The sequence below is a fragment of the Podarcis filfolensis genome (assembly GCF_964270895.1).
Source record: "Podarcis filfolensis genome assembly, chromosome: 11".
In the NCBI taxonomy this organism is placed as follows: Eukaryota; Metazoa; Chordata; class Lepidosauria; order Squamata; family Lacertidae; genus Podarcis; species Podarcis filfolensis.
In genome coordinates, this window is record NC_139613.1 from 36,469,465 (window position 1) to 36,596,409 (window position 126,945).

The 126,945-nt window shown below is 41.9% G+C and overlaps 2 protein-coding genes and 1 long non-coding RNA gene across 26 annotated transcripts; 1 reads left to right on the forward strand and 2 right to left on the reverse strand.

Moving 5' to 3' along the window:
• Window positions 1-22,785: 22,785 nt before the first annotated feature.
• Window positions 22,786-25,799, reverse strand: LOC310745153. Its single transcript, XR_014539993.1, has 3 exons — window positions 25,732-25,799; window positions 24,241-24,309; window positions 22,786-22,821 (listed from the first exon to the last, which is right to left on the reverse strand). It is a non-coding gene; the product is annotated as an uncharacterized lncRNA (long non-coding RNA).
• Window positions 25,800-39,275: 13,476 nt separating this feature from the next.
• CAST (calpastatin) lies at window positions 39,276-98,907 on the forward strand. 19 transcript variants are annotated; one of them, XR_014539775.1, is made up of 33 exons: window positions 39,276-39,631; window positions 51,982-52,041; window positions 56,650-56,721; window positions 65,716-65,775; window positions 70,904-70,969; window positions 72,077-72,127; window positions 73,242-73,298; window positions 73,388-73,501; window positions 74,405-74,506; window positions 74,585-74,647; window positions 74,968-75,066; window positions 76,455-76,535; window positions 76,623-76,676; window positions 78,027-78,125; window positions 78,227-78,322; window positions 80,015-80,116; window positions 81,239-81,322; window positions 82,786-82,833; window positions 84,101-84,205; window positions 84,643-84,744; window positions 85,990-86,091; window positions 87,191-87,292; window positions 87,713-87,796; window positions 88,481-88,528; window positions 88,746-88,841; window positions 89,474-89,584; window positions 90,394-90,495; window positions 91,363-91,455; window positions 92,034-92,078; window positions 92,684-94,217; window positions 94,603-94,894; window positions 96,160-96,220; window positions 97,594-98,907. XR_014539775.1 is itself a non-coding variant. In XM_083576722.1 (33 exons), the coding sequence occupies exons 1-32, from the start codon at window positions 39,581-39,583 to the stop codon at window positions 96,208-96,210; spliced, it is 2,562 nt and encodes an 853-aa protein (XP_083432848.1). In that variant the 5' UTR covers window positions 39,276-39,580; the 3' UTR covers window positions 96,211-96,220; window positions 97,594-98,907. The 19 variants fall into 19 exon arrangements, 15 of the variants coding, with proteins under 15 accessions (XP_083432848.1, XP_083432853.1, XP_083432840.1 ...); XM_083576722.1 differs by having other exon boundaries at window positions 92,684-92,773; window positions 94,823-94,894; XM_083576723.1 differs by having other exon boundaries at window positions 39,319-39,631; window positions 78,230-78,322; window positions 92,684-92,773; window positions 94,823-94,894.
• ERAP1 (endoplasmic reticulum aminopeptidase 1) lies at window positions 96,051-117,786 on the reverse strand. 6 transcript variants are annotated; one of them, XM_083576677.1, is made up of 20 exons: window positions 117,328-117,786; window positions 115,330-115,893; window positions 114,785-114,923; window positions 114,207-114,341; window positions 112,647-112,767; window positions 112,332-112,486; window positions 112,086-112,199; window positions 109,543-109,674; window positions 109,011-109,142; window positions 108,785-108,862; window positions 107,613-107,770; window positions 106,867-106,946; window positions 106,347-106,530; window positions 104,512-104,668; window positions 103,615-103,799; window positions 102,353-102,514; window positions 100,897-101,037; window positions 100,723-100,804; window positions 100,024-100,209; window positions 96,051-96,187 (listed from the first exon to the last, which is right to left on the reverse strand). In XM_083576677.1, the coding sequence occupies exons 2-19, from the start codon at window positions 115,812-115,814 to the stop codon at window positions 100,060-100,062; spliced, it is 2,790 nt and encodes a 929-aa protein (XP_083432803.1). In that variant the 5' UTR covers window positions 115,815-115,893; window positions 117,328-117,786; the 3' UTR covers window positions 96,051-96,187; window positions 100,024-100,059. The 6 variants fall into 6 exon arrangements, with proteins under 6 accessions (XP_083432803.1, XP_083432805.1, XP_083432801.1 ...); XM_083576679.1 differs by having other exon boundaries at window positions 117,618-117,770; XM_083576675.1 differs by having other exon boundaries at window positions 117,652-117,682.
• Window positions 117,787-126,945: the final 9,159 nt, after the last annotated feature.

The window sequence follows — 126,945 nt, forward strand, 5'->3', positions numbered from 1 at the left end:
TTGCCAGAAGTGGCTTAGTCATGCTGGCCACATGACCCGGAAGCTGTACACCGGTTCTCTCTGCCAATAAAGCGAGATGAGCGCCGCAACCCCAGAATTGGTCACGACTGGACCTAATGGTCACGGGTCCCTTTACCTTTACCTTAGGTTTACAACTGCTAGAGAACATTTGAATATTTAACTGAAAAGAGGGTTGAAATGCACAGAACATGTATTTTAAAAAATCAAATAATTGTTTAGGAACCCTTCCCCCCCCCATCCACATTAACCATCAACCTATATAAAATAAAACAAAAATGCAGCAGCTGTTTACTATTGGAAATTCAATTCCAGACCAGTGCCTAAAATCATACAAATGAATAATCCTCTTTAGCCTGGAAATACCTATGAGCTAGTTAATTGCCTCTCTCATCTTTGAAAAGAGCTATTATGTTCCGTGTGTTTTTCTAGGCCCTTTTCCACATGCTAATTCTTTTGTCTTTTGTTTGCTGTCTGTGGCATGTTTGAACAGAACTCCATTAACTGATCTGTTCCGTTCAATTAAAAGGATGAGCCCTGATTCAGGCTTCTGGGAAGAATCCTGTTTCAGTGTTTACTGTTCAAATAGTCTAAGATATATCTTCAAGATGAATTGAATTACAAAATTTATGATGCTTTATGGCTAGCTCGGGTTATTTGCTTTTTGACTAAGAAAAGTCCAGTTGGCTTCTGATGCTTTTTGTCATTTTAAGTTGTAAATTATCTTTTTATTGGAAAAAGAAATAATAAAGAAAGGGCATCTTGAGTTTCAGTGGATACATTTTCTCTTGCTTTCCTGATTCTGTCTTTGTGAAAGTGCTCTTTTCTTTTTATAAAGTGAACTCCAAAAAATTAGGCGGTCTCTATGTTCATAACATGGTTAATGTAAGATATCAAAAAATATGTTCATAATCCTCATAATTCAGAGGGGACGCTACTTCATATGTGGTGAATCTGTAACAAAATTAAGAGCTTCTGGGACGTGGTATATGAGGAGTTGAAAAAATTATTTCAACAAACTTTTGTTTAAAAAAACCCAGAAGCATTTCTATTGGGCATAATAGATTCAGACATCGCAAATGAAAATAAGAGAATATTCCTTTATGCAACATCCACAGCAAGAATACTAATTGCAAAAAAAACTGGAAAAGTGAAACACTACCAACAAAAAAAAAAGAGTGGCAAGAGAGATTATTTGATTACTTTGAGTTGGCAAAAATGATGGATGTAATTAGGGGACAGTCTAAACAAAAATTTCAAAAACAGTGGGGAAAGTACAGAGATTATTTTTTAAAAAACCAGTGCCCTCAAATTAAAACCTGGACTTGCTTCAAATAATTTTTGCAAAACAAAACACAGTTTACAAATACAGCATATGGAGAAGGGTAGAAAAGACGAAATGAGAAAGAAACAGTTTATCAAGTTTAAAATCAGACCCACATTGAGGAGGAAGTCTAATAGAATAGAATAAGAACTAAAGATTGGATAACGTAAGTCTGTGTGCAGATACTTGCGGATTTATGGATATATGTTTATCATTTATTTTGTGTTTTCTTTTGTAGTTTGTTTTCTAAGTGTTGTGTGTGTGTGCTGTAATAATAAGTTAATAAAAGCATTTACATAATCCTCATCCACTGAGAACCTATTCAGCTATTCAGAAAAAGCAGTCTTCATGGTACTGTATCACTTCAGCATGTAACTAGTCCATCACATATTTAAATGCCGTCAGACAATACAACTCCCTGCACACGGAAAGTGTGTGTGGCAAGGTGAGTGCATCCTGTCTGCCCTTTTCTCTGACAGATTGGCTTTTGATATGGGAAATATTGACATGTGCCGTTTTCTATGTGCATTTTCTAATAGGGCAGACCTCAAAAGATTATTCCACATGGAGGGATGCATAGATCAGTCAATTTAATGCCTGTGTCAGTTTTGCATGTGTACATTCATAAATCCTGTTTCATTTCTAGTTTAATTCAATATATATGAAAATCCCGATATATAGATGTCACATCTGTTTTATTTATTTTTCGCTACTGTTCATTTTGATAATCCTTCGTATATTTTAGAAAACCTCTTCTTTTAATCAATAATTTTACAGTGGTACGTCGGGTTACATACGCTTCAGGTTACATACGCTTCAGGTTACAGACTCTGCTAACCCAGAAATAATGCTTCAGGTTAAGAACTTTGCTTCAGGATGAGAACAGAAATTGTGCTCCGGTGGCGCGGCAGCAGCAGCAGGCCCCATTAGCTAAAGTGGTGCTTCAGGTTAAGAACAGTTTCAGGTTAAGAACCGACCTCCGGAACGAATTAAGTACTTAACCTGAGGTACCACTGTAATGGTTTAGGTCAGATTTTTGTAAACCACTTTTACAGTCAAGTGGTACGTAATTTTCTTTAAGTCAATGAATCTCTATATATTGTCAGTGGCGTAGCGTGGGGGGTGCAGGGGGGGCCGGCCGCACCGGGCGCAACATCTGGGGTTAGGGCAAATCCACGGGTTAGGGGGCGCAAATCCACGGGTTAGGGGGCACAAATTACTTGCCTTGCCCCGGGTGCTGACAACCCACGCTACGCCACTGTATATTGTCATTGCTGGCATCCATCTGTCTTGAGAGGCAATGGAGTGCATCTCTGGGAGTGAAGTCAAGTTGCTGAGTTAGCAGCACTGAAGTAACCCCCAGGGTGCAAGCCTGGGCAGTTTGTATGGAGGTCAACAACAGCAAGACCTCCCTCTCAGACAACAGGACCTCCTTCTCAGCCTTGCTGATGTGGTCCAAAGGAAAGTAGAGCAATACATTTGGAATCAGCTTGGCTGCAGGAGCTGCCAAAAGGAGGCTACAAGGACAAGGTGCCATCCAACTGTCTTAGGGACTCCACTCCAGATTTGTGTAGGGCTTACTCCTTAGCCTTTTCTTCTCCCAGATATATCCCACAAGGCAGAGCAGGTTTGGATCAGAGTTTTCCTTCTCCTAGATGGACTACCTTCCCAGGTTGATGAGCCCCATCTGGCCCTCACTTCCCTCTACAGAACACGCAGAAACCACCTTCTTGACCATTGGACCCACTATTGGTCTCATCCACTCATCTTCGCATGTAGAAGTCCCTAACACTGTGGGTTTGTGGCCCTTCGGCTGCCCTCACCTGGTTTAGCCAGCCAGTCAAGGCCATTTCTGGGTTATGACTGCTGCTGCATGCTGACAGCTTCTAGGAGCCACAGGTGAGAACTGAGTGCTGGGTGGAGACCAAAGGTGGACCAACTACCCCAGAAGCAGCACAGCATGTCCACCACCAGAGGTACTACCTTTTCTCTATGCCAAGGAGATGCTCTACCATTAAGCTATAGTCTTTGCCCAATGGAGAGAGCAAGGAAGGATTGAGAGGGAGAGGGAAAAGGTGGTTGATGATGATGTCATGGAACCTGCGTTCGGTTTACTGTCTAGCCTGATGAAGAGGTCTGGCAAACTCAGAAGTCTGCACACTATTTTGTGATGCTTTGGATGGCCTAGTAAAGGCTTTGGGTTTTTTTTTCTTATGGGATACCAGAGCTACCTTTACTTTAGTATATATGTATGAAACTAGTGCCTATGCATAGATAGGAACCAGGCACACGTGTGTGTGTGTGTGTGTGTGTGTGTGTGTGTGTTGCACAAATTTCTCACACAACTAGCTAAGGTGGATGATCCCTAACAAACACTTCTCGCTTCCAAATTTACTACGGCATACTTCTTATTCTGCAATGCTCCCCCCAAACCCCCCACCTATATGGAAATAATATCCTCGTTTCCTCAATAGAAACCTTAATCTCCCAAGAGTAGTAGCAGGTGATGGAGCAAAGATATCAAAGTACGGCTTTTCTATGGATTAAGCCGATGATTAATTCATAAAGCCTTATGGATGAAAGTTATTTCAGAAGCAGGCTGAGCATTCAATGGCTGCAAATTCCTATTTGCACTCACCCGCACAAAGCAGATTGCAATGACTACAATCACCCCCATGGGAACAAATGCTTGCCCTATCAGAGAATGTGCTTGGCACCTATTGAATCACAAGTAAAGAGGCAAAGTGTCATGTTCAAGATGGCAAAGAAAGTTGTAATTTTCATGGGAAAGCTTGATAGGGCACTTTTCTAGCAGTGATCCTGGGGAAAATAACACATCTGAAGCTAATGGGGTATTTCTTCACTCAGGGACGGACATTGGTAATATGCTGCCCTGTGTAGTGGCATTGCATGGGTTCAGACCCAGGTACAAAATTTGTTGTATGAACCTTGGCTATTTATTTCTTCAGATTATCTATAACCCACTCATCGCTGTTCACACAATTCCAAAATGAAGAACGTCATTATGCAATGGAGCGACGTCTTACTTAAATGCAGCTTCATATAAAATCAAACAATATACAATCAACATAACTACATCAGTCAAGTGAGTATACCTTAATCAAAGCTTGGGCTGAATAGCCACATTTTCAGCAGGCATCAAAACGTCATTAGTGTGGGTGCTGGTTGCACCTGAGAGGGGAGAACATTCCAGAGCTAGGATGCTACTATTGAGAATGCCCTCTCACAAATCACCACATGCTATGCATCAGAGAACTTTGACACTGTAAGAGGGGAATCACCCAATGACCTCAAAATCTGGACAGGTGTATATGCAAGAAGGTGGTTTTCCAGATATCTAAGTCCCAAGCCTTGTACTTTCTGTCCATTCAAACATTCCCCCAGAGACACCAACTTGTGAGGTAAACTAGGGGCACCAACATCGTGTGTGTGAAGTGCTGGTGTTCTGTCAGGACCTCAGACAAGCTAGGTAGCAGAGCCAAATATGGTGGCAGTGCAGTTTCAGTGGCCAGTGGCTGCTTCCCCCCTCCTTCCCCTCCATGGCAGGAGGAGAAGAAGGAGCTGGCCACTGAAGTCACACCATGCTTGGCTCCATGCTTGCCCCTGACTTTTTTGAGCATTGGGAGCCTGTTCCTCAAAATATTGGGGAGGAGAGGGTTGGGCCCCCAGGCCTTGGTGCCCCTGCATTCTTCCATGGTTTGTTGTGAAATGAGGGGGATGATCTCTTTGTGAGAAGGGCAGGGTTCAAATGGGAGTATACTTACTATTATGGAACAGAAGGCACAACTTGCAAGTTAAATAAATTAGAGTGACTTTCCCCGTCCCCTGTTAGAAGTATTTTCTTTTTAGGGTAGCAAGACGACAGCCTTAAAAACACAATGTACGTTCTTCATTCTGTGACCTTACCAGGTAGCTCCTTGTCCTTTTCAAGTTGTTGCCCTACCAAACAACCTTCAGAGCTCAGAGCTCTTTTTGACATTTCGAGTGAAGACTCCCTTCTGAACTTGCTAGCATCCTTTTGAAAACAACGCACAAGATGCATGTGACAGTTTGTATTCTGCTTTTCTAACTTAAAAAGAACCATCCATTCTTCATCTCTTATTTAAGATTTCACCTTGAATGCCCTTGACCTTTTGCTTTCTGAACTTGGCACTCAGTGAAAAACAGGGGATGTCAAACAGAGACTTGTTTGGATTGGAGGGGGTGGGAAGGCCACCTGCCCACTAAAGCAGGGGAATTTCCAGGCTTATCCATAAACCTTAGAATTTATGAGCGCCTCCAGGCTATCAGCATTTTGGAACTTTACGCTTGCGCTAGTGGATTTGTTGCACTATGGCGACAGAACACTTTAATCCAGTATCACCAGTATGCAACAAATCCACTTTTTAAAAACCCAGATTATTATTTTTTTGCAGTTTGAAAAATGATGGGAAACGCACTGAAAAGTGTAGGATAAGCTAGGTGAGGGTAGCCGATGGGACTCCAACCCTCAGTGAAGACAGGCTCAGGCAGATTGAGTGGATAACACCAATAGTGGGTCACGAAGGTAGTTTATGCACATGACGTAAAGGGAAGCGAGGGGCAAATGGGGCTCACCCACCTGGGAAGGTATCTTCCCACCACTAGCAGCTTTAACATCATGATCTGATGTCATGATGGTGTCAGATGACTGTTAGTTGGGCACACCTGTCCAAAGTTGACCTGTGGGATGGGGAGAGGGATCTGCTTCTCTGGCATGTTACCCACAGGGAACACACTGATGGAGCAGAACCCAGCAGGATTGAACCTTCTGCTCATCAGCTGATGAGTGCAAAATGCAATCATGCTGGCTGCAGTGGTCTGCTTCGCTGGTATGTTCCCTATACAGGAACATGCCAGTGAAACAGGATTGAACCCTGCCACCCAGCCCATCATCAGCTGATACCATTCACTGATGTCAGGTGATGGACAGGTGGGTGTGGTTTGGGGATATTGCCCTGTGGGCCAACTTGGACCCCCTGGTGAGCCAAAATTGGACCACAGGGACATAGGTTTTCCACCTGTGGACTGTTGGCAAGACTGTCAGTTTCCCAAGAGCAAATCAGGATGAATGCTCATTGTTGCATAAACAAATCAGAATGAATGTTCAATAAAGACCAGGTCTAATCTAACCACTCCCTAAGATTTGTGCATGAAAATCAGGATGAATACTGAGCAAACATCTGGAGGAGTAGAAATACTGAACTCAGAATTTGCCCCCTTCTTTCTCTGTGTAGTGACACCTATTATTCCCACATTCACAGGCATATGGAATTCCAATTGGTGTTTTTTAGGGGATGGAGAGCTGATTCAATGGCAGTAGCATAGCTAGGCAGGGGTAGCGGCAGCGGGGTGTAGAGCGGCAGTGGGGTCTGTAGGGTGTCATGGTGGTGTTACGGTGGTTGTTGGGCTCAACGACTTCGGTTCTCCCACTGGGGGTTGCTATGCTGCTGAGGAATCGCATCAGAAAGCTTGCTTCTATGAAGCCATTTTGCAGGGCTTGGTTCATAGTGTCATTTCATCCACTCTATGCTTCTTATTAGGTGGACTTGAAACCAGCTACCACCACCTCCGTCCTTTTATAAATGAGACTCAATACGCATCACAGTAATATTTAATAGCCATGATCTCCACAGCAATATTTTATTTACTCTGCAGTACCAAGGCCAGGCCAGCTGTCTCATTACATAATCTGATGAAATCTCTAAAGACAGAACAATTTGCATGAAATGTACATAGAAGCAACCAATTTACATATAGCTCTAATTGCCAAGCAAAAAGTATTGAAAAGGAATTGTCATTTTCACTGAACTTAGTATTCAGAACGTGTTGTCTGAATACATCAACTTCTTTGTATCTCCTGTTGTCTGACTTGGAGTTGTTCGCAAAAACCAGTGTGGAAAGATGTCTTTAGCATACTTCTGGAATACGAATGAGTAATCCCTGTCAAGAATTATGTTTTTTTAACAACAAGAATTAAATTCAGGAGGGAATTTATGGTTGAGGGTTGCATTCTTTTGGACGCCCATTTTTAAGTGATTACATGCAGGACTGAAATGTTTAGCTGATGAATAAGTTAGATGAATCAATTAAAATTTTTGAATTGACTTAAAAAGATGTTCCAGATTAATTGATCAGGAGCTATATTTATTTTTTAAATGCAGTACATATAAATACAGTTGTACGTTGGTTCTCGAATGGAGTCCCTTCTGGAAGTCCGTTTGACTTCCGAAAACATTTGAAAACCAAGGCGCTGCTTTGGATTGGCTGCAGGAGCTTCCTGCACTCAATCGAAAGCCGCAGAAGCCATGTTGGACATTTGGCTTCCAAAAAAATGTTTGCAAACCAGAACACTCACAGGCAACAAGAGAGGTGGAAGACAACTCCAGTACCAATCAAGAGGTGAGCCAATTTAGGGAATCTTTTCAGATTATTTTGGTGACAGCTGTGGGGTGGGTTTTAATGGGTATGAGATGACATATTAATTGCAATTTATTCCTCCAGGCACCCACATTTGTGAGGTGAACAGTTTCAAAATCCCGCCCATGGTAGCAAAATTAAAAGCATAGGAATTAGGCTATGAAAGCTTGTTTTATAATGAAATAAGCTGCCCCCCCATTCTTACCCCGCTTAACAAAGAATCAGGAAACAATTTGTAAAGTAACTTTAAAAATAATATTTACCTGCTTTATAATCATTCATTGTCTCACAGCAACAGTAGCAGTAAAAACTATTCAGGCAAAATACTTATATTTACAAGCCTCAGGCATTTGCCTGAGCTGGTGCAAGTGGAGACATTTCTCCTTCCTTCGCTTGTCAAAGGAAAAGAGGAACATTAAATACTCTATGCTCCTTCCTCTTCAGGAGAAGAGGGGAAATGACATTGCACAGAGCCCACTCTACCACTCTACCACTCTATGGTCTGAGTATTTGTCATGCTAGCTAGCAAGAATATGCAGTTAGATTTGGCTGCTAATCTCCCACTACAAGTAGCATATGCTATAGCTGAACAAAAGTAGCTCAGGCAAACTTTGACTAGATAGGTAAGAGTTTTGTGGACCCTGTGCAGAACCAAAGGGACACGTATGAAGAAGGTGGAGAAAACTGGTGTGAGGGAACCGTAAACAGCTAGATGAAAACCACTGGGAAGGCTCCTTTTTATGATGAAATATGGAAAGCCACAATAGTGACCATTATTAAATGACCCATTTAACACAATCCTCTTTCGAGTCTGAATTTTATTTCTAAAGAATTCAGTATTCAACGTCGAGTTTGTTTCTTAAGAAAACAGAAATGCATAGAAATTAGTTATTTTCAAAAGAGTTTTGGTGCTCCACTGAGGCATGAAGATAAAAGAAAATAAACCTTGGCTGTTGAGTGACTCAGTGGCAGAAAAAAAGGTCTGCTTTAATGAGAACTACCTGCTGAAGATTTATAAGCTATTCCAGCTATTATTCCTGGTCACCAATGTGCTGTAATCTCCTTCTAGAGCAATATAATTAGCACTGCGAAAGGAGTGACCTTTCTCGAGATCTTATTTTCCATTTTGCTAAAAATATCAGTGTGATCTTGGGTGCCTACAGCACTTTTAAGCATGACAGAAAACAGCAAACTGACGCTCAGGAGGAAAGGGAAGATCGATGGGCAAATAGTTATTGCTGCATCCCAATTGGAGGAGGGAGAAGAGAGCCAGCCTTCATATAATCATCGGGGTGAGGTGTGGGAGCCAAGTATTTATTTATCTGTTACTCACATCATTTCTGTCTCATATCCTTGGCCTTTAAGGACTTTTATCTATTTTATCCCCAGATGGTTTGCATCAAAATGCAGTTCATCAGCTTTATGTGACAGCCAACCAGGGCAGGGTTCAACCAGCATTTGGCAAGCTTCACATCTTACACTGAAGCAGGGCTGGCCTATCCATGAGGTGAGCAGTCACCTCAGATGGCAGAACCCCAAGAGACCATGTTTTCCCTCCACTCTGCCCAAGATTTTGAGTCAACCTCTGGGGCATTGTATGGGAAAAGGAAAAACATGGCAGCCACCTAGTGGTGTTTAGTACCCATTGAGGCTGGTAGGGTGGAAGGAAAGGGACCCAAACAATCGATGGAGGCAAAATTAATGGCAGGCCAAGCCAGCTCCTCCTTATTTTGTCTCCAATCTCCCCTCTGCTGAATTCTGACTAAGGAGAAGGAAGTTGACGACCATGAGCTGGTTGTAATGAAGAGGGCAGACAGGTGGGGACTGGCTGAGGGTAGGATGAGGTTAGTGGGGCAATGCACCATGGTTGCTGGGGTTTTTTTTGTAGTAGTAGTGGTCATTTCCCCAAACACACTATGCCTTTGAAGCATGTTAGATTCCTGCTCCCACATAGTATTCCAGATGTCAGCCCAACTTCTGACGCATTGTTGAAAACATAAATTACCTGGAACTGGGAAGGTTAAATTGAAGGGGATGAGATGGCAAGAGTGCATGATGTGCTTTGCCAACAACTGTCTAAGAATAGTGGCACCAGCCAAATATGTGCAGGAAGTAGATGATATTCTTTTGGGGGGACATTGCTCTCTACTGTTTTGCAGAGGGGGCAGAGTGTTAAACCATTGGTCTTCAGCACATGCATTGGAACCCAGTACTAGGTCACAATCTGACATCTGTTAACGGTGCTGAGAGTTGTTAGACAACCCCTATTCTACACAGAGCGCTACAGTGGTTTAACAATCCATCCATCTTCCCAATGATTTCTGGGAAATGTAGTTCTCAGGGAGAAATAGGGGTCTCCTAATGACTCTCAGCACCCTTAACAAACTATAGTTCCTAGAATTTTGCTGGAGAAGCCAAGACTATTCAGAGTGGCATGATTCTGCTTTAAATTTAGGTGGGGCCTAACTCTGAACAGTGCAGGTGGCGCTGTGGGTAAATCCTCAGCGCCTAGGGCTTGCTGATCGCATGGTCGGCGGTTCGAATCCCCGCGGCGGGGTGAGCTCCCGTCTGCAGTCCCAGCTCCTGCCCACCTAGCAGTTTGAAAGCACCCCTAAAAGTGCAAGTACATAAATAGGTACCGCTTACTAGCGGGAAGGTAAACGGCGTTTCCGTGTGCTGTGCTGGCTCGCCAGAGCAGCTTCGTCACGTTGGCCACGTTACCCGGAAGTGTCTCCGGACAGCGCTGGCCCCCGGCCTCTTAAGTGAGATGGGTGCACAACCCTAGAGTCGGACATGACTGGCCTGTACGGGCAGGGGTACCTTTACCTTTACTAACTCTGAACATATTAATTATTGAGCATTAATGGTTATTAGTGCATTTGGGTTTTTTTTGCACAGATAACCTTTCTTTGGCAAAATATGTGGAGGCCCAAAGTTAGGAGGTTTGTTAAAAACAACAACCACAGCCCTGCTTGACCCCCAGTCTCCCACACTAAGCAAAAGCAGCCTCTGCAATCTTCTTTCAATGACAGTCTGGCACTTCAGTTTGAAGTCTCCTCCCTTGTATGCAAAGGGAAATGGTACATACAGAGTTCTTTAAAAGGTTGGCATTGCGAAATGTCACTGTGGCTCAAAGTGTAACTGACATTGATCATCCTGGCCAAAAGGGATTATGAAAATTTGCCTTCATATTTTCAGTTAGAAAGAACAACTGCTCAAAGCAGTATTTGTAAATAAAAGGAAATTACATGTCTCTGAAAGAGGCAGATGATATGGGGGTCTCAGGTGAAATGCCATCTGCCCTGTCTCAAATAAGTTTGACAGCACTAGCTAAAAGGCAAAGTGCTTTTATAGAGGTGGTCTATGCTCACAGCTGTGTGATGCATGGTTGTTTAATGGCTGCAATATTTTTTGATATTTTCATCTCAACCTGCTCAGTTTTTAATCATTGCAAGGGTAAGTGGATTTTTAATATATATTAAATTCCCTGAACATGGCACCTTATATCACAAACAATATATACTTGCATAATAGTTGCTCTCTGGAGCTGTGCCAACAGCTGGAGCTAGACCAGTGGTGACAAATAATAGCTGTTGCTCCTTTAGACTCAATTAAGTTAATGTAGTATATCCGTTTGTGTGTTTACTTTTGTTGCCTTTGTACTGAGAGGCACCATCCTCTGTACCTACCCTCTGTATAATATTTTTATATCAGCTGATGAAACAGATCCAGGATGAAAAAAGGAGACTTGCCTCCAACTTGCCAAGGAACTGTAAACACATGGCAAAACACGCTGCTCTGTATTGTCAGCCTATCTTCAGGCATTCAGTTACAAGAGGAAAGAGATGCTCAACGCAGCAGTGCATTAAGGAGTAGGGGGAATATAACCAGGATGGAGTAGTGGTTAGAGTGTTGGAACTCAGAACTGGGAGACCAGAATTCAAATCCCTACTCAGCCACAAATCTCACTGGAAGACTTGGCACCAGTCACTGTCTAGACCAGTCTTGGCCTTCCAGCTGTTTTGGGACTACAGTTTCAATCATCCCTGACCACTGTTCCTGTTAGCTAGGGATGATGGGAGTTGTAGTCCCAAAAGAGCTGGAGGGCCAAGTTTGGCGATCACTGGTCTAGACTAACATACTTCACAGGGTTGTTGGGAGGATAAAAGGAAGAGAGAGGGAGAAACCTCCAAGGGAGTTCCTTGGAGGGAAGGTGGGATCGTCATCATCATTGTTATGTACTGAGTTGAATAGGATCCAAAAGGCAGCAGTCTGATTGGTCCTAGAACAATAGGATTCAGAATGCAGCAGTATGATTGGTCCACAGGAGCCACCCAATCCAGCTCCAGGTGGAAGTGAATCCGCAACCTGATTGGCCTACAGGTGAATCCCGGAATTAGCCAATCACGTGGGGCCCATTGTGTAAATAATGTATTTAAGCAGACATTCTGGGGGAACTTCTATTCTTATCACCACTATGAGCTGAATAAAGATCATGAAATCCACTCTCAACTCCGAGTATATTTCAATCATCATCATCATCCAAAGGGACATGAGAAAAGACCTACTAGATCAGGCCACTCACATACCCCCCAACAGTCCCACTTTGAGCGGGACATCCTGCAGTTACAGATGCCCCCTGGCTTCTGTTTGAAATTCCAGATGTCCCAGTTCCTCCTCCTCTTCCTCCTCCTTGGCAGCCTCCTCCACCATGGCCTCCACCATGTGGCCTTTGCCAGCCCTGCCATTGGGCAGAGCACGTCTGGAAGCACACTTCCGGAAGTGGGCACACTACTTCCGGTGGCCACAGCAAGATGGAGGAGGCCGCAAGGAGGCCAAGGGAGTGGCAGTGGAGAAGGAGGAGAGAGAGACGGCAAAGGTAAGGCAGTGGCAGGTGGGTGACATGGCAGCAGCAGGGGGCAGCAGTGGCAGGCAGGGGGAAGGGGTGGCATGGTGCACGGGGTGGGTGTGTCCTGGATTTGGGTGAGAAGATGTTGGAGGGTATACACTGAGTCCACAACTTTATTGAAATACATAAATATGAGTGGTTGCTTAGGTTAAGACTATCTGCCCGCCCCCCCACCTGGGGACAGAACTGACTTCCAGACACCAACGAAAGTCAGTAAGGGAAAATAATATTGGGGAGAAATGGAGCTGAGCCACAGGCCCTCACCTCTCCCCGCATGGTCCCCAGGGCTTGCCAGCCCTCGCCCCATTCCAGGGATTCGGACGAAAAATTGGCAAGCCCCTGGATTCCTTTAACAGAATTCCCTTTCCGCAGCAACCTTGGAGGGGCAGGCCCAGCCTATCCTAACCCCTCCTCCAACCAATTGATAACCAATGCCTAACCACAACCTTACAAGTTGTGATGATTTGCTACGCAGTAGGCAAAAAGCAAATGGCCCAGCCAATCGGCCAGATGGACAAAATTCCTACCAGGCCCCTGCCCCAACGGCAGACAATTCCATGACAGGCATAGCAAGGTCAATGCAAAACCCATAAAATTAGGGCGGGTGGGCGAGTGATCCATTGCACACAGCGAAAGAGAAAGCACCAGCAGCGTGCACAGGATTTAAACCCACTGATCCCTCCCACCAAATTGCAACATAGAATTTACCCCAGCAACCCAGCCATCCAATTGTTGCCACTGGCTTCCTTAGTAATCCTGCCTGGCAACAGAGGGGTGGCCTGGGGGACCCCACCACAACACGCGCTCTCCATGAGGGAGAACACGCTCTGTGGGATTCATACAGTCACAGAACTGTAGAGTTGGAAGGGACCAAAAGTGTCATCTAGCCCAATTCCTACTCACTGGAAGGACAGATCGTGAAGCTGAGGCTCCAATACTTTGGCCACCTCATGAGAAGAGAAGACTCCCTGGAAAAGACCCTGATGTTGGGAAAGATGGGGGGGCACAAGGAGAAGGGGATGACAGAGGACGAGATGGTTAGACAGTGTTCTCGAGGCTACAAACATGAGTTTGACCAAACTGCGGGAGGCAGTGGAAGACAGGAGTGCCTGGCGTGCTCTGGTCCATGGGGTCACGAAGAGTCGGACACAACTGAACGACTAAACAACAACAAAAGCCCAATTCCTTGCAATGCAGGAATCTTCAGTCCAAGGTGGGACTTGAACCCACAGCCCTAAGCTTTAAGAGTCTTATGCTCTACTAACTCAAAGGACCAGTTCCCCCCCCCCAAGGGTACTCAAGCGTACACAGCACCTGCACCATTCCCCCCAAATGTTAAAAGTGTGGCACTTACTATAACAACTTCATGGTGAGTACTGGCACCTATATGGATGGATGACAACTTTTTCAGAGACTTTGATCATGGCTTGTAGGAAGCACATAGATTTATTTTTTAAAAAACTAACTATGGTCCCTGGGAGATGAGCTTCTTGTTTAGCAACAAAGACAGGTCTAGGAATTCTGGCCGTTGCTCAGATCGTATTTCCTGTTTTCATCAGATACCAGTGTGTGGGTTTCATACTGATTTAATTTCAGCTCTTCTGATGTTCTGCAGACAGGGAGAAAGTATGCCAGTTTCAGCAATTGCCTCATTCCAGTGATAAAAAATAATATATGCACCCAACCAGGACACAGTTTTGCCTCTCTTTTTAAACATAATGTTTGTAAATGTCAACAATGGGAAATGTTGCCTTTTCTTTTTTAACTAAAAGCTGCAATTTGAAAAAAAAATTGTTTTAGTATTTCATGGTTTGTTGTTGTTGTTAAATTGTAAGAATGATTTCAAATGTAGCATCCCATATATAGCAACAGGTAGGTAGCCGTGTTGGTCTGACACAGTCAAAATAAATAAAAAAATAGTCCAGTAGCACCTTAGAGACCAACTATGTTTGTTCTGGCTATACTGTAAGCTTTTGTGTGCATGCAGAAGAAGTGTGCATGCACACGAAAGCTTATACCCAGAACAAATTTAGTTGGTCTCTAAGGTGCTACTGGACAATTTCTTTTGTTTTTATTTATTTATTTCATATATAGCAAGTTATTGGACCATTTGAATGAAAGTAAACTCACACTAGCCTTTCTGTGTCTAGTGCGTACACTAGGGTACAAAAAAAGATTGCTTAGTCTTGCAAACACACAGGTATCACCTAGGGAAAACATCAATTAAAGCATCTTTATGAACATGCTCTTCTAAGAAAGAAATAGATGGGGAAAGGCAAGGGGTTGTCTAGCAGTGCATCACCTAACCACAATATAACCAAAATCAAGACCTTCTTATACCAACCATTCACTATTTTTCAGTGGAGAGGTTATATATAGTAATATGTTTCAATGTTGAATGTGTAAGTATATGTCTAGAGACAATGGATAAAACAAACACCGCTAGATGTACTGCTGGATAATTGGTTGTTGGTTATTGTATTTGTTTGTTTAAAAAGCAATAAAAATTTGGTGTGGTTTTTTTTAAAATATATAGAGTGCAGGAAAAGGGATGATTCTATGAAGATGGCCAGTGTGTTTCAATGTTGCATGTGTCAGCTGCAGTGAGCCTTGGATTCCTCCTTCATTGCTACCCTGTGCTTGGAACGAACTAGTTCAGTTGAATATAGTTGACCAAACTAGTTCAAAAATCTCCAAACTACACATGAAAGTAGTTCCTATAATCACCGGTTGAACTGAAGGTGAATGATCACAGACCTGTTGTGGGAGTAGGAATAGAAAACTGGAGTGGGAGAATTGAATGGAATAGCTAGAATCCTGAACAGGAGCACTCTACACCACAACATTCTGTTGTAGTGTAACAAATAATGTACAGTAATGCAATTGGACTTAACTGTCAGGGGTCTGTTACCTTTTTTAATGTAACTAATACGTTCTGAACTCTTCCGATGAACGCACTATATTTGGCACTGAATATTATGGAAAATTGTTCCATTAGGTTTGACATGAACCAAATCATAGCTCTGTGGATTTTCCACTCATGGAGTCTTTGTAGGCCCGATATTGCTGGAACAGAGTGACCCAGATGTGGTTTTTTTAAGTCCGTTACTGTTATTATTAGTGACACATAGATGCAAATTACGAGCTAAGGGCTTTGGCAGTGGCAAAACACACTGTGATTTCATTATGTTGCGCACAGAGATTGACACATGGAGCTATTCCAGTTATGTCAGGGTGTTACCTGTCTTTTGTGACGGGTGCATTCATTTGGCATAAAAGATGTGAAGCTGGCTTCTTGAACCGAGGAGCTTGTAAGATAAAATATGCAGACATGATGCGAGCATGTACAAGGTGCCAGCAAGAGGTTTAATACATAGCAAAAAAATGATGAGCCTGCATGCGAAGTAGTCGTGCTACCACTGAGCTACAGCTCTTGCCTAACATAGGAAGTCCATTCCACCCAGTCAGACCATTTCTGCCTCTAGCGCAGTATTGTCTTGTTCCAACTGGCAGCGGCTCTCCAAGGTTTCAGGCAGAGGTCTCTTTCATCAGTGCAAATGCTCTTATCACTGAGCTATGGGGTTTCTGCTGAGCTACAGGGTTACCAAACAGCAGACAAGGTATTGCACACTCCCAGTCTCCGAGCAATAAGAAGCCTGTGCTTACCCAGGGTTTGGTTTCCTTGGAATGAAGGTCAATGGAAACTGTGGTGTCTTTAGGATATGTGGTTTTATTTACACATATATACCTCTTGAGCATAGGATTTGAGGGGTGGTGGCAGGGGCTCATAGCATTACCACCACAAAAGATCTTACTCATCCATTAGTGTTTCCAAGGAAGCCCCAGTTCATACCCTTGGGTTCATCACAGAGCAGATATGCCTCTGTTTCTCTTTCTTCTGCTTTCATCTCTCTCTCTCTCCTTGACCTATTCATAGCTGCCAACCGCCCCTTATTTGGCAGGAAACTCCCTTATCCCAGCGCCGTGTCCCTCTGCTGCCCCTTATTGATGATGTCCCTTAAATTTCCTGGGTTTCAAAGGAAGCAGCTCCTCTCCCTCCCTCCCTGCCAGCCAGGGAGGAGGGAGGCTCCAACTGTGTTGCTTGGCTGCGTTGCTCACCCAATAAGGAGTCTAAGAACGACTGGGGGGGGTGGAGCTTGCATGCCTTGTGCCGATCAAATCGGCCGCGTTGCCTGGGGACTCTCCTTTGCTCAGCGCTTCCCAGCAGAGAGGTGACGTGGTTTTCCTTGCTGCATCCCCTTTGTCAGGTTGCTGCGCTGTGGGAACCACCGCTTGAGGCTTTGTTTGGCTGCTGGCTGGGCTTCCTGCCTTTGGCTTGGAGGGGCTCAGAAGTTGAAGATACCTGTGCCCTGAAAATCCCTTATGTCGGCTGCTGATCCCTTATTTTTGAGGCTGCTGGTCCCTTATTTTCAAATCTGTAAGTTGACAGCTATGCCTATTGTTCCCTATTTAGGATGATGTGGCATCCAGCCAGGTGAGGGGTTGTGACTGGGGGAAATGCTGTCTCCCTTCTTGGAAAGTGCCATCACTTCGTTGTCATTATGGCTACATGGCTCCCTTTTTTGAGATGCTGATGAGAGCACTTAACTGTCCAAAAGCCATTACCTTAACAAAGAAAATTGTCTGACTGGTTCAGTAGCCTTTTCTACTGGATTCTAAACCTCACTGGATACAGAATCACAGCCTGGAAGCGATCCACAGGCATCATTCAAACTTACCCCAAACCCCATGACAATAAATATAAATTGATTGGCTTGAAATTATGTATTTTAGTGCTGGTTTTATTAATTCTATTCTATTTTCCTTTTGGACGTCTTAAATGTGTAATTACTAAAGCTTTTTTGCAAGCCATTTTAAGGTGCATTTACAAAAAGTCTGGTTGGGCAGACTGAATGTGTGAAGTTTGGGACAACCAGGCCTGACATTTGCAAAAGGTTGTAGCTCGATCAAGAGAAATACTAAAAGTAATATACAGAACAGCATGCATAATCTCTTGGGCTTCTTCCATTTTCCCTTCCCGTCCATTTCAGCATGTAATCTGAATGCACCATGGTGCGAATGAGTGAATGGAAGTTGCCTGACTTGTTCCTTTATGAGGTTGGGCATAAAATAATAAGCAAGCCACCCACTGTAAATTTAATGAGGCAATTTGCTTCATGGATCATACCCAATAAATGACACAGAAATTATTTCTTTTCTACTGATGTGTTGTAAGACGTGACTCAAAGGAAAGTGATAGGGTCTGGTTAAGGGAAGTCTCAGTCGTTAGCAAACGGTTACGATTGCAAAAATAGATATTTTATTAAAAGTTTAACACGTCACATGCAATGATTGCAGCAAGTACATGTAGAAAGGGGAGGGAGCCGAAGATCTCCATCTCCAAATTCTTTACTAGGGATCTAACTAGAAGTTCTTGCCTAGATAGCAGCCATGTCTTGGGTATTATCAGATGTGGTTGGTGATTTTCCTTGGGACTTCACATGTGGGGAATTTTAACCAATTCCTGGCAAAAATATCAATGAAAAATTGCTTCAACATGAGGGGCACCAAAGGGAGCTTGGTTTCTAATGCAGATTGCTATAATGGGGAAGGGGATTTTCATTGGGATCACAGATGAGGAGGGAAGGATAAACCTCCCATCCCTGCAAGCTGTGGTCCCACACCAAGTATGAAAGGGGAGAGAGGGAAACCAGCTCTTTCTTCTACCTTGAGGAAAAAGAATAAAGTGATGCAAAGGAACCAGAAGAGCAAACTCTGTGACTCTTATCATTTAAGTCTACGGCCGTTTACCTTCCCGCCGGAGCAGTACCTATTTATCTACTTGCACTTTGAGGTGCTTTCAAACTGCTAGGTTGGCAGGAGCTGGGACCGAGCAACGGGAGCTCACCCCGTCGCGGGGATTCGAACCGCTGACCTTCTGATCGGCAAGTCCTAGGCTCAAATATCTAAATAGCTGTCACATTGGAGATGGAGGAAGATTGTTTCTCCTGCTCCAGAGGGTAGGACCCAAACCAATGGAATCAAGTTACAAGAAAGGAGATTCTGACTAAACATGCGGAAATACTTTATGACAGTAAGAGCTGTTGTCAGTGGAATGGTGTCCCTCTGGAGGTTGTGGACTCTCCTTCCTTGGAGGTTTTTAAGCAGAGGTTGGACAGCCATCTGTCTTGGATACTTTAGCTGAGATTCCTGCACTGCAAGAGATTGTACTAGATGACCCCTAGTGTCCCTTCCAGCTCCATAATTCCATGATTCCATGTTCCAGAAAGGCAGAACCTACCACTGACCCCTGTGGGTTTTATTTCAAAGTTAAGATGCTTACAATAGTGCTATCGCTCTCATGTAGTATTACAGGTTTCAGAAAGTTCATTGAGCTGGTGTGTTGCAATCCATCGATGGACAACTAAAGGTGAATTCGCCTGTGCATGTTTATAACTTGCAGACTGCAACAGTCCTATTCATTCATTCATTCATTCATTCAGGGTGAACCCAGGTGGGCTTACAGTGGGGAGAGGGTGGAGGTACATGCAAAAGCTCTGCCTCCAGTATCTCAACAAGCTCTGGTCAAGCTCTGGTGCAAAAATCTGAAGAAGGATTCTAAGTGCATTAATATGAATGCATGCGTCGAAAATCCTGAAAGCATAGAGTTTCCATTGGTGGAAGCATTTAGCTCTGAACACAGTTAGATCATCCCTGCATACCTTCACTCTCAACACGATTCACACCTTAAGCCCGCAGACATTCACACAAACACATACATAGGACTGTGATGTTACCTACATGGGTCTAACAGCTGCCACATATCAAATATCACCAAATGGAGTTTTTAAGTTACCTTATGTCATGCCAAGAACAGTATTTTCCAAAGGGCACAATTCCCCCAATTCAATTGTGAGTCACTGTTTGAGAAGATATCATCAGTTCTAAGAAAGGGTGAATGTATATATAGCAGCAAACAGAAGATCAGAATCCTGAAGAAAGCCCACTGAAGTAAAATTATCTTCACCTCCTGCCTGAAAGCAGGAAATGAAAGATCCATGTAATCTCATTGTACCCTGAATTCCTTGGTTCATTTAGAGACTTGCCAGGTTTAGACAATCCTAGGTTCAACTGTATAGTACTTTGTTCTGCTGTGGTTCTGGCCACCTGCTCTGTATAAAAAAATAAAAAAATTACTTTTTTGGATGCAATTCTGCACACACTTAACTGGACCAAGTCTTGCTGAGCTTCTGAGGAGACATGCAAAAGGACTGCTGTGTAAGATACAGCCTTTTTTCAGCACACAGCTCTGTGGGGTTTACAGCATCTGTGATGTTTCAATAGAACTTTTAAGTGATCTGACACAGTATTTCTGATGTTCATGGAATGGATCTCTGAAAGGAAGGGGGCAGTTTTGGAAGAAACTAGAAAACTCTTGTGTGTGTTCCAGTTTCCCAGAACATAATGGTCAAGTCTTGAGGTGGTAGCAGTGCGATGAGCTGGCTTCTTGATGGACTGCCTGTAAAGATCTATGACACTGGAACTAAGTCATCACTTGCACCCTGTAACATCTTATTTCTGCATTTGGTTTAACTACAAAACATTGCCTTCAGATTTTTTTTTTATATTTTTAACAAACCAGCAGTCGAGGACGTGATCTAAGATTTATAGAAGTGATTATCTTCTCACTTGCTGACGTAAATTTGCCTTCTGGAAAACCCAAGTTGTGTCTCAATATGCTGCTAATGAACAATGAGTCAGAGCAACTGATGATCTCTCTCTTTCCACAAGAGTTTTATAGTAATCACAAATGCAAAATCATGGCAACTTCTATTCCAAGAGCTTTAGAAGAGAGGATCAGGACTCTTTTTGCTATTGCAGGCTCTTTGGCTTGACGGTTTTGAATGCTTTTCAGTAACGAGTTTATTTTTCCTCTTGATGTGATAATGTAAGATAGGGATGATCATTGCCACCACTGACATTTAGACTTGAGAATGGTTGTTGTTGTTTTTATTGTCTCGTGAACTGACAGTGCAGAATTCCTGGATGCTTAAGGGAAGCAACTTGTTGCATTTGATATATGCATTGCAGCAAAGCTCTTCTCAAGTGTTCAAATTGAATGCATAAAGAGCTTTAGCTGGGTAATGCACACAGGCTCTCCTTCCAATGACCCTGTCATCACAGGAGACCTTTGCGTGCTGAGCATGGAGGTCTGAGGCAGCTTCTATTGCATTCAGGTGAACCCTGTGCTGTCAGTTCCCAGGTGTTTGGAGACATTGAAACACTGGACACACTTGGAAGCCCCCTTCAGTTCATCTGTCTCAGTGCTCAGAGTGATGCGCCAGGGATGGGGACACTCAGATTGGGACACATACACCTAAACCCATAGATCAGAATTGCTGTGCATTTCTAATAAGTCTTATAGTAGCTCACTGCACCACCTGATGGCCATGAAAAATCCTAGAATTAATGCACTCTCGCTCTCGTCCTCCTTCCCCCATCCAATATTATTCTTAATGTATTTTTGTGAGTTTGGGGGATTCCATGGTTGAAATAGCTAGGTCAGCTTCTTGGTAATGGCCCTAAGGTATGGGTGATTAATATATGAAGAAGCTGCTCTGTTCCAGAGGCCAAATGGGTGGGTCCCCTTCCTCACCTGGCTGCTAGTGAGAAGGACAAGAGCCTGTGTGAGAGAGCTGGGCTAGAAGCAGGCAGCAGGCAAAAGTGAAAGAGCGAGAGAGATGCTTGATTTCTGCATGAAGCTGAGGCTGTGATTATGGGAGCATCAAGATCAGGCATAGGCAAACTCGGCCCTCCAGTTGTTTTGGGACTACAATTCCCATCATCCCTAGCTAACAGGAGCAAGCAGTGTTCAGGGATGATGGGAGTTGTAGTCCCAAAACATTTGGAGGGCCAAGTTTGCCTATGCCTGATCAAGACCTTCTGGGGTGTTAATGCTGCGAACCCCTCCATCGTAGACTCAGATTACATATGTGTGTCAATAAACTACATATCCTAAAGATACCACCATCTTTGCTGTGCCTCATTCCAAGGAAACAGAACCCTGGGTAAGCACCAGGAACCCCTGGAATCCTGCACTGCTTGGAGATTGGGGTGGCGTGCAACAGTACAATTAAAAAAGTTTCAGAGTTCAGGTACAGAATCTCAGCTGGGATCAGAAATCACTCTGCCTTGCTTCTACCTGAGTTTTCAAAAAACCTGAGTTTACAACATTATTCCTAAAGGTTGGCGGAACCACCACCCCAATCTGAGGTGCAGGCCTGGGGGAAGGCACAAATATCACCTATCAGACTATGGCAAATATGTGTGTGGTGACACGCAGCCGCTGTTGTGGCAAGGTCAAATGTGGGAGAAGCTTTCCGGCCTTCTTACACCGCAGCACAAAGACTTGCTGATTTTTTCACCCTTCCTCCTCGTCTCGCCCTCATTCCAGACACTTCTGAGTACTTGGGGTGTGCAGAATGTAGTAATTTCTAATGCGGCTATTGTGGTAAAGTGATTTTTCAGGGGTGCTGCCACACAGCTCCTTGCCAAGGATGCAAAGGACCCTAGGTATACCTCAGCTTGTGGCCATAGACTCATTGTGATTCACTGAGATGCCATTCATCAGTTGATCCTGTGGACCAGCTCGTTTGTAGCTTATCCTCTTACAACCACTATCCAAGTGCTGTTACTTGGACCTAAGTTCCACAGAAATCACTGATGCAATAAACTGCGCTTCCTTTTTCAATTAAATGTTCGCTGGAACATATTTTTCCCCAGTTCGCATTTTTGAGATAGTCCTGATTCCTTCTTTAATGCTAAAATACTATTCCTCCATAGAACTGAGCTGCCTGCCTTTGTGCTCTGATATTTTTCCATTTCCCATCTAGATTTATGTAAGCCTTCTTTATTATTAGAAGTACTTATGGGCATACTGGAATAGTACCCATCTGCAGCCCAGCGTAAGGGTGCTCTGAATCACTTCATGACGTCTGTGTCAACAGTTGCCCCATCATCAACAGGAAGCAGCTGCACAATCAGGTGTGGGCAGGTGGTTGAGTCCACTCTGGCAGTGGGGAGAAACGACATCTGAAAGTACATTAGGTCCCTGCAGCTCGGAGAGAAAGAGCACAGCATCGCTTAAGGAAAATGGAATAAGGGGGATAATGGGAGATTCATTGTGCATGTAAACTGAAAAGCTTCCGAAAGGGAAGGAAATCATTTGGCATCAGCAGAAAGTACCGTAAATGTCATCAGAGAAATTACACATAAGTGCATAGGACAGAAGGTGATCTCAGTAAACTAAAATTCAAGTATAGCAATATTTACACATCACTACAGCTATTTTGGACTACAGCGCTCGTCACCCCTGACCATTGGCCATGGGGCTGATGCGAGTTGGAGTTCAACAACTCTCGTGGGTACCATATTGGGTGCTTCATGTTGGCTACCCCTGCGTGGACTCTGGGAAGCTGCCTGATTCAAAAACTCCATGCACCTGGGGAAATAAACGTAAGAACAGCAAACATTGGAAAGAATGGCGATCATTTGGACAGTGGGGTGGCTAATGGCACAGGCTTGTGAACACAGCAGGCCATAGAATCTAGTGAAATACACTTTTCTGCACTGTATCTTTCTTGCACCAATATAGGGAAAACTCCATGTGAACTCATGTTCCCATGATTTGTATTTATGAAACTGAAGCTGCGGTTGAGTGGCGTATTGCCTGCTTACATTTGGCCTTGATGAGCACAGTAAAATTGTGGATGTAGTAATACTGCTCATTGCAACTGCTGGTCTGTAAAGTCCTCTGGGTCTGTCTGATTTATTTACAGACAGTTGGTTAGGCACATAATGAGAGAGAGACAAACACAGCTGCCTCTTTTCCAACAAACAAGCAATTTGCTCATCATCAGACTCAAATTCAAGGGTGGTGCATTAATTCTGAAATAATTGGCTTCTGTGATTTACATACACTTTTGGAGCTAATCCCATCACCTTCAGGTCAGATTGGGTAACGCAATTAGCATCCCTGCAAATTCTCCACAGTGAGGTACCCAGTTTGTGGCTTCTTCAGAAGACCTACCTCAAAAATGGATAGGATCAATAGTCTAAGGCCTTGGAAATTGTGAAGCACCACAGGGCATTTCAAAATCCAAGGGATGACAACATTGGTAGCTACATCTCTGTTTTACAGAAGTAGTAAAAGTGAGGGGATTTTTAAAAAACAAAACAACCACCATCATTCTCTGTAGAATTTGCATTCAAAAACTATTAAATGGATGTGGGGCACAGGAATTTTGTCCTACTTACCTTCCTTTTCGGGTAATTGAGGGGTGTTTGCGAGTGTCCTTTTTTGCATTGTACAAATAATCTCATCTGCAGTCTCCACCCTGCAGGCTCCCTGGGTGCCCATACTTCAGTTAAAGGCATCATGAGGTAACTCTTCCCCAGTCATGCGTGTGTGTGGTGGGACAGAGCCATGGAACTGCCCCTCCCCCCAGACACCAGTGTCTCTGCTGCTTACCAATAAGAGGATGGAGTGGGGCAATGGTGAGCTTAGGGCTGTCTGGTTCCACATACGTAGGACTCTCAGCTTCTACAATTAGACAAATTACATTGTTAAAATAAATCATGCTTAAATAAATGCACTTACTTTCCATATCATTAGTGGCCTCCACTCTTCAATCTACGGAATGGGCACTTTAACAAGTGCAAAATAACGTTCATTTCACATTTGTAAGAAATGGACCTTTTCCTGTGGCAGCTCCCACACTTTGGAACTCCCATAAAGCTGACATATATTATAATATGCAATTATAACTGATTTAATTGCTATTAACAATTGATTAATAATAATAATAATAATAATAATAATAATAATAATAATAATAATAATAATAATAATATTTATACCCCGCCTATCTGGTTGGGTTTTTCCCCAGACATTCTGGCCAGCTCCCAACAGAATATTAAAAACACCAAACATTAAAAACTTCCCTAAAAAGGGCTGCCTTCAGATGTTTTCTAAAAGTCAAATAGTTGTTAATTCCCTTGATATCTGATGGGAGGGAGTTCCACAAGGCGGGCGCCACTACCAAGAAGGCCCTCTGCCTAGTTCCCTGTAACTTGGCTTCTCGCAGTGAGGGAACCACCAGAAGGTCCTCGGAGCTGGACCTCAGTGTCCGGGCTGAACGATGGGGGTGGAGACACTCCTTCAGGGATATTGGGTCATTTTATCTCCATTCTGATTTTTAAAAAAACCTTTGTTGACAATTTCAATGTATGTTTTATATACTTTATAAATTGCTTAGAGGTTTTGTTTACAATTAAGCAGTATACAAAACATCTGGAGGGCATAAGATTGGGGGAAGTTTGCTGTGGCAAACATCAATTCATGTGTGATTGGCAAAAAGAAAGCTGTAACTGCTGTAAGTGATAAAATGCTTTGGAATTCTGGTGCTGCAACTTGGTTCAATGCAATGGTCTTTGGGGCAATGTGCCTGACCATATCATTCTTCTGCTAGAGAAGCTGAGGCTTTTTGACTCTCGGATAACACAAAATGGCTTATCTTTTGTCTGGAAGGCATAGCAGATCAGACATTTGCTGCTTAATATCTCTTCCCATGTCAAGCAGATTCCCTTCTCAATTCAGTCTTAGTCGGGGCACCATCTTGGTGGTGGGGCTGAGGGGTCAAGGGCACCCCAATTTTTTCAAGGAGGGCCACCTCAATATTCAGCTGTGACGTATGTGTGTGATGCAAGCATTTCACGTGGCATGTTCACATCACTTGCACATGCCGAGTGCCCTGATGCTCCTTAAGCAGAATATTTTTTAAAAAGTATATTGGGGGTGGTGGTGGTAAATAATAATATAAACTGCTGTCAGCATTGAAGTTTTCAGCAGTAACCATGTAAGATGAAACTATGTTTACCATAAAGCAGGCTAAGTAATGTGCTTGAAGAAAAAAATCAAAGTAGATTTTGCTGTAGGCTGCAGACTTGAAAGCTTGCAAACTCTTACCCGAAAAACATGGCTGCAGTGAAATAGATCACTTTTCTTGTTCATCCCAAAGAATGTAAGCTACAGAACATGACAACAGTGGCTTATTTTAAAATAATATAAATTGCAAAACTGATAGCTATTCCCCCAAAGCCTAATAACTTTCATGTAATAATTCAAATTTGATAAGTGTTGAGTTGGAAACTGTCAAATAGGCTGCATATTTTAACAAATGGATCATAGTTTCCTTTTCAATCAGATCCACAAAAGATACCGTTATGAATTAAACTAAAATAAGAGAATGTCAGAGAATGTCAGCCTAGCCATAGATCAGCGTTTCATTTTTCATAAATGACTCAGCTGGTAGCTATGGCAACTTCTCACTCGTATCATCACCACGTTAGCTGTGGCCTAGTTCTCATTGAGGCAGGAAATATTTGCCTGGGCAGTGTCACTTCAGACTGCAGGTGAGCTCTCACACAACTGCATGTTGCCCCACATGAAGACACCCCCCCATCACTGTTTACAGCCCCCAGCCAAATCATGTATACAGTGGTACCTCAGGTTACATACGCTTCAGGTTAGATACGCTTCAGGTTACACACTCCACTAACCCAGAAATAGTGCTTCAGGTTAAGAACTTTGCTTCAGGATAAGAACAGAAATCGGGCTCCGGCGGCACGGCAGCAGCAGGAGGCCCCATTAGCTAAAGTGGTGCTTCAGGTTAAGAACAGTTTCAGGTTAAGAACGGACCTCCGGAATGAATTAAGTACTTAACCCGAGGTACCACTGTATATATTACTGTAACTCAGGATGCCACAGTTGACATCTGAGATGAAGTAGACTCTCCAGTCCATGAAAGTTTATGCCATAATATATTAGTTATGCTTTAAGTTGACACAAGTTTCAGCAGCTACATACACACCATATGTTTAAAGCACATCATTACTCTCAAAGAATCATGGGAACTTTAGTTTGTTAATGGCTCTGGGAATCGTGACTCAGGGATAAACTACAGTTCCCAGGATTCTTGGGGAGGGGAGCCATTTGCCTTAAATATATGTTGCGTATGTACCATAGGCACTGGCTCCAAGGGGCCAAGGCTCTTTGGGGCCCCTCAACCTTTTTTTGAGGCGGTCGGGGTCCCCCCCATTGTTCAGGCTGGGCGCAGTGATGTCAGGACATCATACAATATCAGGACATTGTGTTGGGCCCCATCAATGTTCTTCCGAATGCGGCGCCTCTGGTATGTAGCCATTGTTGGTTTTCTGTGAAATCGACTAACATGGCTGCCCCTCTGAAAATTCTCACGTAAAAAGAATTCCTTGATGTGGAAAACTGCCAGCATGTCATATTCAGTCAAGTTCTGCTAACTCAGCCTTTTTCAGTCTTTTGGCTCCATATACTGTTGAACTACAGCTCCTAATCATCCATGCCCCTTGCCTAAGCTGGCTGGGGCTGATGTGTCAAACAACTGAGGACTCAAGGTCAAAGATGGCTGCTCTAACAAGTCATAACCTTTTCTGCAATAAACTGTACGTGACACAGTTTGAGAACTTGAGGAACTGTTGCATTCTGTACTATGGTTTGCATAGGCATGAGATGCTTTGGTGACCTCTCTCCGAATGAATGATTTATTGTTTGGCAAGCCACATTGCGTCTTTAACAGAATAGCTGCTTCCTCCTAAAGGAGGAATAACATTTTCCTGTCTTGCTAAAGATCTGAATTTGTGCAACTTGTCTGACTTCAATGTAGAAACCACAAGCAAACTTGGGTCAAATATCCAGGTCAAATATTTTGGATCAAGGTCGCTCAAGTTCAGCATCCAATCATTCTCTGCTGTTGGTCAGCCTCATTCCTGGCTAAAAAACTTCAATTTACTAGAAACCTTTTTCTTCAACGCCTGTTTTATTCTACAACATTGGACCCAGATGAAACTCCCTAGACCAGGGGTAGCCATTGTGGCACTGTGGACTCCAAATCCTACTAGCCTGGAACCTCAGCCATGTTGGCTGTGATAGAAGGTTGTTGGAGTCCAACACCACATTGGCTGCCTGCATCTTCCCTTGTTGACAGTAGAATAATAGAATCATAGAATTATGGAGCTGGAAGGGACACTAGGGGTCATCTAGTCCAACCTCTTGTGGTGCAGGAATCTCAGCTAAAGCATCCGTGATAGATGGCCATCTAGCCTCTGCTTAAAAACCCCCCAAGGAAGGAGAGCCCACAGCCTCCTAGAGGAGACCATTCCACTATTCAACAGGTCTTACTGTCAGAAAGTTTTTCCTTATGTTTAGTCAGAATCTCCTTTCTTGTAACTTGAAGCCAAGAAAGGCAAATTCCAATGAAATATCAGGAAACACTTTCTGACAGTAAGTAGTGAATGGTGAACAGGCTTCATATTCATATTTGTCAGTTTCCATTCAGAGTTAAAATATTTCAAGATGGAGAAGGATAAGAATGCTATCGTGAATTGTACCATCTTCTGCTGAATATTACAGCACCATGATTGATACAATAGGATTCCTGGAAATTACTGTGGTACCTCTGGTTCAGTACTTAATTTGTTCCGGAGGTCCGTTCTTAACCTGAAACTGTTCTTAACCTGAGGTACCACATTAGCTAATGGGGCCTCCTGCTGCTGTCACACTGCCGGAGCATGATTTCTGTTCTCATCCTGAAGCAAAGTTCTTAACCTGAGTTACTATTTCTAGGTTAGCAGAGTCTGTAACCTGAAGCGTATGTAACCCGAGGTACCACTGTATTGCTACTTTCTCTGTAGAACATATCAAGCTAATGCAACCTGCTGGCTTTGCCTTTCGCCCTGGTGACTGAACAGTTTCTCTGTTTCACAAGGGAAATTGGGGCTGTACTCTGGATTTAGGTAGAAAATACTTTTAAAATATGTTCATCCAAAACAGGGGTAGGCAACCTAAGGCCTGGGGGCCGGATGCGGCCCAATCACCTTCTCAATCCGACCCACGGATGGTCTGGGAATCAGCGTGTTTTTACATGAGTAGAATGTGTGCTTTTATTTAAAATGCATCTCTGGGTTATTTGTGGGGCATAGGAATTCATTCAATTTTTTCCCCAAAAATATAGTCCAGCCCACTACAAGGTCTGAGGGACGGTGGACCAGCCCATGGCTGAAAAAGGTTGCTGACTCCTGATCCAAAATGATCAGAGGCCTTAACCATATATTAAGTGACAACAGGGGGCAGCAAGGCAATTGCTTTTTGCTGAAAGAATTAACAGTATATCAGGGGAAGCTGGAATGAAACCATCTTACATGAATTAATTGGGCTTTTAAAATAAAAAAGTAAATAAAAAGTGGAAATAAACAGTTTGAATCCTAAGTGACAAGATAAATGGCGCTGTGCGACTGCAGCTGAATTCTAAAGTTTGGAGACCGTGGTTTAAAATGTCTGGGTGAATCTCATACCTGGAATTGGAGGATTTTGTTCATTAATTTATTAAAAAATATTTGTGTACTACCTTTCACATAAAAAAAATGGCAAGGTGGATTACAGCATAATAAAACAACATCAAACACAGCAAATAAAAAAGGCGTAACATAACAATGAACAGAAGAATAGTAGAGTGAAAATAATAAGCATATTAGATATTGTTGCTATTCTAAAGGCTGTTTTGTTGGTTTTGTGGTATCTTTTGACCGGGAAGCACATTTAACAAATAGAGCTAGCGTGTACAAAATAAATAAAGGGAATTTTATTTTGGAACTTCTCTAAGCAGCATGCAAACAGCCAGCAGATGGCACCAGAATCCATTATTTCGCTTTAATTAGCAACTTCCCAGTTTTGTCTGGCAGGGAAGATTTGTGTTCTGTTACTGAAGGTTATTTTTATTTCGCTTCCCTTTTGGCGCTTCTGATTAACAGTGGTGCCACACTATTAGCATAATCTTTAATGTCACGTGAATTTATGCATCCATGTCCATCCTACTACTGTTGAGTAGGAGGCTGATTTCTAACGGCACAGCCCTTAATAATATTCCAGCTTCTGCATTGGCTGGAGAACCCAATAGTCAGGGTCACTAACAAAAAGAGGCTGCCTTTATGGTAGGTAATATTTCCTAGTAGTACACAGAAGAAAACTGAAAAAAAATGGCTAGCGGCAGGGCTGAGGGTAAATAAATCACTCACAGATTCTGGGGACAAAGGGAATCACATTTCAGCACAGCTGCCTCTAATGCTGTCCTGTAATGCACAGATAAGGTTCCAGGACAGTTGCATAGTGATCAGCACATACTATTCTGAAATACCTTTTTTGCTGGTATAACATGTTGAGGATCTGCCACTGTTTGATTGCTTCTTTATCCTAGAAGTGACTGGATCCCTGGAGACTATGCTGAAGCTGACTTCTAGTTCCCAGTTCCTTAAAGTTCAAAACACTCCAGCATCAGAAAGCTGATTCCCTTGGTTCCACTACAGATGCTCAGGTGTTCCTCAGGAGAGACATTATTTTGGAAAGCCTTCTCTGCCCAAAGAAACTCAAAAGTACTGGCCTAGTTCAATAGGCCTCTTCTTCTTCTTCTTCTTCTTCTTCTTCTTCTTCTTCTTCTTCTTCTTCTTCAGGATCTTCCATATCAAACTACTTAAAAGTGTAATTTAAATGGAAAGGTTGTGTGAAGGTGGGGGAAAGCCTTCTCAACAGATAAGTCTGGTCTTATTAATATTATTGTATACTGTATGTTTGTGAGAAGGGACAATTAGAATACCCAACAAAGCAATAGACATGTTATAGGCAGCATCCATAAGTCACAATATTATCTGTCCATCTCAGTTTGCAGGAAAATGTCTTACTGATGAGCATGAAAGCAATTCATCTGTCAAGAGAAACCATCGCCTTGGAATACAATTATATGGAGAATGGCAGTGAATAAAACAGGAACATATATCAGCCAAAAGACATCACCATCAGGCCCTTGTTAAGTGAACTTGCACATACCATGTTGGGAAGTTTGCCAGGCCCAAAATAGCAAATAATTGCCCTTCCCTTTCTGCACGCTGGAAACTGGTGAAACATGAGACTTGACAGGATTAAGCCAAAAGGAATACAGTTCATGTGACATCTTTCTTTTTAAACCCAATCGAATCCTTTTGGGTTCTTCCCTCAGTAAGGTTCTTAGGCTGCAGTCTTATACGCAGAGAGACTGAGAGTAAAGGTTATGAACTGGATAGGACTTCCTTCTGTTTAGACACGAGTAGGATTGTGCTGTGAATCATACATCTGATATGAATGGATGAGTCTGGAAACCCCCAGCTGCAATTCATGAACCAATGAAGATGGGGCACTTTGATTTGTCCTCTAAAAAGAGCAAGTGTGGTGCAGTATTTAGAGTTGGGAGACAAGGGTTCAAATCCCCACTCAGCCACAAATCTCACTGGGTGACCTTGAACCAGTCACAGTCCCTCAGCCTGACCTACCTCACAGGGCTGTTTTGAGGCCAAAATGCGGGGGAGAGAGCCACATACACCACCCAGAGCTCCTTGGAGGGAAAAGTAGTATATAAATGTGCTAAATCAATAAACAAACCAAGATACAGCATTAATTGCACATAAGCAGCTACCGACTGGAAAGCTCAGGGACCAAGAAGACAAGAAATTCAAGAAAGAATGGGAAAAGTTTATAATTTATCTAGGAGACCACTGTAAGCAGGTGAAAACATTAGCAGAATTTTAACCTCACTTGTAAGGTAACGAACACTACGGACAATATGGATAGATATAAAATATAGATTATGAAATAATATACAGTTGAAAATGTTGACAATAGGATCCATGGAGGGGATGGGGGGAAGTCTCAAGGTTCAGAGTAATCTCTTTATATGGATGCACATTTGGTATGGTTTTAAATTTATATTTGAAAAATCAAATAAAAAAATTTATATGTATATATATAAAATTGCACCTAAGCAACTAACATGCCGTATCACCACCCTTTAAATACTTGCTGTGGATTGGGAAGGGGCCACAGAATTGGGTGTACAGCATGTGGAGAAGGCTTCCAACAAAAAGCATTCGTCTCATGAGTCCTACCTCTCCTTTGCAATATTTACCAATGTGCTACATTGCAGGGTTGCAGCTACTTTCTCAAACCGATGGACTTCCCACTGCCAGAGAATTCCTATGCGTGTTCCATCTGTCACCCACCTGTGCCAAGTAGATGAAATGTAGCAGCGCTTGAAATACTAGAAGGAAGCAAGCCGTCCTTCCCGGTTCTTCCTGCCTTGGCAACTGAAACAAGATACATAACAGCAGAAAACCAAAGAGAATAAAACACACACACACACACACTTTCAAGGCAATGTACAAATAAATAATAATAAAATAACAGAAGAAGCAGCATCAACATTCAGTTTCAAAGACAAACAAAAAATATCAATCAACCAATCAGTTTATTACGATCATAGACCAGAAGTACCCCCCCAAAATCTACACCCGTTAAAATTATGTCTCTTAGATCAGCATCATTACTCAGTTAAGAGTGGACTGAAGCATCCAAGCATTTAAAGCCTTAAAAGAAAAGTCTATAAGAATGAGCATCACTGAAAAGGCCCTGTCCCTTGTGCACACCAGTCTGATGAACCTTACGTACAGGTCCTTGAAAATTGTCTCCATCGGAGCTATTTTTCTAGCTGGAAAAAAAAGCCCTGGTCTCCATCATAGGCCCCAGGCAGATTCATACAGGTGCCATTTAGGGCCTTACATGTAATTAGCTGCATTTTAAATTGGTACCTGAAATACACCAGCAACAGAATTGGTGCTGTATGTTCGCAAGCAACTAAAGAGCCGCTTGCTACACCAGTTGAAGCTTTCAAGCAGTCTTGAAGGGCAGACCCACACAGAGTGTGGTACAAGGAGTCTCATCTGGATGTAGTTAGGGCTTGAGTGACTGTTGCAAGGTCTATTTTCTGTTGACATGAATGCTGATAAGCAAACCAGCTGATAAAAGGCACTCCTGGCAACTGTACCTTGATAGACAGTACTGTAACTTTTTATTTTATTTTTAAGAATTCCTGGCAACTGCAACTGTATAGAGAAAACAATGCATGGTTTACAAAGAGAAAGTTGGAAGAAATAAAGTAATTATTTGGTTACAATAACCCAACACTGTCAGTTTGATGAATCCATATTTTGATTCTTGAGGACAGAGCAAGTCAGTGTCATGAAAGAAAACCACAATCAGGCAAAAATTGAAAATTGAATTGCAGTTTTAAATGGGAATATGTTTTCTAAAGTCTGCTTTTATGACCTTTTTTCACAAGGGGGTGCTAAAGCCTACTAGATGTCTTATAAAAGCATTATCATTTTCTGATTATTGTTCATATTATTTTTTTTAAAAACCCCTTTTTTAATCAGCCTCTGGCTTTTCGAGAGGCAAGCCAAGCATATTTCACCAGACTGTTTGTTGATGATTCAGAGGAGAGCTATGGCATGACTCATCGCTTCTGAAATCACAGCCTAAGGGAGGGGGAGCAACTGGCTTTTAAAATCACCCCATGGAGAAGCAACAATTCCTGCTTTTGCTGACAGGAAAACCAAGCATTGAATTGAATAAAGTAAGTGAGCTAAGTCAGGATACTCGCAGCTGGAATCTCTGCCACCAGATGATTTTCAGTATTTTAGAAAACAAAACGAAACAGCCAATTGACTCTATGAGATTAAAGGCCTGGAAAAAGGGAGGAGTAGAAGAATACCGTTGAAGAATACTACAGAAGCTAGATTTGAGGCTCAGTTACTTGAAGGTTAAAAGAAAGAAGAAGAGCCAGCAAACCTTTATTCTACTAATTCTTCAAAGGGGGCTGGGATGTCACAAACATTGTCAATTTGCCACATGCTTGCTGATTCATCGTTTGCAGGAACCGAATGCTGTTTATGAAAAGCATTGTTCTGCAATGTAAAGGTATACCCTCCAACATTTAACTGGTGGAAATAGGGATATTCTAAATTATTATTATTATATTTATACCCCACCCATCTGACTGGGTTTCCCCAGCCACTCTGGGCAGCTTCCAACAAATATAAAAACATTAGAAAAGATTAAACATTTTTTAAAATACCCTATACAGGGCTGCCTTCAGATGTCTTCTAAAGATTGTATAGTTAATTATCTCCTTGGCTCAGGAGTCACATAACTCCATACCCTCCAAAATTTCCCCTTTAGGGATGATCTAAAGAAAAGTGCGATATTGCACGGGCAGGGCTTCTGTAAATCCGGGACTGTCCCTGGAAAATAGGGGTCTGTAAAGGCAGCAGTTTTGTTGCACATTCCATTTGTTTCTTCTTTCTATTTTTCACATTCGCAGTGGACACCTGGTATTTATCAGTGATTCTGCTTCAGTCCATAGTCTATTTTAAGGTTGTGGATCACGGAGGTTGCTTCCTTCAAGCTCATTAATTTATCTCAAAGCAATTAGCTTGATATGGAAGTGGCTGGGGAGCCCTTACAAAGTGGCCAGGCACTCCCTCCAGGTTGTAATGCCTGGAATTCAAACGGGCAACACCCAGCTTGTCATATTTAACTTCCTTTTACACTGTAGACTTAATTCTTTCTAACCAGTATCCACATGATTAAAATTAATTAATTTTTTTTGTAAAAAATATGCATAATGTTAATCATGATTTTGGCACCCAGAGCAAAGTGTCTATGCCCCAGTTTTGGTCCTGCTTGTGCTCCATCAAAACCACACCGAAGCTAATGCTGTAATGTAAACATGATAAAGATTGCCTGAGATTGCTTAAGAGCCTAATTAGCTATATACTTAAATACTTTTTGCATTTCATTGCTAGTTGGCTATGTGAGATTGGGCAGAATTTGGTGCAAAAACCTTATACCATTATAACAGTACAATCCCATCTATGTCTACTCAGAAGCCATTAATTTTAGAGGGGTTTATTCCCAGGTAAGTGGGTGCAGGATTGATCCTAGAATGTCCCACTTTTCCTTAGGATGTCCCTATTTTCCTTGGAGAAATGTTGGAGGGTATGGAGTTATCTGACCCCCGAGCCATCTAAAGGCAATCCTGTAGAGGAAAGTTTTTTTTAAAAAAAAAAGTTTAATTTTTATATATGTTTTTATATATGTTGGAATCTGCTCAGAGTGGCTGAGGCAACCCAGTAAGATGCGTGGAGTATAAATAGTAAAATTATCATTAGGGAACGGGACGTCCCTGTTTTCATCGGAGAAATGTTGGAGGGTATGAGACATGGAAAATGCTTAAATTTGTTTCAGTGAACTGTGATCAGAAAAATGCAGTGTTCAACTAAAATGACCTAAAATGAAGAATTTGGGATCCTGTGTCTGAGATCTGTTATTGTGTGTGTGTGTGTGTGTGTGTGTGTGTGTTTAATTCCTTGGTTCTTCCAGAAAAGGGCAATGAAAAGAATGCTTGATTCTTTTGCAGCATTTATAACAGGGAGTAGGATCCTTCATGTTGAACTCTCAGGAATGCAGTGCAGTCTGTTAGACCTGTTGGCTGCTGATGCTCAGCTGTTGCTTACAATTAAAAGGCATACCTATTTGGAGAATTACATAAAGATCATTTATGTTTCGAATAAGACACACCCTTTCTTTTGTTGCATTCTCTTTACTTACTTACTTTACTTACTTTCTGAAGTGCATGAGCTATGAGCTGAAAGTCCCCACTTCAGATCAGAACCACAAACTCAGAGTAGCAGGTTCCACCTTCTTTCTTTCTTTCTTTCTTTCTTTCTTTCTTTCTTTCTTTCTTTCATTTTCTGCTCTGCTTTTCAATCCAGAGGATTTTCAGAGTGGCTTACAACAATTAAAACCCATAAATAAAGTTCTAAGAGTGGGTTTATTAAAAAAAACGAATTAAACAGCTTTTTAATCACATACTGGTAAATTCAGGTTGCAGACTTAAAGATGATTTAGTACTCTTGTGCAACAAACCCACTTTCCTCTAAAACTGATCTCTTTGCAATAAGGAAAATGGCAGGAACTTGCACTGAAAGGTGTAGAACAATTGCTTGATATAATGCTATGTAACCTTTCTGCAAACCACTCAATAAATAAGAAATGTTGCCTAACTGTCCAGCAAAAAAATAAAAATAAAATAAAAATCAGGATGAATGCTCAATAAACAGATCCATCTGGAAGCAACCAGAGGGTGTGTGGTGTTTTTTTTTAAAAATCAAATCTAAAAGACTTGAGGAAATATGAAGGCTATCACTTGACACCAAAATATGTCAAACTTCTCCAGGGAGAGTATTTCAACATCAGGGCTTCATGACCGAAAAGGCTGCAATTTAGGTATAATAATGGGTGTAATCTGGGTATAATAATAATAATGGTTTACCTTACAAGGTGGATATGATACATATAACACACATTGGAAGCTGCTACAAATGGGACAGGCACCCTCTGCACTTGAGAGACACATTGGGACATATTCGGTGGAGATGGGTTTGTAAAAATAAAATAAAGGCAACGTACAATATAGAGAGCCTCTTTATGGGAGTTAGCGGGGAAAGGATAGCTTGCTGCACTTCACAGTTTTGGACTCATATGTGTGGACTTTCTCGTCAGTGCAGGGGCTGCGCAAGCCGGTCACCATCCTGTTTCATGCTAGACAAAACTCTCTGACTCTTGCAATTGAACAATGTGTGCAAAGGGCAGCTACAGCCCTGGCATCTAAACCAGCTATCTTGTGATTTGTGATAGCATGACTGTTGTTATGCAGGCATTATGTTCAATGCACTTCAGCCTTTTTCCAGACGCCTTCTCTTGAATTCTGCAGTGGCCAAGTGGGATTTGTGTCAGCACTGGAACCATATTAGTGTGTGTCATAGTTGGTGTAATCATCATCATTATTGTGAGCCCCTCCAGACTGACACACACACCCCTTCCCAAATGTATTCTTCAGAACAATAATAGTGCATTAGGGTGGATTTATACGGGACCATTCATACATCATTATGCTTTATTAGTTGTTCTGCAATGCCCCTTTGGTGCTACTGCATTATTGCCACTCTTGCACTATAGCACAACCAAGGCAATAAAATAAATAAACCGAAACACCTGTGTTTGTTTTTTTAAAAAGAAGGTAAAAGAAATGAAGCTGCAGGTCTGCCGCAAAACTTTTGCAGGTGCAAAAAGAAATGAAAATGGCATAATAAAAAGGATATCTGGAGGGACCTTGTGTTTAACCATGCCTGAAGTGGTGATTGCTTGGGCTCACTTTCCATATTAGTGGTGAAATTCTGGGCTAAGTACTTAGTTAAGGCACAGATGGCATAGTCAAGGCACAAGGGCAATTTAAACACTCAAAAGCAAATAAATGTGTAATCAAGCAATTCCGGCTCTCGGCAGCTAACATTTTAATGCCACACCATGTTGTGAGGGAGTAAAAAGATCAGACTCCTACCACTAGTTTCATAGGTGGATCCATTAGCGAGTACGATATTTTAATCTCACAGATGATTTAATGCTGTGGGCTCACATTTCCATGGTTTATTAGGTTTATATCTGGACAGATTTGTACATTTCACTTTCTTTTACTAGCAGCTTATTAGCTTATTTATTTATTTATGCCCAAGTTGAACCTATTTTGACAACAGTACTGAAATGTTCTAAACAAGCATACATTTGGGTTGAAATTGCACTTAAAGCACAATCCTAGGCATGTCTACTCAGGAGCAAGTCCCACTGAGTTCAACCGGGCTTATTTCCAGGTGTGTACACTAAGATTTCGGCCCTTTCTTCTTATATTCTTCCTTTACTGTGGTGGCATACACAGGACTTCACTCCCAGACCCTCCAAGTGCCCCTATTTTCCAGGGATAGCCCCAGATTTACAGAAGCCATCCTGGTTTCTGATTTGACCCCAGAATGTCCTGCTTTTCCTTAGGACGTCCCTATTTGCATCAGAGAAATGTTGGAGGGTATGGAGTTATGTGAACCCCCGAGCCAAGGAGAAAAGTAACTATACAACCTTCAGAAGGTGCAGCCCTGCATAAGGAGGTTTTATAAATGTTTAATTATGTTGTTATATATGTTGGAAGCCACCCAGGGTATGCTCCATCTGGTACGCAGGCTGAGACCCTACCTGCCCACAGACTGCTTTGCCAGAGTGGTGCATGCTCTAGTTATCTCCTGCTTGGACTACTGCAATGCACTCTACATGGGGCTACCTTTGAAGGTGACCCGGAAACTGCAATTAATCCAGAATGCAGCAGCTAGACTGGTGACTGGGAGTGGCCGCCGAGACAATATAACACCGGTCCTGAGAGATCTGCATTGGCTCCCAGTACGTTTCTGAGCACAATTCAAAGTGTTGGTGCTGACCTTTAAAGCCCTAAATGGCCTCGGTCCTGTATACATAAAGGAGTAACTCCACCCCCATCGCTCAGCCCAGACACTGAGATCCAGCACCGAGGGCCTTCTGGTGGTTCCCTCACTGTGAGAAGTGAGATTACAGGGAACCAGGCAGAGGGCCTTCTTGGTAGTGGCACCTGCCCTGTGGAATGCTTTCCCAGCAGATGTCAAGGCAATAAGCAACTAACTTACTTTTAAAAGACATCTGAAGGCAGCCCTGTTTAGGGAAGTTTTTAATGTTTGATGCTGTATTGTGTTTTAATATTCGGTTGGAAGCTGCCCAGAGTGGCTGGGGAAACCCAGCCAGATGGGTGGGGTATTATTATTATTAATAATTATCCCAGTCAGATTGGTGGGGTATAAATAATAAAATTATGATGTTGATGAAATAGGACATCCCTATTTTTATCAGAGAAATGTTGGAGGGTATGCACTCCCCCATCCAGGCACCCATCTGGTCCAGACTTGTGTGCCTTCAGGAAGCAGTGGCTTCCTTTATTTGTGCGAACATATCTGGTAGGTTTTATTCTGCTGAAAAATATTAAGCTTCTGGTGGGTGAGGCACATTTTTATCTTGTTTGAACTGAGCCAAGTCTTATCATGTAGGAGGAGGACTGGCTGGGCTAGAAGTTCAACCCCCAGATGTTTCGGCCTATGATTTCCATCTTCTGGGCTCTTTGAAAGTTGCTTCGCAGTTACCATTGCCCCTTTCAAGAAGTGGCTGGGGAACTTTCCTGTTCTTTTTTTTTTCTTTCAAAAAAATGTTTTTATTAAAGATTTCTTAAAATAAGTGCATTGTCTCTTTTTTTCAAGTTGCGTTTTCTACAGATCTGTTTCGTTTGTTGCGAGACATTAGTGTTACATACAGTGTTCGGTTAGGAAGACAAGGGGGGAGAATGGACAGACCCAAATGCTCTGGCTAATACAGCACCATTTACATGCCCTCTTAAACAATCCAGTAGTAAAATCAGCAGCAACTAGGCCCTCGACAACCTTCGAACTTTCCTGTTTTGAGGCTGAGGTTTCGTCTTTGCCTGCCAGAAACAAACTCTCTCCAAAGTAGCAAGAAAGTGGGATCGTCGTCTTCCTCGCTCAGCGCCCCGTCTGCCTGAGAGAACTGCGCTCAGTTCAAACAAGATAAAAATGTAGCCTCGCCCAGCCGGGTCAGGAGTCTCAGCTGAACGTCTTAGCCAGCGAACGAAACAAAACAAACTCGCCACCGAGTCTCTTTTGTCGAGCCTCGCTCCCCTCCCTTCTCCACAAACAACCGAAGCCGAGAGCTTTTTTTCGGTTGCTTGTTGCTAAAGCGGCGGCTGCAGGAAGAGGAGGGACCTAGCGGTGCCTGGCTTTTGGCACCACCGGGGGGGTGGCCGTCGGAAAAGCTGCTTCATAGCCGCCCGGACCCTGCCCGCTTCGCTCGCCTTCCCTCTGGCGGGAGTTGTTATTGCCTCGTCCTCGCGCCACAGAGGACGTGAGGGGGGAAACAAACCCACCCGCCTGTCGACATGTCCCAGCCGCAGAAAGGCAAGAAAACTCCCGCCAAAGAAGGCAGATCCGTAAGTAGCGGCGCGGGCGGAGAGGAAGGCGAGCGAGCGGACGGCCTGGGAGCGAGTCTGTCAGACCAAGTTCCCAGTGGTTGTTTTTATTGGTGTTTTGTTTTTGTTTTTGCCGCGGGGCAAGAAGGCTGAGGGAGAGAAGCGGGCTGGGGGGCGGGCTGAGGAATGTGCCCCCCGGCGCCCTGTGGGGCTGAGGCAGAAGGAGAGGAGACAAGCGAGAACAGTGGGTGGGGCTGGGTGGGGCGAGGCGGCGGCAGCGGCGGCGCAAGTGAGGGAGCGCAAGGTTGGCGCAACTCTCTCGTTGCCCCTTCAGACGCAGCCCCTGAGGGAGAGGGTAGGCCCGGGAGTCTGCCCCACACTCGCCCCCAGGAACATGGCAGTCCTGAGAGAAGGTGACAGTTCTCCTCCTCTTCTTCCTAGTGGGGCGTATTTTGGAGAGGGCCGCCCACCGACAGACGGCTAACTTTCTCGCTCCGGCCCCGGGAAGAGACGCAACGCGTGTCTTATCTGCGCGTCTCGACTCAGGACTAGAGGTCCGGGCAGAGCTCGGCAGAGTTGTCCCCCGCGAGGGATTGTGGGGAGCGAGTGAGCGGTCTTCCTCCCCGTCGTATCATGGCGGGTGGAGATTAAAGCTCAGGGCGCCTCCCTAAGGCTCTGGGTGTGTGAGGCTCGCTCGGTGACTAACCATTTCTGGACAAATTCCAGAGGGGGTAGCCCTTGTTAGTCTGTTGAGGCGGTGACAATGGCTGTATTGTGCCATTTTTTAATATAAATAAATAAAAAGGAACAATTCGGTTCCAGTCCCTGAAAGTTTATGCCACACCAAAATGTTAGTCTTAAAAATGGCACAAGATGTGCTGGTTCTTCTCTGCAGTTGGTAAACTGAAGGGGTCAGGCTTGCCCCAAGGCCCTGCTTTTGGAATTGGAAGTTTTGCCTACTAATCCCAGGCGCAAGCAGGCTGCCTCTGGCTCCTCTGTTGGGAGGCACTCTGTATGTGCTCAGAGGCATTTGTCATCAACACATCATGCATTCCAGGACCAAACATGGGCCCTGAAAATGTGTTGCTGGCTGTAAGCAAGCTCAGTAGGTAGAGCATGAGACTCTTTAATCTCAGGGTTGTGGGTTCGAATCCCACGTTGGGTGAAAGATTCCTGTATCGCAGGGAGTTGGACTAGATGATCCTTGTGGTCCCAACTCTACAAATCTATGATGGGTGATGTCAGCAGCTTTCTAGGATCCCTCCAGACCGTATGTATTTTGCATTCAAGCACATTCAAGAGATTCAGACATCATAATGTGAAATTTAAGTTGTGGCGATTAAAGTAGATTGAATGTCCCCGTTGTCCTAGTGCAACAAAACTACTATTAAAAAAGAAGTTTCTGAGGTTAGGAAACTGATAGGGTACTACGTTGAACTGAAATGAAATGTGTGGAATGATTAACAGGAAGAAATCCTCCACAAGCAAATCAGGGTGGATGTTCATTGTCATGAAACCTCAGCACAAACAAATCAGAATGAATGCTCAGTAAAAAACCTGGTATAGTCCAAGTGCCACAAAAGCAGATCAGGGTGAACGTTCAATAAATAAGTGATCTGGAGGAGTCCCTAGAGTGGGAGAGACAGCAATCCAATTGAGGCCTAAGGAGTTGCAGCAAGAGATTGTCCAAGGCATTTTCTTGAAGAAATAAGGGGAAATGATATGTCTTGGGCAATAACTCTTCACTTTCAAAACAACCAGGGAGACAAAGTTTAGAGCTGCTCCTCCTACAACCAAGGAAGGGCTGTAGCTCAGGGGTAGAACATCTGGCTTTGCATGTAGAACAGGCATAGGCCAACTCAGCCCTCCAGATGTTTTGGCCTACAACTCCCATGATCCCTAGCTAACAGGACCAGTGATCAGGGATGATGGGAATTGTAGTCCCAAAACCTCAGGAGGACTGGGTTTGCCTGTGCCTAATGTAGACGGTTCCAGGTTCAATCCCTAGGTAGCATTGGTTAAAACCCTGAAGAGGTTCTGCCAACAGTGCTGAGCTGCATGGACCAATGGTCTGAGTCAGAGCCTGCTTAGAACATTATTGTTGTTGTTGTTTAGTCGTGTCCGTCTCTTCGTGACCCCATGGACCAGAGCACGCCAGGCACTTCTGTCTTCCACTGCCTCCCGCAGTTTAGTCAAACTCATGCTGGTAGCTTCGAGAACACTATCCAACCATCTTGTCCTCTGTCGTCCCCTTCTCCTTGTGCCCTCCATCTTTCCCAACATCAGGGTCTTTTCCAGGGAGTCTTCTCTTCTCATGAGGTGGCCAAAGTATTGGAGTCTCAGCTTCAGGATCTGTCCTTCCAGTGAGCACTCAGGACTGATTTCCTTAAGAATGGATAGGTTTGATCTTCTTAAGGCAAGCCTATTCAGACAAGCTGATGTTCTTCAATCTTTTTTTTACTCTTTTTTAAAAATTATTTTAAAACTGTTCTAATGGTCTTTAACTGTGTTTATTTATTATTTTATTATTTCTTGTAAACCACCTAGTGGCTTTATTGCAATCAAGTCGTACATAAATTCTGTTAAATAACTTTTTTTTTTAGAAAAATAAGCAAGGCAGCTGCTTGTGTTTCTGTGGAACAGCAGATGGCATCCTGGCGTAGCTCAGTTCAGTGTTTAATTTGAGACCAGTGTCTAAAGCCACAGCTCAGTCCCAGCCCTTCCCTGTCTGCAATAAAGCCAATCCTCAGCATTCCCCGTCTCTGCCAACTCCCCCCCCCCCACCAAGTCCGCTACTGAGTTCTGCAGTTGCCAGCTGGTGTGAACAACCCTTCTCTTTCTCATAATGCCCTCTCCTTCATTTTGTCCATATTATTAGCTGCAATTCCCCCCTCACCCCATGTGTGTGTGTGGGGGGGGGGAATAAAGCACTTGGGGACGATGTTGCAGTGAGGTTAAACCCAACCTACTCTAGAGTAAGTGACCTGCCCCTTTCCCCTCAAAGAGGACCTGAATGATATAAAAACCCTCCCTCCACACACAAAAAGCATTTCATTTACCTCTGACCATGCACTTAGCCAGGATTTATTGGGGGGCGGTGGTGGCAGGTTTTATGTTAGAGGGGACAGAACCGATCTTTCTTTAAGTATTTTTATTATTGATTTTTTATTTGATTATTGATTTGGGGGAGGGCAGATGCCTCCCCACTCCCCTGGCTACACTCATGCGTCTGGCCATGTGCAGAGTGCCTTTCCTTAGTTGTGTGCTGCCAACATCATCCCATCCAACTGGGAAACAGGAATAGGTGAAGCTCTCCCTGGTAGTTGTAGGAGAAAAGGACAGAGCCATTTCCTTCCCCCTGAAAGAAAGGAAGAGGAACATGTTTGGGAAGAGGAACAGGAAACTTTGGGACCTGCCTGCCCACTATGAATTAGGCCGGGGGGGGGGGGCATGAAATCCTACCTCAGGCCACACTCAACATTTACAGTTCACACCATACATTGAAAGTGCCCACTCCCCAAATTTCGGGATCTGTAGCTTACAACTACAAACTACAGTTTAACGAACTACAGCTCCTGTGGTTTGGGGATGTGTGCTTCAAATGTATGGTGTGATTTGGTCTGTTTGGCTCCCTGTACAGTACTTCTGCTTCGTTTTATTTGGCATCTGTTGCTACATTTTCTCGTGTTTAAATATGAATAAATATCTATTATTGGGGGGGGGGAATGTATGGTTGTACTTAGCCCAGGGCTCAGGCAGCACAGCCAACACCAGGGAGGTCCCACTACAGGTTCTGTACCCTGAAGGCGAACAGAGCACGCCCTTGCTCGTCACTAGCCGCAGATCTTCCCTCTCCCCCCGGAACTTATGCGCTCCAAGCCCGCTGTGGGTTAACTTCGTGCCACTGCCGCCAAACCCAAAGGAGCAGCCGCAACAGGCACAAACACCCCCACCCCCGCCTCGCCCTTTCTGGCTTCACCGCCTGTGGAGGGGCGGGGCCGATGGCAACAAGGGCCAGGCCACGCCCCCTTTCCCCCTCCGCCAACCTGCCCCGCCCTAGTAGAGGAAGCAATGCAATCCTGCCACTCGTAGCTGAGTTTGTGAGCGCGCAGTTGGTGCTACTGAAGCTGAAGTTTGGAGGGATCGATCGGAGAGGAGGAAGCAGGAACCCAGGATGGCTTTTGCAAGCTGGTGGTATGCGACGGTAAATAAGAGGGATGTACTCTGATTGTTTGCTGTGGGTTTTGTGCTGTTTCTTTTTGGTCTTCACGCTGCTGACTATGTATAGATCTTGTCAGGGAGTGTCAGTCATCATGGGCAATTGTGTAGATAAAGGGTGAATGGAGGGGAAAGCTCAGCTGGAGAGCTTAAGTGCACACCTATGTGCAGGTTACGCCAGGTATGCGTTTTCCCACAGAACAGGAAACTTCACCCACTTATGGTATGCGGAGGAGAGTAGCTCGCAGGATTCCATTGCAGCATTTTTCACTTTAAAACGTGGGGAGCTTTTGGGGCGTCACAACAGAGGGAAAGTGGAAGTGGTTCGGAAGACCTGGGGAATAAATCTTTTGTGCATGGTTTTTGGTTTTGGTTTTTTTGCCTGGAATGTAATAAAGTAGACCATGGACAATTTGTTTAGTACAATACTTCCTCATGCTTGTCAAGAATGATCGGTTGGCACTCATGACATTGGATGGTTTGAGAGAATGGCATGTGAATCTTTTAGGAAATTATTGGTAGTTTCGGGGTTTTTGATGTGTGCTGATATTGTGACAAGTCAGGCTTTAATATTCCTTCTTATTATGGAGACTAGACATACAACCTACAGCTAATTAAAATTAATGACAGGTCCTAAGCCCACTTACCTGAGTGTAAATGCCACTGAATTCAGTTGGATGTTCTTCTGAGTAGACATGGTTAGAATTGTAGTGGAACTTTTGGGCTGTATTATTGCAAAGTTTTATAGATTGCTTAAAAAATCAGTTTTCTTCCCCCACCCTCAGTAATGTTTTTAATTGGAAAAGGAATTTAATTGGGAAAGGTTCGTTTTTCTGATGCTAAAATGACAGTAGTAGGCTTTACTGCATTATTGGAAAAGAGTTTAGCATTTCACTTAAAAAAAAAAAAAAGCTCCTGGCTTTAAGAGCTTTACTTTTTAATGGTATTTCTGGCTTGAGGGCACCTCCTAAAATAAATCACAACTGTTTGAAGTTTGACAGTTCCCATCACACAAGATCATCTCAAGTAAACCTGCAATTACTAAAAAAGGAAAGAAACCAAAACAGCCATCCCTTCAATTTGCTGACCTTGAAAATTCTAGTGGATAGTTGTAAAATTGCAGAAAAGGGGTGGTGGTGGAATAATACACCCTGAGAGATCTGTGGGCAGAAGCAGGTAGCTACATTCATACAGTGATAGTTATCTGGATCCCAATTGACTGACAGTATGTCAATGTCTTGATAGAAATGCACTAGGGCCACTAAACTCAATATAAGGAAATGTGGTGGTATAAATATTCTAAACAAACAGGTATTGCATGTAACTGGTTGTGCACAGCTGCAGGTGACTTGCGGCCACATGTAAGAGGCTACAGTGGGGGTTGCTTAGGTTGGAGAACAAAATATGTGCCCAGCATTGGAGCCATAATTGAGAAATAAAAGCAATTGACTGCATTACTCAACACAGATGCATTTGTAGCACAGTTCTCCCTCAGAAGTAAGACCTATTCAATTCAGTTGGGGCTTAATCCCATTTCTGGATCAAGACTGCAGCCCTAACCTCCTTTACCTGGGAGCAAGCCCCGATGAATTCTGTAGGACTTACTTGTGAGAAGACATGTTTAGGATTTGATTACAAGTCCTGCTGATTAAGATAATTTGGGATAGGACTGCAGATTTAGTAACTTTATCCGATTCGTGCAAAATATTCAAATGCTGATTTCCACAGAGTGTTTTTGGGAGGGTTCCCATGACCCACAAGCTATATCTGGCCCATTGCTTAATTTTATCTGGACTTCGGTTTCCATCTTTGGAAATGCAGAATTGGCTAGCTATCTGCTAGCCCAGTTTGTACTTTCAAATCTCTCCTCAGGTGGTAGGTTGGCCAGCCTCCCTCCTGAGAAAGGATGCATTTGAAAGCAGAGACCAGATTGGCTAACATCTGGCCCAGTTGATGCTTTGAAACATAAACCAGGCGGCAACTCAGCATTGGACAGCCTCCCACCTGAAGGGAGCTTTGAAAGAAATCTCTGGCTTATAGCATGGGCGTAGCCAGGATTTTTGTTGGGGAGGGCAGGCTTTTGTTAGGGGGAGGAAAACCTCAGTTAAGTATTTTTATTGATTTTTATTTAGTGGGGGCAGCTGCCCCCCTCCTTGGCAATACCGATGGCTTATAGCAGGACTGACCCACACATTCAGTTCGGAATGTACTAAAAGGATAGAAAAAAGGATCCCTCATTGCTAGAGGGAATTGATTAGGATATGCATACTTTTAATTCAATTAATATTAATTATCTTTCTCAGTTCCTGTTTTATCTTTACATCTGAATCAATTAGCTTCTATTAGCAGGTGTAGATGAAAGGTAGTTGGTATTCTTAATTAGACTTGGGAATTCAAGTAGAAGCATAATGAAGCAGCTATGGACTGTCATATACAGATCATGCTTATGGGCATGTTGATGGTAAGAACCACCCAGGGAGTCTTTGTGCATAAAATGTGTTGAACCAAACACCTCTTGTTAGCTCTAAATTCTCCAGGCAGAAACCTGAAGTGAACAATCATTTTTCTTGCATGTTCTGGAGTATTAATTTTTCCAGGAACGCGGTATAAACTTTGGGCTTCTAGTTTTGCAATCAATATGTCTTTAAATGAAACAGTAAGAATACGCAGTCCTTTTCAAAACCACACATTATGCGTTTGTGTACAGACAAATCTCCAAGGCTTGGCACAATGTGGCTGGCCTGCTACTGTGCCATAGACCTCCAGTCAACCTCTTTATCTCACTTGTGTCTCGGTTATGAGAAATGACAGAACTTGCAAGTTTAGCATCCCAGTATGTAAAACAAAGGTCTCTTGAGTCCTAACTGGCTACCAGTGCTACCACTGAAAACCAAACATTGTGCCAGCAATCCGCAGGTAAATGAATACTAAAGTGTCTGGCAAGGCCATCAAAGTCAGGTAATCATGGGTGCTCAAGATTGTATTGAGATCTTGTGCCTAAATCTACTTCAGCAGCATAATGTTAATTGCAGGGACTAAATGTAGGCCAATACAGGGCCATTCCTGCTGGTAGGTAGGGTAGGGTGGCTCTCTCATGTGGCTGATGCTGTGTTTGTATGTGTCACATGGCTGTTCTGCACCTTTCCCCAACCAACTTGTTGCCCTCTAGCATGGTGGAGTATGCTATCCCATTGCCAATCACATGCAAGTGCAGTTGGCACCTCTATACTGAATGAAGACACACCAATGCTTTTTTCATTGGGCAGCATCATAGTCTTGGGATGGCCCTGCTGTTCATATGGTTTGTGTGTTAAACAACCACACATACCAAAAGGGTTGTGACAGATATACACCTGGGCCATTTTGATTGGTTTTAAGTGACTTATTAAATGCAAACGGGATAAAATGAACAAGATAAGATACCCCTTTTTCCAGGGCAGAAGCACCCGAACTCTCATGTTGCATATAAAGGAATCTGTGGTTCTCCAGAAGCTGCTGGGCTTCAGCTCTCATCAGTCACAGCCAGCATGGCCAACGGTAGGGGATGATGGGAACTGGAAGTCAGCAATATTGGAAAGGCCACAGATTCTTCATCTCGCTTATAAACAGGGCAGTCAGATAGCCAACCAGTTGTGTGCTTTTATCAGCAAAGCTTCAAACTGATACCATTTGTGGGCTAATACACAGCGATAATTTTCAGAATCTGGAGTATGTGATATTGCACATATGTGCTCATGCACAGCGGATGAAGCACGGCATAACAATTATTTATTTGCTTCCAGAAACTGGATGCAAATTTCATTGAAATAGCAGGTGTGTCTTTCTGCATGTTTTGAAGAGGGAAGGCTGCCTAGGTGCCTTGAGTGACCTGATGGGATTTTCTCTTGTGGTTGCAACATTTCCGGCATCCTCTTGTGCAAAGTGCAAGTTACAATTGTATGTATGTATCTTGCATATTACTGTATCTTGTATTTATACATTGCTGTGTGTTATATCCTGGCCAAATAGAAACATTGCATGGCTACATAATGGCAAATGTGTGCTATACCAAATGCCTCAGTATCTGAAAATTACTGCTACATACAAGTCAACAAAGGATGAACTCAGTCATGAAAAAAGTGAAGGACTGGCATGAACAGTTGTGGTATGCACCATACTAATAGCAATGTTTCTTTGTAGTCCACTAAATGATACAAAATTGCATTTTTGTGCCTTCTGTTAGTTTGCAAGCAACGTTGTAATAGCTCCACATTTAACAATACTGCTTTTATTTATTTAATAGCTCCCTTTTGATTCCTCCCTCCAAATTTTCCAATCTAACCACCATTTTTAAAATTATTTTTATTTTTATTTACTGGGGCTGGAAATACAGAGAATAAAATATTTTGTTAGGATCCAAGCCAATGTTCTGTAATTAGGCTTCTATGAACAGGAAACTAATCCATCTATAGGAGTGTATGGGAGAGACATTGATTCCCTCCAGCAGCACTGCTTATTCTGCTCCAGAGGGCCCCCAACTCTTTGGAGCAGATTTTTAGGGGGTACAAGTGCCTGAAGGAAGCCCCCCTGCTTCCACTGGCAGGAGCATCGTGTAAGTGAAACTCTACTTGGGATGCTCCTGTCATCAGAAGCAAACACAGATTTTGTGGAATGAGAAGGCTGTCCATGGATCCGAGTTCTGATAAAGATGTTCAGCTATGTGGGTGAGGTAATACTTTATGTACAGTGTCCATTGACATTTGAACTTTCCTTCATCTCTTGCTGTGGGACACTTCTCTTTCAACACACCTTCAAAGTTGAATTTGTTTTCCCATTTGGCATCTGTATTGGACTGGAAAGTTATTTTATATATGCAGTTATTGTTTTTGTTGCTTTATATTGTCAATGCTTTATGTGTAATCCCCCCCCCCCGATGCCTCATAGAAAGTGATTTATAAATCTGTTGTTGTTGTTGTTGTTGTTGTTGTTGTTGTTGTTGTTGTTGTTGTTGTTGTTGTTGTTGTTAACATCCCATCACAAGGGAAGTCTTCATGTGTCTGCTCCGAAGATAATAGAAGTCAATGAGAGAAATCTTGAACATGTTCCAAATACATTTTCGCTTCTGTCTTTACGGAGGTCTGTGCCTCCCAGTTTATGAGGCTTACCTTGACTGATCAAGGAGTCAGAGCTGACAGGTGTGGCCATGAAAGAACATGCTTTTATGGCATTTCAGTCTGCTTCATTGAACGCTATTGTTCATGCTTGTGAAGAAAATTGAAAACGCTCTTCACTGGAATGTCGTGTTGAATAGCTATCCAACTTTAGCCTCTCAAAGTTTTCTTTTGATTTGCTGTAGTTTTACAAGCTAAGAAATTACTTGTACTCCTTAGACTGTTGTTAATAGCTCTCCATTTATTTGGGTATGTTAAGAAAGTGAGGTTCTAGTTAAACATCAGGTACTACTTTTGGTACAGTAATAACATCAATAGCCAGATAAATGTTGGACTTTGGATTTGTGCCGCCGCCTTTGCATTGATTCTCCACCCAAAGAAAATACAGGTTCAAGTTTCAAAATTCTGTGACTGAATGCAGCACATTCCTATAGCTGTATGCTGCTCTTTAGATAGAAATCTTACTTACATTGGTGGGGAAGCTGTGTTACATCTGTGACAGTGTATGACTCTTTAGAATTTTTATAGCTGGATCATAGTGATGTAGAATGACTGACTTAGGGCTAGTTTACACATGCATCTCCTGCAGTTATTGACTGTAGCGTCATGCAATGACTTGGATTTATGAATGAGCCACCACAGACTCATCACCAATAATAGACCCATCACCTAAGTTCACTCTAAGTTTATTACTGTCCAATGGAGATAATTCAGTTGTCTTGTTTAGAGGCATCAATAGTTCCTTAAATGAAAAGTTCTCTAGCGAAGCATGGTGCACTGGAAGAGGAAGTGAATATGTTTCTCACGTAAGAGCCAATGTAGCATTATGATTATACTGTAAGACCAGTACAAGGAAGACCAAGGTTCAAATTCTGGATCAACCATGAAACTTACTGGAGCAGCTTGCCCAAAGTCAGGCAATATATTTCACTGATGTAGTGAGGATAAAGCTGTAGGGATCATATACACCATATTGTGCTTGTTGGGTATATATGCAATAAAACAAGATGTAGGGGTATATAGATGCAGCATCAATGGATGGTCTTGGATATACCAACTGGAATTATTGGTGGTTGGATGGGTTTGTGTGCGTGCAGAAGATCAAGTATGTTTATGGCATGATTTCACAAAGTTTTAAAAGTGCTAGTTCAAAAGCAAATGCAAACACCTTGTGAAATATTAATACCTAAAATAGTGTGCTTTATAGAGGCGTACACATGCTGCAAGCTATTTCCTCCTTTTAATTAGAGCATTAGGTGCTGGTTTAGCTGATTAGAGAGTTAAGCACATAATTCCTGAAATGTGTGCTTCGCAGGGAAAGCATTCATGCAAGGGGAGATACTATCTCCTGTGGGATGAAGTCTCCATTATATGCACAGGACTGTTGAAGTGACACAATATAAAGCCCTCTGTGGTTATACGTTTTGTATTATAGAAATGCTGCATCTTATACATTGTATCCTATATCATTCTCAGCACCAGAACAGTTACAGGCAAATACAGTGCAATTTATTTGCAAGATTGCAAATGGTACATGTGTAAACTGTACAGTACAATTTTTTGTAGAACTGCAGTTTGTTGGACTGATATAGTAGATTTATTATGGTAGATTAGTATGATTGTTTTTGCTGTCAGATAGCCTCTTTTTTCATAGGGACGCGGATGGCGCTGTGGGTTAAACCACAGAGCCTAGGACTTGCTGATCAGAAGGTCAGCGGTTCAAATCCCCGTGACGGGGTGAGCTCCCGTTGCTCAGTCCCTGCTCCTGCCAACCTAGCAGTTTGAAAGCACGTCAAAGTGCAAATAGATAAATAGGTACTGCTCCGGCGGGAAGGTAAATGGCGTTTCCGTGCGCTGCTCTGGTTCGCCAGAAGCAGCTTAGTCATGCTAGCCACATGACCCGGAAGCTGTACGCCAGCTCCCTCGGCCAATAAAGCGAGATGAGCACCGCAACCCCAAAGTCGGTCACGACTGGACCTAATGGTCAGGGGTCCCTTTACCTTTTACCTAGCCTCTTTTTTCACATGAAGCTACATCACCAAGGATGTGCAATGGGGTAGAGCAGCAGCACCTTTCGTTCAGTAGGGATGAGATGAAGTAGAGGTAAAATTGGGTGGGGGGGGGATCCAAGGTTGGCAGCAGAGGCCGTGCTGGTGTGCACACACCACTGGGCTGCTACCAACTTAACTCTTCTTTAATCTTGCTGCCACTGCACCTGTCCCATCCCTCTCCAGGTGAGCAAGCAGCAGTGCCACACGGTGCTTCCCCTGTGCGTCACCTTTGGAGCACACAGTGGATGTGCCTGCTTAGTTAGGATGTACATTTCTTGGCAAGCTATGTGCCTGTTGATTATCTTAGTGTGTGAGCTGCCTCATACAGGTTAAGAGGACCTTTCAAGTATCCTGGTCCCATGCCATATAAGTCACGAATGGGGAGCCTGAGGTTCTCCAGAAGTTGTTGGGCCTTCAACTTGCATTAGCCTCAACTTGCATGGACAGTGATCAGGGATGATGGGGAGTTGTGGCTCAACAACTTTTGGAGACACACAACTGTTATCATTCCTGACCTCTGGCCATGCAGAACTACAATTCCCCATCATCAGTGATGTAAGCCTCTAGGGGTCATGACCAGTGGTTTGTGCAGTGCCTTCACACCATCCCTGCACTCCTCCCTTTTTGGCACACCATGACTGAATAATTTTAAACTAACTACAGTTTCCTGTTATTTCCCACCTAGGAGACTAGGGGTACCAAGATTTTGAGTGAATTTGGATCTTAAACAAATTAAAAACTGTATTTTCAGATCCTGACTTGTTCAAAACATAGTGATCATAGGCTTTGGATTCACATGGTATAGAAAGGGATATTTCTCTGCAAGAAATAGAAGTCCAAAGTTTTAGTGGGTGTGGAGAGAAATAGGTTTGTACTTCATGGGTCACGGCCAATATCTTGGCTGTATCATTTGTTTGCTTTAATTTACAGTTTGTCTTTATGTTTCCTACAGCGTGGGCCTAAAAATGCAAGTGGATCATCGGGAGATAAAAAAGGAGCGGAAGCAGTAGAGGTAACTATAAAACATTATGTTTTTATTACTAGGATTATGTTACAGTAATGAATTTTGACCAAAATCATTGTGCTAGTCAAGGCAGCTAACAAACTCAAAATGCATAAATAATTCCTATTTTCCTGTGTGCAATGACTTCTAATTGCTATTCTAAAAAATGTTTACTGGTGAAGGCTCTCACAGCTCACTGTTTGCTTAGATTTCATGATTTGAAAATAGCAACAAGTAATATTGCTTTGTTTGCCATAATTTAGAGGATCAAAGGAGTGATGAAGCACTACATAAATATTTGCAGCCCAATATCTGTAACTGAACCCAGTTGTAATTTCAATAGTGTGGGAAGGAAACATAGTGTGGGGGAGAGCGAGGAAGCTGAGAGGTACAACAGAGCAAACTGCTTTGTTTAATGATTCCTACCTAGAGCACTGTAACAGGATTCTCTCAGTTCAGAAGAGCAGCAATCTGACATTTCAGCCACACCAGCCATCATGTCACCTAAATCTCTGAGACTTCCTGACTAAATGGCAATTTGCTTGTAACGTGATCTCTTCTGCCTTTCATTAGACAGATGAGTAGATATTGTTTTGCCTGAAGAACAAGGGCTGCTGTAATGCATCTCCTCTGACTTTGTCAACTCAATCCTTTCATCGCCTAAGTTTTTTTTTCAGCTTACCTGCATAAAGCAGGGTGTTGTGCTGTGTTGAATTCCAAGTTCCTGAAGACACAGAAACTGGAAATGCATGAATAACTGTTTATAGACAGTGGGTGGAATTGAATGTAGGCCTATGGCAATATTTCCCTCAGTGTAAGCATTTTAGCTTGCCGAGCAAAAATCCCATTGCACTATAGGAAGTCCTTGTGTGGACTTTTGTTGGCAGTACTCATTAGTTGAGTCCGGCTTAATAGGTTCTATGTTTCCAGCTAAGTCATGCTCGCAGTAGACCTGCAAGTCCACTGATTTCAATGGGTCTACCCAGTGTACGACTTAGGTGGATATGACTATTATGTTGGCATATCATGGACAGCCATTGTATTGTACTTTCAAAGAAGAAAATCCTGAGAGCTTAATTATGAAAACAACTTGACACGCTTGCATTTTCATTGTATTGAACATACATAAGTATAAGAAAGCTATCAAACATTACTAGGAATCATTACTGGCCCCAGTCCTGGGAGGAGAGACAACAGTAAGTGACTACACAGCCGCTGGAGACCTTCCACTCCCTGCTCTAAGTTGAGATTAGTGTTGTCGGTTAAGGAATGGGCACATCCAGCATCTTTCTAACTTAGCCATTTCTGCCTACCTTTTCTATCTCCTCATTCTGCACTGTCAAAGTGGATAATCCACTGGTAGGTGGTATGTGCACAGAGTAGCAGTAATATACATGCACTGTAGGTACTTCCTTTTCTGTGTCAAGTTTTGAATGCCTTGCCTTGTACATTGCTTACTTTCAAGGAGGAGTTTGGCACTATCTACTTGTCTGAATAACATTGGCAGTGCTATGTTTTTGCCTCCTGAACCAATCTTCCTTGCTTCATGCCAATTTTTACTCCTTGATTTGGAAACTGCACAATTTGTGGTAATGGTGGTGGGAGTAAAAGGGCAAAACAATTCTGGTTGGAACATTTCTATTCCAGGGCCCTTGCTGAAAGGCCAGCATGAGTGTTCCTACTTCAAAAGAAGTTTGAGCCCAGTTCTTCTAGGAAGGTGTGCATTCATATTATTTCTATGCAATTTGCTATTCTCTTAAAATGTCAAACTTTGAATGAATGACTAGCATCCCAAGCCAACATTTACAGGCAGGAGTGCCAGCTTGGCTCTGAGACTGTGTGTGCCTGGGGCTGTGGGTGCCATGCAGTGTGCATAGCCCTGGCACTGGAATTTCTGGGTGCCCAGCCTCTTCATGGGGATTTTGTGGGTGCTCAGGCACCCAGGGCCCCAGGGAGCTGGCACCTATGTTTGCAGAATTATATATCCATGGCATCACTCTCAGCAGTCTCATGAACAAGACAACTGGTTCAGCCTGTATGTTTCACTGGCCTGGCATCTTCCCCTCATACTCCCAAAATTGGCTAAATTCTACCCCATTACTAAATTTAGGATTATGGGGAGTCTGCCCCCCCCAAAAAAATCATAACAGTATTATAGCAGTTAATATACCACCTTTCAGTAGAAATGCACAGAGTGGCTTGCATAAGAGATGTCTTTTTGGAGTTAGCCTCTGTTGGTTATCAGACAGTTAGTTTATTCAGTTTATATCTCACCTTTTCATCCAAGGAACTCAAGGTGGCCTACATGGATCTATCTCCTCATTTAATTCCAACTGCCCTGTGTGGTAGGTTAGGTTGAGACCTTGACTGGCCCAAGGTTACCCAGCGAGCTTCATATTGTTGTGGCATCATTCACCACATCAATAATAGACACAGTCCTCAAATTGATCATTAACTATAAGATGCTAGGAGAATGGGTGCTACATCATTTCTATGATGCTGTTTGTAGTGTGTTAGATGTTTTTCTGATATATGCAATCTTACAGAGAAGATTATATATATAAATAATTTATGTAATGCATAGTATATGGCCCAGCCAATGCATAGTATATGGCCCAGCCAATACTAAGCACTTCTAAGCTAGGAATGACTACCTGCACTGGTTAAAGAGATCATTAATGCCTCTTTGAGGGAGTGGTGCTATCTTTACTGATGGAGGCCATGGGTGATGTGCTGTCTACTGTCTCACTTGACTAGAGCAACTTGGAAAATCTCCAATTCAGATTGGAAGCACAAGTCACGGACATGTGTCAGCTGTTTTTGTTACACTCTAAAACATCATCTGGGACGTTTGATGTTGTTACAGTGTTAGTATATTATTTACTATTCTTGGGAAAAGCTCCAAGCATTCCTGGGTTAAATAGATTTCTTAAGGCTGTTTCACACTACGTTTGGATGGAAATTGTTTGGCAGGTATTATTATTATTATTTATACCCTGCCCATCTGGCTGGGTTTCCTGAGCCATTCTGGGTGGCTTACAGCATATCTAAAAACATAAAACATCAAGCATTAAAAACTTCCTGATACAGGGCTGCCTTGTTATTAATTTGATTTATTCACCCTAAGGTCCCAGGATGGGTCACAACAGTTTGAAATAGAACATTAAAAACAATTTAAAGCAGCTTACAACCACAAAAATAGGGTGTGTCCTAAAAATATACATCTGAAGGAGATTCTTCATGAGCTAGGGACCAATATGAATATCATGGAAATGTTTGGAGAAGGGCAACTCTGCGTGTTAACTTGACACCCAGTGTGAAAAACCACCAGCTCAGCCTGGTCTCATTGACATGTTTGAATTCTTGAATGAGATAGTAACTAAGTGACTCCAAGGTTTTCATGCAGGTTGGATGAGAGTGGGAGAGAAGGGTTTAAAAAATATTGTGACTAGAGGATAAATTGCCTACATGTGTGTCAGCAGTCTGCAGATCTGCCTGCCTGTTTTCATATTAAGATGCTGGAACTTTGACAGAGAAGGGCAATTAATTAATTATGTTTGCATTGACTTTTTGCACCATTCTTAGTTTTCATCTTTCAATCCATCCTGTGTTATTAATATAGGAGAAAATATGTATTTATAATAAAAGGCTAAAAGCCAGGAGAAGCTCCTTGTACTTGATTGTCAAGGCAATGTCCTGTTTATAGAGACCTACTTATTTAAAGAGCCGGCCCATTTGAGAGCATTTCAGGTGTAGTATTAATAGTGGTGCACTTTCGGTTTTCTGTGCCCCCCACCACTTGTGCTCCATTCTACGCCACCCTAAAACTGCCTCTGGTATCAACTATTATTTGCCATGATGTCAGGCATCATTTGCTGATGCAATCATTTCCCCTTCCAACCTGCTTGCAACCATGGTTTTCAATCCATTACCAGAAGTTGTACATATTGCTTGTTTTATGTTGCTATGGCCGTTGGCTAATGTGAATAAAGTTTACCTATCCGTCACCAGAAGTCCCTGCCATGGTTTGCTGATTTTTTCCAATTATGACAACCCCTTGGTTAATACTAAAAGGGAAATCGAAAGGGGAGGACACATCTCATTCACAGTCTGTGCATCACCTGTTTAAGCTGACTATAAGGTGAGCAGGGCACAAATCTTTGCATCCCTTCCCAGGGCAGGTCTTTATCCAGGGTAACGGCAGAGTTGTTATTCAGGAAAGGACATAGCTCAGTGATAGAGCGTCTGCTATGCATGAAGAAGGTCTCATGTTCAATCCCTGGTATCTCCATGTAGGACTGGGAATGTTCCCTGCCTGGAGAGTCACTGCCAGTTGGTGTAGTGATACTTAACTCGAAGGACCAATGGTCTGATTCAGTTTAAGGCAGTTTTCTATGTTCCTATTTATATTCATACTTTCACATGATACCCAAAGATTGCTAATGAGTGAATTAAAGTAATTGCACTTTAGTAAACTGCTGACTACAAATCAGTACATCATCAAAATGGAAGGAAAAAAGCTCTGAAAATAGGATGCAACATCTATCTTTATTGAAGATTTTCCCTACAGCATTAGTGTTTTACTTTTAAATTAATATTTTTTTTTTTGTCTTGTAGAAGAAACCTGAAAGTGCTAGCCTTACTGAATCTCCTAAAACACAAACAAGTGGGACATCTTCCATCAGTAAGGTAACTTGAATGGTTATAGAACTGTTCGTCATATTCCTGGAAGCATGACCGGCAAATGCTTTACTAATTATCTAATCTTGAATGTTTATGCTGGTGTCATCTGTCTTTAAATTGACTGTGGGTTCTTATATTGTTGACAGATTGTTGGAAGCTGACTTTGGAGGGTTTGAACCTAAAATGTGGCTCATACATATTTTAAATTAATAATATAGATGAGTGGTATATCAGTCAACTGAAACTTCAATGTTCTCAGTGATTCAGCCACTTTAAGTGTGCGTTTTAAGGCTATGTGCACTGGATTCATATGAATCCTGAAATGTAATGAAATGCCTCAGAGGGATCTTCTGCCTCCCTGAGGTGAATCAGGATCTGTACAAGTCAATCCAACAATGATTTAAAAGGTGCTGTAGTCAAGTTACTAAAATCAGTGCCCTATTCAACAGAATGAGTAGGAGGGCCTTGTGGATATTTGGCGTATCAGAGGCAAAGCAGAATCTCTGGAAGGAGCACAGAAGCTAAAACAGTGGCCCCTGAAGTGAGTTGTGATGCCTTGACAATACAGATGTCACCCCTTCCCCACTCCCCACAAAAGGTTGCAGACAAGCTTCTGCTGAAACCGAAAGTAATGTCTCTTAAATTTGCCATAATGATGGTGAAGCAATGGGAGAAGGGCGAGCAAACACCAGAGTGGAGATTTTCTGTCATATTGCCCATGAAACACTAGTGAAGATTAAACAAGTCTTTTTTTCTTTTTCTTTTCTTTTTCCCCCCTTCCAAAACTGTAATGGCTGTCCCTGTGGGAAAATGACAAATTACAGAATGATGTCTGCCGTGAGGATTTATGCCTCTGGAAGGTGTGACCTTACCTGCAAATTTCATCAAAATTCACCCCAAAATGAAAAGGGTTTTAGACATTTCCTTAAAAAATAAAATAAATCAAAGGTATCTAACACAAAAGTGCCTTGATCTGTCTGTCCGTAATTTGGTAGGCTTTATTGACTCTGGAGAGGAAAATATGCCTGCAGATTTAATGCATGCATGTCAGAAGAAAAAAATGGTTATAACCATTGCTGAATTTCCCAATAGCAATGTGGGCAGCAGGTTGGAAGACAGCGTGGACTTGGGCAGACCCTGAGATGAATCAGGCACCTAGAAAGTGCTTTGACGAAAGCTCCAAATCAGGGTCCAAATGAAATCATGTGGTTGACGTACACCAATTGCATACATGTATAAAATATCTGAAGGAAAACTGCAGACTTTTGTGTTAAATTTTGAGGTGCTATGATGGGTTCTGGGTATTTCACAGCACTGTGAGGAAACTAGCATCCTGTTAATCCCTTAAAATGTGCTGCATTGAGATAATCATAAAACATTCATGCATGTGCAACTATGTTTTACCTATTGGTTTCTATTCCAGGCACAGTTCAAAGTCTTGGTAGTAAGCCTCCTCCCATGTCTGCTTACCTGTTCACTAAACTCAAGGAGGAAGGTCATAGTGGAAGCGCTGTTGGGTGGGCCAAGGAAGGTGGCTTTCTCAGTGACTGCACCAACATTATAGAATGGTTTGCCCAATGAGGTTCAAATGGCCTCCTTCTGAGTGTTTTCTTGTAATTCATGAAGACTTTTTAAAATTGGACAGATTGAAGCGATTTTACTGAAGGCTGTGTTCTGTTTTGAGTTTTTGTTGTCTCTGAGTTGTGCTCACCTGATTTTAATTATTGTGAGTTGACTTGGTTGGGAGGGGTTGGTGAAGAGGGCTGCCACTTACCTGGATGGTGTCAGGGCAGGGTGGTGGCAAGGCTGGGGTTATGCGGACAAATTGGTGTCAACACCAGATAGGCACTTTCCTAATGGATGAGATTTCCAGATGTTTAGCTGAGCCATTAATGCAGCTTGTTCAGTGTTTATCTATTTCACAGATATTGTGTTATAAGAGGAAATATTTATTTTTAGAGTGGTGGTGAAATACCTGTAGGAAACTATCATATTGGATCTACCTTTTCTGTTATTTTCCACCCTGACTGCTAGCAGCTCTCCAGACTGCGGTTTTTGCCTGCTCTTCTAGCTCAGATTATTTTAAGTGGAATGTCTGGGGTGGACTATGGAAGCTTCTGCACGTGAAGTATGCACTCTGCAAGTGTGCTATGGTTTGTCCCCATCTATATATTATGCATATAGTAAAGAAAACCTGAAGCACTACAGCTTCTATAAGCTGTTGTTCTTGTGTAAGTTTTTAATTTGTTCCCTGGCTCTAACAGTTTTATGTGCAGCAATAAAATATTGTCTGATAAAGAGAATGTTACATGTGCTATACAGTGCACACTAAAATGGCTTTATTGCTATATAGAATTCAAAAACAACATTTTGAAAATATAGTTCTCTTCCTCTCTGTATTCTGGATTAAGAGAAATTGCCAAACAAATTTCAATATGCAAATAATTTGGTTTTTAAAAATATTCAGAATAGTTTCAAAAGATATGTGGTACATTGTTGTTGATGTTTTCATATAACAGTGTTAACATGCTGAATATTTATTTAGAAATCAAGCTAGAGTCATATTATGAAGAGTTTCAAATATTTTTGTGCCCACAGATTCTTCCTGGTGAATAAACGAGAGCAGCGAAAGGGCTGCCTTAACTGGTTTTTGTAATGCATTTATATGTTATAGAGCGGTCTTCAGGCTATATGCCAGGCATCCCCAAACTCAGCCCTCCAGATGTTTTTGAGACTACAACTCCCATCATCCCTAGCTAACAGGACCAGTGGTCAGGGATGATGGGAGTTGTAGTCCCAAATATCTGGAGGGCTGAGTTTGGGGGTGCCTGCTATATGCCTTTCCCAGTTTGGTTAAACAAAATCCCCTGCCAGTAGGTTATTAGTACTCCCACTTCAAGCTTCCTTGTGCCTTTGGTAGCTTTTTAAAAATAATAATCAGAAAATTCAGATAAATTTCAATAAAACTTGGTACAGTAATTCAGTTTTGTCTACTGTCTTCTCTTAACTACAAGCCACATAAGTAAAGCACCCGCATTTGACTTTGACAGCAATTCCTGTTCCATTTTGGCAAAGCCTAGCTGCTGCCTGTCCCCACCTTCCTTGTGAGGATCTCTCAAGTTTATTTGAATATTCATAGGAGGTGGAGCAACTGAGCCTGCAGACTGAGTGTGTCTGCTTGTGCTGTTCGGATTGGTCGTCCCATCTTCACTGGCATGGGTTTGTTCCAGGGGCTGCGTTAAAACTGAAACCATGTCTAGAACTGATACAAACTGAAATGAAAGCAAGCTTGCGATAAGGATCCGGTGTGGTCTGTTTACTTAGAGCTTGGGAAGGAACATACCAGCTGCCTGGAGTGAGTACTGTTTTTCCGGGATGTGTTTTTTGCTACTGTCAGTACTGCGGTCTAACTGCGTTACGTACTTCCTGCTTTCTTCTACTTCTCCAACCCTGCAGTGCTCTTTACTGCAGAAAATGAACTGCTGAATTAGTTAGTGTTGTGCTTAGTAAGTGGGCTGGAGCATTTTATTTCTGGAGTCGCAGAGTTTTACATCTCTTACTCTTGCTTTCTAGCCCTGAGAAGAATAGGCTTTTCTGCAAGGAGCTGCTGACTATCTGGCGTGTTTTTATCAGAAAGGTTGTTGTGAAAGCAGTGACTTGTAAGATCTTAGCAAAATCTCGAGAGTAAGATCTTTATGGCTATAGATCTAATGATTCATAATCTTTTTTTTTAATTAAAAAACCCCTGAATTGACTGTCATAAGCTCACAATGGTGTCTTACAAATTTGGTGTGTCATTGCTGACTGTCTATTCAGTGTATATTTGGAACCTGTGTAATTCAGGGTGTGGTGATCTGTACAGGATATCTCTCTCTGTTCAGGCATGTCCAGGTAACTATTGTCTCTACCAACACAAAGGTGGTGTTTACTTAATATTATATGTATATTATTCCATAACAATGAAGCTGAATGACTAAAGCTGTTGCTAAGCTAACAATAGTAGGAATATGTTTCCGCCCGACCCCTGAAATTACCGGTATAAACAATTTTCCCCCTTTAATGTTTTAGAAAACAATCATTTTCAGTTATGGGGTTTGGAGTTAATTGGCTGAGTTAAACTTCAATCCTAAGCATTCTTACTTGGGAGTATGTCCCACTCAACTCAGTAGAATGTTGAAGCTGAAACTTTCTATATAATGTCTCTCCTCCAGGAAGTGATTTCTTCCATGGTGCTGAAGGTTGAAATCAGGAGGCTTATAATGACAGGCTTGAGTATGCCCATTTATGTATTATGAACCAACCCCGTCCAAGCTGGGATCTAGCTTATCATGTACTCTACTAATCATCACTACCACTGCTCTTTCACTCAAATCACACCTGGCAATATGTGTGGCAACTAGGAGGCCAAGGCATCCATTGAAATGGCATCATTTTCTGTGCTCTCTGCACAGTTCCACCACCATCTTTAGTAGTGGAAAAGCTCTCTTGTTTAAGAAAAGGCAGCAGGGAAGAAAACCCTCTGCTGCCACCTCTTATAATCATAGAACTGTAGAGATGGAAGGGATGCCAAGTGTCATCTAGTCCAACCTTCTGTAATGTGGTATACCTGAAGGAATCTCTCTCCTCCCCCCATGTTTAGCCCGGACGCTGAGGTCCAGCTCTGAGCGCCTTCTGAGGATTTCCTCACTGTGAGAAGTGAGGTTACAGGGAACCAGGCAGAGGGCCTTCTCGGTAGTGGCCTCCCATCAGATACCAAGGAAATAAACAACTATCTGACTTTTAAAAGACATCTGAAGGCAGCCCTGTTTAGGGAAGTTGTTAATGCTATATCGTGTTTTTAATGTTTTGTTGCGAGCTGCCCAGATTGGCTGGGAAGGCCCGGCCAGATGGGTGGGTATAAGTAATAAATTATTATTATTACTTTGTTGTTGATGATGATGCAGAAGTCTGAACTAAAGCCATGACAGATGACCACCCAACTTCTGTTTTAAAACCTCCCATGAAGGAAAGCCCACAACCTCCTGAGGGAGTCCGTTCTACTGTCAAACATCTCCCACCGTCAGAAAGTACTTCCTGATGTTTAGTCAGAATCTCCCTTCTTGTAACTTGAATCCGTTGGTTCAGGTCTTACCTTCTAGAGTAGGAGAAAACAAGCTTGCTCCATCTTCCATGTGACAGCCCTTTGGATATTTGAATATGGCTATCATATCTCTCTCATAAATGTTATGCCCCTGCCCTCCTTCAAAAATGACTCTTGTTTTAATTTTTCCCTCATCTCCCTACACCAAGTTATGGGAAATGCCCATTTTCCTGCGGGCCAAATAGCTTCATGAAACTTGGAGGTTTTAGATATGTGCTTTTTGGATAACTAGCTCCAGAGCATGGGTAGAGGGCAAACCCAAAGTTCTTCAGTGACAATTTGGCTATTTCCTCCAATTATCTTTGTGGTGATGATCTTGACAGCACATGGTAGCTGTCATTTGCCTGAATCTCTGAGTGCATGTTGATTATGCACTTTGGGTGTTTAGCAAATAGGACTTGTTAGGGAGTTGATGGCCTGAACTGGGAACCACACTACTTTTATGCTGGGCCATAGTCCATGGTCTGTGTACCACGCTCTTGGGCCCCTCTTCAGACGTAGTAGGCATATTTAATCTGGGGCATTGCCCCAAAGACCGACAGGCAGTAATCCTCTGGATTGGTCAGGTTTGGTATAAATAGTAGGAGCCTGATCTTCTCCTGCCTCTTGATCAACACAGTACTACCTTTTGCTTGCTACTCTTTAGGTTCCTACTTCCAGCTCAAGACTCTTATCTCTAGGCAGTGTTCGAAATTAGCCAGGTGCCAGGCACATTTTGCACCTGCTTTTCAACTGCTTCTGACCAAGTGAAGATGCCTGGGTGCCACGGTGGCACCTAACATCTTCACCATCTGGGGATCATTGGGATCTGGACTGTTTTCGCACACCAGTACACCATCCTGTAGAATTCTATATTTTATCTGCACAATGAGAATGAATTTCTGGAACCAAAATGGTTTTTATGTGCAGCCTGAGCAGGAGCAGTCACCATTAAGAAAAAGAGGTCAGAGTAGGCCATTATATATGTGGACTGTCCCAGGATCAAGTGACTATTCTTCTTTAACTTCTCAAAGCTCTTAAGCTAGCTCAAGGTTGCCATCTGAACTCACCAGATGTTTAACTGAGAATCAATTACGGTCAGTCCCCCGTTTGAAAAATAAGACTTTAGAGCCATTTTGCCCAAAAATGCAACTAAACATTCCATTTTGGTGCCTTCAACCTTGGTGTAAGGAACCATTTGGCGCCTAGCTTATATATCTAAGTTTATAATACTGTCTCTAGGAAGCTAAGGTAGAGAGAAACCCTCCAGGTCTAGATTCAGGTGTGACTTATGCCTGCCCTACCTATACTTTGAAGATTCACTGTGAAGTATTTTTTATTCTTTACTACAGCTATTTTAGTATTCTATAGTGGTGCTCTGATTTTTAACATTAAAATATCTACACTGTGGTTTTGTTCCTGCTGTGTTTTTGAAATCTGAAATTTCTCTCTCTTCCTTTTCCAGTAGAGCCAGATTTATTCAGTTCACCAGGCAGTTCACAATTCTTGTATTATAAACTGGGTGTGCCTCTGGTCAAACACGCTACAATCTCTCCCAAGTTCTGTTTAGCTATGAATCATACAGTTATTACCGGTTACCAGGCAACTCTTTTCATATTTGTTTCCAAGCCCAACATATGTATTCACATGGTTCATCAGTGGCAAAACTGCTTGTTTATGAACTCAGATAGTGATAAAAAGCTTTTTATTTTTTAATGGCTGCTTGATAAATATTTGAAAGGAAAATAGCAGAGGAAACAAATAACATTCTGTAGAGTTGCGATGAAGAAAGACATCACTGCAGCATTAGATGTGTACAATGTAAATGTTATTATTGTCTCCTTGCAGTCTTTGTGACAGATTAAATTTCCCTTGGCCACACTCTTGCCATTTCTTCCTAAGGGTTTTATTACATGTGGTGCTGAAAAACTAAATTGTGATCATTCTCAGTTTAAATAAAAAGTTCCCTCTAGTTTCATGTTCAGTTTCAAACCTGCTCTGTTTATAGTCCAGTTGAAGAACTGATACATAATCAATATAGCTGCTGATCCCATCAAACCATCCTCCTGTGAGTCTTTACAAGCGTAAGAGAGATTGTTATGTAGAGGGGAAGGTTTATCCTTTCTCCCCTAGTCATGACTGGAATTAAAATTGTCCTCCTCCATGCTTAAGAAGCCTTAGCCTATTATATTGTTTTCCCTGGGTATCTCATCTCCAGTCTAAAGAGTTTGCCATGAGCTGCTGTTCTCTTTCCATGATTACTGCTTTGATCTCAACTCCTCACTGGCTCTTTTTTTAAATTTTTACTTCACACTTGCCTATGGTCCCCCTGATGTTTATTTGCTGCTCTGGAACCACAGAGCTGTTTCTCACCCACTTGGGGACTGACAATTTGCTTCTCCAAGTCCTGGAATCCAATTGCCTCGAATCTGGCAGTTTGAGTAGGGTACGTATGGGACTTGCTTATATGGCAAGGGTGGTGGCAGCCTCTTCCAGATGCATGTTTACTCCATGACAGTAATGAATGTGACTCATTTTAGACAGGCTTGGAACAGATACTTGTCCTGTATCCAGGAGGAGGAAGACTCTGTACAAGTAACTTGATTATGTGAAGGTGGCTTACTGTGGAATGAAAGTATGACTTCATTGCTTAGCATTTACTTGTTGGAAAAATATAGGTGGATAATATAGTCAAATTACATAGTGAAAGCCTTTTGGCATGCCATTCAGAATCTATTGAAGTTGAGTCTGTCACTGAAGACATCTACTTAACAATAGAATATCTGCTTGCCAGATTTTATGCAATGAGGGTGCAAAAGAAAATGGTTTTTCGAATTTGGTAAAACAGAAAATTTAAATAAGGGACCTGTTCCATGTGGCTCCTATGTAAATGTAAAACTCTTAGTTTGGACTTGCCAGAGCCTACAACCACTTATTTCAAATAACAGCTCAGTTGGTAGAGCATGAGCCCCATGTTAGGTAAAAGATTCTGGCACTGTCGGGGTTTGGACTAGATGATCCTTGTGGTTCCTTCCAACTCTACAGTTCTGTAATTCTGAGTTTTAATGTTTTCTTCGGGCCAGCTCTGGAAAGCTTGGATTAAGATGGGATTGTTAGCCTGGTTTTTTTCCAATAAATAATTTTGACAGTATAATGACTCTTAAAGAGATAATTATAAGCACAAATACATCTTTGGTTTCAGTACATCATTAACCTTCATATTGAAGAAAGGTGGGAGGGAAGGTTAATATCTTAACATTAATTAGTTTTGTAAGCAGCCTGTAATAATTGCTGTTCTGTGCCCTTTCATTTCTCCTGTGTCCTTTCATTTTTCTTAAGTCTAGCAATGTTAGTTTGCCCCTATTAAGAGATTATCAAAACGTAATCCACCCTTGAACAACTCGCTTAGTATTATCAATTTCATTTCATTCTATTGGTTATCTGTAACCCACTTTTCATTCCAGAAGGAAACCAAACATGGCTAATAAAAAACATCTGTGTCTGATATAAGCACTCCAGGTTATTCTGACTATTCAAGCTTCTACTTGTTTATAGCACATCCCCCCCAAAAAACTTTGCACTTTAGTTCAGTCCTACCACTAATGAATGAGTATGTTACATCTTGTTTAATCTTGTAACGAGTCTATGGAATTTTGGTTATTTGTGTATTTAAACACAACTCCCCATTCATTATATGCTCTGTGCAATTTGTGGGGAAAAGGGTCAGTGTTCACATCTATCAATGAACATCCAAGATCAACGAGAGCCTTGAGATACAGATTTGCAACTTGCTGTATTGGGATGGAATTCTAAAATATATAAAAATAGTTAACTCCCATTGGTGGGCAATTAATTCACTTTTTTTTTTTTGCACATTGTAGGCTCAGTCTTCTTCCACGGTTTCCTCAAAGGCACCCACTATGAAGCCTTCTGAAACAAAGGTATGTCTTTGAAAAAGGATAAGCAAGTGTCCATTTATACCAGTCTGATTCTGTGCTACTTTTACAGCAGCTGTTATTATAAGAAATTGCTATGTGATCTTTTTCCATCTCTGAGCACTTATAAGTGAGTGCAAGTTGCTGACTGACCCAAGAAGTAGGGTTTAACACAAGAGTTTAACACTACTAGTGTACTATCAGTGTTAACCTCCATCAAAATGGTTTATATGAGCAAGTAATAAATGTTATTAGTGCTTAAGAACTGTTGTGGAGAGCAATTCTGTTTGTGATCACATACCATTGGCTGTATGGAAATTGCACCACTTACTCAACCAATTCCTACTGATTTCAGCGCTTGGATTTGAATGGAATGTCCACAATCAGTTTCTCTAAAACAACAACAGCATATAGGTGATGCTAATCTTTGCTTTATGTGTCAGGTGAAATTATATGTCTCAATTTGCTCATATGTGCATAACTGATAGGCAGTCTTTATTCCTTTGCAACTAATAGTGTTTAGTCATATGTGCAACTCCCTAGACAACATTCCTTCTTTCGAGAGAGGATAGTAGTGAGTTGAAATTGTCATTGCTTAAGGTGGGGGGACTTTCCCAGGTAGGTCAGTAATTGACCATGTAAAATTGCATGTTCTATTTTACTTCCTCATCCCCATAACCTTGATTCCTAAATTTCTCATTTTCTGACTTCATCAAATCCTACAGCAGGCTAACCATATAAAAACAAGTCTATCTCATTCTGCCTGTTATATAATAAGTCCCATTGTTGCAGAATTCAACCAGGCTCAAATACTGCCTCTACCAGCACACAGAACAATTCACAATAAAATAAAAACTTATAAAGGTTTTTAAAATATCCAATTGCTTCAATCAATTTTTAAAGTAATGAACTCCACATAACTGAGAGACATCAACTGATACGTGGTGGACTGGGGTGGGGAACCTGAGACCCAGGGCCTCCAGCTCTCTCTGTCTGGAGTGTAAGACTTTCTCCAGGCTACACCTGCCATGAGTGCTTTTGCCTGACTGGAATATGTCCTGAGCTGTGATAGCACCCTTTGCTTGCCTGGTTGGGAGAGATGTATGTAGAAAACTTGTGTGTGGTTGGAATATACCGTATTTTTCGCTCTATAAGACACACCCGACCATAAGACGCACCTAGTTTTTAGAGGAGGAAAACAAGAAAAGCCAGCAAGAGCTCGCTCGGCATGGCTCTTTAAAGATAGAGCAGCTCTTGCTGGCTTTTCTGGGAGGTGGGAGAAGGGACTGACTGGCTGCCCTCTGTCCCTTCTCCCACCTCCCTGAAAAGCCAGAGCAAGCTGTGCAGCTATCTCTGAAGCCAGCATAGCAAGAGGGAAAACTGTGCAACGCCTCTTGTTGTGCTGCCTTCCCAGCGAAGCAGGATGAGGGACGGAAGGGAGCCTTATGGAGCTCCTTCCGTCCCTCATCCTGCTTCGCTGGGAAGCCAGCAGACCAAGAGGCGCTGCGCAGCTCTCCGTCTTGCTGTGCTGGCTTCAGTGATAGCTGCGCAGCCTGCATTCGCTCCATAAGATGCACACACATTTCCCCTTACTTTTTAGGAGGAAAAAAGTGTGTCTTATAGAGCGAAAAATACGGTAGTTTACTGCACCAAGGTAAGAATCACATTACTTGATCTATCTGGTTTTGCCTTTGGTTGCACCCTCCACCAGCATGTGGCTCCTAAAAGCCACATAGTGTGGACTGGGGATGCAGCCCTCCAGCTGAAAAAGATCCCCTACTCCTGGTCTAGAGTACCGTATTTTTTGCTCTATAAGACTCACTTTTTCCCTCCTAATGTGGGGAATGTGTGTGCGTCTTATGGAGCGAATGCAGGCTGTGCAGCTATCCCAGAAGCCAGAACAGCAAGAGGGATGCTGCTTTCACTGCACAGTGATCCCTCTTGCTGTTCTGGCTTCTGAGATTCAGAATATTTTTTTTCTTGTTTTCCTCCTCCAAAAACTAGGTGCGTCTTGTGGTCTGGTGCGTCTTATAGAGCGAAAAATACAGTATTTAGCTTCTATTAACTTGCTTACTTGCCAGTTGTAAATCACGTTTCTGTTGAGGCAGGTTTGTCACAACTTGTCAATGTAAGCCAAACTCTGAGAGAGCTGTTCTTGCGCTCTGGTGTTCACCTTCATGGGACTGGCACTCAAGTGCTCATATAAATAGGCAAAGTGGGCATCCTATTTATAGATTCAAATGACTACTAGAAGCACTTGGCACGTTCCTTACCTTGTTAGAGAGGGCGCCAAAAACCCAGCTCTAGAAATGCAGAGCCTGTTTTTGCACAATTTAGATCAGACTAGAAATGTTCTGCTCTTCTCTTGTGAACAAAATAAATGGTCGCTCCTCCTCTTTCCTATGTGTGAATTGTATCTGTGTGATACCTTTGCTTTGTAGAAGTTGCTTAATGTAGCAAGAAGAGGAGTCACAGAGGAATATTGAGGTGGTTGAGTTAGGCCTTCAAAGCGCCTATTAATAATCATTTCTGAAAAATTTAAATCACCCAGTCACCTTTGAAATTACATGGTAAACTAAAGTTCTGTGCATTCTGCTTAGGGTAGTGTTGCAATTTGGAATGAGGGATATCTGCTTACTTCTTAGATCTCTGTCTTTCATATCTCTGAAACTTGTTGAAACAAAAAAAGGGGTGTGCCTTTTCCTTTTGCCTTGATCTACCTGATGGGGAGTTGCCTTACTAAAGAGCAAGACTTTAGATTAGGAGGTTATCAATGCTTGTTGGAGAAGAAGTGGTTGAAAATCATTCTTAACTGCTCTAGCTTCCTTGATTGCAGGAAGAGAGAGCATTAATCCTTTTGCTTCCCTGCTGCTATATGTTTCAGTAATTGCTTTTCTGCATAACCCAGAAGTGGGTCTCTTTTACAGTGAAGTGGTACATGAATGGCATGAAGAAAATGTATAGGAAGCTGCCATTTGCTATTATCAAACAGCAGCTTCCCATGCCATAAAACCCCTTTGAAAACTGAAGGGAAGCTTATTGATATGGCATTGTGGTCTCCTTTTCAAAAGGAAAAAAAGTAATTGATCCCACAGGGAATCCTCAAGCCCCTTGGGTATACCTAAAAGAGATCTCTTAATCTGAGTCACCAATATATATATGTATGTTCAGGTCTGTTTCACATTTTTATCCTCATGGCTCAGGTACAGAAGCACATATAATTGTGAGCAGATTTTGTGTTAAAATGGGACCCTTTCTGTCCTCAGACTGCAAGTAAGCGTAAAGGGACCCCTGACCATTAGGTCCAGTTGTAGCCGACTCTGGGGTTGCGGCACTCATCTCGCTTTATTGGCCGAGGGAGCCGGCGTACAGCTTCCGGGTCATGTGGCCAGCATGACTCTGGCGAACCAGAGCAGCACACGGAAACACCGTTTACCTTCCCGCCAGAGTGGTACCTATTTATCTACTTGCACTTTGACGTGCTTTCGAACTGCTAGGTTGGCAGGAGCAGGGACCGAGCAATGGGAGCTCACCCCGTCGCGGGGATTCAAACCGCTGACCTTCTGATCGGCGAGTCCTAGGCTCTGTGGTTTAACCCACAGCGCCACCCGCATCCCTGCCTCAGACTGCAAGTACCACTGGCCTATTCCCAGTCCTATTCTTCTTCTGTCTTTCCCACTCAACCCATTTCTTTTCTCCATGAGGTGCATCCTTTCTGAATTTTAAACTTGACTTCCATCCACAATTATATTGACAATCTCTTAGCATTACTTACACAACACAACAAGGGCTGGAAAAAGAATAGACTTGGTTTCCAGGACAGCTACGTTGGATAAAGCAAGGGAATCTCTCCCATCCTCTTCAAATGGGTGCCACACTTTGGAGCAATGCCCACACGGTCTCTGGCAGTGAAAAAAGGCTACCCCCACTCTACTCCACTCCCTCTGCTCCTGTAGCTTTAAGGTGGGATTTGTGCTGGTTGGCTAAGAAGTGAAGGGCATTAGTGCAACTGAGTTCAGAAAGAGGCAGCTTAAAAGAAAAGAGAATGAGGATGGGAAGCGACAAAAAGAAGCTGCAAATGCAGCTGAAGGATCATCTATTGAATATCTTTTCACAGCTCCACTCTTGCAATGCATAATATTACATAAAACAATCAGTCAGCATATCCCCTGTTCTCTAACAGTGTTATCCTGTTTACCCAGAAGTCCTGTTTAGTTTCCTGGAACATAGTTTCTTTCTAGTAAGTGTTCAGAGCATTGCAACCTAATAACTCAAGCCAGTGATGCAGCATAAACGCTGCAGGAAAGGCCATGCTCAATTCATTTCCATTGTTTTCCTCTCTTGCTTTGATGTGTTTTATGGCTGTAAACCTTCTGTGCAGAATAGGAAAAGACATTGTTCTAATTGGTACCTAAGTTCAGTGTTACTTTTAATGCAAGCGCAACACTTACTTGACCTTCACAACTGTTGGCGGTTGTTAATTTTTTGGATGCCTGTTACCTGTATGTTCTGGGGGAAAGAGAGTTGGGGAGAGGTGAACAGAGGCATAGCCCTGCCATGTGTTTCCATACCTTTCCTAGACAAGTCTCTCCAGGTCAGTGTAACTTTTAAAGAACATGGCTCAAGCTGAGTAGGAAGCTGACTCAGACAATTAGTCCATCTATCTCAGTATTGTCAACACAGATCGGCAGTAGCTCTCCAGGATTTTAGGCAGGAGTCTCTTCCAGCCCTCTATGCAGATGCCAGGAACTGAACCTGGGAATTTTTGTATGGCAAGGCTGTGTCCTACCAATAAGCCTTTCACCAAAGGGGAAAGTGTTCACCATTACAAGGAATACATGGGTACCTATGGTGTTCAGACATGCACCTGCTAATTCCTGTAACGTGCACCTGTGCTGGAAACGAGGGTGGAACACATGTTGGCACGGAAGCTCTTATTACTGAAAATGTCGTGTTTAAAAATTCAACCTTTCGTAAAATAAAACACTTCCTCAGAAAGCCTTTAAAAAGGAAAGGCAATTTTCTTTTCAGTGCTTTATGCTCTAAAACGGCCTACCCTGTTTTTGAAACACATTTCCTTGGCATGCCTTACACAATTTCTGTAAGCACCCTGAGTTTGTGCTCTCAATATTAGGCTTCTTCAAGCCAGCAAAAGGCCAGTGGAGTGGAATCCCACAAAAGGAAACGAAACAAGAAGCAGGTGAAAAGAGATTGGTTTTTGTGTGTGCGTTTGAAAATAACACCAGCTACACCAGCAGCATGTGCACATTCATCAGTCTTGAACTAATAAACTTCATTTTATGTCTGTCTTTAGTTGCATATAGTCACGCTGCAATCTTTTCCAAAAGCATACAGTCCGCCATGGAAATAAACCACCAAACATAACTTCATTTGTGTCCTTGTTCTTGTGGCGTGACAGTATGCCAACTACTAGCTAGAGATGCGTGGTGGCTAATATCCATGTAGTGGTCGAACTTCACTATTGGAGAACTATATGGATACAGCTATAGCAGACTTGTTTGGGCTACAAGACAAACAGAACACCTAGGATTTCCTGCTCTTCCTTTGTGTTTATAATGGAGGTCTTGCGTACTTATAAAATGTGTGCCTGTGTGGCTTGTGTGTGTATATATATATAGGCACTAGAGAAATGCTTCAGGTCAAATTTTAGAATGATGGCTAATCCAGAGTAAAACATGTAACACTTGAATTGAAGTGAGCAATTTACAGCTGTGTTGCTTGTGTTCTTTGAGAGCTTTAAAAAGCGCTTGTTGGTTCAATGATAGTAAAGCTGCTCCCGAGGTCTCACTTGCTATATATTCTCTCTCCTGACTGGGAATTCTCTCCCCTCTCTTTCCATTCTAATCCACCATTTAAATTGCTCTCCCCACATAATTCCTCAACACTTGGATTTTATAATTCCTTAACTGTCTGCCTATTTTTATGCCCTGCTTCATGTCATTCTGCTAGCTTCACGGTTAATAAGCAATCTTGTGCCACACAAGAGTTAAGAATTCATCGGTCAATTAAAAAACCGGCTTTCAAAAAAGCCTCATGGGAGTCATAGTTTTGTTTGTTTTACTCCTTAGCTATCGGTTCAAAATATTGCAATCCCTATCAGTAACAGCTCTCAGGCGTTTGTTCTGCTGTAGCCAATGAATGTTCCCGAGGAGGAAAGTCCATTTCATCAACTTCTGTTCATGCTGTTTCAGCTTGTAAATATTGTTGCATTCTAAGGAATATCAATTTGTTTTTAATGTAATAATGTAATAATTGGCTTTTTCGTTTGACATTGTTCATCTTGTAGGCAGCCCAAAAAGCCAAAGCAGAAGCTGAAAAAGCAGCACAGTTAGCTAAGGTAAGGTAACATACATTTATTTTTTGAATTGCTGTGTCCTGAACTAATATGTCATAAGCATTTACATATGTGATGAAGCTCGCTTGTTTTAAACAAAAGTTCTGGGTATCATAATCTATAAGGTTTAGTTCAGGGCCTTCTGAATGTGTTATCAATCTATTGGGTTGCTTCCAATGGGATGTCATAATGCCTATTCTGCAATTTACAATAACTTTGAAAAAGAAAATAGTGGCTTTCTGACAGTAGCAGCTTGCCCAGTTGACTATCCCTGACCATTTCCCATTTCCGCACAGTGTCAAAGGAAAGCAGCCTGAAATTAAGTTGCACTGAAATCAGTGGAGATTACACTTAGTTCCTAGATGCATTTTAATAAGAGTAAATGAGCTCTTAGGAAACAGCAGGATACAAAACAAGAGGAATAAATAGCTTCCATTATGCACTTAATCTGGTATAAACAAAAATGGTTTGTAAACTATGTATCAGTAAATGAGCTTGCATTAGCACAGTGGCTGTTAGTTTTTAGGAACATTGCCTGTGCAAATGCATGTCCACAAGGATGTCAGTAAGGGGGGAAGACAGCAGCACCAGGAGAGCAAGTGATGCAAAGACCTTCCCTGCACTCGGGGAATGAAGAGTTAGAATACAAGTCCCATAGTTACTGGGCACAAAATGAGTTGCACAGTATTACTTAAAACCATGATGAAACCTGCACATATCACTTCTGCCTATTCTATGATTCCCGTGAGTGTATTTTGATCCTTCAGGAAGATTTGTCAGATGAAGGAGAGGTGGGCTGCAAGTCAGTGCAGATTCAGTCAAAGGCTTGCTTGCAGGGGCTGTGCTCATCCCAGATTCATTCAGATTTTGACATTCAGAGGGGGTGTTTACTTCACCAAGCACCCCTAATTTTCATGCAGTTGTGCTCATAGACATGTGATACAAATACAACTTTTGGATTTTTGGACAACGTTCAGGCTTGTATTGTTCCGTCACAGCGAAAATACTTTTGACTATTACTTTCTTCGTTGTGCAGACTAGTTTGCTTACATTTTATTTGTAACTGTGTGTTTACATTTAAATTTGATCAGTTATATTGCTATCTCTTTTCACACAGCCAGATGATTCTCAGTCTAAACGTTCATCAGAAGAGAAGCAAAAAGAACCCGGAGGGGTAATTTTTATTTTACTTACTAGGAGATATAATTCTTTACAATGCAAATTTATGTAAGGGCATTCATCTTTCTATGTGTGTACATGTAGGCAAAAAGCCAAAGCAAACCTGTAGTGGAACCTAAGCAATCAAGTACTGGAAAAGTACCCTCTGGTCAGATTGACAAGACAACAACACAGCTGACATCCAAAGAAGAACCAAAGGTAAAATATAAGCAGAAAAACCTTCTTCAGAAAGCTTTTTGAGTGGCACTCCCAAGGTTAGGTATCTAAAGTGTTTGCCCCAAAGGATGGGACAAAAATTGAATAAAACCCAACTTTAACTGGACCAATGCAAGGCTTAATACCATTTTACCAACATAAATAAGTTGAATAAATGATTTGCATTTTTCCTGCTTTTTTCTAGTTATAAATTAATATACAGTAATACATAAATACGGGACGCGGGTGGTGCTGTGGGTTAAACCACAGAGCCTAGGGCTTGCCGATCAGAAGGTCAGCAGTTCGAATTCCCGCGACAGGATGAGCTCCCATTGCTCAGTCCCTGCTCCTGCCAACCTAGCAGTTCGAAAGCACGTCAAAGTGCAAGTAGATAAATAGGTACCGCTCCGGTGGGAAGGTAAACGGCGTTTCCGTGCACTGCTTTGGTTCGCCAGAAGCGACTTAGTCATGCTGGCCACATGACCCGGAAGCTGTACGCCGGCTCCTTCGGCCAATAAAGCGAGATGAGCGCCACAACCCCAGAGTCGGCCACGACTGGACCTAATGGTCAGGCGTCCCTTTACCTTTAATACATAAATACACTTGGATGTTTTTGTTTTTCTTTGCAGTAAAATAATTACAGAACATTAATATAGTTCCCTGTAAGTGTTGAATAAAATGTGATTTCTTATAGATCATTTTTTTCTGCAAGGCTGACCTCGTAATGTCTGGCTATATGTGTGCTTTCCCATGTTCAGCTTCCCAGCTGTCATGCAATTAAAACTCCAGGAAGGGAAAACATCATGTCCATGCTGCAACATAGTTTTGTGTAGGTTGTAGTTGGGCTGCCTTAAAATATTAATGGCAAAGTTTCACCTGGACCTCTCTAACTTTTCTCCACTTAAGGCTAAACCTGATGACAAGTCATTGCCCACCAAGGCAGCTGTTGCAGCTGCTGGCACAGCTGGAGCAGTAGCAGCTGCAGGCTTGACTGTTGCAGCTGCAGAGGTAAGTTTAGTGTTTGGCATTAATTGGATGCAAATGTAATCCTATGCTTAGTTCTCAGAAATGCATTCTTATTTGCAGACTAAAGAAGGCAAATTGCCAGCCCCAGCCCCAGCTGCTGCAGAAAGTAAACCAGCTGAAAAGGTAAGCAACAGTTCATTTGCTGTCTAGTTAGATCAGTGATGGCCAAACTTAGCCCTCCAGATGTTTTTGGGACTACAACTCCCATCATCCCTGACCACTGGTCCTGTTAGCTAGGGCTGATGGGAGTTGTAGTCCCAAAACAGCTGGAGGGCAAAGTTTGGCCATCACTGAGTTAGATCATTTCACAGAATCATAGAGTTGGGAGGGACCACGAGTGTCATGTAACCCTTGCAATGCAGGAATATTTTTTGCTGAATTCGGGAGGGATATCTATAAGTTACCTGAAGTGCCATGTACTTCATAAAAATCTTTTTTTCTAGTCTGACATAGATGCTGCCTTAGATGATTTAATTGATACCCTTGGAGGTCCTGAAGAAAACGAGCCACCTACTCCTGAATATACTGGACCAACAGTTTCGGTATAAGATCTCCTGTATTTAAACAGTCTTATTTATTAGGCCTGTGTTTGTGAGCTGATTTGTTTTGGTAGCAGTAACCTTTTTTGTATATGAATTTGTACTTCAAATCATTAGCGAACTTGATCTGAATTGTACTTTATAGGATTAGACAGATTCACAGAGTACAAGGCTACAAGTGGCTATTAGCCGCTGCTATTTTTCTAGAAAAAGAGGTGCTGGAGCTCACCATGAACTTCTCCCTTGTTCTCTTAGAATGGTAATGGCACCCACCTGAGAGGTGCTGGAACTGAGCTCTGGTGAGCTCTGGCTGGAAAAAAAGCTTCATTGCTAGCCATGATGTCTTATGTTCAACCTCCACTGTTGGAAGGCAGGAGATGCCTATGAATGAACAACAGCTCTGAGCTTATCCGTAGCAGGGAACTGTAGTTTGTTCTAAAGTGAAAACAAGCTCTCTTCCTCTTCTTCTCTCAGACATGGAAAAGTGGTGAAGGAGACGCATACAAGCCTGAGGCTCATGCCGTCTTATTCGAAAACATCTAAAACACAGTTTAGAATGGATGGATGGTTGCCTGGACTGGACCTCTCCCTTTCTTTTCCTGTTGTTGAGAATTATGTTATCTTCATCCTCGCCATAAACTGGGCTCGAAGCCTAGATTGTCATTGGATCTCTCCATTTTCCAACTTCTAAATTTAGAAAAATACATAATCTGTTTGCAAAAACAGCAAGACTTTGTAGAAGTCCTTTCAGCAATTTTTTTAAAAGCACCTGAATCAAGGGGACCCAGTCAGGGCCAAACTTGAAAACACGTATTTGGATTGAACATGCAGTTGTTGTTGTTTTGTTTTTTAAAATACATCTAGCAATAGCAGGCGTGGGACCTGATAATTTTCCAGATTGGGTATAGAGGGGAAGTATAACTCTTTATTCCCATGGAAGAGAGAATGTGTGAGCTTGAGACTCCTGCAATCTTGTTCATGGTAATCTAAACCAGTCATCCCCATCCTTGTGGCTTTCCAGATATTTTGGATTATAATTCCCATCATCCTCCACCAGCATGGCCAATGGTCAGACATGACTGGGAGTTGTAATCCAAAACTTCTAGAGGGTACCAGCTTGGGGAAAGCTGATCTAAACTATGGTTCACTGCTTGTGAACCTGCATGATTTATATTTTTAGCCATGTTTTTCAATGAATTGTTGTTGTTTTTTGCAGCAACTAGTAAATTTAGTTGGTTAACAAATATTTGAATGTTATTGCTCTGTTTTTTGTAGTAAATCATAATCTTATATGAATGAATTGTAAATCATAATCTTATATGAACGAATTGTATATATTTGTACATTAGTCATTGATTTAAAGAGTCAACAATATTTTTTACATGATGCAGGACCCAATGTCTTCCTTATATATAGAAGAGCTGGGTAAACGGGAGAGCACAATTCCTCCAGAGTACAGAAAACTCCTAGAGGTAAGTAGTAAAACCAAAACTGTGCCTTGGATGCTTTCTCTACTGCACATTAGTTGCAGTACTCATTCACAAAACTTTGTTTTTCAGGGTAAAGGAGATGGCAAAGCAGTTCCCCCGCCAGTGGCGGTAGGAGAATCTCAGGTATGGTTTATTTATTTGGCACAAAGTGTGAAAATGGAAAATTTATTACTGGTTTTTGAAGATATGCCTAGTGCTTTATAAACTTTGCATTGTAATCAATGGGATGGATGGTGGTTTTACTCAGAGTAGACCTGTTAACAGACTAAACTTAGCCATGTTAATTAATTTCATTGGGTCAATTCTGAGAAAAACCTAGCTGAATATCACCCTAAATTATTTATGCTTCAGTCCCATTAAAATCAGTTAGTAATGACCTACATGTGTCAATGAGACTGGATACCTCCAACACATTGTGTGCTGTGGTGTTGCACTTGAGTAGTCTTGGTATTGTTGATATATAAAGGTTTAAATGGTTTAACTACAACTGTGCAGGCTTAATTGGCTTCTAGTATACAGCTGTGGTTAATGTATGGCCAATGCTAAAATCTCTTCATTTGATTTATGCTGAAGTCAGTAGCTAGACTCTAGAAATTGATAGATGTTGCATGCAATAGATATTTATGCTAGTTGATTCACCACAACATGTAAAGGTAAAGGGACCCCTGACCATCAGGTCCAGTCGTGGCCAACTCTGGGGTTGCGGTGCTCATCTCGCTTTACTGGCCGAGGGAGCCGGCGTCATGTGGCCAGCTTCCGGGTCATGTGGCCAGCATGACTAAGCCACTTCTGGCGAACCAGAGCAGCGCACGGAAACACCATTTACCTTCCCGCCAGAGTGGTACCTATTTATCTACTTGCACTTTGACGTGCTTTCAAACTGCTAGGTTGGCAGGAGCAGGGACTAAGCAATGGGAGCTCACCCCGTCGGTCCCTGAATCAAGGGATCAATATCTGGATCCAGATCATAATCTGCTATTTGTCCATTGCTGATGCAGACTGCCACAGGGCAGAATTGCAAACAACTGATAGAGTCAGTTTAGAATAGTCATTCAGAATAGTTTGTAATTCTGCAGTTCCCTTAGCAGATTGTGGGTTGCAGACACAAATCATCTGCAAAATCCTCCTGTTTCTACAAGCAGTCTCCCCATCAAGAGGTAGATTGTCAGCTCTTGACCGAAGATGGCAACCTGTTTTTCTAAAAACTCCAGGGCATAAATATATTTATGTGAGGAGAGTGATTCTCACTCCAGTTCTTCTGCCCTATTTCCCTTTCTGCTGCTACTTCAGGATTGGGAAAATAAGCCACTGTAACTTCCACAGAGTTGCCAAAGTAAGAGGTGGTGTATTTAGCTCAGGATTTGACAACACTACAGCACAGCTCTGCATCCATAAATGTGCAAATGCCCGCAAACTGTAAGCTGCTGTTGGGCAAATGGTTAAAAGTGTAACCCAGTTTGTGTTTTCATTTAGCCAACAATGACAGATGATGACCTTGCAGGTGCTCTGTCATCTGATTTTACTTGCAGTGCTGTAACATCTGCTGGAGAGAAGAAAGACTTGCCAAAAGAGGTACCGATTTTGCTATCTTTTTGAAAGGGCCTCTTTATTAGACATACAATCTGACTCCTGTGAAAAACTCAACACATTTAAATTGTTTCATGTTTTAAAAGAAGCCTGCAGAAGAAGGTGAACTCCTACAAGCACAGTCTGCAAGTTCGATCAGCAGTTCAGCTCCTCCGAAAGAAAAGAAAGCCAGAGTGGAAGAGGTATAAATTAAGTACTCTGATCCCCTACCCCACTGAAATAACCACACAGAACCTGCTATCCTAAAATAGTATTACAAAGTTAGAGAGAGAGAAAGGGTGAGCATGCAAAGACTACATGGGCTCCACATAAATTATATATGCTCAAACTGTAGTATAAGAGTCAGTGCTAAATCTTGTTGTTTAGTAAAAAGGTATTTAAGCTTTTGAAGACTGGGCTGCAACCTATTGGAGGAAGGTACATTTCTATTAAGAAACCACCTGGCTGCCTGCATCCCCCTTCTTTACTTCAGCATCCCCCTTTGTCCAATGGCCAAGATGCCTTTAAAATCTGGGGGATGATGATGGTGCGTTTGCGCATAAGATTCCAGGTGTGCACACTCTTGTGGATTGGAAACAGTTATTGATTTAAAAGTTTCACCTTTTTACGAATCAATTACTCATTCTGAAATAACTTCAGTTTGGCTGCTATTGTGAAATTATTTGGAACAGTACAGATTAGAAGCTTTTGAACCTTTGGGTACGCAGCCTGAATCTGTAGTAAAAAGGTTCCGAACTAAAATATACTGCAAACATGAAATATAGCCCTCATTGTGGTCATAAGTAGCCTTTTAAACAAATGTGACGCTTAGGGATTAAAAATGTTACCTATACTGTATTGGCTGTTTGAGTCAGGATGTGATTTAACTCCCTTTGTTGCTCTAAGACAGGCATCCCCAACCTTCGGACCTCCAGAAGTTTTGGACTACAATTCCCATCATCCCTGACCACTGGTCCTGTTAGCTAGGGATCATGGGAGTTGTAGGCTAAAACATCTGGAGGGCCGCAGGTTGGGGGTGCCTGCTCTAAGAGGTGGTTTTTCCTTTCTGACAAATGAATGCTCCCTTGCTTTTCCTGGGTGCTGGCTTGGCTTCTGTTTTTACTTTCTGCTTGAGTAAGGTATCACTGCATATAGCCTTTCCATTGCCTACTGATATTAAGGATACTGGATGAGCTTAACACTATATTATTTGTTTTGAAATACTGTTATCCTGCCTTCAAAAGTTAAAACTTCCTTGAGGTGGTTTGAGGAAGCCAAACAAACAAAATACGGTACATTTTATTTCTCATATATGTATTTAAAAAAGCCACATTCACCTGCTGCGTCCAGATATTGGAGAATAATAAGCATTAAGTAGCTGGAAATAACACCCAGTCATTTTATTTACCTGAAGTTAGATAGCAGTCCAACAACCTATAGGTGATTTAGTTAAATGGGAATTTATATCAGTGGACTTTCTCCATATAGTGTCATTTTCTTTGTCTGAGTTCACCACTCTTGGACCACAAATAAAATACTTGGATCACGTTTCAAGACCCAGAGATGGATTTAGTAGTGGCAAAATGCACAAGCCTCAGCCGTTCTGGTTCACTTACATTTTAGCTTCTGCTACAGAAAAGCTAGATTCCTACAGATATGGCGCTTGAAGTGGCTTGACATGTTGCCCAATAGCTGAAGAATACACAGCTTACCCTCCTACACTGCAATGTTTTAGACAGAGTGTCTAGATTACAGTATTCTGCTGTTTAAGGATGCCAGATTCATCAGTGTACTGCCGTAACTGGAGTCCTAATGATCTCAGTATATATTGCATCTATCGTGAGACATATGCTGTTTTTATAGCCCATGGTCATTTTTATCACTTTGCGATGCAGGCAGCCCTTAGTGACAGCGCCTTGGATGCTCTTGTGGATACGCTTGGCATGCCAGAACCGGAACCGGAAGTAGACCTTAGCTCCATTGTGGAAGTGGAAGAGGTATTATTTACACTGCAAAATCTTGCAAAACATGCCAGGAAAAAATACTGCTTTGTCTGCTGCTAGCAGAAACCTTTGAAAGCACTTTGAATTCTATGGTAGTAGTAGCTAGTGGCCTACTTCTTTTCTGAACTACAATGTAACTTCATCAATGTGGGAATGTGTGAGAATGACTGGGAAGACTTCTGTTAACAAGCAGTTTTGCAGTACTCTATGACCTTTTTAAAAAAATAAAACACTCCCAAGGCTGCAATCTTGTACACATCTAATTGGGAATGAGCCCAGCTGGGCAAGGCAAGAATTGCTCCTGAGTAAATATAATAGGATTGGATTGCAAGTGAATCAATCGCTGTATAAATAATTAGTACATGATTGATACCACTTAAAGTCTTGAAACTATGTAGACATGCATAAATTGTGGATGACCCTTGGGGTCCTTTCCAACGCTACAATTCTAGGATTCTGTGCCCCATTGACTACAATGTGTTAAATGCATGATGAAAATGTTTCTTGTGATAGTAATTCAGCTGAAAAATGCTTACTTTTGGCTGGATTACTCTCTTCAGATGTGTAGCAAAAGCAACAGGAAATATGCAAAAAGTGCTATAAAGGAATACTTTAATTCACAGAAAATGCCCAATGCATTTTAAGTTTTGCCTAGTTATTTCTTCAAGCTTTTATAGTTCCTATTAAAGAAATAAGAGTTCTTTCTTAGTTAATCTTGAGAAACAAAGCTGACAAGGCTAGAAATGTATTGGGCCACTTCAGATAAAATGTGTTTTTTATTAGTACTTTCAGGATCCTCCACCTCTGCCCCCGAATAAATGTTGCAGATACAGTACCTATAACAGTTCTTTTGCATCTGTAATATGTATGAATGCTATTTTATTTAGTTTAGGAAAAAGGAAAAATATAGATTCAAAGATTATGAGTTGCCTGCAGGAGAAATGGGGCTTGGAGGAAGCAGAAATATGCCAAATATGAGGGGTATGTGTGTATGCATAGAAATATGTTTAGAATTTAACACGTTTCTATGGCACAATCACCCTGACTTCCAGCTTGCTTGCAAAAGATCCAGCAATGCAATTCAAGTGTTGACATGTTGTGATTCTTTCTATTCAGCCAAAGGCCAAAGAAAGGAAGGAGAAGAAACCTGGTGAACGCGACGATACAATCCCTCCTGAGTACAGATTAAAACCAGAATTGGTAAAATTCTCATCTCTACTTTTCATTGCATATGCTATAAAATCTCAGATTTTACCATACTGAGCCCATGTTAAGAAAAATCGAAAAACATTAGCTCTTTCAGCTCTCTGTACTCCCTGCTGGCTATGATCCAGCAGCAGCAAGCTAGAGCTAGAAAGCCCCCTCCTCCAATTATTTAAATGTATCTTCTGTTGTCCACCTGCAGATCAGAGTATTGCAAGCGAATGCTTTTGAAGACAGTTTAGAAACTGCAACTAATGCAGAATCCCATGTGCAGATGGTTGACTGGGACCAGATAGTCTGAATGCATAAAACTGATTCTATCCTAGCTAATTCAGCTATCAGTTTCTGCTATCAATTCACAGTTATGATTTCTACAGCCTTCTACAGCTTAGGACCCTAATACCTTAGGGCAGAGATTTTCAACTTTTTAAAGTCTGTGGCTCCCTTGACAAACTACATTCTTTCTGCAGTACCCTTGTGGGGCTCAGTTATTTTACCCCTTGCCTGCAGAGCTGGCAGCCTCTCACCCTTTTTCAAACACCCTCCCTTGTAAAGAGTTCCCTCAGCCACCACCTCCTCTTCCCTCTCCTTGGGAGTCCTCTGGGCAGCCGTTGCTACTACCCCTGGTCTCTGAGCTGCCCCTCTGCCCCAAAGAGAGGTGCCTCCTCACACTGCCCCACAAGGGCCTGGGACTTATCAGTCTGTTTCCAACAGCAAGGGCTGGTGGACAGGTGGGCAGGGCCCCCTTACCCACTTGGTTGTTTACTCCGAGGTTGCCTCAGCTCCTGGCAACCAGCACCCCCTGACCAGCCCCAGAGGCACCATTTTGCCTGGGTAGCTTGTAGCCACGGCTGCTGCAACAAACAGCTGTGCGAGCCTTTGGGAGGCAGAGATGCGAGAGGGCATCAGAGGAGGGAGGGAAGGAAAGAAGGACAGAGGCCACGGTTGCCAGTGGGCCTCCATGACCATCATCCAAGGATGCCATGGCACACTGGTTGAAAACCACTGCCTTAGAGAGTGCTTTCCCCCATATGAACCTACCTGGACCCTGCAATTGTGTGTGTCTGGGGGAGGTGAGGATAGAAGCATCTGATCATTTTCACATCAGAAGAGTGATGATTTCTTAGCTACTCCTTACAGTTATTTTCAAAAGGTAGCCAAGGAAATGTGAAACCAGAAATAATCACTAGTGTATGTAGTTTCTTCTCTTCCTTCAGCCTGAATTATTCTTTTGGCTCAGCATTCTTAGCTAGTCTTATAAGTGGAATTCCAAAATGAAATATGTTCAGTGGAGAAACTCTGGGGATATTTCCCCCCCATTGCGGGGACTATTTGGATCCCTCTGGAGTAAATCTGTATATTGAGCATTTAAATAAAACAACAACAACAATGTAGAGTATCTTAAAGTTGGTGCAGTGTAAATGGCAAAGTTAACAATAATTCTGCCTGTTTATTTTTAGGATAAAGATGGGAAACCCTTGTTGCCAAAACCTGAAGAAAAACCAAAGGTTCTTAAGTGTTTCTATTAGTTTTACTTTCCTTCACCTGTATTGTAAATCAATGATGCTGAACTTCTACATATTATTTTTCTGTGATTTTGTAATGCCTGAGATGTTTTAGAAGGAAGCATGGTAAACTTCAAAAGGCAGTTTTTAACACAGATGGTTTACTTAATATTTGGGATCAGTGCAAAATGAATATTTGAATTCAGAGGCACATTTTGTGTTGTTTTAAACTGATTCATCTTTTGCTATTTTAGCATTGTGGCACAAATGCTTATTGCTCAATTACTGAAGACAATTCAGCCAATTATCTTTGTCTCAGTGTTTAAACACTTACTTTGCTTTATGGTAGGAGTATCCAATGCAGTGTCCTTAAGATGTTGTTAGACTACAACTCCCATCATCCTTTGCCATTGGCTATGTTGGCTGCAGCTGATTGGAATTTGAGTCCCAACAACATCTGAAGGGTGCCACGTCGGTGACTCCTGTTTTGCGGTATAATTATGCAGGCATACTCCTGTTTTGTGTTTCATAGATATAAAATAGTTCTAATACAGCTGAGTCAAATCAAAGATTGTGTGCTTTTTCTGCAAACATTATATACATGCACACATGCTGCAGCAGCCTTTATGCTCCTAACTTTATCACAGGTGATTTTTCCTGCCAGCTTGTGCATTGCCAGCTAACCTGTTTAGGGGGTGGACTGAATCCCCAGAGGAAGGAGGACCAAGATTCCCTCTTTCTCCCTACAATTACAGGTGGTCAGTATCACACTGACCACCTCCTATTTCTGCTGTGTATGCAGATTCAAATCCATTGTAAAAGAAGTGCAAGCATGCCATGGGGCCCTATAAGCTGAGTTCCAGCTGCTCAACCACCATTTTAAAGTTTCCTCAAGTTTCCTCTATTGCATTCTAACAACAACAACAACAACAACAACAACAACAACAACAACAACAAATTTATTATTTATACCCTGCCCATCTGGTTGGGTTTCCCAAGCCACTCTGGGAGGCTCCCAACAGAATAGTAAAAACATGATAAAACATCAAATATTAAAAACTTCCCTAAACAGGGCTGTCTCCAGATGTCTTCTAAAAGTCAGATAGTTGTTTATTTCCTTGACATCTGATGGAAGGGCATTCCACAGAGTGGGTGCCACTACCAAGAAGGCCCTCTGATAATTGATAAATGCCACTTCTTATGTCTGTTCTTTATTTGATCAGCAACACAGTTCTGGTCTTCCTCTCATTTTTTGTTTTTGTTTTTACAGCCTCTTAGCGATTCTGACCTAGCTGATGAATTTTCAAAAGATTTTGCCTGTCCCACTCCTCCCGCAGAAATACCCAAACCATCTACACCTGCTGATGTGCCTAAGGTGAGTTTACTTTGCCTAGGAAACCTGCCTTAAAATTTGGGATCATTCGTTGCATTGGATGCAGAGAATTAAAGGGGAAATCAGCTTAATTCAGGTATAGCATTTCTGTTCCTCCTTTCCTCCCTCATATTCCTCCCCATGTGTCACTTGTGTCCTTAGTGTGAGGGCAAGGTGAAGATGTGGGTTGGGAACATACCAGGAGCCAGGGCTGGTGGTGTGCAAAGCCACACAAGGGTTGAGAGTTATATCAGCTGCTTAATATAAGGCCATGGGGTGTGCGCACAAAGATGGTAGGTGGGTGGGCCATCCATGCTGTGGTCTCCTGTGAAGCCCACCTACTCATTGGGAACGGAGATTTAGGTGCTACAATTTCCGCTGTTCTCAAGCTAGTAATAGATACCAGTTTTCAAAACCCATTAGTTGCTGTTTTCTTTCAGAAGCCAGAAGCTGCTGAGCCCCCCAAAACTCCCAAAGAAAATGTGGCCACATCCCCTGCAGTTCCTTCAGTGCAACCTTCAGCTCCATCAGGAGTTTCTACAGTGAGTAGCTTCTTCTGGATCCAAAGCCAAGTCCATATTTTGGGGGCACCAACCATGCCTGCATATGTCACTCTGTAGCACTGAATGACTCTGTGTTTGCCTTGTGGAAGTTATGTTTTGAGGTGCTACAGAGCACTGTTTGGTCCCCAATGCTTTTTAACAGCTAAACGAACCTGTTGGGATATTTGAAGCATGATATCTACAGTATATTGATGACTCTTGGCTTGATTTCCATGTAACAGGCATGGATGTGCAAGTCCTGAGCTATCATCTGGATGCAGTTTTGGGCTAGCCGGGGGCCACTAAACTGGAACTGAATCCTACCAAGACAGATGCCCTGTGGATGGGTGGCTTTCAGGTCCAGGAAACTGACCACTTGCCTGTTCTGAAGTCACACTACCTTTGAAGGAGGAAGTACATAGTCTAGGGCAGGGTTTCCCAAACTTGGGTCATCCCTAGGTAGCAGGACCCAATAGTCAGGGATGATGGGAATTGTAGTCCAAAACCAGCTAGTGACCCAATTTTGGGAAACCCTGATCTAGGGATACTTAGCGAGGAAGCTGGTAAAATGTGGGTTGAATGAAGTAACTGTTAGGTGGATTTGTAGCTGATTGACTGACTGAACCCATAGAGTACTCATTAATGGGGTTCCTCGTCATCCTGGAAAAACGTGACTAGTGGGATGGCACAGGGTTCTGTCCTGGGCCTGTTGTTCAACATCTTTATAAACAACTTAGATGAAGGAACTGAGGGGATGTTTTTCAAATTTGTGCAGCCCTCTAGCAGCTATGGTGGCTCATGTACCAGATGTAACGTATTTAGCATTAACTCTGGCAGTATATACTTGATTCTGACCAATATGACCAGTATACAGTGGTACCTCAGGTTACAGACGCTTCAGGTTACAGACTCCACTAACCCAAAAATAGTACCTCGGGTTAAGAACTTGGCTTCAGGATGAGAACATAAATCGTGCGGCAGCGGCAGGAGGCCCCATTAGCTAAAGTGGTACCTCAGGTTAAGAACAGTTTCAGCTTAAGAACAGACCTGCAGAACGAATTAAGTTCTTAACCTGAGGTACCACTGTATACTTGATTCTGATGTATATTTTGCTCTAGGAGGCTTAGTTTGGTTAAAGCTAAATACATCACTTCTGGTAAATGAGCTACCATAGCCGCTACAGGGCTGTGCAAATATGTGTCCTGGGCTTTTTAGACTCATCTTGTTCCTGCTATCTTATTTCAGAAGCCCTCAGCAGCTGAATCCAAAAAGATTTCTACAGAAGAAGTGGTGTCCGCTGCTGCTGCTCCTTCTGTGGCATCTTCAGCTCCCTCAGTAACTTCTCCAGTGAGTAACCATTTGTGAAGGTCAACAAAGGTTCAAGTGCCACTTACATAAAAATTAGAATGGCTGATTTTGCAGGGATTTCTTAACACATATGCACTGCACATTGCTTAAAACTGTTGGTACAAAATTGTTTGCCATTACTTACTTTTATTTGGGATATTTAGATTGTAGATTTTCTCTCCCTTTGCTCAGTAACTGTTGGATGTGTTTAACTATTATGAGTGCAGCCTGCTAATGGGAACTCTTAAAGTCCTATTGAACTTAAAAGAACCTTGTGTGAAAGTAGATCTTCATTTTAAGTGGGCCAAGCTAGCAAAGATTCCATGTGGATTTTGCCAGTGCACATAACAGAAAACTAATTTATAAATATGAAAAAGTTCTGCACTAAGGTACTTAGGCTATCCTAAGCAGACAGTTACTCAATAGCAGTCCGTGCTGTCAGGCAAAGCCACCCTGTTGACTTGGATGGTGCTGGGACAGGGGGAATATGATGACAAGGGTAGAGCTCTGTCAGTCCAATGGAGAGGGAAAACTGGTCTGGCTCCACCGGTGTACTTGCACAGTCCCAACCCAGTCCTGTCCATGTAAGCTGGTATCAAGAAGGTGGTTCTGTGGCTCCACACAACCACATGGGCCACTCCTGCAGTCAGTTAATAATATTAATACTGCTTTGTAGAATGCTGTCCCCAGGGAAGTTCAGCTAGTGCCTTCATTATACACCTTTGGGTGCCAGGTGAAGACATTCCTCTTTAACCAGACCTTTGGCTGATTGACATCCAATGCCCCTTAAAATGTGTTGTGGAAGGGGGGGATTATTGGTTTGTTCTTGTTTGTATTATGTATTTTGTGGTTTTTATATTGTAATTTTATGTTGTGAACTGTCCTGAGATCTATGGGCATAGGATGGTATACAAAACAACAACAACAACAACAAACAAACAAATAAATAAGTGAATCACCTCCCATAAAACTAATACTTGGGTGGTTAAGTTTTAATAAATGTATTTGTCAGCCGCTCCATCGTTTGCACTCTTAAGAATATTGCTTCAAACATTGTTTTCCAAAGCACTAAGCTGATTTAAAATAATATTATTTCTAGACTTCACAGGTACCTGATGAAGCCCTGGAAGCCTTATCTGGCAGTCTAGGAAAAGTGGAGCCTCAACCAGAAGAAAAGAAGCCTGCTGTCGATAAAGTGAAGGTAATAAAATGATCAGAGTCCAGGGGCGTATCAAACATCTATCTATCTGTGTGTAACTATTGGGTCTCTCTTACTTTCTCTTGGGAGAGGGTACTAAATTGTTAAAGAACCCTGAATTTCTGGCACTCCTGGGGGTCTGATCTCATAGGAGGCAGTCATTTCTCATGGCAGGAAACAGGAAGTCCACAGAATGCAAACTGGATTTACAACTAATTTTTTGGAATACCAGTAAGTAGAGTAAGTAGGCAGTTCCAATAATCTGTGTTTTAGTTGATTGCAACTTTAATTATAAATAAATAAATAAATTGGTGTATACACTTTCATATGCTTCTATGCTACATGTACTATTATGAAACCAAATGACTGGGGCAGTCTCTCTTTATACATGTTGAGAGCTTTCATTTCCCCCTGCTCATCCAGGAGAAAGCAAAACAAGAGGAACGTGAGAAACTTGGAGAAGATGAAGAAACCATTCCTCCTGATTATAGATTAACTGAAGCAAAGGTGATTGATTTTTCACTTGTTGCATGATCTTTTAAGTCAAATTAATTGGATGAGCAGCATCCCAATAATTGCATGTAATTGTACGCCTTAGGTACAAGATACAAAACATTTTGTGTCAATGAGTGAGGGGGGGGCGAGCGTGGTGTTCAGTTTTTCAGGAAATTGTTCATAGAATAATCAGCAAAGTCCCAGCCCTACTCTAGTCTATTCTCTTAGCAACAGAGATTGTCATGCTTGGATGAAGCAGGAATTAAATATACAGCCCTAGGCCATGGAGGGCACACCCATGATTGGGGGCAGTGCAGTTGATCCATCTAATATTCATAAGTAGGCAGACAGCTGCATTTTACTGTAACTGAAGCTCCGCCATCAACTTCAGAGGCAGCACTGCGTAAATCACACACCATATGAGTGTTTCAAAGCTGCTTGGAGGTTACAAAAGAATGGAGCAGTGTAGCAAGAACCCCTCTATTCATGATGAGTGGGTCCTATCTAGGACAGGCAGTTGGTTAAAAGTGCAGGAACATGCTTATCAAAAAAAAAGAGTCCAAAAACACTTTCAGGATTTCTACTGTTCCGATCGGTTAGTGTTGCATTTTATACATAATGGTACTGCGTCAAATTCAGTCACCTCCTGTCATAGCTCATTTGTAGTAGTTAACCAGTGTCATATTTTCTCTGCAGGATAAAGATGGGAAGCCACTTTTACCAAAACCTCAAGAAAAACCTCAGGTTGGTAAAAAAATGCTTCTAACAGGTTATTTTACATTTTTTTAAATAAAGTTTACGAAGCACAAAATTTATTACAACCAGAGACTGGACAAATGGTTGGCATATTCCTTCTACGTTTCCAACAAAAAACTGAGAAAAAGTAATAAAGTGTTTGGTTTCCAGTTAGTTTTCAAGAATAAAATGAAACATTTGTTCTAATATATATATTTATTTCTAGCCCTTGAGTGAAAGCGAACTTATTGATGCTCTGTCAGAAGGGTTTTCTAGTTCTTCAGCACCAACGTCAAAGGCTGCCCCAACAGCTGCACCTCAGGTAAGTCATGTGTCTCTGTGTAAAAAAGACTTTATTTAACTTTTAGAATAGTGAGAGACAGTTACATACAAAGAATCATAGAATTGTTGAGTCATCTAGTCCAGCCCCCTGCAATACAGGAATCTGAACTAAAGCATCCATGACAGATGGCGATCCACCCTATGTTTAAAAACCTCCACCACCTTCTGAGTGCCTTCCAAACAGGGTTTACTGTCAGAAAGTTCTTCCTGATACACTCATTGTAAGCAATGCACACACATTCTTGCTTTGCTGTTATTTAATTACGCTTGTCAAAACCACCAGTGGTAGATATTCTCACAAAATGACTTTGACTATCCTGGAGGGTCTCTTCTCTTTGCACCCAATACTTAGGAGGTTGGTGATGCCTGTAAGGAGAAGAAACACACCAGACACGTGGCAAGCTTCTATGAAGGTGTGCTGTAGATGCAGTGCAGAGTGGTTTCAGAATACCGATCTGAGCAAACTGAATGGGATGCAGGGCACATGGCAGTGAGCTGACTGTAGCCCAAAATGATGTGGACACAGTGTGAAACAGATACCTGGTTCCTGCCATCTGATTATCCTTCACTGTCTTCTGGCACGTGTTTATGAACCCATTGTTTTTATTGTAGAAACCTACAGGTGCTGGCAAACCTGCTGTTGCACCTACTGAAGAAGTGATCTCTTCTGCTTCTGCTTCTGCAGTCCATTCATCGGCTCCTCCGCCACCAGCAGCTACCCCAGTAAGCAGAATAATATTTCCTACCTGCATTAGTTTCTGTGACCAAAGCCACAGTTTATTTTCCCTTTAAAAATGCTTAGCCTCCTTATCGCTTAAAGGCTTGTTGATTATAGGAACGTAGGAGCTGCCTTATTCCAAGTCAGATCATTGGTCCAGCAAGTTCAGTGTGGTCTACAGTAGCCTTAACCAACTTGGTGCCTTTAAGATGTTTTGGACTACAGTCATGGGAGTTGTGGTCCAAAATCGCTGGAAAGCACCAGGTTGATGGAGACTAGTCTTCAGTGACAGACAAAAACTCTCCAGGGATTCAGACAGTCTTTCCAACCCTACCTGGAGATTTCAAGGATTGAATCTGAGGCCTTGTGCATGTAAATGTGCAGCCATGTCCCTCAATTGTATTTTGGAGTTCAAAATGTATTTGGAAAGATCTGTGCATATAACCATCTTTGGAACAAAAATTGTCATTTTTATATGGGATGCTATTTTTCCATTTTAAGGTAGAGTGGCTAGCCTCTTAACTGCTTTTAGTAATGTTGAATCATAGTTTGAGGCTAATCAAATTTGTTTTACAGAGAGTTATAAAACAGTTATGGGTTGAGGTACACTGGAAGCCAAAGTTGCTTGCTTGCAGCCGAATGGTTTGGTTTTTTTTGCCTGGCTATGCATATTTTGTAACTTTCCAAAGTTTTTTGAGTGCTCTGAAGTTAACTTTCTATCATGCTGACTAAAGCAACTCTGATACCTTCGACATTTTTTATTTCTGAGATTGCGTGTGGCATATTTTGTTTTTGCTTTTCTCAAATCTGTTAGGGTAGGAAAGAACTCGATGATGCTGCAGATCTTCTCGCAGATTCATTGGGGCAAAGAGAACCTGACCCAGATGAAAACAAACCACTTGTTGATAAAATAAAGGTGAGAAAAGTGTTTGTTTCCCCCCCCCCCCCCGCAGTACAGCTGCCTTGACATGGTTGTGGGTACCATATTCATCTCCCAAATCTGCATAGGAAGCTGAAAGAACTGAGCCGGGTGGTGGTGGTTTTGGTTTGTTTGCTTTGGGGGCTAGGGGTTCAGTCTATGGCTTTCAAGGTCACCCCCTCACCATTGCTAGCCCACCATACTACCCCCCTTGTCTTTTGCAACACTTGAGGGCAGAGTGAGGGTCTTCTGATTTCTGCATATTGTACAAGGTATATTTAGCTACGAAAGCAGGGGTCTATGCAGGGTATTTTTTGCATTTCAGGAGGTCCTCTTTCATGGAAAGTGTTTCGTGGCTTCAGTTGAACTGAATTTGCTTTCTGTTAGTGTGACAAGTATTTTTTTAATTGCCAAAGGACGTGTGTAAATATAATAAACCTCTATTTTTGCAGTGTTCTTTCTGTCTTTGGATTGTTTTTCATAAAGTGCAGCCTGTTCACAAATAAGCAGGGAGGCGGGGGGAATCATTATTATGTATTCAATTTATATCAGCCCTTCCTTCTGAGGTAGCCCAGGGCAGCAAACATTGCAATGATAAAATGTTAAAAATAAGTTGTTACTACACAAATTGCTATTTTGTGTTTAGTTCTCATAGGGAAGCTCTAATGGACTGTTACTTTTTACAGTATTTGGTGTGATAATTGTGTTCATTTGGGGGTTTGTTTCATGGTTGGTTTTTTTCAAAATTTATGGCAACTTTTTTTTGTATTTTCTACAATTTGAGGGCAAGTTTAGATAGTGTGTTCTTTGGGTTGAGCTTTCCAGAAAAATTAAGAACATGACCTCCTGTTGTTGCTTTTACAGGAAAAGGCTAAATCTGAGCATAGAGACAAACTTGGAGAGAAAGATGAAACAATCCCTCCTGATTATAGGCATCTTCTTGACTCGGATGAGAAGGTAAACTAATCCTTTCTGAATCCAAATTCATCTATACCAGGGTGGGGGACCTGTGGTCCTCCTGACGGTTTTGAGTCTTATCTCCTACCAGCCCTGGCCTTTGGCCATTCTTGTTTGGGGTGATGGGAGATGGAGTCCAGCAACTTCTGGAGAGTCAGCGGTTCCCCACCCCTAATCTATATTGATAGATTTTGCACATATATATTTATCATGTCATGTCATATATCATATCATAGTTCATCTATGCTCTTCATTCAAAGAACCCAGGGTGGTTTACAATATAAAATATATGTTGAGGGCCACATTTTACCATAACAGAAGTGAGGAACCAATGGATCTTATGTAGTCAAGTCCCCATGTTCTTTTAATGTGCCTTATAAAATAAAGTCAGTAAAATAAACAATGATACATTTTATAGTGCACATTTTAACAACTGGCTTTATTTTGAAAAGGTTTAGGCTAACTGGTTTAACGTAAGATGTTTATCTCATTTTATAGGTAATTTTAAATTTTGTAGGATGCAAATCCTTAAATAAATAAATAAATAAATAAATAAATGCTGCTTTTTGTTGCTGAAGGGGAAGCCAACAGGCAAGGATGCTGAGAAACCCAAAGAACAAAAGGTAAGAAGGACCTGCTCTTAGCTAAATGCTATTACTTGCCTGTGGGTTGCATTTACGTAGCTATTTGGAAGAGCTGTTCCGCTATAAAGGCTCCCAGAGTGGCTTACATAAAATGAGTATCAAACAAGATAATCCCCACGAGCAGGATTACCAACTAAAAGGCAAAACACAAAAGGAAAGAAGAATGGGAGAGGAGAGGAAAGAAAACTTGAGCCCTAATTTTTAAAGTTACAAATTTATTATAATGGCAACTTGAATGAAAACCAAATGAAATGGTTTTTCAGAAAAGCAGATGAAGTAGCCCACCTTTATACCTGTCCCTCTGCTCCACGCTGTTGTTCTAACTCAATTCATTCTACTTGTGGCCAATGAGGGACTAACATAGACCTCAAAAAAAGAGAGCTGTACAATGATAATTCAGAAAAGGTTCCTTATTTTAATGGCACCTGCTGATTTGGTGGCACTTATAGTAGAAGCTTAACATTCTTTTTTGGGCGTAGAACCAACAATTTAAACATTGGAAATGGGAGGCTATGTTTAAGTAAGGCACTTATTTTCCATATCACTAAATACTCACATTTTTAAACTATTATTTTTTATTGCAGAAGCCAGCTGATGACTCGGCAGCTATTGATGCCCTTTCAGGGGACTTTGATCATTGTGGGAAACCTCCTGTTTCTCAGCCTTCAACAAAGGTGAGGAGGCCCATTTTGCTAAAACTAGTGTTTCTCATTTTTAAGATGCTCCTTAAATCACTAAGTGAAGGCAAAGATTGCAACAACAACCAACAGGCTTTTATGCATGCTGCTAAAACCCCAACTGGTTGTAAATAGGCAACTGACAAATGAGATTCCTGCTTTTCTATTTGAAGTTCAATTGCTCTGAACAAAATAGTTCTGGGGCTGCTCTGAAGATGCACAGTATTGATTAGCCTGGTTAATACATTGTTTTAAAAAATATAGTCACCCCTTCTCGTTTCCACTTTCTGCATATGACTTTGCTCAAGAGTGACATCTACCTGTAGATGCTCTTGCATTTTCTTTTCTGTCTTGCAGAATTTTACTTTCCCACTGCCTTGTTGTTTCAGGAGTTTGGGCTTTGGCCTCCATTAGGAAGGAAGACTTTATTACATCTTAAAACTGGTCTGTGTTTCTACAGGCAGAAACTCTTTTGACTCATTCAGCATTGCTACTTCTGTTGGCAGCCTTGCCCTTGCTCTTAACAGGACTGCCACAAAGAGGTTGTTCTGAGGTTGATTCCACTTGGGTTTATAAGGCTTTGAATGTAATGTAAAGAGTTTCTCTAGAAAAGGGAGACTTTATGCTGCTTTTATCCAAAGATTTCAGAAATAATCAGCTTATTCATTTCATGGAGGTTACCCTCCTTGGAGCATTAGCCGGAGTTTCTTAAAGGCCAATATAATGAAAGTGTTAAATGCCCCTTAATTACATCCATGCAGATAATTATTTTATGTCTTGGGTTTAAACCTGAGTTTTATTGGCACTCATCAACCACTTGAATGTGAATCCTAGAACTCCTCCTGTTGAAGTTTCCATCTCTCCATTGGACCCCAAAAAATAATGGTTGGCTCTATTTCACATTTCCCTCTACCCTTTCTGGCACATATCTTATGCTTGCTAAAACTGTAAACTCTTGTGACATTTAAAGACCTTTTCTCACAATAAAGCTGTCTCAAGCATGGACATATTTATGGAGCTGCCTCTCTTACCACTCAAAGGGCCAGTTGTTGTTTTTTTGTAGAAGGCAGCCTGTTTGTCTCCAACACAATGGTGAATATGCATAATTCCTCCAATTCTGTGCCCATCCATTGAAACGACTAGACCTTATTCCAGAGTGTAAGATGAGTTTATCCCATGAACAGTATATATGAAATGGTATCATCTACCTACTCTATATGTTGAACTGGCAGAAAGTCTCATTATCTTTTTTGGCAGGAATAAAACCAGCTTTGGTGTGATGGGCAATTTTAATTGGGAAACATTATGTAGGGTACAAGGGGGTGGAGAATAAGTTACTTTCTCCTCAGACTGTTTTCCACTTGTGATTACAGTCTCAGTAGCTGTATAAAAGAAAGATAGTGTCTCCTTAAAAGAACCATGGAACTATATGGAACAAACAGTTTTGGCCTTAAAAGTAAAGGTAAAGGGAACTCTGACCATTAGGTCCAGTTGTGACCAACTCTGGGGTTGTGGCGCTCATCTCGCTTTATTGGCCGAGGGAGCCGGCGTACAGCTTCCGGGTCATGTGGCCAGTATGACTAAGCCACTTCTGGCGAACCAGAGCAGTGCACGGAAACACCATTTACCTTCCCGCCGGAGCAGTACCTATTTACCTACTTGCACTTTGACATGCTTTCGAACTGCTAGGTTGGCAGGAGCAGGGACCGAGCAACGGGAGCTCACCCCGTCGTGGGGATTCAAACCGCCGACCTTCTGATCAGCAAGTTCTAGGCTCTGTGGTTTAACCCACAGCGCCACCCGCATCCCTTGTTTTGCCCTTAAAGTTTTGCCCTTAGATAGTGGCTAGTTTTAGGGTGGTTACCCCACCATGCTTACTGCTGCCTGGGTGTGCAGCTTTTCCAGATTATTCATGTCATCCCAATTGATCCACTTTGTGTGGCTCTCGCAGAAGTAACACTTTGCTCGAAAAATCTTTTACCAAACTCTTTCAGACTCAGGTGTGTTTTAATCCAAATATTCATGAGGTTTTTCTCTCTGGTATAGGATGAAAAAACAAAAGATGCTGCCACATCAAAACCAGCTAGAAAAGATGAAAAGAAATCCAAATCCAGAAAGGTAAGAAATTGTTGATTAGAAAGATGAAATTTTGCAGAGTGTAGTTAGACCAGCCACGGCCCATTTTATAAACTTCAGGCAGTTCTGAGACACTCTGCACAATTCCTCAACACTTGTCTTCCACATCTACTGCAAGCCAGGAGGCTTGTCCTCCTTTTCCACCATCACTGGAATAGAAATCTTCACAAAGCTGTTGTTGTGCACTCTTGGAAGGATTTGAGAATAGGGGAGGGAATGAAGAGAGGTGGGAACATTGGTAGGAGAATTCTGGGTAGGCATGTTCTGTCCTAAGAGGTATAGAGCACATACCCTCATGGTATATTCCAACTCTCTCACTGTATGTTGTGCGAGTGCCAAACTGAGGACCAAGATTTCTATGACTTCCCCCTAATCTGTGGCATTTTAGCCACAAAGCATCCGTTTTGCAGGACCTTAGATCCACTGTTAATGTAAACTGCCTGCTGTCCTGTGTTAGGCTCTTGTACAGTGATGTACAACATGATTATGCACCCTGTTTCACCTTTGTTAATCCTAACTGATTAATGATCAGAGCTGTGTTCAAGTGTAAAAAAATTGTGATTGAATAGTGGAAATAAACACCCAATTTGAAGGCCAGTTACACATGCAGTTGTACTCGAGGCTACATTGAACGATGTATGCCACAAATAACCATCAAAGATCATGTAAATCATCTTATGACTATAATCACTGCACAGTGATCATGAATGTAGCCATTCATTTTAAATGTCAAACTATGTGTTATATAGGGTGTCCAACATTTGTGGCACAGAGGAAGATTGGGATGCGCAACTCTTTCTCCCTCCCTGCATTTCCCCCAATCTAGAATTGTGGGCCTCCTGGTGGTGGTTGGCGTGCATTTGTGTGTAGAAAACTTATACCTGCATTCCCCCCTCTCTCTCAAACTGACAGCATCTTTCACAGGGAGGTAGTGCTTTAATCAGAAACAATTGAAGGAAGGGAGCATTCAGCTCCCCTGTGCCACTGTTATGATCAAATGCTGGCTCTCTCCAGGGATGCATGAAAATAAAAACAAAACTTCAGAAAAGCCATTCATGTGTCTCCTGTGTAGTTTTTAGCCCTCTCAAATGTGTGTCTCTCCACTTCCTTATTCATGATAAACACATTGATTTCAAGCTTTGTTTTACTTAAATGGCTGTGTTTTATTTCAAATATTTATTCACGGTGTTTGTTACATGACCTCAGCATTCCAGCCAATAACTTGGTTGTTACTTTTTCCCATTAAGGCAAAGGAGCAGTCTTCCAGCGCAAAATCTGAGAAACAGAAAAAGAGTTAAATGTTACCAGGTAAGAACTGTTCGACTTAATCATGCAAATTTGTGTGCATCCTTTATGCATGAAGAATGAATTGACTTTTCTGAAAATACGTGTTTCCACTTCCTTCCATTGTGCATCCAGCAGGGATTTGTGCATTTTGGTTCCTCCACCTTTGGGTTCTCCCCCAGACCCTCTGGCAACATTAGCTTGTTTGTGAGGCTTCACATCTACCAAACTCCTAATGTGTGGACTGACCCACAATATTTATATACTGCATGTGCAGAGCTGTTTTCTACATAGAATATTCTAAGTGCAGTTCAACCAAGAAACCGACTGACTATTGGTTGGTTGCACTTTAGATTAGTAAAAGCTCTGAGTATGCTTGTGTTTCACACTGCACCTGGCATGCTAAATTGTCCTTCAAACAGTATATTCAAAATTACTTTTGCATTTAGCAAATAGCAAAACATGAGAAACATGCATCTTTAATGTGAAATATGCATTATATATGGGTAAAGCATCTTTGTAAAGTACCTTTAAAATGTTGGAATGGCTCCAGAAAAAGGACACCAGCATTTATTATTGAAATACTTTTTGAAAAATAAATGCATGAGATTTCACATACTGTTAAGTAGCAGGAATTCTATCAATTGGTATTAATTTTCCCAAGAGCTCTGAAAATTAAAATACAAGCTCTAAAAAACAAGGGTCTAAAAATGTAAGTTTTCTTGCATTTCATGGTCATGTCAAGAGAGTTGAATCTGGATCAAAGTTGGCTTTGGATCCTGCACATCCCTCTCTTTTCCTCTTACTGCTGCAGAGGCTTTCATGGCAGCTCTGAGGGGCTTTGAGACCTCTCTCAGAAAACATTCTATGGGTCCTTGGAAGATCCTTCACCTATTTCATGCTTGTATACAGAATTGCTGCTGTGTGCTTCAGTTGCAGCCTCTAGTGCCTCTCCTTTTTTGAGAGAGAGAGAAGTTTCTTGCTTTGGCAGCACCTGTTTTCCGCTTGAGGCAAGCAACCACCATCAGAGTGAGCAAATTACATTGAATAGGGCAGGCAAGGGGAGCTGATACTTGTACAGCCTCACAAACACCAACACACAGGGCTCATCCAAACTTCCTTTTGCAATGTGCTTTCCAGGCATGAGTCTGCACTTTCTAAGTCTGCGCCTGAGTGGTGTTTTTTTTTGTCCTACTGCTTTCCCAGGAAAATGTGCCGATTACCACTGAATCAGAACAAATTGCAAGGAAGTTTGCATGAGCCCACAGATAGACCATGCTGGTGGTTTCAACTTGCATATTTATTTTTTGTTGGGAATCTGCTGAATTCTGTTTTATGAGATAACATTTCCTCCCCTTACTGGCTAAATAATGTGCTCTCTTTTCCTCTCTGTCTAGGCTTTTCATCGCTAATGCAAAAAAAGTCTTCGTTTTGCTGGTGGATAGCTGCACTTGAACAAAAAAAAAAAAAGAAGAAGCTATTTTGCAGAAGCAAGATAGTCTCCCGGGTGGTTTTTGTATCATGGTATTTGGATATAATGGCATGGGAGGCATGAATCTTACTATTTTCAAGGATGACCTTTTTCCATTTATTTTACTGTCTCTTATTTTGTAATTTTCTTCAGTTATGAGAGGGAACGGATGCTTTATATTTGTAAGAAAAGTATTTCTACGGATTTAATAGCAATGCAAAAAGAAAAAAAAGTCTGCAAATTTTGCACATAATCTACACATAGTGCCTGCAAATCTCAGCAGCGTTCAGAAAAGCTGTGGTTTGGTTTTTGGTTTTTTAGTATAATGAATGCTCTAAATATTCTGGAATATAATGCGTTTTGGCTATCATCTGCCTGCGGGTATTCCTTTTGAAGAATAGTTAGTGAGAAGTGAGTAATCAGTTGCTAAGATTTAAACGTGGAAGAAGAGTAGAAGCGATTGTTTCTCAGTCCTTGGCTTCTAATAACATAGTATTCAATATGAACAGTGCCGCTAGTATTTTCATTTGAAACCTTGAGTTCTGATTGTGACCGCCTGTCAGTGGCTTGCAGAAAGGGCATAATATTGCATCTGAATTGCTATTGCATAGGGGTACTCCAGAAAGGATGCACATAGGACTCCAATATGTTCCTATAAGTTACACTGGTATAGCTCCCCCCCCCACCCCCAGAATCCAGATTACACAGCTTGTTTCTGATGTATAAATTCACATCACAGCTGAATACAGAGGTGCTTTGTGAACTAATTTGGATGCAATGCTTGCTCAACTTCCATGTTTTATTCCCCACCCCCCTTTTTGGTATTCCTTGCAGTGAGAAAAGCTATGGCTCCAACAGCAGGTTCTGATATGCTTTGCATTATGAGTAGCAATTTTTTTATTGACTTTTGGAGTAAGATGCTACTCCTGGTTTGGTCAAGTCTGCTTCCAGGTAGCTAGTTCTCTAGACTACCATGGGTCAAATATATAAGCCGCAGCCTGCGAGGAATATCAACTGTGCAAGCCCCTTTGAACTGCATGGGAGTTACACAGGAGCGTGGCCACTTTCTGCCATCGCTCTTACTTACTTCAAAAGGAGCAAGTGCAGGAGATGTTCCTCTGGGGACATCAGAATTTTGACTGTCCTTGACAATCTAATGTTAATACCGGACTGTTTTTGAAAGTCTGTATTAAGATTGCCTGTCACACTAATAAAGTTTTAGAATGTATTACCTTGTAAATTGTGTTTCTGAACTGTGTCCTTAATACATGGTTATTATTGCCATTTTTAGACAAGAACACTGGCTGTGTCTAGAAGAAGGTACCTTTTACAGGTTTCGACCAAACCAAAATACCTCCTCTATCCCAATGCAGCAGTGCTGCACACTCAGTTATTGGATCAGACCCTTGATACAGAATTGTAGGGTTGGAAGGGGCTACAAGGGGCATCTGGTTCAACCTCCTGCAATGCAGGGATCTTTCACCCAACAGGGGGCTCAAACCCACAACACTGGAATTAAGAGTCTTATGCTCTTTTCTCGGTCGCTGAACTATTGAGTGCTTTAAAATTTCACGTATGTTCAGCAGAGCTGGGAATGGGCTCTCGAACATAGTGCAACTTATTTTACTGGATCTTGTAGTTTACGGCTGCGTCTGGAAGAATGGCTTCTCATTAAGGGGGCAAGCCTTAGGCTTGCATGCTCCCACTCCCACCCACTGTCTCTTCTGGGGGCAGTCATCAGATCAGAAGTACTTGTTTCAGTTAAATACTGTTCAGTATTATCTGAGACTGTGGTCTGAAACAGACAGCTGCATAAACTGCAGTTAAGAGTTAACCATACCTTATCTGAGTTCAGAAATAATGCAAAAGTGGACCTATGGAATCAAAAGGTCCTGATCCTCTGCAGGTGAAGTAATGGATGTTACTTGCTACAGTATAGTTGGCAACATTCCAGCTATGGAAAAGTCAGATTTTCTACATCCCAACACACAGATATCTCTCCTTCCTCCATCCACGCAAGCAAGAGGCATAATCAGTTCTAGGACATGTTTCAGTCACACACAAGCATTTGAGAAGGGAATGGCCTAGGAGGAGTCCCAGACTCTAGTTAGAGAGGCATAAAGACCTGGTCTAAGAGAGGTCCAATTTTCACCACTCCTGTTGTAAATGCATAACTTGACATGCACGCAAGGCCTTAATGCTATTTCCTCCACTTTGGAAGTATATTTCATATTTTCCAACCTCTGTCATTAGAATAAGCTCAAATATATGTACTAATCAGCGTTCCAGTTTTTAGAATTTTATAAAAACTTACGTTTACGAAAGTAGCATTTTTCATATCTTTTCAAGAACTTACCAATCTTCATTCTGAAATCGTGCTTCATGCAGAGTTCTACATTCCGCTATTGGTGTGTAACCATTCCTTGATTTTTTCAAGGTTCTTATCCATCCACTGAATATTTTCTTCAATGGTTTCTATTGCTTGGTAGACAGCACGGAGCTCTGAAACTTTTTTGCCTTGGGAGTTGAAGAAACTTTTTACCTGTTGAGTAAAAATAAATAAATACCACAATAAATTCTTGTACTATTCCCATTATCTTCAATGGGATTTGAAAAAAGAAAAAGCATTGTAGGAGACTGCATCCTATTCTTCCTGTACCAATGCCACTAACTGTACAGCCTGGATTTAGTCATAAGAGATTCTCAGTCATGGAGGCATAAAGAAAAGAAATGTGCCTGTCATCCAAATTGTACATGAATTACAAGTGTTTTCAAAGGCCTTTTGCTTCAGATTTACAAAGAGATAATATAAATGGAAGCAGAACAGCATATGAGCAGTTAAGTATCATAAATGTCTCGTGCATTTATATGTTGGGTTCCAAGAACCTATAATAATACAACTTGTCAGTTTGCCGTGGATGTCCATTTTGCTTTAAACAACTGCTGCTGCTGCACTTTGCCTTGAGATGCATGTGTGAAAAGCAATTAATAAAAAAAATAAAATGAAATCATGGAGTCTCACGGACATATAATGCAGGTTGCGAGATATGCTTACTTCTTCAAGTTGTTCCTTTGTGGAATATTTATTTGTCAATCCAGTAACCAGGTGTGCAACGGTATTCGAACCAAGTTCAAACCTATGCAAACAGAAGAAGTGCATGAAGTAAATATTTTTATATTAGAAAGAAAATAAACAGGAGTACAAGGAGCGATAATATTTAAAACTTACTTTTTTACAAATGTCTGCCAATTCTGCTTTAGAAACTTCCAGGCTAACTGATAACCCTCAGGGTTCCTTCCAACGGAGAGAACAATATAGGGAAGATCCTGCATTTTTATTAAGTCATCCTTTAAACCTTGCTCCATTAACCTAAACAAAGAAAAGAAATCTCAGTGTGAGGAAATAATATTATTACCTTAATAGGAACAGGAAAACTCGAGTACGAATAAATGGTACACAGTGTAATGGCTATTTGATTTCATACCCTTAGCTTTCGCTGCAGAGAGATTATTCTTCATTTCCCCCAAGCATCCTCTCATATAGTCAGCATGGAAAGAAGAAAAGGTGCTGAGAGGGGGTACTGTGCCACACGCAGGAATAATAACAATAATAAATTCTATATGTCGCTCATCTGACTGGGTTGCCTCGGCCACTCTGGGTGGCTTCCAACAAATTATAAAACCACAATAAAACATCAAACATAAAAAACCTCCAGATACAGGGCTGCCTTCAGATGTTTATTTCCTTGACATCTGACAAGGCAGGCACGATTACTGAGAAGGCTCTCTGCCTGGTTCCCTGTAACCTCACTTCTCGCAATGAGGGAACCACCAGAAGGCCTTCGAAGCTAGATTTCGGGCTGAAAGATGGGGGTATACTGGGCTGAGGCTGTTTCTTCCCTAGTTACAAAATGTGGAAGAGCCTATGGGCCATAGAGAAGTTTGATTGAAAAGCTGAAATGGGGAAAATCTGTATCAAAGGGGGAAATTTACTATTCAGATTAATCTCATCTGTGTTGTGCGGAAGGGTTCTTTCTCTTTGAAATCTTTGGCGAAGACGAGCAGTGGGAGACAGAACGCTCAGAACGCACCCAGACCTAAAAGAATGAAAAAGCTGGCCTGCAGCTGAAGATCAGACGCCACTTGCTCACCTTTGTCTCCTGCACCTCACCTAAAAATCTGATTTGCCCTGCCTTACCCCGTTCCAGCTTCTAATTCCATAGGAACAGCCACAATGTGAAACAGCATTTATATGCTTCAAGCCAGTGCACATGAAGAAAATGTGCAATTGGTGTGTGCACTGACCTTTTAACTGTGAGACACTTCGTTCCAATCCAATGTTACAATGTTGTTGTTTTTTGTTGCATTGCAATGGTTAAGAGATGATGAAAATACGGGTGGCTGTGGCCTTGCATTTACAACATCTCTCTTTTAATTTAAAGCCGTTCATGTTTCCAGAGAATACAGTCATACCTCATGTTGCGTCCGCTTCAGGTTACGTCTTTTCAAGTTGCGTCCCGCAGCAACCTGGAAGTACCAGAATGGTTACTTCCGAGTTTCGCCACTCGCACAGGCACAGAAGCGCTAAATTGTGCTGCGCGCAGACGCGGCACTTCTGGATGCGAACACTTTGATGTGCCTCCGGGACAGATTATGTCCGCAACTCGAGGTTCCGCTGTACTCACCATTCAAGCTTCTCCTTATTTGGGCTTAGGCTGAGAACAGCTTCAATTATCCTTTTCTCAGTATTAAATTCGGGCAGCTTGTGTTTGCTGAAAAGGAAGTCCCAGCCTTCGTCCGTCTGTGCTCCAACAGCATATACCGCAAACTTGATGTCATTGGGCAAACTGCAACAAATGGAGGCTTCAGGTTAGTTCTGATCTCTTGGTGTTGGTTTCTTACGTGGAATGGAATCTCTCAGGAGGTTGTGGACTCTCCTTCAATGGAGGCTTATAAGCAGAGGTTGGAGGACCACCTCTTTTGGATGCTTCAGCTGAGATTCCTGCATTGCAGGGGGTTGGACTAGATGACCCTGTGACGTTAACATATGAGAGTGCTGGAGGTGAAATAGTTAAACAGGTTAACCAATCAGAACCCAGGGGGGTGGAGTCAGAGGGACTATAAAACCAGCTCTGGGAGGGGCAAAGGGGGAGTTCGTTGGGAGTTGGGTGGTTGGTTGGAGTGGGAGTGAATTGGGATAGAGTCTGTGGGTAGGTTGAGTTAGTGTAGTGAAATAAGCTGAGTCAGGAACAGTTAGGACCTGGGAAGACAAGTAAATATCTGAGAGGTGGTTTAGTGAGTGAGAGCAAGTAGCGGAAGATATAGGTCTGGCTAGGCACCCCATGATTGTAATTGACTGAGATCCTTTATGAAACCACATGCTTGTTAAACTGCAATAAATAAACAGAAGTTTATGTTCCAATTTAACCCTGACTGGACTCGGTATTTTACCAGGTAGGGCCTGGGTGGTGGCAGGGAGAAATAAAGTGGTGGCACAGGGATCAATAGACGGTGAAACATCCGGGAACCCTGTGTGATTGCCACAGACCCTTGCAATCCCTTCCAACTCTGCGATTCTATTATTCCATGTCTGGATTCAATTGCAAATTACTACTCAAGTCAGACTGCCTCATCTCAAGAATCATTGAAAAGGCAAATTCACAGGTAATAGCAAATTTCCTCTATCCAGTGATTTCATGCTCTCCCACCCAGCTGGACTGAGCAGCCACAACACAGCGACTTCCCTGGTTTTAGTTACAGGTAGGTAGCTGTGTTGGTCTGCTGTAGTCAAAATAAAATTTAAAAAATTACTGGAAGGGTTTTTTTTATTTCCCTGGTTTTGTATGCTAAATTGGGGTGGCGTTACAGCATTTAAGTTGCCACGATGCATGTTTTTGCCCTGTGAAGCCTGAAGATGCTATGCTGCTTACAGAAGAGAAACACATACTGGAAATTTCCATCGGAGTCCTTCCACTTTGTATAGAACCCTTTTGCTTTGTCCACACACGGTTGGTACTTTCGTACGCAAGCAAACCCCAGAAGACTGCTCCGAAGTAGTCGCTCAGACACTGTCCCAGCATCGTCCCAAGACTGTTTGTCAATCATGTTTTTCATTAGATTGACTATGTATCCCTAGAGTGATTTCACAAACATACAAAAAAACATACACGTGAAATCAATTTTTTAACCAAATCTGTTAAAAACTGTATATATAAGCAGAATGGGAAAGGCAATTACACACACACACACACACACACACACACACACACAAAATGTACTTCCATGGCTGAAGGAAGCAGTTGTTTAATAACCAAACTGAAACACAATGGAACAATAAATGATTTAAGTAGGTATCATAATTAACCACCTGAAATTCTTATTATAAAACACATGCACACAGGAGCTAATGGTTTCAAGGCAGCTTCATATCTATGTTCCAGAAAAACAACAACAACCTACATAAATGGGAACCCTGCTCCCTTGCATCACGATTAACTTTTTCTTTAAAAAAAGAAGCATGCATCATATTAAAATAAAATCATAACATATTAACCTTATCTAATTTCCAATTGCTTTAAACAGGTAGTGTTTGCTGTTTCTTTAAATACTAATAGTTATTGTTTGGCTTCTTTCCATTAATGACATGCTGATCGTACACTCTATATTGTGATGGATGCTGCCCTTACTGACTCTCGCATCCCGTGAGAATCAAAATAATAAAGCAGCTTGCTTTCATTCTACAGTACAACACATATACATTCATAAAATTATTGCCAATAACCTCAGTATGTGAGCTGACAGCCTGCAAGTGTTGACGGCTATTTTTCAGTCTTCCCCTTCTTACCTTTAATTGATTATCTATGTCTCTCATGTCCCTCTTCTCCGTAAGTTTATACAAAGGTATCAGCTCATCCAATCCTTCAAGCACGGGAGTAATTTCAGTTTCATGTTGTAGGTATATTGTTAAATCAAGAGCTTTAGTAATCGACAGCTTTTCAGCACTGTGGGAAACAAAGTGTCAGTAATAACACATTAAAATATTTGTTAAAGGGGCTGAACCATTCAGTGTATAGAGTTTTTTCATTTTTAATACATATTAGCAACACTAATCTTAGTGTTTTCCTTTTTAACAGCTAGTGCTACTGCCTGAATTTTTGCACCCCGCAATGGCAAATTGTGCAAAAGCAAAACATGGTTTGGAGTGTTGAACTTCTGCAGCTGTCCGCATGTTGTGTTATATACACTCAGTTCAGGAAAGTGTAGCAATATGATAATACATTAAAACTGCCAGCAGCTGATCCACTGTTGAGTGTATCATGAAGAGATTTCAGCAGCAACGTTGCTTATTATCTGTCTTGCCAGGCTTCTCTGCCTTGCATACTTCCTACTCTATCCTATACTTCTAGATTTATTCATGCTTTTTACCAGGTTTTGTGGTCTTCCTGAATTAACCCAGCTTTGCAATCCTGCCCACAGGTCATCAGAACAGTACTGATCTGCATGCATTCGCGCGCGCGCTCTCTCTCTCTCATGAAGGCCAGCCCCCTTCTTAACCAACAATAGTTCCTGTCTCTGGCTATGTATTTTTTTAGTACATTTATACCCCACTTTTCTTCCAACATGGAACTGAAGTTGGTATACATGGGGCTCTCAGTACAGTCTCCCATCCAGACACTGACTAGATGCAGCCCTGCTTAGCAAAGCAAGTTGGCTATATCAGATATCCTCAGCTCTGGGACCTCAACCAAGGGCTGCCGCCGGAATAGGGACCAAATTACTTTGCTAAATAGGCACCGTCCCTGCTGCCGTTCATTATCATGTGCTGTCTCAGAGATGTACATCAGCTGTGTACATTAGCTGACACAACATATTCATTACAAGATATATACACAACTTGTGCACATTGAACGTGTGTGCATTCAAGCTTTACGCACAAGGCAAAGAAATAGAAAGGGGGCAGAAAAGGGGTGGCGCTCCAGGGAAAATGACTCTGGAAATGCCACCTGCCATTGAACCCAATGCATTTTGACTATACACAATTTTGGCTTTAGGAATGTAACCACAAAAGTTGTGGGCTTGCTGTATTTCTGCAATATACTCCCCCCCCCCCCCATGTGGATCAAGGGAAAGTATAAACAGATACTTTGCTGCAGGTATTGTTTCTACTCGGAAGAAATATTTTCGTTATAAAGTAGGATGGGAGCGTTCTATAAACCTCTTGTAATGGCTGTGCCAAATATCATGAGGCCAATTTCTAGGGGAAAAGCCTGTGTCTAACAAGGCTATGAAACACGTATGTGCTCAATCCTTATGCTAGCAAAAGTGTAGTGACGTCTGCAAAGGATTGGTTCAAGATGACCTTGTATCAATGGGCAAGAACTAGGAGAGCTATTATATTTTATAGGAACGGCAAGCAGTATTTAATTCTGAGATCTCAAGCTCTTATCTTTTCTAACTCTTACTGTTTTAGTAGTGCCACAATTCTCCCATTATTCATGCAGGAATGGCCTATGCAACGTCACTGGGGAAGTTCTGGATTTCTAATTTTGCAAATGATACAGGAGTGTCTCTCTCATTTTATTATGTGATGAGGTAGTGTTATCTGTATTACTGTTGTATAGAACAAAAATGGCACATTGCTTACCAAAGAGACGTTTAGTGTATACTATCATACTTTACCTCACCATCTGGAATACACTATTGATGAGACTTGCTCTATCATTGCTGCTAATTGCTTTATGGTTTTCTTTCAAAAGACGAATTAGGGCATCCCATCCATCATCTCCATAGTGCACAATATAATAACCATTCATTCCAACATTAAATTTTATCCACTCCACTTCTTCTGGGAGAATGATGTCATCTACACACAAAATATATCACAACCTTGTATTTTTCTGTCCAGCAGGACTTGACTCATTTCATTTACAGTTATCAACCACAGATAAATAACTGATTAGTGATAGTTAAAATTGCTTAAAAACCTAGCCTTAATGTCTACTACACAGTTGCTTTGTGGATAAAAACTTCTGTGTCCCTTTAGTCCCTTTTAAAACTTTAGTCCCTTTCACAGAGACTAAAGAAATGGATAGCCTGGAACATCTGTATCTTCTTAATTCTTATAATCTTCCATAATAAAATGACTTAAACTTGAAAACATAATTGTGCATCTTACCCATTTGAATTAAGTCAAACATACCTGTTTTAGTTGTCAGCAAAAACTTCTGAACTTCAGCACATTTACTGGTAATATACGTTAATGGGACATGCCACAGATTCCTACAGTAAAATCAACGATGATTAGCTGATTGTTTCAACAGCCTGTATAAGCACATATCTAAGCTGACCACTCAGCTGCGTGACTGGGGGGATGTAAAGAGGGGTTCCTGTTGAGAGTTCTACGGCTGCAAGGTCTGTTTTCACACACTTACAAGGCACACCTGCATTTCCAGAGATGGTAAATGATTCCTGCCATATTAACTCTCTACTATGAGTACCTATCTTTAAGAAAATGCTTTTGTTTCCTTAAGGCTTTGCCATCAGTCACATGTGCTCTCAAAGAAATGTAACAAGTGAAATTCCCTACAGGACAGAATTAAACCAGTCTCCAGTTTAGAGATTGTAACTTTTTCTCATTTAGAAAGTCTAGCATGCCCTCAGCTGATTTATTTGTATGATGTAAAAGAATATTCAATATGATTTTTCAAAATTATTATTAATAATAATAATAATAATAATAATAATAATAATAATAATTTATACCCTACCCATCTGGCTCAGGGCGGTTTCCAACAAAAGATTTAAAAATACATTAAAATGTCAGACATTAAAAACTTCCCTAAATACTAACTAGTTAAGAAATCACAGTGCAATCTGCATTATTTATTTATTTTTATAATTAAATGTTAGCCAGTGGTGGAGCTTCACTTGCTCCTTTGCCATTACCCGGTTGGTGCAGAAGAACTAGAAGCCTTCACATAGTGCTCTTGGTGTACATGGACTTTCTTCCCTTCTAATGTCACAGTTACCACTGGGAATCCTTTCTGCAGTGTCCAAGTGTCCATCATGGTCTTCACATCATGAAGCCCATTTTGGGTCCAGTGCTATAAATCAGGGACAAAAATATGAACTGAGATGCTAGGAGATGCTGCTCACTGGGCAGTAGCAGCAAAGAGATAAAAATTACAAATCTGTCTTATCTGTATGACTTTCCATAGTTAATAGTGTGGGGTGACATTTTTGACGTATGGCAGAGAAACATTTAAGAATGAAAGTATATGGTTTCCTGTAACATTAAAATGGTGACAAAAACCAGTTCCATTTTTGCATCAATGCTGACCACACAAAGAATAAAGCTGGTTGGAGGTGGGATCTGATTTCCACTGAAGTACAGGTTTCGAACAATTCAGAAAGATTGCAAGGTTCAGCTATGATAAGAAACCATAGTTTCTGGCTACATCTATGAGTTGCAGAGATCCTTTCCCCTCTTTCACATGTGCAGGATCATGGAGAACTCTCACTTCCGGTTTTAAACTAAGCAGTTCTGCATGACGTCTGAACCTGATGAACTGTGGTTTGTTTAAAGCAGTAGTGGCCAAACTTGGCCCTCCAGCTGTTTTTGGACTACAACTCCCATCATCCCTAGCTAACAGGAACAGTGGCCAGGGATGATGGGAACTGTAGTCCCAAAACAGCTGGAGAGCCAAGTTTGGCCACCACTTGTTTAAAGTATGGTTTTAGAACAACCTATCTCAAACCAGCGTTCAATCATGCCTTCTTCCTAACCATAGTTTATTTTAAATAAACTACAGCTCACTGTCTCTGGATTTAACTGAGAATTGCAGATTGCTTAAAATCAGCAGAAAGAGATTCCAATCTCTTCCTCATGGGCATAAAAGGGAGCCAGAGGTTCATCATAACTTGTTCATGTAGAAGGAAACCATTAATGTAGAGCATGAGGTGCTGATGCTTTCTCCTAAGTAACAGATTCCTTGGTCTCTGAATATCAGTTAAGTGTTATGCACCCTCACTCGTGGAAAGGGTGGCTACTCCCTCTTTAGTAAGAAATTTATAAATTTCTAAACAGAAATACAGTACGCAATAAAACACAAACTCACGGAAGTTGAGATTGTCTCCTGGCTTCTGCCACAAACCCCATCATTTTGTCCTCGACCTGCTGCATCTGCAGGGCAAACCTAGCAACAAAACTCAGAAATTAAGTACCTAAGGCTTCAAAACACGTGTAACAATACCGCTCAAAGAGCAATTCTGGCTAGCAATGCTTTGATAATTATGACACTGCTCACTAGGTATGCTGGTAGAAAACATGCAAGAAATACTTACACCTGACAAGCTGTTCCACAAATCTTTGTTTTCTGTGTTCTGATAGCTGAATTGTGACAGATATTTTGTAATTCCAGCTCTAAACATTTCTGGGCTGATATAATGCAGTAGCATATTTAGAAGACAAGCACCCTGAAAAGAGGGGAGTGAAACGATAAATTCTACACTTGCTTTTTCAATGTCTGCTTATCTACACCTGGAGCAAAAAGATGTTCAGGTGCTCTGATTAGGACACTCCTAAGCCCTAATCTTTCATAAAGTTCTCATCTTTGGGTTCAGGCTTTTACATTAGATTTTTGTCCATATAAATTAAAACAAATGCTACAGAACATATTCATTATGTGTTTGATGGTTGAGGGAAGGAGTGCATTTACACAGAATAAAATAAATAGTGTAATGAACTGTGCATAAGGGCAAAAAGGTGGGTCGATATCCTCAAAATATTAGGGCACATGGAGTCCCTGAGAGCTTATAAGAATCTCATCAGAACTAAGGAAAGAATACATAAATAAGAAAATTTTTAAAATTTTACCTTCTCATAGGAAACACTATCAAACATTTCTAGAATCTGAGATGGATCTTCAACAGGGGTCGATATAGGATGTGAAGAATTTAAGGCGTCTACCTCCATAGCAGAGAAATAATTGCCTAAAAAATGATCTTCCTAATAAAAGAAAAACAAAGTACTTGTTTAATAGGTGTAATGGCTTTAGGGGTTGCTTGTGCGTAAGTTACCGCCGCTCTGGGCTAGGCTGCCTGGTTAAACCGTTTCTGTCTGGACAGCCATCCACTCCGTGGCTGTTCAGTCGCTGGCAGAATCCGTCAGTGGGCGTTTCTTGAACCTCTTCCAGCAAAGAAGTTATTTGACGCCAAGTCGCCGCCTACTTTCCCTGCGCGGAAGTCTTCTGCGCAGGGTGGGTGTGGGCAGCGGAGGACCTGTGCTCTCCTCGCTGGTCTCCTGCGAAGAGTCCTGGAGCCTCCTCTCTGCTTCCCCCATCGGCCCCCCTCTATCCCTGGTGTTGCGCTGATTTTCTTCCCCAGCCGGAGACCTGCCTCTCTCCCTGCTTGGCCCCTCTCCAGCATCGCTGTGGAGCCTCGCCTCCTCCTCTAGTTCCGATGGCAGTTCCCTGACAATAGGGTTTGAAGGTCACTTTTAAAAATTACTTATTGTCATTTTTCAGAGATTTTACATAAAGTTAACAAAACCAAAGAACTACAATTATCAACTCAGGAGATACCATCACCTTTGTAATAATAACAATTCACACATTATAATGGTAGTCATTTGTATAAATTTGGGGTAGAGGGAGAATGGGTATCATGAAAGACTTAGGAACTGGTCTTCTGTTTTCTGGTGAATTTGTAAAGGCAATTAAGTTCCACCACTCTCTAGCAAGTGTCCTTGTGTTTTACTGTTCTTGCAAGTCTTAACTTGTGTGTTAGCTGTTTTAGTGTGTCATTTAAAAGTATAGCTGAAAAGCTATCAGTGTTTTTACTTAATTTCTATGACAAAAATATTTGTACTCTTTATTAATTAATTAGCAGATTGATATCCTGCCTTTCCATCATTTGGCGACTGCTTTTTGATTTTGAAACATACAATGTACCTAAGCATGCAAGTTTGTGAATTAAAAGAAAAATAAAATTTGAACCCCCCCCCCAAATTACCTGACTGATTTTCAGAGGGGGTAAACTTGTTAGTCTGTTTCACAAAAAAGAAGGAGTTTTGTGGCACCTTAAAGATTAATACTTATTATACCATAGGCTTTTTTGTGCTAGAGTTCCCTTTATAACGGGGTCCTCAAACTTTTTAAACAGGGGGCCAGTTCACGGTCCCTCAGACACTGTTGGGGGGAGGGCTATAGTTTGAAAAAAATATGAATGAATTCCTATGCACACTGCACATATTTTATTTGTGGTGCACAAAAAAACAGGAAAAGCAATACAATATTTCAAATGAAGAATGATTTTAATCAACATAAACTTATAAGTATTTCAATGGGAAGTATGGGCCTGCTTTTGGCTAATAAGATGGTCGTTAGATGGATATCTAAATAAGGGAATGCGCAGCACTGGATATCGCATCGACACAGATGCAGAAAATTGAGTCTGCTCAGACGCAGAAAATGATCCAACCCACAGAGGGGGCTCTGAGGCAGTGAACCAACCCAGGCAAGGTAAGCCTTGCCAGCTCCTGGCCTAGAGCGAGTGAGGGAGCGCTGAACAGGGAGGAGGGTCGAGGAGACCCTCACACCCTTTCCCCCGCCTCCTCTGTGCTAGGGTTGGTGGTGGTGCTGCCGCCCTCCGAGGCCATAGACCCGTTAAGACAGCGGTGGATTCTGCAACTGCCGGGTTGGGCCGGGTTCAGGACCCTGGCAGCCGGATCTGGCTCGCGAACCATAGTTTGAGGACCCCTGCTTTATAAGTGCATGAAGTGTTATCCTAAATTGGCAGGAATATACACATACACGTGTAAGATATATATATAGAGAGAGGAAAAATGTAAGCAGTAAAATCAGGGGAAAATGAAATGTGAAAAATATTGACAGTGACAATTATGTTAAAGTGGATGTAAAACCATTACAGTGATGTATTTTTGTTAAACAATTATAGGCCGTTCACACATCAGCGTCGATGACAGCACACACATCCTGACATTGGCAAGCTAATTGTCACTTGTAGTGGGATAATTACATGTTATCTCAATTCTGGTGACTGAAGTGCTACCCTATTAAGAATGTTATTTCACCTGTCACCTGAAACAAGGTAGCAGCTTTTATCTCAAACTAGCTTGCCAATGCCAGGATGCTTATTTGCCCAAGAGGGACATGTCCTTTATCAGTCTCCCAGCCCTGAAACTCATGCTGCCCCCATGCCCCACCCCATATACATGAATAGCAGTATACGACTTGTGGTCCAGGGTGTCTGGAGTTATGGACAAGAATCTTTTCAGGTGATTGTTACTGGTTTGACTTATTTCCAATAATAATAATAATTCTATAATCTTCAGCGAGCAATCAATATTGATTTTAAGAAACATTTTAGTATTATAAAAACTGGAATGTTAATACTCACAACTTTCAGTTCTGGGTGGGTAACATTTACAGACACGAATTCCATAAAATTTGCAAATCCTTCATTGAGCCAGAGATCATTCCACCATTCCATGGTGACTAGATTTCCAAACCACTGCAAGAGAAAACATCTGATAGCAGAGATTTTCAACTGTTTTAAATTAATCCTCTGGTGCCTTCATTACACTGAAGAATCCACTGACTAGCGCAGCTATCAAGTTCATGTATAAAATTAGTGATAACTTACCTGGTGAGCAAGTTCATGGGCTATAACCAAGGTAATTCCAAGTCTACTTGACGCTGAGGATTTTTCAGGATCGTATAACAAAGCAGATTCCCTGTATGTAATCAATCCCCAATTTTCCATTGCACCAGACTGAAAATCGGGAATAGCTGCAAGGTCTGCAAATACATTTTGAAAAAGTTGTCCTTCATACCTGCTCACTCCATTTATAAATTCACAAGTCAACTTTGAAAGTAAACATATGCATAGGTAGGTTTCGTTTGCATGTATGTGTAACTTAGACCAACATTTCTATCAAAAGTAAAGTAGCGAGTTTACCTTGCTTAGGCAGAGGATATGGAATGCTAAAATATCCCTCATAGAAGTCTAACAGTTTTACTGCTGCATCCAAGGCATAATCCAGTTGGTTGATCACATGTGGTACAGCATATACTGAAACCTAAAATCATCACCAACAACAAAACACAAACACTGGTGAATTCTGAACTCCAACTTAAGAAAATATAAAAGATAATTAATTTGTTAACACCTTAAAATGAGAGTAAAGTTGAAAGGTATCCAACATTTGATTTAGCTTTTCCTACCTTCTGTGCATAGGTAAACTCCTGTAAAAACCAATGGCAGAGGATATGTTTCTTAGGAAGACATAGTCCTGATCCATTCAAATTAAAGGACTCCGAAGATGGATCTTAATTTAGCAAAAAATACACTAACAATGGCAGTGAAAGTATCTATATCTTATATTTATATAATTTTAACCTTGTCAAACCCTGGAACCTTGTGAAACCCTTGTCAAACCCTGGAACCCAAAATTTTATTTTGTGGAGGTTGCTTGTGGAGATTCTGACTAAGGATCAGGCAGAACTTTCTGACGGTAAGAGCTGTTCAACAGTGGAATGGCCTCCCTCGGGAGGTGATGCTCTCTCCTTCCTTAGAGGTTTTTAAGCATAGGTTGGGTGGCTATCAACTGCAGAAAGTTGAGCTAGATGACTCTCAGGCATGGCTGTGGCCAAGTGGGGGCAGGGGAGCAGTTGGCTCCCCTAGATCAAGTAAAACAATAGAAATACTGACCAATCATATTGGTTCTAACCTGCCCCCAAAGTCCTGCCCCCCTAACAAAGTCGTGCCACTCCCTAACAAAATTCTTGGCTATGCCCTTGCCCTCAGGGCACTTTCCAAATCAACAATTCCATGATTCTATAGGGAAGAGCCACTGTGGTGGGTAGAGAGTTGAATTTGGACAGGGACCAAGTTCAAATGTTTGCTTAGAAATGAAGTACACAGGATTACCCTGGGGCAGTGGCTGTATGTATCTCATACTAAGCTACCTCATGGTGTTTTAGCGCAAACTGAAAGTCTAACTAGGAAAGATGAAGTGCCCTGTGACTGCCTTTATTATTATTTTTTAATTTAAAGGCACATTATCTCATTATCCAGACGCTCAGTCTATTTTGCAACTGCATGTACTCAAGCTTTTTAATTTTTATCCCAGCAGTTTAGAAAATTAAGCATTACTGGTACACATTTCTACCAACAAACGTAAACAGCTGTGCAATGGCTACTATCCATATAACTGATGCTTAACAAATGGAGCACGACCACTGCAAGTCTAAACTTTTGCTTCTTATAGCATTGTAATAGAAGTTTTGAGAACTACTGAAAAAATATTTCAAATTCTATAGGGTTGGATCCAGAGCTAGTCACAACCAATTTAAGCACCATTGATTTCAATGGATCTACTCTAAGTATGACTAAGTCTAGCTCTAACTCATAATAATTTCTTTAAAACCTTTCTAGGCTCTAATTACTTTAAAAACTGAAACTGCTACAATTTTTAAATATCAATATGCAACACTTCAGCTGATATGAAAAGTTTACCTTAATTCCACGGGAAGTCATCTTGGAAACGGATTTGAAATCTGAAACAATGAAGGCCACTAGGTAAGTGCTCATCTTTACACTGACATCAAAACGGTCTTCAATGAGCTGCCCTCCGATGTTTACGGATTCCACCTAAAAAATGTAAAAACTATTACATTTCAGCTCTAGCTCTGAAGTACATTCATTACTTCTGGTCTTGCGCGCACGCACACATACACTATATATTATCTCCCTCATAGCTCTTTTAAGGCTTAAATGCTATGATCTCCATTTCACAGTTGCAAACCTACATCTAAGAAGAAGCTAGAAACAGATCAGTTAAGAAGGGCAACCTAGCAGGAGGGAATTGCCCCCTATTTCTAGCCCTACTCAACAGATTTACACTTTTCCAGCACATGAATATATTCATTTTTAAATTCTGCTTTGCTTTCTTATGTGAGCACCAAAAGTGAACACAACATGAGCATAAACTCCTATGAGATGTGGTTTACAGTGTACAACGGTAATGTTTTCTACGTTACTTTGCTTTATCTTGCTCAACTAGGCAGATCAAAGAATACAAAGTATACACCTACAATGGGCATATTGGATAGTGCAAGATGTTTCGGTTCTCTTATGATCTTAATAGAAAATTTAGCTTTGAATGCAGGCTCATCAAAGCAAGGGAAAGCCATACGTGCAGCTGTTGGTTCAAACTGTGTTGCTGCAAGCACCCTGGAATTAAGAAAAAGAATACATGACATATATGCTTTGTTAGTAGTACAGTACATAGTAGTACAGTAAAAATATTCAAAGATGAACATTTCACCTAATGAACAGAAATCAGCTTGCATTTCTTCATTGAAGAAAGAGATATTTAAAAAACTTTTAACAGTGTATTAAGAAGCAGATTCCATTATGCTAATGAAATTTACTTTGATATAAATATGCATATGACTGCAACCTAAAGGTGCTTCCAGACAGGTATTTAATGTGGGATTGGAGCTCCTCACATATGCAAGTTTTTTGCGTGTGTTTTGCAATTCTATATGACAAGAACTCTATAAACACAGAAGCAATGAATCATAGGAAACAGGAAGGTCAAAAAGATACATACAAATCTAAATGAAAATAGACTTACCTTACTTCTCCTTCTGGAGTTCTATATGAGCTTTTATAGAATCCATGAAAACTGTCTGAGAGATTAGCAGAATACTCAATGCTAATAATGTACTTGTGCTCAATCTGCAGTGGTTCAGTAGCAACGAGTGCAATCTGTTCATGTGGTGGGTATTCTAAAACAGTCACTTCTTTATCAGCATCAGGGGATCCTGTTGCTCCTTGGATGGTAGCTTTGGTGATCTGGAGATATTTGCTGTGCAGGATGACTGAGCTAGTTTGTTCAATTACCATAATCTCTATTTTGGCCAGTCCAGTAAAAGTTAAAGTAGTGAGATTTGGATGAATAAGAAGATCATAATGAACTGGGACGACATGCTTGGGAAGCCTAATTTTATTCCAAGGAAATTGATTACTTCCACCTCCAGTGCTTGAATCTGTTGTTTGGCTATTGAGATTACAGCTCAAAAATGGAACAAGACTTAAAATGACTAGCAATAGAAACATTTTCAGCTTCTTCAAGGCAACTGTATAATCTGGAAGCAGCAATCTCAGTGTCAGGTTGTTATTGTATCCAGTGAGAAATCTAATAAAGAAACATTATTAAATTAATAGAAAAACCTTTTAAAACCTCTTTGACTACCACCTATGGCTTTCCCTATCAATGCAATCTTTTGTGTCAGAAAAACATCAACAGTGCAGAATTCCATGCACTTTGGATTTATAAAGTGGAGACTGAAGGAGCACTTCCATTGCATCATACATGTATTATTCAACTGCTCTGATCTGCAGAACTTGCCCTTCTATAAATGCCATGATGATGTCTGTTCTGCATGTGCAAGGAACTGAACTTCTAGTGTGGTGGCACCTATACTTTGATACTCCCTGCCTATTGATAGTAGAGGAAGGTGCCTTTGCTACATTATTTCAGATGTCTATGGAAAACTTTTCATTTTAGCAAGCCTACCCAGATATGTAACTAGCACTGTGTATACCCCATACTGTACATTTAAGAAACAATAATGGAAAGCACCACTGCACCCCAAATTCTAAGAACTGTAGTTTGCTAAGCTGCTGGGAATTGCAGCTTTGAGGGGTAAACAACAATTCCCAAGATTCTTTGGGGGAAGACATGGGCTATGAATTTGCTTTCAAAGTTTGGTGTGTGCACAGCCTAAGTCATCTTATGTTCGTTAAAAAAAAGTTTTTAAAGATTTTCACATAGACCACACAGAGCGTTGTGATAATCTGTAAAACTTTCAAAATAAATAAAATATGCACAGCAGGTAGGTGCACAAGTCTAAGGCTTGTTTCGGCAGCCCCATATGCCAAGCACTCAGTCCCAGGGATACACATGGAACCCCTTGGGGCAGACTAGAAGCCAGTAGTTCTTGGTCTGTCCTCATTTTACTGCCAACTAATTCCACCAAAGCGAGCTGGACTTTTTGCATGATGGGGGTGGGGTGGAGGAGAAGCAACTTTTCCTCAACTCCAGGTAGAGTTTTAATTTTCGGCCATTTTTGTCCTTGCGGCTGCCTACTTATTCCACAGCTCAAGCACCTGAGTTTCCTCCTCACCACCCCCTCAAGATTCCTGGGAACTGTAGTTTCAAGGTGCTGGGAAAACATGGCTCCCTGTGAAGGGGTAAACTACAATTCCCATGATTCCGTTGGGGAGAAAACATGTGTTGCGGGCTGCGGGCGAATCCCTGGACTGACTATGACGGTGAAAGGTACAGGGGTGGGGTAGGGGCGACGCACGAGGCCAGGCCCCTCCGACACCTTGCCCCCAAACCCGGCCTGGGCCTCCTGCGCTGCGCCTCAAAACAGGGGGCGAGGCGGCGGCCTGCTGAGGGTGAGCATGCGCAGTGGAGCGTTCTTGCTCCTACTGCGAAAAGTGGTGCGCGCCAAAGCTAGGCCCCTTCGGCGGAGAGGCCTCCGCCTCCCCTGCGCTCCCTTCCCTTATCCCGCGAGCGGTACCTGCTCTCCCGGCTCCCGCAGCGCTGGCGCGGCCCCCGTACCTATTCGGAGGAAGGGAGCGTGAGGAGGCCTCCGCCGCAGCCCCTGCCTCTTCTTCTCCCTCAGAGCCGGGGGAGCGAAAGCGAAAGCGAAATTCTCCCCTCGCTACCCGTCTCGGTGTCGCGGGCACTTTTGTGGATCTCCGCCTTTTGCGCCCTTTTGCCCAGCGGCAGGAGCCTTTGCACCAGGGCGAGGAAGCGGCGTCTGCAAGCCCCGCTGCACACCCTTAATTTATATATATTACTAACTACGACGTCGAGGAAGCAAATCTATTTTATCCGCGCCGGTGCACCTGCTTTTGAAGCATATCGTCTCAGCGTTACAACCTTGGCTGGCGGAAGATCAGCTTCCTGCTCGAGCAGATTTTGAGTTTCAAAAAAAAAAAGGGGAAATGTACCCAAGCAAATCGCTTGTTGCTGCTTCTTTCTCTCTCTCCCTTTTTTTTTGCGTTCACAGCTGCAGCCTTAAGATAGTCCCTTATTTGTAGAGAGCCTATGATTAGTTTTGTCGTGGTCCAGTGTTGGACGTACAGTATGTTCCTTACGCAGTAAGCAGTTCCTTAAGCAGTTTGAAATGGTTCAATTGTATTGCATGGTTTTATGATCAGGCTGTTTGCCCTGGGAGAAAACTAAGCTATAAGCAGTGTTTTTAGGGAAAAAAGGGAAAGGTTTTGGTACTTACCATGAAGTTGTTACATAATATAACAACCACAACAACAACTTATAACAACAACAGCTACTACTACAAATTATTTATGCCCTGCCTAAATGGGTTGGTTTTCCCAGCCACCCTGGGCTGCTCCCAACAGAATATTAAAAACACAATAAAACATCAAACATTAATAACTTCCCCAAACAGGGCTGCCTTCAGATGTCTTCTAAAAGTAAGTGCCATACTTCTAACATTTGGAAAAACTCTGCTGGTACTTCGTACTCTTGAGTACCCCCATAAGAAAAAGCACTGGATATTATTCTGAATATCCAGCGGTGAATGGGATAGCTATATATGGCGACACTATTTTGTAGTTCTTGATCACATTTCTGTTTTGTTCCAACGGTGAATGGGATAGCTATATATGGTGACACCATTTCGTAGTTCTTGATCACATTTCTGTTTTCTTCCGCTCAAGACTGTACGTGGTTCTCCCCCTTCCTGTTTTATCCTGACAATAATCCTGCGACAGGCGATGCTGAGAAATAGCGCGACTAGGACCAGGTCGCTTGGAGCTTCATGAGTAAGGATTTGAACCTGGATCTTTCCTGTCCTACTCTGACACAAGCTAATACATCATACTGGCTCTCTAGCACCCATTATTTTTAAATTGGCTGTGGCACAATTAAAATGTTAGGGAGTCTGCAAATGGGCAAAAGGCTGCTATTTTCCTTCTTCAAACCAAGTTAATGCCACCCAGAGTGGCTGGGGAAAACCAGCTGGATTGGTGGGGTATAAATAATGAAATAATAATAATAATAATAATAATTCCAACATTTGAAGGGGGTGGGGTGAGTGCAGAGAGAGAAACAAGGTGCATTTGAACCTTCTCCGCCCCTCCTAGTGTTTTTCACTGGCACTGGGAGCTGAAATGGGGTGTATCTGCGGTACAGAGCCATAAACTCCTATGCTCCAGCTTCTTGCATGACTGCAAACTCTTTTCAGAAGCTGAGAAGTCAGCAAAGGCTGCTTCGAGACTGTTACTATTTTGTGGGTAGTATTTAAAGTGGATTTGATGTTCTTGCACAACAAATCTGCTCCCCATCTCTCTCCAAAAGCAGATTTTTATTTTTTATTTTTGGTAAGAATGAATCTTCAAAAAGCAGTGAACATAGAAAACTCCTGCAAACTTTGAGCAAACAAATTGGGATGAATGCTCAATGAATAGGACATTTGGAAGCAATAACAGCCCTACCACTTGCTCTTGTGTGTTGAAATATCTGTCAGGATTCCACAAGATACCCAAACAAGAAATTTATTTATTTATTAAATTTCTATATCACCCTTCATCCAAGAATCACAGGGCGCTTTACAACATAAAAAACACAAAAATACATAACATGGTAACAAACAAATACAGCCTTCCCACCCTGGCCTCCACAGTTTAAAAGGTCCCAGATTGTTTAATTAGACAATGGCCAGGAAAAAAAGGAATGTTTTTGTAATGTACTATAATTCCTTTCTGAGATAGTAGTGAGGTGTACATTTGAATAGCCATGCAGATTAGTTTCTGTATTGTAGGATATTCACATAGTACCTTTCAGCTTGTTGCCACCAGAGGTGGCTCTTTTCCTATTCTTACGATGGAGCCAGCTATTTTTTCACTTCCTGCTATTGTAACTGAAATAGGCAGTCATATATTACAAGTTAAGGAAATAAATGCATGATTTCAAAAATTAAACATGCTGCAGTTTCAGTTAATTATTAAATGGAAACAGCAGGCTCTTATGTTCACAGTTGTTTCCCTCGTTCCACGTATCTGTTCTTATCCTATAATACTAACACATCATAAGGTTTCCAGGCAAGGACAGTACAGTGTTACCTTGGTTCTTGAACTTAATCCGTTCCGGAAGTCTGTTACTAAACCAAAACATTCCCAAACAAAGGCACGCTTTCCCATAGAAAGTAATGCAAAACGGATTAATCCGTTCCAGGCTGTTCTTCCCACTGCCCCAATCAGTGCAATCTTTCAATCTCGATCTCTCATCAAAGCGGCTCAGCTGGCGCAACACTAAAAATGGAAGCTCACGACTCAGGACACATTCGACTTCTAAAAAAAATTCGAGAACCAAAACGCTCACTTCTGGAACCAAGGTACCACTGTATAATATTGGCACCAAATAAATGTTTGATAGCAGTGATGGTGATGAAGTAGGTACATGAATAATTTAAAACTGGTTTTAACTGAGCTGGAATACAGTATCTGCGTAGTGCTAAATCAGAAACGAGAAAAGGGGGTGGAAGAGTTCAAATATTTTAAATTTTACAGTTTTAATCTTAAGATCCAGTCTTATAATGAATGCGCGCGGGGGTGGGGGGTGGTCAGGACTGTGACTTAGACCAGGCATAGGCAAACTTGGCCCTCCAGTTGTTTTGGGACTGCAGCTCCTATCATCCCTAGCTAACAGAACCAGTGGTCAGGGATGGTGGGAATTGTAGTCTCAAAACATTTGGAGGGCCAAGTTTGCCTATGCCTGACTTAGACACTAGCTGATGTGTCTGAAGTAGGCTGATACCAGATGGATGGATGGATAGATTATGCTACAATGACCGCTCCCCGCATAAAACGGGGGGCGACCTTTGAGTGGACGCACGCCTGGGGACTCCGCCTGTCCACGCAAAAATGCATGCTGCCCTGTATAGTATGGATGCTTTAGTTGAGATTCTTGTATTGCAGAGGGTTGGACTAGATGACCCTTGGAGTCCCTTCCACCTTTACTATTCTATTATTCTAGTGCTACTCCACCCTGCCAAGCAAATTATTGGTGCTTTTGCTGATAGTGGCAGGGGATATATTTGCTTGTAGCAGTAGTTACACAGCCTGCTGTTTCCACAAGGGTCTCTAGATCAAGGCAAGATATGTCATTTGGTGTTTTCTTTGTTTTCAAGAGATGTCATTCTCCATCCATTTGTACAATGTGTATGCATCTCTGGGAGGCCAAGATCAGAGATTCTTATGAAGTCAAGGAATATTGTCTTCTCTGTACGGGTGTTTTTCATTTAAAATGTGTGCAATGAAGTACAGAGATTAAAGTACCTTTTCCAGAGAACTATTTCCTGAAGTGAGAAGGTCAGAACGTTCATGAATTTCAAAGGGGATCACTCATGCACCATGGCTTCATTAAACATTATTATTCTGAAATAGCTTTATAGTGTGGGCCTGTCAATTACCTGACATTAATCTTTTCCAGGGAAGAAGGCAAAATATGTTCAGAACTCTCAAGACCCTTCCATCTGGGAGCTGTCTGTCTGTCTGTCACCATTTGAAAGCAATTATGATTGTTCCAAAGGAATGAGTAGAATCAGAGTACCCTTTGGTTAAACCTTGCAGCCATTTGGACTTGATTACTGATTTAAATACTTTCACCTCTGGCTGTCTGCTTACAGGTTATTTGGAAGGATCAAAAAAGGCTTCTGTGGCAGTAAGGCATTATTAAATTGTAAATCTAGTTAAAATGTTTTAACTTTATAGCATCAGTGTGATAGTAAGCATACTGCCCTGTGCCCATGGTCCTGTTGTAGTTTCTGGGATCTTCAGATAAAACCTTTATATGTAAGCACTTAAAAAAAAATACTCTAGAAGAATTGCTGCAATTGCTTGTAAATCAGATGCTATCTCGGAACCTAAATAAGTGATTGTACCTGAAAGATAATCTCACACCTTGAGATTCACTCGATCACTGTGCTCTGCATGGTCAGGATATTCTTTCTGCACAGTGTAGAAACAAATTTCAATGGGAACAAATGTAAGGCTGTATCCAGTTCTGGGTGCCACAATTTAAGGATACAGTGGTACCTCGGGTTACAGATGCTTCAGGTTACAGATGCTTCAGCTTACAGACTCCACTAACCCAGAAATAGTACCTCGGGTTAAGAACTTTGCTTCAGGATGAGAACAGAAATCGCGTGGTGGCGGCACGGCGGTAGCAGGAGGCCCCATTAGCTAAAGTGGTACCTCAGGTTAAGAACAGTTTCAGGTTAAGAAAGAGCAGATCTCCAGAACGAATTAAGTTCTTAACCCGAGGTACCACTGTATTGATAAGCTGGAACTTTTGTAGCTTACAGCACCCAAGATGATCAAGGGTCTGAAAACCAAACTTTATGAGGAATGGTTAAGAGAGTTGGGTGTGTTTATCCTAGATAAGAGAAGACTGAGAGCAGATATGGTAGCCATCTTCAAATGGACTGTCACATGGAAGATGGAGCAAGCTTGTTTTCTCCTGCTCCAGAGGCTAGGACCTGAACCAGTGGCTTCAAGCTACAAGAAAAGGGATTCTGATTAAACATCAGGAGGAACTTCTGACAGTAGGAGCTGTTTGACAGTGGAACATTCTCCCTCAGGAGATTGTGGACTTTCCATCACTGGAGGTTTTTCAGCAGGGTTTGGATGGCCATCTGTCATGGATGGTTTAGTTGAGATTCCTGCATTGCAGTGGGTTGAATTAGATAATACTTGGGGTCCCTTCCAACTCTGATTCTATGAATTGGGCCTTTATTATTTATTAAATTTATATACCTCCCGTCCTCAAGAGACCACAAGGCAGGTGGCAACATAAAACACAAAATACATAATAGTAAAAGGGAGGGGGACTACAATAACCCCCCCAATAGATTAACAGCTGAAGGCCTGGTTGGAAGAGGGATATTTTAACATGGCACCTAAAGATATAACTAAGGCGCCAGGCAAACCTCCCTGAGGAGAACATTCCACAAATGGGGAACGACCACAGAAAAGGCCCGTTCTTGTGTTAGCACCCTCTGGACCTCTTTTGGAGGTGGGGGCTTTAGTATTATGGAATCTGCCCTGAGGAATTCCCTTCATTTGAATATGAGAGAGAGACACTATCTCGCTTTTCTTTTCAGTTCCTGCTGAATACCTCCATCTTTCAACAAAGTTTAAGTTGAGATCTTCCCCAGTACAGTCTGCATCTGTATTGGAATTATTTTTAAGATGTTTTTGTTGCTTTAACTCTTGTTGTTTGCCACCCTTTGGGAGGAAGTGCAGGATATAAATTTAATAAATAAACCCTTTCTAACTGAATGGCCAATGGTGGCAGCTCAGACAAGTTCTAGGAGAGAATGCTATAAATGCCTCCTCATCCACAACCTTGCCTGATAACCTTGAATGACTTGCTGTCTCTCATCCTTCATTCCCTATCAGTGTAATTGAGATAACAGCCGGCTTATTCACAGAAAGTCATTCTGTATGCTTCTGAAGCACAATAAACTAAAGTAACAAAATCTTACCATCTTGAAATTAGATCTTGCATCGTTGAAGTACTTCTCACCAGTTAAGATCATTGTGTTAGTGGTGGTCGTGGACAGTTTTGCCCTAGCCACAGCTTATTTATATTCTGAAATATGTCCAACTGAATTGTTTTGAAGGGCAGCTCTGCAGACATTCTGGAAACTTTGTTTAGTATAAAATGTATACTTTGGACGCCTCAAATCGGAACTTCTCTGCGATATATCAGAAACATCACATGTTTAAATCCTCAATTTGCATTCTTAATAAAATTTGAAGCAAGTGTAAAATAAGCAGATACATCATAATATTTCCATGCAAGGTTAATTTTTATATTCCATTTCCTTGCACATCTTTCCTGTGCCAGGGTGTTTACAATAAAGATGCAATAAATTTCACAGCTGAAGTGAAGTTGTTTCTTCATTTTCATACCCACTTATTTGTATGTTGTTTAGTCGTTTAGTATGTTGTTGTTGTTGATAAGCCTATCAAGCTTATCTTGCTGTCCATGCCCTAAAAAAAGAGTATAAGGACCTAATATGCCACCAAAAGAATGCCTATACCAGAAAATGTTGGTTAGAATTAATTAGTGCGGCAAAAGCAAAAGATCAGACACTATTCTGGAAACTGGTAGCTTCTGGCACCCACAAAGCTATTTCCCTCTTAACCTCACAAATTCCCCCTAGCCTTTGGGTCTCATTCTTCCAATCTCTGTACGAGGATGCTGAACCTCCACTACGGAATTATAATATAGAACAACTGGCTAAATGGCCTCCAGTTTCAATAACTGAAGTGAAATAATATATAAACCAACTGAAAACAGCCAAAGCCCCAGGCTCAGACGGCATTACACCAGAAGTGATAAAAGCACAGGCGGATTGGTGGGCACCTTTCTTAGCCAACCTCTTCACTTACATAGATGACACTGGCCGCATCCCAAAGGAATGGGGAACAGCCATAATAGTCCCAATCTATAAAAAGGGCAACAGAGGGGACCCAGCAAATTATAGGCCGATTAGCTTATTAAGTGTGATTAGTAAACTCTACTCAAAGCACCTCCTTAATAAGTTTACAGAATGGCTAGAGAATGAAGATATCCTGGCAATAGAACAAGCGGGATTCAGACCCGGAAGGTCCACGATAGATCACTGTCTAACGTTACAACATCTCACTGACAAATACAAATCAGGAGGGCAGGCCTCACTATACGCGGCCTTCATCAACCTAAAAGCAGCCTTTGATGCAGTCTCCAGAACCAGACTCTGGGACAGACTACAGGGTACCAATATAGATAGAAGGCTCCTGCTCCTAATTCAGGCACTGCACGCAAACACGGCCCTTAGAGTCAGGTGTAGCCGCCTAGGACACCTAACGGACGCAATAAAAACCTTCAAAGGAGTCAGGCAAGGGTGCCTATTGGCCCCTCTACTATTTAATTTCTATCTAAATAACTTAGTATCTGCACTCAATGACTCAGAACTCCACGCGCCGAAGCTTGCAAATCGGCATATTTCGATCCTGCTATATGCCGATGATGTGGTAATTCTATCTAGAACCCCCACTGGACTCAAAAGAGCACTAAGAAAGCTCGCAGCATACTGCGAATCTGAACGTCTCAAAATCAACTATCAAAAGACCAAGATACTCGCTTTCGGGGGAAAACCAAAGCTTAGAAGTTGGGAACTCCAAGGCCATAAATTAGAACAAGCCACAAACTACAAGTATCTAGGAATGGTGGTACAGGCCTCAGGAACCAACAAACTACACATAAACTCCATTGGGAGCTCAGCGGAAAAAAACGCAAATTGTATCCTTAAATTCTTCAGAGTACAAGGGGGCTTCTTTCTCCCTGCAGCTCTAAAATTATACAAGGCCAAAACTTTGGCACAACTCCTCTATGGTTCCTTTTTGGGCCCGCCTTCCTCTGCTTTCTCCCCACTTGAGAGAGTTAATCCAGACTTCTTAGAGCTCTCCTCCAAGTCCCCAGATGTGTCTCAAACGCATGGGTTAGATTGGAAACGGGGATGATGAGAGTGGAGGCTAGCATCTGCCTAACATCAATTTACAAATGGCTGACATTGAACCTGCTCCCCTGAGGGATAGCCCCATTGATCCTCTGTGACCAATTCCAGTCGGGCTGGCAGACTACAGTCCTGAACACCCTCCGGAAATTGGGTTTTGCCCCTCAAGCCCTTCTAAGTCTGGGCTTGGACCAGGCAAAAGCTATGGTCAGGCAAAGAATATTAGACACCGAGAGACAGCAGGACTGTGCAAGGTGCCCCAACTATAGAATTGGAGAAATTGAGAGATATATAGCCACACCGGCACCATATCTCTTCTTTCTCGTATCTAGGGATGCAAGAAGGGCCTTTACACTCACCAGAAGCTCGGCTCTTCCCTCGCCGGTCCTCGATGGAGCCTTTAGAAGGGTCCCATATGCTCAGAGACTTTGCACCTGTCCTTTGGGAGAGATAGCAAGCCCAGAACACTTGCTCTTTAGATGTCCCTTTTATAAAGAGGCACGTAGTAAGATCATGGATCCCCTACTGGTAAGGCTCGCCGACCTCCTGCAAAAGCAAAAATTTGACCTTTTGCTATTGGGCAAAGATCAGAAGATGACCTGGATGGTCTCCAGATTCTGTCTACAGATCTGTAGGCGCAGACCATTGGCCAACTCAAAATAGTCCGGCATGAAAAGCCCCAAACACGGTTCCATAGGTGAATCTGAGTCAACTCCCTGGGACAGTTTATTGTTGTACATTGTTTCTAAATTTAGTGTTGTATATTGTTTTAATTGTCTGTTTTAACCATATTTGCACAGCAGTTTTTAACGTTGTGAGTGTCCTCTATTTAAGAGGCTTCTACTCTGCAGCCTCTTATAGTTGTTTTATCTGCGAGTCTTTTAGTTCTTATGCTCTTGCAGCTGTTTTAACTGCGTGTCTTTGTTGGTTTTTAGCTCTTATCTGTTTTAATTATTAGTTTTTTATCCATTATCCATTATCTGTGTTTAATTTTGTATTTTATTCGGATGTTTTATGCCTGTTTCCTTGTCCTCATTTGCCCTGACAATTATCGGTCAAAAATTCCTAACTGCTATTTTATCTATATGCCTTTTTAAATCCTGGTCTGTAACCGTAATAAAGTTCATTCATTCATTCAGTTGTTTAGTCGTGTCCGATTCTTCGTGACCCCATGGACCAGAGCACGCCAGGCACTCGTGTCTTCCACTGCCTCCCGCAGTTTGGTCAAACTCATGTTAGTAGCTTCGAGAACAGTAGCACTCAAACGCTTTACTAAAATACAGCAAGTCAGAGCATGTCCCCGAAGGCCTGTTGTCTTGGGAAAACAAAACAAAACAAAATTGTACTACTTATACTGGTAGAACTGCTCCTGGGGGTGGGGGGAAATGCCCCTTTTAAGTTTGGTGACAGTAGTTTCAGAAAACAGTTTGTCAAAATGGTTTTTAGAAAACATTCTAAATGGATTGGATGTGGCTCATTTTTTCAGAACTCTGGTACTGTGAGAATTCAAGAGAAGCTTTTTTTGGGGGGGAGCTGTTTCAGAATATTATAGGGCAACAGTCATTAAGGATCATAGAACTGTAAAAGGGACCCCAAGGGTCATCTATTCCAACCCGCTGCAGGAATCTGAAGCAACCATGGCA

What these genes read in the sequence shown, in the direction of transcription:
- CAST (XM_083576722.1), top strand. Translation starts at nt 39,581, where the DNA reads ATGTCCCAGCCGCAGAAAGGCAAGAAAACTCCCGCCAAAGAAGGCAGA. An exon ending in ATACTGGACCAACAGTTTCG is followed by an intron (nt 75,067 to 76,454) that starts GTATAAGATCTC and finishes TACATGATGCAG; the next exon opens with GACCCAATGTCTTCCTTATA. An exon ending in ATAGATTAACTGAAGCAAAG is followed by an intron (nt 87,797 to 88,480) that starts GTGATTGATTTT and finishes TTTTCTCTGCAG; the next exon opens with GATAAAGATGGGAAGCCACT.
- ERAP1 (XM_083576677.1), bottom strand. Translation starts at nt 115,814, where the DNA reads ATGTTTCTATTGCTAGTCATTTTAAGTCTTGTTCCATTTTTGAGCTGT. An exon ending in ATATCCTCTGCCTAAGCAAG is followed by an intron (nt 112,487 to 112,646) that starts GTAAACTCGCTA and finishes ATGTATTTGCAG; the next exon opens with ACCTTGCAGCTATTCCCGAT. An exon ending in AATAAGGAGAAGCTTGAATG is followed by an intron (nt 101,038 to 102,352) that starts GTGAGTACAGCG and finishes TTCTTTGTTTAG; the next exon opens with GTTAATGGAGCAAGGTTTAA.